We start from the raw sequence: 120490 nt of genomic DNA, 5'->3' as shown, positions 1-120490 counted from the left end.
AGGTAGTCATTCACTTGCCTGACATCAACTGCTGCCAGATGAGTGTTTTAATCTTGGGAGTTGCTATTTCTGAACAAAACCAGCAGACCAGTCATCACTTCAAGAGCTTAAGTTTGCTATACAATGAGCTTCCTCCCTCAACCCTGAACCTCTGTTCCGAGGCTTGGTCAGTTTCAGTCTCAATTGCCTGGAACCCCAAGTGTCCTCAGATAGTTTGCATTCAGTGTTGCTTCAGTGGCGTATCATCAGTCTGCTTATTAACAAGTATCCGTGGACAGGGTCTCTGGAGCCCAAGTTGACCTCAAGCTTGACTTCTTGCCACTAATTCTTGAGTGCTGAGATTAGAACATAGTGTGTAGCTCTGAAGGGCTGGAGAGGTGCAGTGGGCTTTGGTTCCAGAGAACCAGGTTTCATTCCCAGTACTTACATGGCCACACACATCTCCCTTGTTTGCCCATACTGAGCACCAAGCATGCTTGTCGTGCAAAGGCATACAGAACACCCTTACTGGTAGGATTTGAAAAGGGATCGAGGCTTGTAGGATTGGTTCCCTGGTTAAGCTTTGAGCACATGTCACTCTTGCAAAGGCCCCAGGTTGAAATCGAAGCCACTGACTGCCACTTCTGCCCACCTTTACCTACATCCCGGATCTGAGAGGAAACTGCATAATGCCTCTGACACAGGAACATAGAAACAATCAGCTGCAGGTATCTGTGGTTCTGGTCTATACCCAAACCAAATGAACTGGTCAAACAGCTCCCTGCACCCCAAATCCCGTGGGGGAGGAGAGCTGGACCCTAAGAAGTGCAGACACTCCTGAGAAATCAGACGAGACTACCCTCTGCCCACATTCCCAACCCGAGAGGGAATGGCCTAGCGCCAGCTGTGCCCCCTGGGTGCAAGGACCTAAGAGCAGTCAGGGACAGCACACTTCTGATTCCTGCCTGTGCCAAGAGCTGAAAGACAGTCACCAAGAGCGCCTACACACCTGAGAGCAGGGCACCTGTACCCAGAAATGGCTGAAAGAAAACAGGAAAACAGTTTTACAGGAGTGCTGACACATACCCACAGGACGGTCAAGCCACTGCCAGAAACAGCAAGACAAGCTAACACCAGAGACAACCTGATGGTGAGAGACAAGCACAGGAACCTAAGCAAACAGAAACCAAGACTACGTGACAACATCAGAGCCCACTTCTCCCACCAAAGAAAATATTGGATATCCAAACACACCGGAAAAGCAAGATTTAGATTTAAAATCACATTTTATGATAATGATGGAGGACATTAAGAAGGACGTTAAGAAGTGCATGATGGGGGGTTGGGGATTTAGCTCAGTGGTAGAGCGCTTGCCTAGGAAGCTCAAGGCCCTGGGTTCGTGTAGAGAGCAGTGTGGCGAAACAAAGATGGCGCCGACATCCAGCCTTGTCTGGATATCGACAACTTACTGCGCATGTGCAGGCTTGTCCCCTTGCTAGGGCAGCCATACGATAATGAGATGTAGGGCGCCCTCCAGTGGTGAACAACAGTACTGCACATGTGCGGTTTTTGCACCAGGTGTCAATTGACCGTTAATATGCTAATGAGGGGCGGTACCATGCTAATGGGGTGATTCATTCTCCGCCAATCCCTGGAGGACAAGTAGTGGGGTGATAGTGGGGTGATCCATGCCCCACCAATCCCTGAGAGATAATTAGCATACTGTTGTGTATATAAGGAGAGCGACTTTGCTGCTCGGGGTCCCTGTTCAAGAGAACTGTAACACTAAGAGAGCTGTAACACTAAGAAGAGCTGTAACACACTAAAGGCTTGTTCGCAGAAGAATCCTGTTGCCGCGAGTCGTTCTTGCTGGCGGGACATTGGGCGCGCGATAAGTGGTGCCGAAACCCGGAAACCAACATTGCCGGTGCCGAGGGGACCCTTCAGTGTGCTGAAGAGGATTCAGAACTGTGAGAAGGTAAATTAAAAGGTAAGCTTCGAGAGGCATGCCCCTTTTTGGAAGAGAGCATGTCAGAAACGGAGCAGAGTGAGAAATTAGGCTTCCGAGAGGCATGCCCCTTTTTGGATTTAAGAGAGCATGTCAGAAACGGAGCAGAGTGAGAAATTAGGCTTCCGAGAGGCATGCCCCTTTTTGGATTTAAGAGAGCATGTCAGAAACAGAGTGGAGTGAGAAATTAGGAGCGCGCAAAAAAGGAAAAGGTTACTAAAACAAAAATGAAAGATACAAAAGGTGGAAGAAATGCCGCTGGAGGAAAAAATAGGTGTGCCCCGGAGGACGAAGTACAAGTCATCCGGAGAGGATACTTTGTATCCATTAAAAGAATTAGAAGCCTTAGAACTGGCTGGCAGTGACTCTGAGCAAGAGTTGTCAGAGTCGGAGGAGGAGGAATTAGAGGAAGAGGCAGCCATATATGAGGAAGAAAGATATGGGCCTAGGTGGAGAGCCACTGTGAAGAAACCTAAAGTTATGGATCCTTTGTGGGCAAGGCTTGTAATTTTGTTTCTTTTCTTCTTTGTGTGGGATAGAGGGGCCACAGAGGGCAAGCTTAAGCCCGGACCAAAACCTCTTTGGCGAATGGTCCCTGCCTGCTTAGAGGATAAACGATGTGAGGAAGCCGTTAGGACAGGTCAGAGGGTCCTTGCAGAACAACAAGAAAGTATGTCAGAGGGAGAAAAGGTCTCGAAAGAAAAAAAGAAAAGAAAAGGAAATAAAAGGAACAGAGAGAAGGCAGAGATAAAAAATGGGGTCAGTGCAGCTTTTGTTGTGGCTCAAGTTGAGGCTATTGCTAGGTATTTGATTAGGCTCTGGAAACCTCACAGAGTCATACTGATCAGATTTGATAGAGGTAGATCGCCTGAAAATTTATTCAGGAGAATCAAACAAAAAGATAAACTTGAGTGTGCCTACTTGGATTCCTGGTCTCAAGGAGATTTAGCAAGTGACAAGGTGCTTCTCTTAAAAAAGCAGTTTCAATCGGCCCTTGGAGCCTTGCACCTGTAGCTAAGATATGTGTAGCCACTTCAATTTTGTTTTCTGATTGGTTTTAAATGTATAAATATTCTCTACATGCCTTGGTTATGGACTATTGGCTTTTAAGTTATTGGATATGGTTAAAAAAATGTAACATTGGTAACAGAAAGTTGACATAAAACTGGAAAATTTGGATGGAGTCATTCTAGATAACATGTGGCATGAGCCAATCTAGGGAAACAGGTCTAAATTGGGATGCCTTTGCTACAATTTTTTACTGAACATCCAGTGATTTTTCCAAAGGTCACTGCCTCAGAGCCTTTGTCTGGAGCGTTAAATATTTATACAGATGGCTCCAAAACAGGTGTAGGTGCCTATATGGTTGATTCTCAAGAACCAGTATTAATTCAATATAGTCCAGGCACCCCCCAAATTACAGAACGTAAAATTGTATTGGAAGTTTTCAAAAGATTTCATGATTTTTTTAATTTCTGACTCTGCTTATGTAGTTAATGCGGTGCGCTCACTTGAAATTGCAGGGCCAATTCGGTCGACTAGTACTGTATGTCAAATTCTTTTAGAATTACAAAATTTGATTTGGGCCAGAAAAAATAAAATTTTTATACAACATATTCGAGCCCATACTAATTTGCCTGGTCCCATGACCAGTAATAACACCCTGGTGGATGCTAGTATTCGTAGAGAGTTTATTTTTCATGCCACTCCGGTTGATCTTGCTAGAGGATTTCATCAAAAGTTTCATGTACCTGCTTTTACTCTTCAACAAAAATTTAAAAATCTCTAGAGCTGCAGCTTGTGATGTGGTGTTACGTTGCCAAAATTGTGTTCAATTTCACCACCCTCCTCATGTTGGGATTAACCCTCGTGGTCTGATCCGGCTAAAACTTTGGCAGATGGATGTCACACACATATCTCAATTTGGAAATTTAAAATATGCTCATGTTTCTGTTGATACCTGTTCCGGTATTATACATGCTACTCTGATGACTGGTGAAAAAGCTCGTAATGCCATTAGTCATTGCTTAGAGGCATGGGCAGCCTGGGGAAAGCCTGATAGTCTCAAGACAGACAACGGGCCTGCCTACACTGCAAAGTCCTTTCAGGCATTTTGCCAGACAATGCAGGTCAAACATACTACAGGATTGCCATATAATCCCCAAGGTCAAGGAATTGTGGAAAGAGTACATCGTACCTTAAAAGAGCTTATAAAAAAAAAAAAAACAAAAAGAGGGAATTGCCAGCGGCCGAACACCAAAAGAACAACTTTCTTTAGCTCTTTTTACTCTAAATTTCTTAATTTTGGATGTGCATGGCCGCTCTGCCGCGGATCGCCATGCTACTACTACAACTATAACTAATGCAGAAGTAAAGTGGAAGGATGTCTTAACTGATGAATGGCGTGGCCCAGATCCTGTGATTTCGAGATCTAGGGGAGCGATTTGTGTTTTTCTGCAGAATCAAGAAAATCCAATTTGGGTACCCGAGCGCTTGACTCAAAAATTGCCTTCTGCTCTTCCTGAAGATGAGACTACGAACCCTACTATTGCTACTGGGAATGATAATACAGGTTAATTCGATCACCCTGTGGGCTATTGCCAGATCCTGGCCAGTACCCATGCCAGTTCATAGCAATTCTACTGTTTTGAGAATAAGACTGGCAAACATAATCTCTGGCCTTGGTTTCAATGGATGCTGTCTAATGAGCAAGGGGCATATATATCCCTGACCCCCTTTGCTAGGTTGATGGGTGAGAATTTCGTGCTGTATAATGTTTCAGCTACCAGAAAAAATGATACCAGGTTGACCAATATTCAATATAATAACCTCTTGGCAAATAATATTGCCACTAGTACTTCAGTAATGTGTTAGATCACCTTTTTTCTTTCTGATAAGCACTAATGTCAGCAATGGTGTTTTAAATTGTAATAGCTCTGATGTAGTCTGCTATTTAGCTGAATGCTGGGATGGCACCAATGACACCGCAGTGATGGTTAAGATTCCCTCCTTTGTGCCAATCCCAGTGGAGGCAAACCCAGATAGCTTTCCTATTCTTAATTTACTGAGAGCCAAAAGAGATTTTGGAATTACGGCAGTCATAATTTCAGCCATTGTGCTGTCTGCTGCCGCAGCTACCACAGCTGCAATCGCTATGACCAATCAAATACAGATGGCTGAGACTGTCAATCAGATTGTATAAAGAACTGCAGTGGCGCTAGAGATACAAGAAGAATTTAATACCCATTTGGCATCTGGCCTTCTATTAGCCAATCAAAGGATAGATTTAGTTCAAGAACAAATTGAAGCACTGTATCATATGACACAGCTGTCTTGTGTTTCCTCCCTTAGAGTTTTATGCATTATTCCTTTGCGAGCTAACTTTTCTCAGCATTTTCAACAGAGCAAAGAAATCTCGAGTTATCTAAAAGGAAACTGGTCCATGAAAGCAGAGCAACTATCAAGACAATTGCTGATGCAGATTGCTGTCCTCAACAGCACTAGGCTGGACCCCATCACAGTTGAAGACTTTACCTCATGGATTACCAATGCTTTCTCCCTTGTTAAGGAGTGGGCGGGCATGTTTGCCTGGGGAGCTATTGTCCTCCTGGGATGCGGAATAGATCTCTGGCTTATTGGCCGTTTAAAAAAAGAACATGCCAGATACAAAGTGGTTGTTTACCAGGCTATGACCGCCATCAAAAAGTGCTTCTCCCAACATATGGCTGGCCTCTTTGAAAGATTAAGAGTTCGCCCTAGATCGTTTTTGTCACTGTCACGTGGAGTCATTGTATCCAGAGACGGGCAACTTTCCTCGAGCTCGGACCAACCTAAGACATGGGGCCCGGTGGCGATAGGGTAACTCTATGACGGGTAAGGCCGAGTTTGGATGAGAACGACCTAAGACAGGAGCAATGACAAGATTGACGTGACACCCAGATCTAGACCAGTCATTTTATTAAACAAAAAAGGGTGAGATGTAGAGAGCAGCGTGGCGAAACAAAGATGGCGCCGACATCCAGCCTTGTCTGGATATCGACAACTTACTGCGCATGTGCAGGCTTGTCCCCTTGCTAGGGCAGCCATACGATAATGAGATGTAGGGCGCCCTCCAGTGGTGAACAACAGTACTGCACATGTGCGGTTTTTGCACCAGGTGTCAATTGACCGTTAATATGCTAATGAGGGGCGGTACCATGCTAATGGGGTGATTCATTCTCCGCCAATCCCTGGAGGACAAGTAGTGGGGTGATAGTGGGGTGATCCATGCCCCACCAATCCCTGAGAGATAATTAGCATACTGTTGTGTATATAAGGCGAGCGACTTTGCTGCTCGGGGTCCCTGTTCAAGAGAGCTGTAACACTAAGAGAGCTGTAACACTAAGAAGAGCTGTAACACAGTAAAGGCTTGTTCGCAGAAGAATCCTGTTGCCGCGAGTCGTTCTGGCTGGTGGGACATTGGGCGTGTGACAGGTTCGGTCCCCAGCTCCGAAAAAAAGAACCCAAAAAGAAAAAAAAAAAAAAAGAAATGCATGATGGTGGGGTTGGGGATTTAGCTCAGTGGTAGAGCGCTTGCCTAGCAAGCGCAAGGCCCTGGGTTCGGTCCTCAGCTCCAGGGGGAAAAGAAAGAAAAGAAATGCATGACAGGGCTGGAGATATGGCAAGGGGCGGGGTGGGGCGGGGCGGGGCAGGGAGGGGCAGAGCAGGGCCTCTCATCCACACCCTGACTTCCTACCAACCTCTCTACCCTTCCCTGCGTTTATGTGTTTTCATTTTGTGACCTACAAGAATGTCTGTGTGATTATGGCTGTGGAACTCTCAACTGAGACCTGCAGTTAAGAGTGGTGGCTACACTCTTCCAAAGGACCCGAGTTTGGATCCAGAACCCAATCAGTCAGCTCAGCACCTGGACTCCAATATCCTTTTTTTTTTTTTTTTTTTTTTTTGTGGTTTTTTTTTTTTCGGAGCTGGGGATCGAACCCAGGGCCTTGCGCTTCCTAGGTAAGCGCTCTACCACTGAGCTAAATCCCCAGCCCCTCCAATGTCCTTTTCTAGCCTCAGAGGGCAACACAGACATGTGACCAACACTCATATACACAAACAACTATCCCAGTTCGCAACTGCTGAGCCATTTCTCCGGCCCCATCTTAGTCACTGTTCTGTGGCTGTGAAGAGACACCACAACCAAAGCAACTCTAATGAAAGAAAGCATTTAATTGGGGCTGGCTTATAGTTTCAGAGATTTAGTCCATTATCACCAGGGCAGGAACATGGCAGCAGGGAGCCTAGCAACAGGCGGGAAAAAATAGCTGAGAGCTACATCCTGATCTTCAAGCAGAAAACTACAGAGAGGTTGGGCCTGAAACCTCAAAACCCACCCCCAGTGACACACTTCCTCTAACAAGCCACACCCACTCCCACAAGGCCACACCCCCAATCCTTCTAATCCTTTTCAGCAGTTTCACTCCCTGGTGACTGAGCATTCAAGGACATGAGCCTATGGGGTCTCTTTGTATTCAAACCACCACATTCTTCAAATTTTTTAAAAAAGATTTATTTGGGGCTTGAGAGATGGCTCAAACAGTTAAGAATACTGACTGTTCTTCCAGAGGTCCTGAGTTCAATTCCCAGCAACCACATGGTGGCTCACAACCATCTGTAATGTGATCCGATGCCCTCTTCTGGTGTGTCTGAAGACAGTGACAGTGGACTCAAATACATAAAATAAGTAAATCTTAAAAAAAAAGATTTGTTTTATTCAAGTTCTCTGTCCCTGTCTAATTTGCGTGTAAAATTACTTTCTGTACATTTTCAATTACTCTAACATGAAATTACAAATGCCATCTCCCACCTCTAGCAAGAGAAAACTTTATGAGAATCATTGTTTGAGGATTCACTGTCCCTTGGAAGTAGAGCCCTGACTAAGGTGCGTGTAGAGAATTCTCAGTAACTGGCGCTTTTGAGTCCCAGGGAGGCTGATGGTTATGTCATGCTGTAAGCAAATGTGGGGACTCAGAGTAAACCTCAGAAGGATGTTACATTTTCTAGTGTAACTGGATGTTTATCCCTATTCGCTAATCTGTGCCTGGCAAACGAGGGAGGCTCTCTGATACTTGTTGCTGTAACTCTTGTTCCAGGGGATCTGACACCCTCACACAGATGTACATGCAGTCCAAATACCAATGTGCATTATAAAAAACGTTTAAATTCTGATTTGAATCTAACCCAGGTAACCCTTGTGACCTCAAATTGGTGTGAGGTGAGATGCTTGTCTTAGCCTACAGTAAGGAAACGCCCTTCACATTGAAAATGGCACTAATGTGTCTTCCTGCTGCCCGCACAGGATTGAATGGGCAATCAGAGCTAACCTGCTGGCTGGGAGACACTTGGTAGCTACCAGGTCTCTCTTCCCGCAGTGTCCAATGTATTGAGCAGGAGCTCGAACATTGACAGGGCCTTAGACTAGGGTCCTGCAAACCTTTACTGTAGAGAGGAAACATCTGAGACTTGCAGTCTGTTGCATTTGTTCACTTCAGCCTACAAAAGCAACCCTGGGGAGCGTGAAGATAAATTAATGTGACTCTTTGCCAATAAAATTGTATTTACAGACCGAAACTCTGAATATAATACAATTCCTCATGTCAAGAGCCTCTGTTCTTGTCTTTCGAAAATGTAAAAAGAAAAAAGGACAGGATACTGAAGGGCTCGACAGTTTAGTGGTTGCTGCTCACCCAGAGAGACTGGGTTCAGTTCTCAGCTTTCACGATGGATGAGTCACAGTTGCCTATAACTCCAGTCCCATCAAGCTCTCCTCTTCTGGACTCACCACCAGGCACACATGTATACGTGCACTTACATATGTGTGGGCAAGCAAACATTCACGTGCATAGACTCATAATGAAAAATTAAGTAAAACACACAATCAGTCTTAGCTTTCAGGTCAGCCAGAGTCTGAAACCTCTTCTTTCAGTTTAACTTCTGAGAGGCCATGGAGCTCTGGGCAGCGGCTCCTGGTTCCAGATTCGGGGATGAACTGGGAGCTGCTGATCACGGGTAGCTGTAGCTTATATCCTTCAGCACATGAGTGTTATGAAAGGGTTAACAATGTGCTTGAGAGGGTTGGGGATTTAGCTCAGTGGTAGAGTGCTTGCCTAGCAAATGCAAGGCCCTGGGTTCGGTCCCCAGCTCTGAAAAAAAAGAAAAAGAAAAAGAAACAACAAAAAAACAAAAAAACAATGTGCTTGAGAGTAGATGAAACCTTCCCGGATGCTGGCAGCAGAGTGGAAAGAGAGCTGGAGGACTGCACAGTGGTCAGCGCTTGCTGCTCTCACAGAGGAACCAGGTTCAGTTTCCAATGTACACAGTTCACAACGGTTGTAACTCCGGTGTCGGGGATCCAGTGTCCTCTTTGGGGCTCCTCAGGCACCGGAATGCACATGGTGCACATACATGCCTGGATGCAGGCACACATAATACACATTAAAAAAAATAACCAGAAGTGGGGAGGTTTTCTAGGCAGAAGAACCTAGGCAGATGGGAGTATTTGTCCTCGGAACTGGGAGATGCTGAGTGGCCAGAGCCCAGTGTCTTTGGTGGCTTTTAGGAGGGGAAGGATGATGGGGTCACAGTGTGAAGAACACCGAGTGTCCTCTTTCAACCGAGGCAGACGTGAGCATTGAAAACCAAGTCCACTCGCAGTAATCATTGTGCAGCACATATAAATATTTCTCTTCGGTTGAGTTTTCTGAGTCAGGCACAATCCAACCCTGAACTTGACCTGTCATACTTTAGAAATGGAGTCTTGTTTAGTTCAGGGATAGGGTCACTCTCTGTTGGTCAAGACTCTCTGCGTAGAGATTGGGGCTTACACGGTGCCTAGGAAGTGGGGAGAAAAAGTCTGGTGCTTTTTCCTGGGTACCTGCTGCCGTGTGGTACCGATGCCAGGGGTGATCCTCCCATCTCTGCCAAACTCAAGTCTTCAGTGACCATTTTTTGTTGGAGAAAAAAGACGGAGTCTCACCTGGCTGAGGCTGCTATGGCCGCGGTGCACGCCTTTAATCCCAGCTCCTGGGAGGCAGAGGCAGGCAGATCTCAGAGTTTGAGGCCTGGTTTCCAGAGTGAGTTCCAGGGCAGCCAGAGCGACACAGAGTCACGTGGTCTCACGAGACTGGCAAGCAAACAAAGTCACGTGTCTGGCAGGCGGAAGAGACGCAAAGAGGCTCCTTTCTCTAGAATACTGCTGTTTGTGGAACGGCCCTAGAGAAGTTCCAACCCTGAGTCTTAGTTTCCCCATAGAATGTATAAATCTTTCAGGTTCTTCGTCGTCGGTTAACCAGTTGAATAGTTTTGTTTGGCTTTGCTTTGGTTGCCTTTTTGAGACAACTTCTCATGTTTCTCAGGCTGCCTTCAAACTTACAATGCAACCGAGGATGAACTTTGACTTCTGACCCCCTGACCTTCCTGCTTCTACCCCCTGCATGCAAAGACTCCAGGTGTGCCCACCTATACCTGTTAATACGGTGCTGGAGATTGAACTCTGGGTTTGTGAACAGGAGGCAGGCACCCTACCATTTGTGCTGGATCCCCACTTATCTCTTTTAGGTTTGTTTTTATTATTTTAATTATGTGTATGCATGCTTGTCTGTGTGTAGGCTGCATGAGCTCGGGTGTATGTCAGATGCTGGGAACTCCACCACCATCTATGATCTCTGTCCTCATAGACAATCTGCCTAATCCGAGGCTTCGTTTATCTGTGAGATGACTGAATACTCCTATCAGAGGGTTCATTTCACAGATAAAGTGACGTCACAGAATAAGAAAAATAACATGGTTCTAAGCACAAAACAAACTGGAATAGAATTGGTCATCATCCTGATTACAGGGAAGGAGGATACCACAGGCGATGCTGGAGTGTGGAGATTTCAAACCCAGAGGATTCTAGGGCTGTTCATGATGGCCTTTAAGCTCAGCACTCGGGACAGGGTGGAAGCCAGATATGCAGGAACAGGTCTTTGGTCCAACAGGTGAATGCTTTGATCCGGTCAAAGGAGAAATTGTTCTCTCTGTGTTCGACAGCTCAGGCTGAGCTAGCACCTCTCCTCTCTGCAGGATCTACCCACCCACCCCAGAATTCAGATGGGAAACACTTATATCAACTTCACGTGTGCATTTGAACTGAAGATTAAGTCATTTATCTTAAGTCAGAAGCCTGACTCGGTAATTGTTTGATTCCATGTCGTACCCCCATGTGACTAAGAAAGTCTCCCTCCTGCTCCTCCTCCTCCCTCTCCTCCTCCTCCTCTTCTACAAATCAAAAGCCTTTTTCACTCCCTCCACAGCATGTAAGAAATGGCAGTGACCTTGGCAATAGAGAAGCCAGAACTTGGGAACATGCCTTATGAATCTTCTCCCAACACGAAAGAGAAGGTGGCAAGGTCCAGGGCTGTGGCCTAGAGGGTGTCAGGGGCAGCAGCACCAGACAAAGTAGCTCATTGCCTGACCATTGGTCTGGAGCTAAAACTTCCGTTTGCCTGAGTGAAGGTGGGAATACTTCTTAATCTAACTGACTGTAGTTTTTGTCATTTGGGAAAAAAAAAATAAAGTTGTAAATATAGGAGGAGGGCCGGGCTGGGGAGGTGGCTCAGCTGGTAAAAGCAAGAGAGCCTGAGTTTAAATCTCGGAAAGCCAATGTATATACATTGTATATACATACTATGTATATACATGTATATAGTATGTATATAATCTGTAATAGTCTGTAATCCCAGTGGTCCTATGGTGAGACAGGAGGTGGAGACAGGAGACTCCCTGGAAGCTCTTAGATCCGTACCATCACGCACACACACACACACACACACACACACACACACACACCTCTGCACTCAAGAGAGAGCATTCACAGGCAGGCAGGTACACATGCATGTTATAGATACAATTGTATTAAGATGCTTGGGGCAAGATTTCCCCCCTTTTTTTATGCTGGCATACTTGGAGCCATGTTGGAGGTGGGTCCCACACAATTCCCTTGACTCACAGACATTCCTTTTATGCACACCCTGGAGTCAAGTGTGGTAGTTTTCCAATGTGAAACCATGTTAGTTCGTTTTTTTTTATTATTATTATTAACTTGAATATTTCTTATTTACATTTCGAATGTTATTCCCTTTCCCGGTTTCCGGGCAAACATCCCCCTAGCCCCTCCCCCTCCCCCTCTATATGGGTGTTCCCCTTCCCATCCTCCCCCCATTACCGCCCTTACCCCAACAATTACGTTCACTTGGGGTTCAGTCTTGGCAGGACCCAGGGCTTCCCTTTCCACTGGTGCTCTTACTAGGATATTCATTGCTACCTATGAGGTCAGAGTCCAGGGTCAGTCCATGTATAGCCTTTGGGTAGTGGCTTAGTCCCTAGAAGCTCTGGTTGGTTGGCATTGTTGTACATATGGGGTCTCGAGCCCCTTCAAGCTCTTCCAGTCCTTTCTCTGATGTCTTCAACGGGGGTCCTGTTCTCAGTTCAGTGGTTTGCTGCTGGCATTCGCCTATGTATTTGCTGTATTCTTGCTATGTCTCTCAGGAGAGATCTACATCCGGTTCAAAAATATGGAACGCTTCACGAATTTGCGTGTCATCCTTGCGCAAGGGCCATGCTAATCTTCTCTGTATCGTTCCAATTTTAGTATATGTGCTGCCGAAGTGAGCACCCGTTAGTTCTTTTTATTTTTTTTTTCTTTTTTCTTTTTTTTTTTTCGGAGCTGGGGACCGAACCCAGGGCCTTGTGCTTCCTAGGTAAGCGCTCTACCACTGAGCTAAATCCCCAGCCCCAAGTTCTTTTTAAAAAGAAAAAAGATCAGGTCTTAGAACATCTGGCATTTTAGAACTAGAGGTATCTGCAGTAGTTAACAGACTTGTGAGATTGGGCTATTATTAATAGCAGTTGTGCTTGATGGTGTGCTCACTATGGACAGAGGTATGGGTTATCGCATGGTAATTATAACGTCAGTGTAGTTAAAAATAAACAAGTGGATCATGAGTTTGAGGCCAGCCTTGGGGACATAGGGAGCCTCTGTCTCTCTCTGTGCCCACCCCCGATTATTATATGGATATTGTGGATGATTGATGAGGGAATGGGAAGTCTGAAATGAGCCTCGTTCTTGCCAAAGTTCCTCTTCATAGTACCGAGTTCATAGAAAATCCAACGCCTATCCTGTCCTTTTCCAATGTTGCCTATTTCAATAGATCTTTATCCTCAGAGACCCAGGGACTTAATTCCTGTTTAAGTTTGTTTAGGCCCAGCGTGTTTGTTCTTATCGCTCTGAGACGCCGCCACCGCCGCCGGCTACAGTCTGCAGGGGCAGATCTCAGTCTTTCCTTTGGGGCTCCTGGGGCGTGATCGAATGCAGAGTCAGAACCCAGATCCTTATCAGGGTGGGGTCCCAAGGTTTAGCTACCGCCTCTTGCTCGCTAACCCTGCTTTCCTCAAAATTCTCAAAAGAATGGGATACACTAGGGGAGGGGCCCTAGAACTTCAGAAAACCAAGGCTGAGAAGGTCCTCAGAGTCCTCTGCTGCGAGATGAGGAGTCTGGCCAGGTCCAAGACCAGAGACGCCAGAGAACTGGCCTGATATGTCAGGGACGGAGCAGAGGTTCAAACCTGGGTCACCTCCCAAGGGCGACCTGGGTCCTCCGGGTCTTACCCTTGGGCGATGCCACCGGCTTTTCTGGTTGCTGGGGTAACCCGGAGTGACAGGGACGCTCTGGGAAGCCCCGCCCTGGCCCCGCCCCACCCCTGCACCGGGCTCCCGGGACAGCAGAGTTGGGCACACTAAGCGCGAGTCCCTCGGGCGGGCGGTATGGCACGGCCGGTGCAGCTGGCGCCGGGCTCGCTGGCGCTGGTGCTGAGCCCGCGGGAGGCCGGGCAGGCGGCCGGGGAGCCGGGCGGCCGCGCGCTCTTCCGCGCCTTCCGCCGCGCCAACGCGCGCTGCTTCTGGAACGCACGGCTGGCGCGCGCCGCCTCGCGGCTGGCCTTTCTCGGCTGGCTGCGGCGCGGGGTGCTGCTGGTGCGCGCGCCCCAGCCCTGCGTGCAGGTGCTGCGGGATGCGTGGCGTCGCCGAGCTCTGAGGCCGCCCCGAGGTTTCCGCATCACCGCGGTGGGTGAGTGCGGGGTGGATGCCGCCAGTGGCGCGGGTCACAGGGACAGGTCCCGGGAGCGCGGGTTCCTGGTGTTAGGGGAGGGGACACTTTAGGAAAAGTGAGGCTCGGCGGAGAAGGGATCCTATTGCTCCTTCCTTCCTTCCTTCCTTCCTTCCTTCCTTCCTTCCTTCCTTCCTTCCTTCCTAGCTGCCTTTCTCTTTCCCTTCTTTCCTTTCCTTTCTCCTTTCTTTCCCTTCCCTTTCCTCTCCTTTTTCCTTCTTAGCTTCCTTTCACTTTTTCTTCTTTTCCTTTCCTTTCCTCTCCTTTTTCCTTCCCTTCCCCTTTCTTTTTTCTTTCCTTCAACCTCTCTCCTCTCTTCTCTCCCTTTCCCCTCTCCCCTTCCGTTTCCTGTACCTGGTGTTCACGTCCAGCTTGTCTTGGGTGGCGATGATGGCGGCGTGGTCTTAAGTCACTCAACTTTCAGAAGTTTAGGGATCATCCTTAACTGTGGGGAAAAGAAACAGATGGTGCTGTGGACAGGTTACCACATCATTCACCAAATAAACTTCCACCTCCCCAGTGTTTTCCGACCAACCCATTTGTTTCTCGGTTGAGAAACCGAATCGCTGCCCCGGTGGGTGGTCACTGACACAGCCCACTAACCTCTGGCAACTGTGTCAACTCCCAGTGACAGCCGGTTCTGCCCTCATTCTGTCTGTGGGGGGCTGTGGGGCCATTTGATGGTATGGTGGTGACAAGTAGCCAGTTGTTTTCAAGCCCTGAGTTGTGACTCCTACCAAGAAACCTCTCCACCTTAGTCAACTAGTGGCCCTCCTCCTCCTCTCCTTTCTCCTCCTCCTCTCCTTCCTCCTCCTCCCCTCCTCCTCTTCCTCCTCCTCTCCTTTCTCCTCCTCCTCTCCTCCCTCCTCCTCCTCCCCTCCTCCGCTTCCTCCTCTCCTTTCTCCTCCTCCTCTCCTTCCTCTTCCTCCTCCCCTCCTCCTCCTCTCCTTCTTCTTCCTCCTCCCCTCCTCCTCTCCCTCCTCCTCTTCCTCCTCCTCTTCCTCTTCCTCCTCTTCCCCTCTCCTCCCCCTCCTCCTCCCATCCCCAGCGAAGCAGCAGCAAATAAACATTCGTTTTACTCCCTGGGGTAAGGGGACAGGGGGACTGGAGACACCTGATGCTGTGTGTGGTGTCCAGGAATGGTGACCTCCTCTGGCCAGAACCTGGGAGCGCTTCTAACCTTCATGCCATCCGACCTCCTAGCCCAGCCCCACATTTCTTTGCTTAAGAAGAGAGAAGGCTGCAAAACTACATAGACAGGACCTCCTCTCCTTTTCCATGTAGGAATGTCAAAAGAATGGTTTTCTGGTTCTGGAACAGGGTGCCAAGCACAGAAAGTCAGTGTCTTCTGCAGACAGGCTGGGTTTGGGAAAGGCTTTCGGTGTGTCCCGGGCTTCTCTGGTTTGAATTCGTGGTTACTTTCTTCTGTACCCTGCCTTCTTCCAAAGGGTGAGTGCACTGTGTGCCACAGAGAGGGGATTGGATGCAGCGTGTGTGTTGGGAGGGGTCTAGATGGGGGCGGGGATGAAATTAGAGAGGCTTCATGCAGGCGGCTGGGCCCCGGGTGGCTGTGGGGAATGCTGGTTGTAGAAAGGTTAGCTGGCTTTCAGTCCATTTAATTACGCTACACCTGAGCAGCGCCGGCTGACACAAAAAGGCTTGCCCCAAGTTTTCCCTTTATTTATGTTTGTGTGCGTGCCTTCGTACATATGTGAAGGTTAACTGACAACTTTTGGGAATTAGTTCCCTTCTGCCACCATGCGGAGCTCAGGGATTGAACTTGGGTTTTATTAACAAGAGAAAAGTGTAACGGGTTTATTTTAAAATTTGAAACATAACCTAAAGGTTTCATTTAAAGAAAAGAAATCTATGTTTACTTGGTGGGGGAGGGGCACACATGTCCTACGACATGTGTATGAGAATCCAGGGGACAGTTTGGAGGGGTCCCGTGTCTCCTTTCTTGGGGTGGGTCTGGGGGACTGAACGGGTTGCCAAGCTTGGGGGTGGCACCTGTATCCACTGAGCTGTCTCACTGGCTCTCTTTACCGTGATGTGGGCACCTTCGGAAATGACCCAAAGACTCAGGAGGAGTGGCCTGCTTCTGTTCCTATCTTTGATGAAGGACGGATGGCCAGGAAGAACTGGAAGAAGGATAGCCCTATCTGATCACGTTCTTCATTTTGTCTCTGTGCGCATCTTCCTTCTGCGCTTAGGCAGGATTCCTCTGGAATGGGGATGTTTCCTTAGTGGGTTTTGTTTCTATTTTAAAGGTGTATTACTTTGTGTGTGTGCATGTGAACCTGAGGGTATGCATATGCGTCCTTGTGCATGAGGATACTCACGGAGGCCATAAGAGGGGTCAGATGCCCCAGAACTGGAGCTGGTAGTGAGCCACCATGTTGGTACGAGGACTAAAAGTCCTAAGAGTAGCTGGTGCCCTTAATCATCGAGATATTTATTTATTTATTTATTTACTTATTTATTTGAGATGGGGTCTGATGCAGCACAGGCTGGCCTCGGGTCGGCTGTGTAGACCAGGCTGCCTTGAACAGGTCTTTCTTCATCTGCCTCTTAGGCCTTCTTTATGGAGCTTCATGCCATGCCCAGTTAGTCACAGTGTCAGCCTGGGGAAGAGCTGTGTGAGCTAGGGGCAGATGCCCATGGGGTGGTTAGGGGTGCTTTTGTTTTGATTAAGATGGTAATTACCATCTAGCTTGATGATGTCAGAGTCACAGGAACAGAATAGTCCACAGTCGTCAGCCCCTGCGCTGCCTTAGACCTCAGAAGGCAGTGCTGGTGGGAGAAGGCGCTTTCTGTCAAAAGAGCTGGTCTCAGTCTGTTCTTCCACCTCTGGCAGCAATGGGCTTCCAGAAGCCAAAACAGGCTCTTGGGGACCCAAAGGAAGAGCTGCCGGGGACAGGCACAGGTCTCGGCTCTCTTCTTAGAGTAAAAATACTAAAAAGGAATGTGGAGGCCGGTTTGGTCTCTGCTGTTGACTTGGTTCTTTGGGAAGGCTTGTAATTCTTACATAAAAGTCATGTGCACACACGAAGTGTGGAAGGCCATCTTCATCAACCCAGCTGTGCTCCCAGGGCCCCTTTTAGGCTACTGGAGCTTTCAGGGTCTCTCAAACCCTGAGGGAAAGAACTGGTATGGTGACAGTTGTCCTCAGCTACCTAGTGACAATTCATAGCCAGCTGTGTAGGACTTTGTCTCAAAAACCAAGTGCCACTGAGATTGCTCTTCGGGACATGACATTTGCTGGGTAAACCTGGGGACTTGAGTTTAATCCCTGAAACCCATGTAAAGGTGGAGGAGGAGAACAGGATTGGGGAGTGTGCCTCTGACCTCCGCACATGCCCTTTGGCACCCCAACACAGTAATAATTAAATGGGCAAACAAGACAAACGAGAAGACAGACAGCACCGTGAGCCTGTTGTAAGGCGGGACTTGGGTCCCAGGGCACAGCTGAATTGGGGGGAGGGGTGCAGAGGCTGTGTTTCTTCAGAGGCCTGTGCTGTTTCTGCCCCTCTTTGCTTGGAGATCATTTTTCTCACTGGAGGGAAGGTCAGGGGGAGGCGGCAGAGTATTTTCCTGAGAAAGGGGCGCTGAAACTTCAGCCAGAGGACAGCAGGTGGCCGCTCCTTCAGAGCCCGGGGCTTCAAGTGTTTTGTTGGGGGCCGAGGTTGTTTGTTTTTAGTAGCAATTGGAGACAGCTGGTCTGCTTTCCTAGCTGAGCCACCACGTGTGTATGCGGTGGGGGGTAGGGGCATGGCCTTTTGTTCCCACAGCTCCAAACAAAAGGCGACAGGTAGGAAAGGCTGGCAAATGGTGGGGTAGCCCTCTTCTGGATTTGCTCTCACCCTAAGCAGGGCTTGGGAGCTTTGCACTCTCTCCTCCCTCCCCTCTCTGTGACCTCTCATTGAACCCGGAGCTTACCAACTGCTAACCTGGCTACCAGTGAACCCCAGGATCCTCTCCCGACACCCGGTGCCGCCAAGTTCCAGGAATCCGCCCTCACAAGCACTTGACAGAACCATCTCGGCCCCCAGCATCTTCTCACATTGAGTGAAGATGTCCTGAATGGCTATTCTTTTTTTTTTTTTTTCCTATTAATTCATGTGTATGGGTTCCTCGCCCCATATGAATGTATGTGTACCATGTGTATTGGTGGTGTCTATGGATGTCAAAAGACAGCAACAGGTCCCCTGAACTGAGTTAGGATGATTGTAAGCTATGCTGGGAATCCAACTCCAACCCATGCATGTATGTATGTGTGTGTATATATGCATGCATATATGTATTTTTTGAGACAGGATCTCTCTATGTAGTCTTGGCTGTCCAGGAACTTGCTAAGTAGACCTGGCGGGCCGACATAAATCCTCCTGCTTTTGCCTCCTAAATTCTGGGACCCAAAGCATGTGACAGCACCCCATGGCTATTTTTAAATACAACCGTCCTGAAGCTGAGGACATGGCTCAGTGAGTAAAGTACTTGTTGCACAAACACGGGGACCTGAGTGTGGATCCCTGTCATCCCCATTGAGAAGCCAGGTGTGTTGGGGTGGGCCTGTGATCCCAAGGCTGAGGGTAGGCGGAGGTAGGCAGGTCCCTGGAGTTTGTTGGTCAGCCAGAAGGGAGTATCAATAAATAAATAACCTGGGCCAGGTGGGGTGGTGCACACCTTAAATCCCAGCAGACAGGAGGCAGAGGCAGGTGGATCTCTGAGTTCAAGGCCAGCCTGGTCTACAGAGTGAGTTCCAGAACAGCCAGTGCTACACAGAAAAACCCTGTCTCAAAATACAAAACAAAACAAACAAAACTGACTGACTGAATGGTGATTGAGGAAGTCACCCAGTGTTGACTACTGACCTTGACACTCCCATACACATACACGCACGTCTGTATACACCTGCGTGTCTGTATACAGCACACATACTTCGGAATAAATTCCCCAGGTGTAAAGGATGTGGGTGTGGGTGGTGTGTGCTCTAGTGAGCATGTGGAGGCCGGAGGATAACTGGAAGGAGTCTGTTCCGTCTCCCTACCCTGTAGGTCCTGGGGACTGAAGTCAGGTCTTCAGGCCAAGCTGCCAGCACATTTACCAAGGAGCTGTCTCAGTGGTCGGCTCAGCTGCCTAGGCAGGCCTTGAGTTTGTAATCCTCCTGCCTCAGCCTCCTGATTAGCTGTGACTGTAGGAATGGAGGACTCCTGGGTTCTGGTGTTTTAACTTACGTGCTTCAGAAGAGGCCAAGTCAGCCTGTTCCTACACATGAAGGAAGGCGAGTGTGAGTGAATGACGTGTCCCAGGAGCTCCGAACACAGCCTCTCAGTTGAGCCGGGGGTTGTAGCCTCATGACACTTACCTGCCGTGTAGGAGGCCCTGAGTTAGAAACTCAAAGGACTTTCAAGTCGATGAAGATGAGCTGGGTGTCAGGGTGTCTGTTTATACTCTCACTGGGGAGACAGAGGCAGGGTTGCCGCATCAAGACCACCCTGGGCTGTACAGTGAATTGTAAGACCCTGTTCAAAAATAAACAACACAGTAAACTAATTTTAGCACACAAGAGGCAGAGGCAGAAGGATCAGGAATTCAAGACCCACACTCAGCCACATAAGGAGGTGGAAGCCAGTCTGGGCTAGGTAAGACCTTGTCTCAAAAAAAAAAAAAAAAAAAAAAAAAAAAAAAAAAAAAAAAAAAAAAAAACCAGGGCTGGAGAGATGGCTCAGTGGTTAAGAGCACCGACTGCTCTTCCTGAGGTCCTGAGTTCAAATCCCAGCAACCACATGGTGGCTTACAACCATCTGTACTGAGATCTGATGCCCTTTTCTGGTGTGTCTGAAGATAGCTACAATGTATATAATAAATAAAGATAAAAAAAAAAAAACCACAGAACAGCAACAACAAAATGTTCCTGGGGTGGACGGTGTAGCTTAGGAGGTGAAGTGTTTGTGTAGCACGCAGGCGCCCTGGGTCTGATCCTCCTTACTGTGTAAACTGCCTGTGGTGGCTTGGTCTCCTAAGCCCAGCACCAGGGAGGTCAGGAGGTGGAGACAGGAGGGTCTCTGATGCAGTTAGGGCTGCAAAGTGAGGCCTCGTCAGAGAAGTTGCTGAAGTCGTGTAAGTCACACACAGGGAGTTCAAGGCCTGGGCTACACGAGAGACTCTTTCAGAAAACCAAAATAAATAAATACATAAATACATACATAAATAAGTAAATAAACAAATAAGAAAATCAGCATGTACCCTCTTGGTGAGAAATGTCCAGCTGTGGCCGAGCGACTGATGGGTGACAGCCACTGTGGTAGCTTGTCCTCTTTCCGCATGGATGTCATCTCCAGCTTGGTTATTTTTCTGACCTGGTGAATGCTTGGGTCTCTTGCCTCTTCCTCAGCCCTCCTCAGGGGTCAGGACCTTTCCCTCCCTGGGAGACTGTTGGAGTCACACGGGCTTTGGAGCCTTTTTCCCCCTGGGGCAATAATGACAAAACCAGCTCTGAGTTCTTTTACCCGGTGTACTGCTTTGGGCTTAGGGGCACCTGCAGGCCTCTCAGTAGGGTGTCACCTGCTCCTTCTGGTCGTCAGACTACAGGAACTGAATGCAGCATCTGGTAGCTGATGGTGTCCAGCAAAATTCCGTGTTATCGGAGGACGTGAGACTCAGTGTTCTCCATCGTGCTGACTAAAACAGCCAGCATTCTCAGAGAGGGAGAAGGAAGCTGCTTGCCAGAGAGCATTGCAGTGCTCAGCTCATTTGAGGACAGCCTTAAAAAAAGATTATTTTATGCGCGTGGATGCTTTGCCTGCTTCTATGTCTGTGCACCTCCACCTGTGGGCCTGCGTCTGCAGAGGCCAGAAGAAGGCATTAGGTCCCTCGGGAAGGGCGTGCATCCAGTGCTATTAACCACTGGGCCAATGCTCAAGCCCTGCTAATCTTTTTTGAAAAGGTTTTCATTTCAGGGAGAAAATACGCAAAAAGTGAACTTTTTTCTGTGTCTCTTGAGGCTGACTCATACTCACTGTGAACTGTGGTTGAAGCTGACCCTCACTGTTCTTCTTGCCTCTGCCTCCCAGGACCTGGGACTACAGATGTTGGTCCGTACATGGTGTAGGGTCCTTTGTGTTGTCAAAGTCACCCTTCCATGGCTCACAGCCCTTAGCAGTTCATTAAGCCTCAGGAGAGGGCTGGGCGTGGTGGTGCACTCCTTCAACCACTGGAGAGGCAGAAGCAGGCAGATCTCTGAGACTTTGAGGTCAACTCAGTTTATACAGCCAGTCCCATGAGATCCATGGTGTCTCGAGCGAGAAGGTAGATACACACACATGCGTGGTATTTTATTCTGCTGAGGGTCATCACATGATGTTCAAGCCCTAAGCTCCTAACTAAGGTCCTAAGCGATCTCAAGGCTGCTGACCTGGTGATGTATCCTAGCTGAAGGTCGGGTCCGGCCTCTAACAGAGGTCTCTGATTCAAGCATCAGGATCCTAGGGGAGACTCTCCGCAACAGGCAGATCAAGATGGTCTCTCTCCAGATGTGCAGATTAGACATTGCTCTTTCTCTGTGTGCTGTGCGGTGGGCGTCCTGGGCCTCTAGAACTGTGGTTATCCTGAGTGACGTCACTGGTTCTGGTTATCAGGTGCAGCCTCGGGTGGAATGATGTTCTTGACTAAGCTGTATTTAATGTCTAAAAGGCATTTTTACTAAGCTCATTCCATTCCATTGTCCTTGAAGCATACACAGTGCCAGTGAGGACCACAGATAAGAATTATTAATGGGGGAGGGAGGCATGGAGAGATGGCTCAGCAGTTAAGAGCAGTGACTGCTCTTCCAGAGGTCCTGAGTTCAATTCCCAGCAACCACATGGTGGCTCACAACCATCTGTAATGGGATCCGATGCCCTCTTCTGGTGTGTCTGAAGACAGCGACAGTGGACTCATACACATTAAAGTGAATAAATACTTCTTTAAATAAAAAAAAAGAATTGTTAACAGTTTCACAGTGCCTTGCAAATCTGGGCCGTAACAGGAAGAGAAGACAAACGACTGTTGGGATGCAGAAACCGCCTCACAAACCACACAAACACCGATCTCAGTCAGACAGGGAGAGTTTCTTGAGCACACACACGCCCCAGGACTGGTCTATCAGGACCACAGTTCAGACTCAGGAGCTGAACCATGACTATGACTTCAGGTCTTACGGGGTTTTTTAAACCTGAGATCTACGAACATCTGTGCCAAGTTACTCTACCAATCAGGAGTGAGGATAGGAGACTCCTTTAGGAACACGTCTTTGTTGTACACATATCCTGCTCCCATTGGTTGAGGTACTCAATTGTGGCAGGGGACTTGCCATGTCTAACATTCATGTCCGTGTTCATGTCCTTTCTGCCAAATAGGATGTCAATTCCCAGGGAGGTCTTGGGAACTTAAACACCCACTTAAAAATGGAAGTCTTGGGGTTGGGGGCTTAGCTCAGTGGTAGAGCACTTGCCTAGCAAGTGCAAGGCCCTGGGTTCGGTCCCCAGCTCCAAAAAAAAAAAAAAAAAAAAAAAAAGGAGGTCTTATTCCAAATAGATGTAGGTGTCTCTCTTACGTTGGGGTTCATTCCCAGAGGCAGCTTATAAAGGCCAATACCATAAAAGCGTACACAGAGGTGCAGGAAGTGCTGCTGGGTGGTCAGTTCTAGTCCAAGCTTATTGTGGCTAACTACAAAGCAATTCTGACTCCTGTTGTCATTGGTGTCCAAGGGCACAGAATATAAAAGGACACATAATTAACTTGGGCGTGAGAAAGCATCCTAGTAATAGCAGAAACAACATATAAGGAAATTTCCCAATAATACTAGTAACAGTACAAAATGTCAGGCTAGCCAGGTCAGAGTTACCCCAGCGTTAATACAGTCAGTATTCCAATCGAAAATGGACAAATAAATTCAGGAAAATACATCCTAGGCACTAAAATTATACAATTATTTTTTAAAGATGTATTTATTTATTCTATATAAGTATGCTGTAGCTGTCTTCAGACACACCAGAAGAGGGCTTCAGATCCCATTACAGATGGTTGTGAGCCACCATGTGGTTGCTGGGATTTGAACTCAGGACCTCTAGGAAGAGCAGTCAGTGCTCTTAACCACTGAGCCATCTCTCCAGCCCAATTATTATTTTTTTAAATATACAATTATTAAGCAAAGTGGTCAAAACCATGTAGATTACAGATCACATGATTGCTATGGTATATAAATATTTTCCCAAGTTTTTATTTTCACCAGGTTTGGTGTTCACCAAATTAAAAGACATTAAAAGGTAACGCAATCCTCTTGAGCAAAACTGTAAGAGTAGAGAGGGCATAGCCAGGTCGCAGCTGTAGGCTTCAGAGCCAAGCCAGTCCCAGTAGAGCATCTGGTGCGGGGCTTCTTCTTTTATTAATGAAAAGAGTGACCAAGAGTCCAGTAACCTTCGCTGTTAGCTTTCAATGTCGTTTCCCAGTTTTGCATATTCTAATGTTATGAAAAACCAAATGATGGATCTAATTAATATACCTGCATCAAAACTGCGTCTCTGTTCAGTGTGGAGATCTCAGACATGTTGACCCATCCTGAGAAATGAGCCGTCACTCTGGTCGCATTGTGTATAGCCACACAGCCAGGGTCTGCAGAATAAAAAGTGGAGAACAAAAAAGTGGTGATGTCATAGATTCAACTGTGGGTTGAAATCCTTCATGGAGCAGCATTCAGGAAAGACTCCATTGCCAGGGTCTGTGGGTTTGGTTTGCAAAGGCTCAAGGGGTCAGTTCTTCTCTTTGGAGCTCAGAGGGTGGGTGCCACAAGGGTGTTGACCACACATGAGGTGGCGTGTTCCTTTGGGTAGTAGACCAACTGGTCCACAGGAAAGAATCATGGAGTGTAACCAATCCACCCTAGGTGGCAACAGGGTGTGTGTGTGTGTGTGTGTGTGTGTGTGTGTGTGTGTGTGTGTGTGTGTGTGTGTGTGAAGCTGGTGTCTGTATAAACTAAGAATAAATGTATTTTACAGAATCCACGCACACCAAGAGGTTTGCCTTGGGTCCAGTAGAGGCCTGTAGACCTCTGTTTCCGTTCCAAATCCGGTAGAAAGAGCCAAGGCAGGCTTGTCGCTCTTCTTTGAACAGCGAGTCTTGGTTGGACACATTCTCCTCTTTGTCTTTTTCTCTAACTAAGTTGTAGCAGATAATTCTGAGGGCTGGCTATGACTAGTCTCTTCAAATTCTCAGCTGCTTGTTAGTGTCTCCCAATGATTGCCCTAATAACTTTAGTCCCAAACGAAGGCCTGTAATCAGTTTGTGGGTAGTAGCTAGTCCATCAGACAAGGTGTCTAATAACCAGTTTGTTGTTCAGGAAGATTTCTGATGTCTGCTAGATCTGCACTGATGTCCCGAGGAACTGAAGAGGCTATGCCAGCTCCAAGAGCAGCCCAGCATAGCTCCCGCAACCACAGTTACAAAGGTTTTCTTGCAGCAAATCTATTTCCTGAGATGTTAGAGAAGACTGATGTCCTCCTAAATTCAGGCTCAGGCAGAGCTCTTGAGGTGGGAGCTGTGATCGGAGGTCGAAGGTGAGTGAGGCTGTCGGATCCTCAGTGTAATTGTAAGGCTTGCAGGTAGTAAGGTCAGGCACCATCATGGATGCTGTGGTAACCAGTGGTGGAGAGGTAGAGGGGTTGACAAATGCTGCTTTGTAGTGGACTGTGAAGAATGTGATGTCCCTTGTCCCATCCTCTTCTGTCAGTGATGCATGGTGGCAGGCTGCCTCCTGTGATGCCACAGGATTTCCACGATATGGGGCAGACATATGCCCCATCCAATTGGAGTCCCTCATGCACGATTCCTGCATGTGATGGGTGGAGTAGTCTCCAATGCCCATCCCATGAGCTGTTGTAGTGGAAGAATCATGTAGTAGAAATAGTAGGGAAGTCCTGGGTGTATGTTTCCAAGGCTCCAGTTTGGAGAGATCCACACATGCTGCTTCCCAGCAATAGAGGTTTCTGTGCTCGGCTTTGTTTCTGTGGTACCTTGGCACAAAGGAGTCATAGGATCTAGGGCTGCCCCTGGTTGCAAATGGTATCATGCCCACTCTGGGGCTGATGGAATCAGTTTGGTAGCTGGTGTAAGTCCAGGCTGGAATGTCAACAGATGGGAAACAATGTCCCATGTTCTGGGAGGAAACAAGTGTGTGATGTTCCTGGCGCCTCTATCCAGAGGAATTGGGAAGTCTGTCATTTCACTGTTGTGGATGTGTGCATGTTACCACAGCTCCAAAGATTCCCCTCACTAGGCAAGCAGATGCCGTTGTTCTTGCTGCTGCTGCTGCTGCTGCTGCTGCTGCTGCTGCTGCTGCTGTTTTGATGACAATGGGCTCCAGGAGGAAAGATGGCTCAGCGGTTAAGAGCACTGGCTACTCTTCCAGAGGTCCTGAGTTCAATTCCCAGCAACCACATGGTGGCTCACAGCCACCTATAGTGAAATCTGGTGCCCTCTTCTGGCCTGCAGGCATACATGCAGTACAGAACACTATATACATAATAAATAATTAAATAAGATAATTAGAGTGGAGTCCATTGTCCATTTGGTTTCATAATTTTCCTTAAAGACAATGTAGTTGTCAAGTTGTAAATCTTCTGAGGGTGGGGTATGACAGAGGCTGGTAGGTCAGTTAGGGTGGCCCTTGTCTCTTCCGCCATTTGGACTTGGCTTGTTGGTGATGTTAAACCTCACATGCTGGTGAAGTACATAGGGTGAAATTGCATCGTGGTGAAATTGGAGCCATTGATGGACATGGATGCCAGGCAATGTGAATGGCTTTGCTCTTGTGAGTCCCGTGTGGACTGGGTGATTGTGTTGACTGTGTTATGGTGGTTGAGGCCTCGTGCAACAAGCATCGCAATGGTCATATCTATATCTACATCTATATCTATATCTATATTTATATCTATATGTATATCTATCTTATCTATATCTATATCTACATCTATATTATATATCTATATCTATATCTATATCTATCTATATCTATATCTATACCTATATCTATATCTATATCTATATCTATATCTATATCTATATCTATCTACATCTATATCTACATCTACATCTATATCTACATCTATATCTATCTATATCTATCTGTATCTCTCTATCTCTCTATCTATATCTATCTATATCTATCTATATCATCTATATCTATATCTATCTATCTATCTCTATCTCTATATCTCTATCTCTATATCTATCTATCTATATCATCGATATCTATATCTATATATATGGTCGTGTTTGTATAAAATATGGCTGCCCGTGCTTTGGTATAATCTGAGATCTGTGGAATGCCACGTGTGTCTGCCATGCAGAGTGTCTATGCATCTGCATGGGCTCTCCTCAGGTGGGGGGCTTCTGTATCCTAAGATGTGAAGGTGTGTGGCAGCCGGTCAGTCAAGATCAACGGAAATCCGTAACGTTGTGTCCCCAGGGCTGCAGAGTCCAGCCAGTACGTAGGTGGAAATTAGTCATTTTCTGCTTTCCATATCAGGTTATTTCTTATGTCCGTGTTACCCTAGTAGGGTAGCTTGGGAAATTCGGCTCTACACAACGGTTACATTTGGCCTGTTCAGTTGTAGGTATAGTCCAAAAAGATGAATTTAGGTATTTGATTCCGTATGGTGGTGAGATCTCTCTTATTCTGAGAGAGAAAATGCTTGCATGGTGGTGTTCTCCCATCAGTGTGTCTGGATCATGGCTTCACACGGGTGGCTGTGGCTGTGGTTGTGGTCGATGTCGCCACAGTCAGGTAACCTGGCTCCTCGTTCTGGTCTGGACCCGGGTAATCGGATACATTGTCATCTGCGATCCCAGGAGCTTCATTGCACAGGTGGCCACACATGATCTGACATGGCAGATGGTTCATCTGCTGCATGAATGGGGCACAGAATGCCGAGAATGCCTGTGTTTGCTGCTCTCTCACACTCAGCGGTAGAGTCTTCCAGGGCTAGCATCTCACATCTTCGTTGTAGGGCGGAAGAATAATTTAGGTGATAACTTCTCTCCAGTGGAAGTTGATGGCAGATGCTGCTGTATTTCTCCAAATCTGTGTTAAATGGCATTTCTGAGGGTTTCTTTTCTTTAAATTGGTGTTTTCAGTTTCTGCTTGGCCATTGGTGACCAAAGCTCTTAAAATTGGTGCAAAATAGGCACCAACCTCTCTCCATTGTCCCAACAGCTGCACCAAACAATGTTCCCAATAGCTTCACAGAGAGCTTGCTGAACATAGATGTGTTCCTAGCACATGTGAGGATGAAGTGTTCATTCATGGTCCCAGGATTCCATTCAAGGTGTTGTAGGGTAAGTCGCCAATATCATACTTTATCCTTGGTTTATTGGTTGTTGTAGCTGTTGGAGCAATGGTTGTTTCACTTGTTGGTACTGTTGCTATGGATACAGTTATGAGGGTGGTGATGCTCTGTTGCTATGGATACAGTTATGATGAAGGTGGTGATGCTCTGTTGCTATGGATACAGTTATGATGAAGGTGATGATGCTCTGCTGCTGTGGATACAGTTATGATGAAGGTGGTGATGCTCTGTTGCTATGGATACAGTTATGATGAAGGTGGTGATGCTCTGCTGCTGTGGATACAGTTATGATGGTGGTGATGCTCTGCTACTGTGGATACAGTTATGATGAAGGTGGTGATGCTCTGTTGCTATGGATACAGTTATGATGAAGGTGGTGATGCTCTGCTGCTGTGGATACAGTTATGATGGTGGTGATGCTCTGCTACTGTGGATACAGTTATGATGAAGGTGGTGATGCTCTGTTGCTATGGATACAGTTATGATGAAGGTGGTGATGCTCTGTTGCTATGGATACAGTTATGATGAAGGTGATGATGCTCTGCTACTGTGGATACAGTTATGATGAAGGTGGTGATGCTCTGTTGCTATGGATACAGTTATGATGAAGGTGGTGATGCTCTGCTGCTGTGGATACAGTTATGATGGTGGTGATGCTCTGCTGCTGTGGATACAGTTATGATGGTGGTGATGCTCTGCTACTGTGGATACAGTTATGATGGTGGTGATGCTCTGTTGCTATGGATACAGTTATGAAGGTGGTGATGCTCTGCTGCTGTGGATACAGTTATGATGGTGGTGATGCTCTGTTGCTATGGATACAGTTATGAAGGTGATGATGCTCTGTTGCTATGGATACAGTTGTCGATGAAGGTGATGATGCTCTGCTGCTGTGGATGTGGTTGTTGATGAAGGTGGTGTCTCTGACTGTGACAAGCTCGGTGGTGTTGGTGATGGTGAATCAAACAATGGTGCTGTCAGAGAGCTGGAGCTTGACTCGCTGGGCCATGTTAAACTTACAGAATTCAGCAGGAGGAGTCCCAGGAACCGTGCTCTGGGGGCCCCGGCCCCGCAGATGGATACTGTGGTATGGTTCCATCTTGTCCTTTCTATTGGCTTGTTAAATTTCTATGAGGCATAGGGTGTAATTTGTTATGGTTCTGCCTTGTCATGGGCTATTTTCCTCTCTGCCTGCCTGGTTAGCACCAGTACTGAGTAAATTAATCCTAGGACTATTATTACTAACCTTATGAAAGTGGAAATCCAATGTATGGGGCTAGGCCCTAGACACATTACGCTTCCTGTGAATCATCTGATTTTCCTAAGGTTTGGATTTTCCTTCTTGTCTGTGGTCCAGATTGTATTCTGGGTGCCGTGACTTCTTTCTCCTTTAAGTCCTGAGTATTATCGTTCCTGTAAACACATTTAGGGGGCCTTCTTCTGCGTGGTCTGGAAACGTCTCGTGGTTGATCTAGCTCTAAGTCTGACTTAATAGCTTCTTCTAAGGGAGAAGCTCTATTCAGTCATGGTCTGGTATTAAATTCATAGCATGAGATTTCAATAACCCTTTTCGAGAGGCTTCTCTTTGAGTTGTAAGAGCTTAATCTTAAACAGTGCACTCCATCTTCCAGTTTACCAGTGTCTCGGCGTCTTACTGCTGTGAGCAGACACCATAGCCAAGGCAACTCGTATAAAGGCAAACATTTCATTGGGGCTGGCTTACAGTCTCAGAGATTTGGTCCATCATCATCATAGCAGGAAGCATGGCCGCATCCAGGCAGGCATGGTGCTGGAGAAGGAGCTGAGACTTTTTTTCTTTTTCCGGAGCTGGGGACCGAACCCAGGGCCTTGCGCTTGCTAGGCAAGCGCTCTACCACTGAGCTAAACCCCCAACCCCGGAGCTGAGACTTCTACATCTTGATTCAAAGGCAACCAGGAGAGCCTAGAATCCTCAGGCAGATAGGAGGTAGCTCTCTTCCACAGTGGGTAGAGCCTGAGCATAGGAGGAGACCTTTAAAGCCCACCCTCACAGTGACACACTTCCTCTGACAAGGCCACACTTAATACTACCACTCCCTGTGGGCTAAGCATATTCAAAGCACCATACCAGCTACAGTTGGGTTCTAGCCTGGGACCACCTCTGGACTTTAGATCCTGTAAACTGTAATACTTCATTTGACTCAGTAATTATTGGGTAGCCCCATCTGGCTCTCCAGTATCAGAGCGTGTGTATTGTGGCCAGCCATTCTGGTCTCTGGCTTTTGCTAGCTAATCCAAGCATCTAAAAGGGTGCAGACACATAGACCCCTGTGAGTAGTCAATATCTTTTTCTTCCTTAGCTGTCATGCTGATTTGGTGGTTCCTTCCTTGGTGACAGCCATTCCATCCCCCGGACTATAGGCTGAAACTTTCCATCTAGTTTTGGTGCCATCAGTGGCTAATGGGTCATCAGTAAACCGTGCATTAATTAGCCAAATGTACCATTCGCTTGGTCCCCACAGTCCACCAGATGCCTCTGTTGGGGGAGGGGGAGGGATTTAGGGGTGGGGATTATAGGCAACTGAACTATTTCCTCAGTTTGGGAAGGAATTCAGATAGGTACTATTTCCACAGTAATACCTTTCCTTCTGCGGCTAAGCCTGTGAGGGGCTCCGCCTTGGAGCGGATCCAGTTCATCGCTGGAAGTAGTGTCCTTATAACTACAGGGTGGTTGGCCCTGAGGTATAGTGTTCTGCATGTCTCATAAAATATCCAGATTTGTTCCTCAAAGTGACAATATTTATTCTCCACAAATGTTTGTGGTCCTTTTGCCTTATGAAGAGTCCCCAGCTGCCATATCCACCAATAAATATATCCCTAATTAAGGTATCATCTGGTTCAATACTGGTCAGGGTCACATGCTCAGAGGTGACCTTACAGGCTGTCTCAGAAGCTTCTCTTTGTTCTTGTCACTATTGGAAATCAGCTCCATCCCGGTAACCTTATAGAGGGGTTTCATAATCTGTAAATACGGCACGTGATTCCTCCAGTATGCAAGCATACCAATTAGGCGTTGCATCTGACTTTGTCCCTGGGGTGGGGGACATTTAAAATCTTGTGCAGGATGCCATCTAGGACCTTGGGTCCTTCGTATGTCTGTCACATCTGAGTCTTCTGCCAGACCGATTGTCCACAGGGCATGGTGTGCTAAAGACGATGTCTGATAGACTACAGTGCCAAAGAATTTGGGGTTATAATTTTTTTTTTTTTGAGCTGGGGACTGAACCCAGGGCTTTGCGCTTCCTAGGTAAGCGCTCTACCACTGAGCTAAATCCCCAGCCCCTGGGGTTATAATTCTTAATCCTAGGAATATATCTTCTTCATCTCATGACATTTGTGGAGAAAGCTGATTAATGTTCCTATAGGCTACTGAGAATCTCCATTGACTCTTCATTGTCTTACAAGACTATTGAAGGATTGTGTGGGTTCGGTAATATCTTCAATAATTTACAGTGTCACAGTTTTATCACAGCCCTCGATAGGGTATTGCTTAGTAAGTGATCCCTTAGTTTTGGGGAGTTCTATGGGAGGATTTGCACTTGGACGATATGTAAGTTTTTTACTGTATGTCACTGAGGGAGTAATTAGGGCATGACATCCATCCACAGCGCATAGTTAGGTGCAGGTGTAAATATGGGAATATTTAGAGACAACTTACAGACTAATAATGATATACTTTCTATGCCTGCTTTAAGTGGTTTTCCTGCTCTCTAGATTAATGATTACATAATTTTGGGGGGTTGGTTGCAGTGGACAGAGGTTGCAAATTGTCACCTCACTCCCTAACCCTATCAGCCTCCTCCCCTGATCTTGGCTGGGTTCTGTATGAAGGCACTGGGGTCCTTCCTCAGTGCTGGGATTTCAATTCCATACATTCTTTGTTCTACCTAGAAATCTGCTTCTGAATTCTCCTCCTTGGGGCCTTTTGACATCTGACCTCACCTTTCAAATGGTTGTCTATCTCTGATTTTCTGAATGGAGGGTTGGGTCTGGGTAGCAGTCTTGCCCCACCTTTGCCTGAAAAAGGCTACCTTTTAGGTGAATTTTCCTAAAAGCCCCTGATGTGGGTTTGATTCTCTACATTGAACTGAAGGGATACTGTCTTCTCTGCCTGAAGAAGTTGATAGCTTCCCCAACAGTTTGGCAGTTGGCTAGAGTTGAGGACATTGTCATTCTCAAATGCGGAGGGGTGCCCTTAAGTAGAATTTTCCTTGTGCTGGGAGCAGGGACCATGCCTGTGCTGTTGGGCTGTTATGGTAAATTAAGTTATACCCACCTCCCTAGCTGGTTCAATTGCTTCCCTCATGTTTTTCTTTTTTTCTTTCTTTTTTTTTCGGAGCTGGGGACTGAACCCAGGGCCTTGCGCTTGCTAGGCAAGCGCTCTACCACTGAGCTAAATCCCCAACCCCTTCCCTCATGTTTTTCAACCGTCCTTCTACCTCGAATTGATCAAGTGTGGGGAAAGCCTGCCTGCAAAAAGCTGTTACCCAATCCAATTAAGTTTCTCCGCTGGCAAAACTTATCGAAAATTTGTTCCAAACCTTCAAATACGTGGGGGTTTTCTAGGATCTCTCTGACTCTTCTGAGGTTAACACTGCTGTGTCAGCCCCGCCCCCTTGCTGTGTCAGCGCCCCTCCCCTAAGCAGACTACATAGGATGCGTCCTTACCTCCTCTCTGTGCAAAATCTTGTCTTATTTGCTGCGTCTCTGTCCTTGTAAATGGTCTGGATTCTACTTGTGTGGTCACGTGATCACGATTGCTTAAAGTAATGAGTAGCCTTAACCTTATTGGCAGTTACTGGTAGATCTTGTGTCATCGAGACATCTGACTGGACCCTAATCAGCTACCTCTAAGTCCTGTCTGAATGGGTTCTTTGTCCATCTTTGTCAAGTGGCCAGCTAGCTGTTTAATTCTCATTCTGTCAGAGCAAATGTCTTGTATTATTTAGCATGAGGACGCAGGGATCTCTGAGGGGTCTGCCCTCTTTAGCAATGACTCAGTGACCACTGGGGTGGACAGTAGAATATCAACCTTAGGTTCCTTCTTGAGCTTATGGAACTTTTGTTGAACCAAGTGACATGTTCTGTCCCATCTACCCTTGGGATGGTTCTTGTCTTCTACGTACATTTTCTCAATCCCTAAGCTTCTGCATTTTGTCAATTTGTTTGCCAAATGAGAGAGGAATCTGATTTCATTTTCTGAGGTACCTACCAGATTAGATAGGTGGTAAAGTAGGCATTTATCAGCTTTTGGATTTAAGGTTTGCCCTTCTTGCTATTCTCTTGGTACGCAGCCCTGGTGTAACTGTGAACTCTGTTCCCATTACCCAGTTTTTTTTTTAATTTTATAAAGATTTATTGTAAGTACACTGTAACTGTCTTCAGTCACACCAGAAGAGGCACAAGATCTCATCATAGATGGTTGTGAGCCGCCATGTGGTTGTGGGTATTAAGTTCAGTACCTCTGGAAGAGCAGTCAGTGCTCTAAACTGCTATCCCTCCAGCCAAGTTTCACCTTTTTTTTTTTTTAAGATTTATTATATAGGAGTATACCGTATCTGTCTTCAGACACAGCAGAAGAGAGCATCGGATCCCATTACAGATGGCTGTGAGCCACCATGTGGTTGCTGGGATTTGAACTCAGGACCTCTGGAAGTGCAGTCACTGCTCTTAACCACTGAGCCATCTCTGCAGCCTGGTTCCACCTTTTTTTTTTTTTTTTTTTTTTTTTTTTTTTTTTTTGGTTCTTTTTTTCGGAGCTGGGGACCGAACCCAGGGCCTTGCGCTTCCTAGGTAAGCGCTCTACCACTGAGCTAAATCCCCAGTCCCCTGGTTCCACCTTTCTAAGGGTCAGCTGAGATCCTGCTGACTGTGCCAACGGCTGCAAGAAGGTCGATGCACATGGTGGGTGTAAGGAGTTGTCTTATTCTGCTGGGGTCATCACAGGATGTCCATGCCCTAAGCTCCTAACTAAGGTCCTAAGCGATCTCCTCAAGGCTGCTGACCGGGTGATGTATCCTAGCTGAAGGTCGGGTCCGGCCTCTAACAGAGGTCTCTGATTCAGGTGTCAGGATCCTAGGGGAGACTCTCCCGCCACAGGCAGATCAAGATGGTCTCTCTCCAGATGTGCAGATTAGACATTGCTCTTGGTCTCTGCTTGTGTACTGTGCGGTGGGCGTCCTGGGCCTCTAGAACTGTGGTTATCCTGAGTGAGTGACGTCACTGGTTGTGGTTATCAGGTGCAGCCTCGGGTGGAGGGAGGTTCTTAACTAAGCTGTATTTAATGTCTAAAAGGCATTTTTACCAAGCTCATTACACAAGTTTACAGACTGTATTTAAAAAACGAAAAAGCAAAATATACTGGGGCAGTGGTGGAGCAACGCCTTTAATCCCAGCACTCGGTCTACAGAGTGAGTTCCAGGACAGCCAGGGCTACACAGAGAAACCCTGTCTTGAGAAACCAACATAAAAATGAAAAAAAAAACAAAAACAAAAGGCAAAAACTTCATTGGAATTCTAATAAACTTTATTTTTGATCTCATAAATTATGTTTTTTTTTTATTATGTATATAGCATCCTGCCTGCATGTATGCCTGCAGGCCAGAAGAGGGCACCAGATCCCATCACAGATGGTTGTGAGCCACCATGTGGTTGCTGGGAGTTGAACTCAGGACCTCTGGGAAGAGCAACCAGTGCTCTTAACCACTGAGCCATCTCTCCAGCCCCATAAATCATGTTTTTAATGTGAAATATTTGGGCTTCTCTTTTAGAAATTTAGCGAAGTATAATTTACTTGCACGTTTGGATTTACAGCTCTCAGTTTTCTTTTCAATTTTTAAAATTACATTTATTTTGTGTGCCTGAGAGCAGGAATGTGCCGAGCACGGTGTGGAGGTCGGTGGCCATCTCAGGGGAGTTGGCTCTCTCTGTCCACCAGTGGTTTCCTGGAGAGGGAACTAAGCCTTGATGGCTAGCACCGTAGCTACCCACTGAGCCATCTCAGCCCAGTTCTGAGCTACACTGTTGTTTTCCTTTTAGGATATTTTTTAATGTGTGTGAGTGTTTTTGCCTTCGTGTAGGCATGTGTACAATGTGTGTGCCTGGTGCCTGAGAGGACATCAGCAGTGGGACTAGAATTACTAAGAGTTGTAAAGCCGTCCATTGTGGGAGCTGAGCGCCTACTCTGATCCTCAGCAAGAACTAGTGCTGTGACCGCTGAGCCACCCTGCCAGACCCCAGTTCTGAGTTTTGAATAAACGAGATGAGTAACTACCGCTATAATTAAAGTGCAGAACCTGTTTGTCAAACCGTATTTTCTCGTCACCCTTCACAACCAGTCATCACCACCCCAGCCCCGTCCTTAGTCCTCCCTTTTTCAGAATGTCACTAGCGAGTCCACTCTACAGCCTCTGTGTTCACTTCCCTTGCTTAAGATGGTGTTTCTGAGCCTTGTCGCCGTGTTTACTGGTATTTATGTCATGGTTAGTCTCTGGTGTCACTTCTGGGCATGTCTGAGGATAGTCCCAGAGAGGAAAGATCCACCTTCAGTATGGCTGTCCCTGCCCCTGGGGAACAGGGACAGGATAATAAGCAGCTAGGCGTGGGCAATGCACCCCTGTAATCCTAGCATAATAGAAGTAGAGGCAGGAGGATCACGAGGTTAAGACCAGGCTGGAGAGATGGCTCAATTATTAAGAACTCTGACCGCGGGCTGGAGAGATGGCTCAGTGGTTAAGAGCACTGACTGCTCTTCCAGAGGTCCTGAGTTCAAATCCCAGCAACCACATGGTGGCTCACAACCATCTGTAATGGGATCTGTTGCTCTCTTCTGGTGTGTCTGAGGACAGCTACAGTGTACTCATATACATAAAATGCATATTTTTAAAAAAGAGTTCAAGACCATCCTTGGCTACACAGAGTGTTTAAGGGCAGCCTGGGTTACCCATAAAGAAAAAACAGAAAAGCAAGAACAAGAAGCCAGGCATGTAGCTTGCCTAGCGTTCTCTCAGCCTTAGATTCCATCCCAGCACCACATAAACCAGCTGTGGTGGCTGGCACACGCCTGTAATCCCTGACATGGTGGACACCAGAGGATTAGAAGTTCAAGGCCCTCCTCAAATACATCAGAGTTCAAGAGCAGCCAGGTCTCCATGAGATCCCATCTTCCCCCAAGAGAGAACATAAGGTAGAGGAGAGAGACGCTGGCCTCACCTGAGACCTAAGACTTGGGCATTTTGTGTAGATGACGCAGGACTCTGCCCACTGCAGGCAGATGCCCTAGGCACGAAGCTGCACATCAGCCTTTGCCCTGGGTTTTACAATTCTTTACACTCTGTTTTATGCAGTGAATCAGAGTCTTGGCAGGCATTGCACCACACTCCTTAGAGCCCAGTACTTAGGAGGCAGAGACAGACTCATCTACATTCTACATGAGTTCAAGACCAGCCTGGTCTCCATAATGAGTTCAAGGACAGCCAGGGCTACATAACGAGACTGCCTCGGAGGGTGGGAAGTGGGAGGACAGGGAAGACGCGTCTTGCTCTGTAGCTTAGTCTGGCCACAGACTTAAGATTCTCTCTCAGCCTCCTATGTGCTGGGACTATAGAAGCCACCTCACCTGGGACTTTACTGTTTAGATCTCTAATCCAGTGTTTTATGTCCAATTTTGTATGATTCCAGGTCATGGAGTTCTTTTTCTCCTCTGAATATGTCTACTTGTTCAATAATCATTTCCTTTTTTTTTTTAAAAAAAGGTCTATTTATTTTATGTATATGACAAGTACACAGTCACTGTCTTCAGACACACCAGAAGAGGGCATCGGATCCCATTACAGATGGTTGTGAGCCACCATGTGGTTGCTGGGAATTGAACTCAGGACCCCTGGAAGAGCAGTCAGTGCTCTTTTTTTTTTTTTTTTTTCTTTTTTTTCGGAGCTGGGGACGGAGCCCAGGGCCTTGCACTTGCTAGGCAAGCGCTCTCCACTGAGCTAAATCCCCAACCCCGCAGTCAGCACTCTTAACTGCTGAGCCATCTCTGCAGCCCAAGAATCATTTCCTAAGGCTGGAGAGATGACTTGGCAGGTAACTGTACCAACTTCTAGAGGACTCAGGTCCTACAATCCAAACGGCGACTCACAGCCATATGTTCCCTGCGGGCACAAAGCGTGTATTTGGTGCCCAGACATTCACTCAAGCAAAAAATTTATACATGTAAACATTAAAAATGAAAAATATTATTTCTTGGTTTTGGCTGTATAGCTCAGTGGTAGATCATTTGCTTAACATTGGTGAGAGGCCCTGGGTTCAATCCCCAGCACACACGTGCACATGCGCATACACTGTTCCCCTTGAACAACGACCTTCGCTTTGCTTTGTACCGGTTGACCAGAGCTAAAGCTCTGGTCCCGTTCTTTTCCTTCTCACCCACGCTGTACTACTATGGATGTGAGAGCTCCACCTGCATGTATGCCTGCCTGCCAGCAGAGGGCAGCACATCCCATTACAGATGGCTGGGAGCCATGTGCTGGGAACTGAACTCAGGTCCTCTGGAAGAGTAGCCAGTGCTCGAAACTGCTGAGCCCCCACCCCCCACCTCTAGGTCTTTGTTTTTCTTCCTTCACGAGTTTCTTACTTTGTCATTTTAACTTTAGAATCAAATCAGCCATTTCTGAAAATATCCTCTCACATTCCTATTGGGATTATGTTCAATCTGCAGGTAGTTCGTGAAAAGCTCACTTCTTAGCTATACTTTTTGGGCTAGAGAGATGGCTTAGTGGTTAAGAGCACTGTCAATTCCCAAAGCCCACATGGTGGCTCACCACCTCCTGTAACTCCAGTTCTAAGAGGATCAGATGCCCCGTTCTGACTTCCCTGGGTACCAGACACACACTGGTACCTAGACATTCATGCAGGTAAAACACTCATACATATAAAAAAATAAAAATCCGTTATGAAACAATAAAAAGGACTGTGGTGGTCAGCAAGATCTAACGTGCAGAAGCTGTGTTGGGAGGTGCTGTATGCTAGTTTTAATCCCCCTCCGATAGTCACTAGTGATCTAACACCTCTTTCTTAGCCTGGAGCTTAGCTTTGTGTGTACCCAGTTAGCTAGAATGTGGTCCAGAACTCTGGGTTGATATCAACACTGAACCACGCAGAAAAAAAATCCTAAGAGACTGATAACAGTTAAGCCAGGCCAGCAAATATTCTTCAGACAAGTAAGCTTCTTTCTTGGTTTCTTCAGCCCTCTTGAGTCTTTATTCCACAGTAAAGCTATACCAACCTGGACAGCTATCCCAGCTTCCAGACAGAGGACCTGAGCCACCCTGCACCAGCTGGAGCAGCACAGCTCAAGGGCAGTCCCAAGGGCTGCTGATGTCCAAACACAGAGATAGGTACTTATTTCCCAGGCTTTAGGAGGCCATCAGCTCTCAAACCAACCAAAACCCAGCTGCCCATGGTGGCTCAATCCTTTAAGCCCAGCACACAGGAGGCAAAGGCCGTCAGATCTGTGAGTTCAAGGGCAACCTGGTCTACAATGAGTTCCGGGACAACCAGAGTTACACAGAAAAACCCATCTTAGAAAAAATAAAACACAACCCCAAAAACCTAAAACCTAAAGACAAAGGCCAAGCAAAGCTAAAGACATATATACCCCAGACAAAAGGAACACGCACCAACAGCAAAGGTTATGAGCTCTCCTGCCAGCGGTGAGATGTGCCTCATGGCTGAAGCCATGAGCAAGGAAGAGGACACGTCAGGGTATGCGGGCTGGCAGCTGCTGGCTGTGCCCATCTCGTCTATGAGATGGACTCTTTCTTGAGTAGCTCTCTCCATGATCATGATCTCCTGGTGGCAGCTGAGAGCACCTACGTCATTTCCTGGCCAGCATTGCCAGGGTTATAGCCAGACGGGGAGAATTTCCTACCTGCCACTGTATAGAAAAACCCGGGAAGAGAAATTGGTGGGAGACAGGATCATCCAAATCTGTGTTTGAGGAAAATGAGGTACACAGTGTCAAAACTGCCATTTTGTTTTTTGAAGAAGACGACAGATTTTCAGGGCCCCCAAAGCCTGTAATTGCTCTGTTAAGATACGGTCATAGTATTTCAACAGGATAGAGGAGGCTACAAAACTTCTCAAGCCTGGGTTCTACATTCCTGTCATCGTATTTTTTTTCTTTTGTAATTTTTTGAGATTGTAATTTTTTAATAATTTACTTTTGTTTTATGTGCACTATTGTCTTGCCCATGTGTATGTATGTGTGAGTGTGTCCGATTCCCTGAAACTAGACTTACAGTTGTAAACTGTCTTGTGAGTACGGGGAATTGAACCCGGGTCCTCCGGAAGAGCAGCCAGTGCTCTTAACAATGGAGCCATCTCTCCAGCCCCAATATGATCTTTTCTAGTCCCATCCATTTACCTGCAGAGTTCATGGTTGACTTTTTCTTTACCTCTGAACAGTATTCTCCAGTGTACATACACGCCACATTTCCGTGATCCACTCTTCAGTCCTAGGACACTTCGGTTGTTCCATTCCCTGGCTGCTGTGACTAGAGCATCACTGACCATGTTCACACAGCCGTGGGCGTGTAGGGTCCTTTGGGCATGTGCCAGGGAGAGGTCTAGCTGGGTCATATCATAGATTTATTCTTAGCTCTTTGAGGATTATGTTGATGTACGTAGTGGCTGCGTGGAATCCATTAACGGTGAACGAGCGTTCTTTTTTCCCCACATCCCTTCTAGCGCTCTTATCGGTGGTTCCATTGATCTTTGCCTTTCTGACGGGTAAAATGGAACTTCAAAGTTGCTTTCATTTCTATCTCCCTAATTGCTAGGGATAATGAAATGTTTTTAAAGATCCTTCTTTGTTGTTGTCTCCTTCTCTTTTGAGAACTCTATTTGGGTCCCAGGCTCATCTTTGTAATGGGTCATTTTTTTTTTTTTTTTTGCCTCTTTTAGAGTTCTTTATGTATTCTGGATACTAACCCTCTGTCAGAAGTACAACTGGCAAACTCCTCCACTCTCTCAGCTTCCTCTTCACGCAGTTGGTTGCTTTTGTGGCCGTGCAGAAGCTGTTTAGTTTCGAGCGTTCTGCTTGTCCGGTGTTGGCCTGTGATTGGGTAGGCAGAGTCTTACGTAGGAAGTCCTCTCCTACAGCCGCATCATGCAGGCTACCACTGATGTTTTCTTCTGACAGCTTTGGAGTTTCCTGCTTAGGTCTTCGATCCATTTGGACGTCGTTTCTGCACAAGGCCGTGGATGTGAGCCTCATTCCACCCTTCTGCATGTGGACATCCGGTTTTTCCAGCACCGTTTGTTGAAGATGCTTTCTTTTTGCCAGAACATGTTTTTCGCATCTCTGTCAAATATTCGTCAGCTAAGTTGTATGTGCTTGTGTCTAGGTCTTCAGTTTTGTTCTATTGGTCCACACGTCTATTTTTGTGCCCAAACCATGTTGTTTTTATGGCTCTCTAATATATCGTGATCTGGAATTGTAAACCTTTGTCTGTCTTTGCTTAGGATTGGCTTGGCTAACCACGAGGTCTATTGTAGTTCATATGAAGTTTTAGCATAGTTTTTTTTTTCCTGTAAAGAATGAGATGTGGATTTTGATTGGGATTGCATTCAATCTGTAAATAGCTTATGGTCACCTTCATATCACATCTACTAATCCAGGAGCATGGGTGTCTGTTGTTTTCTGGTGTCTTTATCTCTATGAGGAGACTAAGTTTTCAGGGACCAGGTCCTTCCCCTCCACTGTAGACTCCTTCTTAGTTATGTTCTCTCTGAGGTTATACTGAATGGGAGGGAGTGTTCCAGGAGCAGGATGTTTCTGGTTGGTGTATGGGAGAGAAAGGCTATTGACTTGCACAGGTTGATTCTGTATCTGCCACATTTCTGGGTTTTCTGGTAGAACTTTTGGGCTCTCTTCTGTATACCATCATACAAATAAGGACAGGTCGACTTATTTCCTTCTCTTGCCTTGTTCCAACTAGTGCTTCCGGCACAATATTGCAAAGGAGTGGGGAGCATGGACATTCCCCTTGCAGGCTGATGCTGTTGGCTGTGGTTCCGCATGTATATATGCTGGGTTAAGTTCCCTATAGCCCTACATTCTAACATTTTTTTATCAGAAGGCATGCTAGTTTTTGTCTAAGGCTTTTTCTGCATCCAATGAGATGATAACATGATTTTATTGGTAAGTCCTTTAATGTGGTTTATTACTTTATTTTTTGCCTTGGATATGATGAACCATCCCTGTATTTCAGGGATAAAGCCAGATTGATCCTGCTGTGTGATCTTGATGTGTGTACTCTCTTTGCAAGTATTTTACTAAGCAATTTTGAGCATCTTCATTGGGGCTGTAGGTCTGTAGTTTCCTTTAGTCGGTCTTTTACACAGTTTGGATATTGGAGTGATACTGGCTTCATAGAGGTCCAGAGTGCTCCTCCCCTGGGGAGTGCTCCTTCTCTGACGACTTTAAGGACTGGCTGTCAACCTTCTTTGTAAGTCTGGTAGAATTCTGCTGTGAAGCCATCAGGTCCTGGACTTTTTTTTGAAGCCGGAAGGCTTTATTACTGTTTCAGTCTCCTTGTTTGCATGGGTCTGTTAAGCTTTATTGACTTCTTGGTGTGGTTTTGGCAGTTTGGCTGAACCTAGAAAAGTCATTTCTGGGGGTTGGGGATTTAGCTCAGTGGTAGAGCACTTGCCTAGGAAGCACAAGGCCCTGGGTTCGGTCCCCAGCTCTGGAAAAAAAAAAAAAGCCATTTCTTTTTCATTTCCTGGCTTTATGGAGTACGGGTTTTTAATGTTCCTGCACAGTATTCTGAATTTCTGTGGTGCCTGCCTTGCTGCGTCTCTGTTCATGTCTCTTCGTCTCTGTCTTCTCTTTCTTTTGGTCACTTGAACCAAGGGTCTGTCAGTCTCATAAAGTAGTTGATTCTTTGCCTTCAACTGGGTTTGGATTTGGTTTGTTCTTGTATTTTTTTCAACTTTTTTTTATTTGCATCTTTATTAAGGCATTAATTTGTGCTTTCTGATTTTTTTGTTTGCTTTTGTTTTTATTTCTTTTGTTTTTTCCAGACACGTTTCCCTGTGTAACAGTTTTGGCTGTCCTGGAACTCTCTGTGGAGCAGGCTGGCCGCACATTCATAGAGATCTGCCTGTGCCACCCAAGAGTTTAAAGGCGAGCACCACCATGCCCATCTTTTCTGGTTTTCTAGGGAAGGCACTCAGAGCTGTATGTGCCCCTCAGGACTGCGCCAAGTGCATCCCTCAATGCTGGGTTGTTTTTCTTTCATTTGGCGCTAGGAAGTGTCTTTCTGCCCCAATTTTTTCTCTGAGCCATTCATTATTTACCATGAATCATTTCATCTGTTTGGGTCTTCATATTTGGTAGAGGTTTTGTTTTTCTGTCAATTTTAAGTTTTATTGCACTGTACTTAGGATACAAAGAGTGTTTTCAGTCTCTTTGAGTCTGTAAGGATTTGTTAGGTGCTTCATAAGTGGTCTCTCTTAGAAAAGCTTCTGCTGAATGCATAGAATATTCCATAGATATCAGTTGTCCGCTAGGTCCATTTGATGTATGCGGTCAATTAATTCGGATGTTTTTCTGCCAATTGTTTTGCTCACATGAACTGTCTATTGGGGTATTGAAATCACCTACTATTAATGGATTGATGTTATTCTGTGTCTTTAATTCCAGTAGAAATCTTTTTATATGAAATTGGGCGCCCCAGAGTTTGGTGCATATATGTTTACGTCAGCAATGTCTTCTAGATGTACATTTCCCTCGCTTAGACCGAATTGTCTCTCTTTATCACCTCTGATTAGTTTCATCTGAGGTTCATTTGGTCCGATACTTCCTGGTCCCATCTGACTGGAGGCCTTTAGTCTGTCCCTCTCTCTAAACTAGTGCCTATCTTTTTTTTTTTCCTTTTTTTTTTTTATTAACTTGAGTATTTCTTTTTTTTTTTTTTTTCTTTTTTCTTTTTTTCGGAGCTGGGGACCGAACCCAGGGCCTTCCGCTTGCTAGGCAAGCGCTCTACCACTGAGCTAAATCCCCAACCCCTTGAGTATTTCTTATATACATTTTGAGTGTTATTCCCTTTCCCGGTTTCCGGGCAAACATCCCCCTAATCCCTCCCCTCCCCTTCTTTATGGGTGTTCCCCTCCCCATCCTCCCCCCATTGCCATTGCCGCCCTCCCCCCACCAGTCTAGTTCACTGGGGGTTCAGTCTTAGCAGGACCAAGGGCTTCCCCTTCCACTGGTGCTCTTACTAGGCTATTCATTGCTACCTATGAGGTCAGAGTCCAGGGTCAGCCCATGTATAGTCTTTAGGTAGTGGCTTAGTCCCTGGAAGCTCTGGTTGCTTGGCATTGTTGTTCATATGGGGTCTCGAGCCCCTTCAAGCTCTTCCAGTTCTTTCTCTGATTCCTTCAACGGGGGTCCTATTCTCAGTTCAGTGGTTTGCTGCTGGCATTCGCCTCTGTATTTGCTGTATTCTGGCTGTGTCTCTCAGGAGCGATCTACATCCGGCTCCTGTCGGCCTGCACTTCTTTGCTTCATCCATCTTGTCTAATTGGATGGCTGTATATGTATGGGCCACATGTGGGGCAGGCTCTGAATGGGTGTTCCTTCTGTGTCTGTTTTAATCTTTGCCTTTCTATTCCCTGCCACGGAGTGCCTATTTTTAAAACTGGTGTTTCTCGTAGGTGCCTGGCAGATGGATTCTGTTTCTTGACCCAGGTGCTTGAGTCTTTCCATTCGAGGCCTGAGGTGGTTGATATGTAAAGTTACTATTGAAATGTGTATGTTGTGGTCCCTGTGCCCCTGAGTTTTGCTGTTATTGTGTTGTCAGTGGTGTTCGGTATTTTAATAATTAATGGCTTTTTGCATTTGTTTCTTCAGACCAAACTACTGCGTTCAGGTCCAAAATAAAGTCAGGAATCCATAGTTGTGTGACTTTACTTCTGGGTCTCCCATCCATTCAATTCAGTTAACCAACATGTCTGCTTTTATGTGTTTTTTTTTTTTTAATTGCTATTGGTCTGTAGTACAGCTTGAGAACAGGGAGGATGGCATCTCTGGAAGTTCTTTTACTGTACAAGATTGTTTTAGCTATCCTGGCTTTTTTCTTTTTCTTTTCTTTCTTTCTTTCTTTCTTTCTTTTTTTTTGCTATGTAAAGTTGAGAATTGCTCTTTCTTTCTCTGTGAATAATTGAGTTGGAATTTTGATGGGGATTGCACTGAATCTGTAGATTGCTTTTGGTAAGATGGCCATTTTCACTATGTTAACCCTGCCGATTCACGAGCCTAGGAGAGCTTTCCATCTTCTGATACCTTCTTCAATTTCCTTCTTCCAAGGCTTTTTACCATACAGGTCTCTTTTATCATATGTCCTTCGCTTGCTTGGTTAGAGTTAACTCCAGATATTTTATGTTATTTGGGGTTATCATGAAGGCTGTTGTGACCCTGAGTTCTTTCTCTGCCCATTTCGTTTGTATAAAGGAGGACCACTGACTGGGTCAGTTTTGTATCCAGCCTCTGGCTGAAGGTGTTCAGCAGCCGTGGGACGTCCCTGGTACAGCTTTATACATCATGCTATGATACTATATCATCCACAAAGGGCAATAATTCTGACTTCTTCCTTTCAAATTTGTATCTCCTTTAGTTTCCTTATTACTTTAGATAGAACATCAAGCACTCATTGAATAGTTCTGGAGAGCACGGGCAGCCTTGTCCCTGGTTTTTAGTGGCATTGCTTTGAGTTTCTTGCCATTTATTTTGATGTTGGCTGTCAGCTTGCTGTAAATTGTCTTTATTATTATGTTTAGGTGTGTCCCTTGAATCCCAGATTGCTCCAAGACTTTTATCATGTTGGAATTTTGTCAAAGGACTTTTCAGCATCTAATGAGATGATCATGTGTTTTTTTTTTCCTTTCAGTTTGTTTATATGATGGAGGTGGACTAGACAGATTTTTTGTTTTTAATGTTGAAACATCCCTGCATCTCTGGGATAATCATGGTGGATTATTGACGTGTTCTTGGATTCTATTCATGGATATATGTTTTTAAAGGCTATGTTGTGGATATGTTTCCTTTCTCCTTCAGTCATGGCAGATAGTTTTGCTGGGTATATTATATGCTGGTTGTTGTAGTCTTTTAGGTAGTGGAATGCATTGCTCCATGGTCTTCTGGCTTTCAAAGTTTCCATTGAGAAATCCACTGTTACTCTGATGGGTTTTCCCCTCTCTCTCTCTTTCTCTCTGTCTCCCTTCCTCCCTCCCTTCTTCCCTTCCTCCTTCCCTTCCTCTTTACATCCTTCTCTCCCCTCTCTCTTTAATGTACTCTTGGTGTTTTACTGTGATATGCCAAGGGAATTTTCTTTTCTGGTCCTGTCTGCTTGATGTACTATGTACTTTTTGTTTTGTTTTGTTTTATGAGACAGGGTCTTTTTACATTAACACCAGCTGTCCTCAAACTCACTATGTAGACTAGGCTAGCCTCAGATTCACAGAGATCCAGGTCTCTGCCTCATGACTGCTGGCATCAAAGGTGTGCACACCACCCTCAGCTTTCGTGTGCTTCTTGCATCTATATGGATGTGTCTTTTTCTTAGGGATGTGGCCAGCCCTCTTCTCTGATCTTGTTGATGATCTGGTCTCTGCCATTGCCTTACATTCTTCTCCCTCATCTATCACTATAATCTGAAAGTTTGCTTTTCTCATTGCCTTACATTTCTGGGGTATTCCTTTCCCCTTTGCTTTTTAGTTTTAGGGTTTTTTTGTTTTTCACGTCACTTGCTTTTTTCGTCTAGATCATCTACTTTATCTTTGAGACCCCATATTGTGCTTTCTGCTTGATCCACTACTTGTAAGGCTTTCTTCTGTGTCTTCCAGTTGGGCTATTGGGTTTTTCAATTCCGTCTTCATTTCAGCTCAAGTCCTCTTCAGAGTCTGTCTCTGTTCTGAGTGACATTTTCAGGTTCTGGCGTATCCTTGTTGCTCCCGTCCAGTCTTGGGTGTCACTCCTCACTTTGTAAGGGCTTTCCCCTTGAATTCATTGAGCTGCTTCTCCCGTCTTCTTTACATTTCTTGAATTCTTTGAAGAGATTCATGCTTGTTTTTCTAATTTCTGTATTCCGGAGTTCAACTAGGTAATTCTGATCGGCAAACATTTCTACAGGACTGGTAGCTTCGGGAGAGATATACTGGCTTGATCTTTCATATTGTTGGTGTTCCTACAAAGAGATCTATCTGGCCTGTGGACTTCTTTTATTCGTTTTTAGTTTGTAGTGGACAGAGCAAGATGGGTCTGTATGAGGGGGAAGTTTGGATATGATGTTGTAGGTGTTCTGTACTATGGTGGATAGGTAGGGAGGAGGCCAGGCTGCGCTGGAGAACTCACTGAAGTGCCCAGGCTAAAGCTGGTAGGTTGTGGCAAAGGCTTGAAGATGTCAGGGGTACAGGCTAGGCTACACCCTGGAGGAGAGAGAGTGTGGGAAGTCTGAGTGTGGAGGAGTTTGGTGGAAGAGGTGCAGAATCCTCTGGTGTATGCAAATTTGGATTTCCAGCAGCTGTGTCCCCAGCCAATGGCTGAGAAACTCTGACCTGGAATGAACCCCTCCCTTTGTGTTAAGCACTTTTGGTCTCAGTTACAGCAAAGAGACAAATCTGTACGTAGGGTTGGCCAGAGGAAGCCTCGTCAGGCAGAGCTGGAGCAGAGTGTGTGCAACATACGCTTCTTACCAAGGTTTAGGTTTTGTTTTGTTTTGTTTTTTCAAGACAGAGACAAGAGTTTCTCTGTAGCCTTGACTGACCTGGAGCTCAGTCTGTAGCCCAGGCTGCCTTGCCCCTGCCTCTGCCCCTGCCTCCCGAGTGCTGGGGTTAAAGGTGCTCTACTGCCACCGGGCTCGCAAGCTTCTTCCAGCAGGCTTTCGTTTCGGCCTGTACCTACGGAACAATTTCCAGATATTACTCTGTTTACTTTGGAGCGAGGAGAGTGTGCCAGCAAGGCGTTTGAACATGTGAAGTCAGCAGACAATTTGCGGTAGTCGGTTCTTTCTGAAAGATCCCCGCTTGACGTTAGTGCAGCCATTTCTTAAAAATGAAAACTTTTAAGTTGGCCTCTGCTTAGCCCCTAATGTTAGACCAGAAAGTACAGAAAGCACAGTCCCACCCACTCTCCAGGAAGCTACCCGGGCACAAGAACAGATGATATCGCTGTGGCCTTGTCCTGGGAACCCCAGGACGGGAAAACATTTGTCAAGTCAGATGTCCTTGGTACTGGAATGGCTGCGCGGATGTGATTGCGGCCTTGTCCCAGGAACTCCAGGACGAGAAACATCTGCCTAGTCAGACGTCCTTGGTACTGGAATGGCTGAGCTAATGAGGCTGTGTGACCTTGTGGTGACTATATAGACTGTATGTTCCTGCTGATCCGGGCTCTTCACCTCCCTCCTGCGTGAGGACCGTGTCGAGCCCCAGTGCACTGGTATCCCGAGTAAACCTCTTGTTTGTACATCAAGACTGAGTCCCGTGTGTTTGTGGGGTGGTGGGTGTCCTCAGGACTGGAGCGAGAGTCTCCTCTATCTGAGGATCTTTCATTTCCACCATGTGGGTTCTGGGCATTCACTCAGGTCAGCAGGCTTGGTGGCCAGCGCCTGCTCCTGCCAAGTCACCTGCTGAACCTCCCAACGCCCCAGCTTACACCGATGTACTTAACGGTTGTGTGTGTTTTATGGGGTTTCCACCAGATTTTCTGTGCTAGCATTCTGGTACTGACTCTCTGAAAGGAGAACCACGTTAGTTACTGTACACATGCCCCAGGGTGACGCTGTGAGGAATGGATAATAGTGGACGGCTGGAGGCAGCTCCACTAAAGTGTCCTCAGCTTACACACGGGACACTGGCAACTGCTTCTTTTCTTCCCAACAGGGCTGGGCGGGGGACTAGAGGAGAAGGCTCTGGATTGCTTCTCTACCCGTTTTGGGATGTAAACACACCTCTCCAGAGGTCAGACCAGCACTGGTGCCTCCAGCTTTTTGACTTATAGATGGGCCTGAGCCTCCTTTTTCCTGGCAACGTAAACGCTCGCCTTTACGGTTCAGAGTCAAATGGCGTTCTCCCTCTACACGCCTGAGTTTTCCAAGGCTCTAGGAACTCGGGTTTCTGACATGATGTATTCAGAGTGGTCTAACCTTGCAGAAACACAAAACTTTTTGTCTGTGGCACACAATCGTGTCCCTTGGGTTCTCCACGGTTGACTGCTGTTTAGATCACTCTGTGGACTTCTTTCTTTTTTGAACCAGGGTCTCACGATGTAGCCCTGAATTCCCTATTATTGACTAGACTAGCTTTGAATTTACAGAGGTCTCTCCCACATGGGCTGCTTTGTTCCAATCTGATCAGCAGATATTAGGACCTAATCCATTGTGGGTTTGTCTTAAATGGCACCCACCCAGCTAGTGCCTGTGAAACTCCAGAGGCAGGATGATGTTAATTTTAATTCTACTGTTATATCAGCTTCACTCTCCAAGACTTCCAATTCTGGTCATTTGAGCAAATCTCATTTGCTATATAGATCTACCTTTTTTTTTTTTTTTTTTTTTTTTTTTTTTTTTTTTTTTTTTTTTTTTCGGAGCTGGGGACCGAACCCAGGGCCTTGCGCTCGCTAGGCAAGCGCTCTACCGCTGAGCCAAATCCCCAACCTAGATCTACCTTTAAAGCCTTGCAGTAGGGCTGGAGATGGCTTAGTGGTTAAGAGCACTGACTGCCCTTCCAGAGGTCCTGAGTTCAATTCCCAGTCACCGCAAGGTGGCTCACAACCATCTGTAATGGGATCCGATGCCCTCTTCTGGTGTGTCTGAAGACAGCGACAGTGTACTCATACAAAATAAAATATAAATCTTAAAAGAAAAAAACCTGTAGAAGAACTGTTTCGGACATTTCTATGTCAACCTGACATGCTAAAGAGGAACATAGGATCCAGTGATTATACTTTGAAAATTAAGGCATTTTCTTAATTAGTGATTGATTGGGGGATGGGCAGCTCTTGGTGGTGGTGCCATCCCTGGGCTGGTGGTCCTGAGTACTATGAGCAGGCTGAGCAAGCCATGGGGAGCAAGCCAGCAAGCAGCACCCTCCATGGTCTGCACTTCAGCTCCTGCCTCCAGGATCCCGTCTTGTCCCTGCTCTAGCTCTTCAGTGACAGAGTGCAACGCAGAAGTACAAGCCAAATAAACCCTTTCCTCCCCAGCCTGCTTTTTGATCACAGTGCTTTGTTGCAGCAATAGGAACCCTGTTAGTTACTATGCGAACAATGTGTTGCTGCCTGCCTTTAATCTCGGCACACAAGAGGCAGAGGCAGGGGGATCTCTTGCAGTCCAGGGTAGCCTGGGCTGCACAATGAGCCCCAGTGCAGCTAAGGGTACTTAGAGCCTGCCTCAAGACTAAAGCCTGTGGCTCCCCCAGCTACTGGGTTAACCTAGTTCAAGACATACTCTTCATAGTGAGATGGTGTGTTAATAACGTCAACAGATTCTGCTGGGGCTTCACAAAGGAAAAATATGCAGCAAATTCTTCCACATAATCGGCTCGTGAGTTGAAGCCAACCTCAATGCCTTCTAGGCTCAGCAGTCGTGAATGGCAGCAATGAGGAATGGCAGCAATAAGAACAGTTTGTTTTTAACCATTCTAAGCAGAATGTTCTTCACCGCATGAAGCTGCCCACAGAGCACACCCCAAGCCCCCAAGCTGCTAAAGTTTTGGAGTTTTCATAAATGCTTCCGTGTTTCTGATTACTGTTGAGGTATCCCGGATGTCTTTTAGTTCCCTTGGGCCAGAGCATGTGATCTAACCAGGACGTTTCAATAGTGAGGGCGTCTGTAGCAGGACTAGGGGCAGGGGCCAGAATGTCTGCCCACAGAGGCAGGTCAGCCACTTGGAGGAGCATCCCTTACTCCCAGTAATCCTGCTGCCTCAACTTGACTTTGCCTCAAAAAGGATTTTAGGATTAGTGACTATGAAGCAAAGTTGGGTTTATGAAGCAGAGATAGAAGTGAGATTCAAGTGTATGGTTGGAACTAAATACAGGATTTGAGGCCTTTGACGATGCCTTATTCAAACGATGTAATTTAGAATCAGATTAAGCAAAGTTTTAAAAAACGCCTATGAGTTGTCCCGGGTGTGGCTTGTTTGGAAGAACACTTGCTTAGCATGAATGAAGCTCTGAGTTCATAAACCAGGTGAGGTGGTGCCCATCTGTAATCCCAGCACAAGGGAGGTAAAGGCAGGAGGATGGGGGAGTTCAAGGTCATCCTTGACTACATACTGAATTCAAGGGCAGCCTGGGCTAGCTACATGAGACCCTATCTCAAGCCACAACAAACCTAAGAAATACTAAGCCACAAATCTCTACTATAGTTGAAAGTCTTCCCAAAGTACGACTCATGGCAGTTCCCCTGCCTCAACCTCCCAAGGACCAACATTACACTATGTCTAGCTATTTCTTTCTCTAAGGAATTTCCTTTTGGAAGTGATGCTGCCAGGTGGTGATGCTGCCAGGTGGTTTAGGAATGAGAGAGGGCTAGACCGCTGATACCAGTTCAACTCAAGGGGTCACATGGGTTCTAGCTCCAAGCAGTCGTGGGCCCTGCTGAGTCATCTCTTCGGAAACGATCTCTATGGGTAGTAGCCATATGGGAGCTATTTGACTCTCTACTGGAGCAGACAAAAGATCCAAGCTGAAGGGCTTTCCTTTCCCACAGTCCCTTGATTTTCCTTTGTCTTTGCTTCTGTGTAGGGAAGAAGGGCAGTGTGCTACAGAGGCCTGGTCCTGTATGCTCCGCTGGGAAGGGGCTCTAGGAGCAGACTCTGAAGACAGCCCAGTGACCCCTCCCCACCGAGAGAAACCCACAGTTTCCCCTTCTGTCAAGCCTGGCTCTTTACACTGGCTCCAGGTCAGCGTGTGACATCATTACAGCCTTGTCGTTTCCCATGACACTCTCCGGACCCTAGAAGGGTTGCTTGTGAGCTGCTGGTTTTCAGAACATTTTCACAACATTTTGATTTTTTTATTTGTATTCATTTTATGAGCAGCCTATCCCCATACCTGAAGTTTTTGCATCCCCATCTCTTCTGGGTTGCCCTCTTGTCCTGTGAACCCTCTTCTGGCTTTCCTGTGGAGATCATCTTTTCGGCATGGCAGGAGTTATGAGAGATATATTGCTCATCCCAATATATTTCGACGTACTCTCTACTATCAGCAAAAAGACCCAAGCTGAAGGGCTCTCCTTTCCCACAATCCCTTACTTTTCCTTTGTCTTCGCTTCTGCCTAGGGAAAGAAGGGCCCTTGCCGGAGAACCTACCTTCAAAGCTTTATGGTGGTGGTGGGGGTTGTTTTTTCTTTGTTTTTATTTTTTGTTTGTTTGGTGTTTTTTTTCTTTTTAGTAGTTTTTAATTTTGTTTTTTTTTTGAGACAGGGTTACTATAGGCTTGACTATTCTGGAACTCACTATGTAGACCTGGCTGGCCTCGAACTCACTGAGATCTGCTTGCCTCTGCCTCCCAAGTGCTGGGGTTAAAGGTTTTCATTCTTTTTTTTTTTTTTTTTGGTTCTTTTTTTTTGGAGCTGGGGACCGAACCCAGGGCCTTGCGCTTCCTAGGTAAGCGCTCGGGTTAAAGGTTTTCAAAGCCTTGAGATCAGCATTACTCTTGTGGTTTTTATTTTTAAATTTTATGTGCATTGATGTTTTGCCTGCATGTATGTTGTGTGAGGGTGCAGAGTCCTCTGGGATTGGAGTTATAAACTCCAGGGAGCCACTATGTGGATTCTGGGAATTGAACCCAGGTCCCCTAGAAGGACAGCCAGTGCTTTTTATCTTCCTTCCTTCCTTCCTTCCTTCCTTCCTTCCTTCCTTCTTCCCTCCCTCCCTTCCCCCGTCCTTCTCTCCCTCCCTCCTCCTCCTCTCTCTCTCTCTCTCTCTCTTTCTTTCGTTTGTTTTTCAAGACAGGATGTCCCTGTGTAGTCCTGGCTGTCCTGGAACTCACTCTGTAGACCAGGCTGGTCTCGAACTCACTGAGATCACCTGCCTCAGTCTCCCTAGCGTGGGCCACCGCTCCCCCAGTGCAGTCAGTGAGCTCTTTAGCCCATACTTCGTATTTTCAGTTAAAATTTTTTTCTATATGTATGAGTATTTTTGCCTTCATGTATGTTTACACACAACACTTGCATTCCTGGTGTCCACAGAGGCCACAAAAGAGGGTTGGAGCCCCTGGATTTAAACACAGTTGAGAACTACATGGGTGCTGGGACTTCAACCCAGGTCCGCTAGAAGAGCAGCCAGTGCCCTTAACAGCAGACCTATCTCTCCTGTCCCAGTCTCTGTGTTTTTAAAATGTGCAGCAGAATGTCACTTTTTCGGGCCACTGACATGGCCCGGTGATACAGATGCCTTTGGAAACATCTACCAACCCCACCCCTGTTGTGTCCAAATGACCCCGTTGCTCTGTAGAGTAGCAGCTCTCAGATACCCGGACATGCATAGCCCCACTAATATAGGCTGTTTCCTTAGTGCTAATAAAAGAACACAAGGACTTGAGCCTCTTCATTTGCATGATTTTGTGGATCAAAGAGTTCTCACAGGTAACGTTTTCTCCGAGAGAGAACACTACTTCACACTCTGAAACATCAAGGCAGAATTCTGAGTTTCAAACTACTCTTTGAAGTGTTTTGTTCCCTCTGGCCACCCACAGTCATCAATCCCCATCCATGATCCAGTGATAGGGACACTGATGACAATAAATACCTTCCTGGGGGGCACCTACTGAGGGAGAAGGCAAGTGCTCAGAGTCATAATGGCACCTGACTGTCGTGACCTATGCCAGAACCAAAAAAGGCATAAATTACCAAACCACACAACTTAGAGTCCAAACCCAGAGAGTCAAGAGCCATGGCATCTCTCCCAGAGGAGACCCTAGTCCCATCTTAATCTACCCAAAGGATAGAGAAGCCACACTCTTGCCCATTCTGCCTTCCTTGCCTGGCAGCTTCCACTAAAATCCCCAGCAGGCCCCATCCTCAGGCCTTATGTAACGACCGCTCTTTCAGTGGGCAGCTGTGTGCCACCCGGACAGGTTCCCAGTGTAACTAGCTCCCACCGCCCGCAGCTCCCACGGCCCGCAGCTCCCACCGCCACAGCTCGCACCGCCCGCAGCCCCTCACCTTTCTCCCAACTAAGTCTAAGTCCCACTCACTGAATGGAAACCTTTGCCTATTTTAACTTTGCAGGGCTAAAACCCACACAGGCACCCATATGCTCGGACCAGCAGTTGAATGAAACCTTGTAAACCTAACACACACACGCACGCACGCACACACACACACACGCACAGAGCTCCGAGCCCCCTCTCCAAGATTTCTCCTTGCAACAGAGGGGACAGCCCTGTCTCAGGCAAAGCTTTGAAAATGGGGCCTCTAGGCGCTCCATTCACCTGTCAGTCACAGTAATTGAGTCTCCCCTAGCATGGACACTGGAGCTGAGCTCATTAGCAAACCTAAAGATGGCTCTTCAGAAAGGTCAGTAGTATTCCCTCCCAGACCTGGGAGGTCCCCCACCCCCTCGTTTTCGTGCTCTTCCATATTGCATTTCCGGGGCCAGAAATAAACTCTAAACCAAATATGTTCTGGAATCTAGAGATCCCAGGCCCCATCTACGGGTAAGAAACCAGCAGTTTTAAGCCCCAGCCTTAGGAAGCGCCCATGCCATCCCAGATCAGCAAAAGCAAGGGCGCCTCATAGAGTCTTGCAGCCTCTGAAATTGTCCTCTTGCCTTTTCTGCATCAGAAGCTGCCCTCTGGCAGTTATGACAAGAACTAGCAAGACACCATGCATTGTCACAACGGAGAAACGGGGACATCGAGAAGACTACAAAACACTTGTAAAGAACTGTTCTTCCAGAGGGGTGTGGTGGTGCGCCCCTCTAATTGCAGCGCCCCCAAGCCAAGAGTGTGGATTCTAGGCTAGCATGGTTGAGACATTGTCCCGGGGGTGGGGGTGGGGAGTGAACTTCACTTTGCCATTGTGAAGTTTTGCACACACACCCCCCCCAGCAGTTAAGTTCAGCATTTAGAGGGATCAATCACAGCTGAGGGGGGACTTTCCTCCCTGCTAAGAAATGCAGACATGGCCCTCATGCCCAGCCATCTCAGCGGCTCTTCAAAACCCACCCCACCCCATTCTGGTGCTCATGGAGGCTTCTCTACATAGCCCTCAGCTTCTTCGTTTGCCCTGTGACTTCGTGTCCCCTCTGTGCATCAACAGAGCCTCCACACACCTGTTTTCCCTTTGAGAACGACTAGAAGGTTCTCTCGACACGGGAGCCAGTTGGGGGTGACAATCAGACAACACAGAAAGAAAATGAAGGAGCCGAGAGGAGCAAGGAGCTGCTCAAGGCAGCGAGTAAGCCAGAGACCTTGTCTGAGGTGCTGGGCATCCATCTTGTCCCGACGCTAGCTGGGGCTACTGGTTAACCTGAGTTCTCTCTGGACTGTGAGGGAGGGCAGTACTCTCGTCTGAGCACTCTCGTCCCACCTGGAGCTGGCCTTGAAGGGCCTCTGCACCCCTTTGCCTCCCTCTGGAAGGAGAGAGCCGTGTTAAGAGGTACAGAGGCCTGGTCAGCAGCATTTCCGGACCTTCCACAGGACCGAACCAGTTTGATGAGTATTGCCCAGGTCTCCCTAAGCTACCATAGGGCTTTGTCTCCTTTCCCATAAACCACTGGGCAAAACAAGACCTCCTCCTCCTCCTCCTCCTCTTCCTCCTCCTCCTCTTCCTCTCCCTCCTTCTCCTCCTCTTCCTCCCCCTCCTCCTCCCCCCCCTACCCCATTGCACAGGCTTACCCCACCTTTATTCATTTGGATCTGAATGCATACGAGGTATTCAGGGTCAGAGGCAGGTTTCTTATGGTTTATGTCCTGAGATAAAATAGTATGTAAGTAATCATGCTTGAGTAGGCCCTCTTGCCCTAGGGCTTACTACTCATGGGGCAACTGGATAAAACCCAGATAGAAAACTCTCCAGTTTGGGGAGTCAGGCCTACATCGAGGGATGGAGAAAAGTGGATTTTCTCTGATCGTATGTAGGAGAAAGAGGCCACTGCTTTGAGTTCTAACAGGAGGGAAAGGGGTAGAGGAGAGAAAACCTTTGCTTTTTGGAGACAGGATGGAAAAGCCCTGCCTTCTCCTCTCTAACCTTTTGGAATATAAACGTATCTCTCCAGGAGCCACATCTGCTTTGGTGACCCTAAAAGTCCTGAGACTCACTTTTCCTTGACATGTGAACACGTTTTTGAGTTCAGAAATCTCACCAGAAATTCTCACTAGATGTTGTAAAAAGCTGAGAGCATCCTACGCTTTCTGGAACATTCTGGAAAGGGCAACTCTTCAAAGATCAAATGTGCCATCAGGGCCGAGTGGAAAGCAGAACCAAAGCAAGAGTCATGACTGCGTCTAGCTTGACTCAGAGCTCTGGCGTGGGTCCCCTCAGACAGCACTGTGTGCCTGAGCTGGGGTGGCAGGCTGAGGCCTGAGGAAGACGTGGAGGGCCCCAGACATGTGTAAAGAGAGGATCTGTCTGTGTGTGGAGTCCTGGGGAAGAGTTTAATAAGTACATGTGGGTGCCACGACAGGACAAGAGGGGACGCAGAGAACTGGTGTGGTAAGGGGACTTTTAAAGATGTCCAACCCCTCCTCTGGACCAGGACTCAGCAAGAAAGGCAGAAAGAGAATTTATTCTGGTTAGGGAACCATGTCTGAGCAAGGCCAAGAAAGGTTGTGAAAGCTGCTGATGGACCTTAGCGGTTCTGCCGGGACATAGACACACACTCTGAGGAAGCTGTGGGTGCCTACGAGTGGAGGTGTAGTCATTTAGGGGGCTTAGTAGGTCAGCTCTTAGGAGCCGCCATCAGAGCCACTGACCATGTTCCTTACCAACGTTGCTCATCCAACTTGATGCTTTTGAAGCGATGATCTTGAGGGAACAGGCTGAAGTGTGTTGAGGTGGCTGAGTGAACGAGTATAGTGTAACTTTCCTCCCAGGGCGACAGGTTCCAGGCAGGTGGGTGTTCTCGGCGTGTCTGCTTTCATGAAAGTGGAACACAGAACACTCTTAGCCTGAGTCCCAGGGAACCTGCGGTCTTGAAAAACTGCTCACTTTTTAGGTGGACACAAAAGTCCTAACCAAGATGGCACCCCGGAGTCATCCTAGCAGCCCTTAGCAAAACCCTCAGCAGTTTGCTCGGAGGTTCAGCGTGCTAAATGCAACCTCAGACTCTGCCGACTCTCTCTCGCCCCCCTCATGGAGGGGGTCCACCACACAGCACAGCGTCTAGCTTTCCACAGCCTGGACACCCAGATTCCAGCCCTACTCCTGGCGGTAGAGGGTTAGATATGCCGTGGGACCATCGGTCAGCTTTGTCTACTTGCCGTGTACGCTGAGGTGATCCTGCAGTCATGCAGACCCTTCAGCACGGATGGATTATTGAAAACAGCCATGCTGCCTGGGGTTGGAGGTTAAGGCTACTACCTCCCAGCACGCGGGGCATCACGGATCAGACTTCCCCTCCCTTATCCACTCAGTCTTGTAGAGGGCCATTTGCCAAGCTTACAGTAACTAATTTTGAGGAAGAGGAAGATGGATGGATAGCACTTTTAAAGATTACAGGTCTAATCAGGAGTCACTCTCTGACAAGGGCATAGGGAGACATAGTAGCTGTAGAAGAAAGGAACGTCAGGACAAAATTCTGATGGACTCACGGAGATAGTCATCTGCCCGGCCAGAACCTCCAGGCTGTTTTAGACATGACATCCCCAGAAGTTGGTCGCCCTTAAACTCTGCCTGCTGTGCTGAAGGCACAACACTGACTCATATAATTTAATAAAAAAATATTAAATCAAAAATTAGTATTGTATGTGTATGGCTGTTTTGCCTGCATGTATGTCTGTGTACCACATGTGCATAGTGCTAGCTGAGGGCAAAAAATGAGTATCAGATCCCTTGGAACTGACTGACAGATAGTTGTGAGCAGACATGTGCTAGGAGCCAAACCTGGGTCCTCTGCAGGAGCAGCCGGTGCTTTTAGCCACTGAGCTACCTCCAGCCTCCGTTCTTTGAAGTTTTAACAATCTAGAAATACTTCTCAGTGAGATTACGTTCATGGGAATTGTTCCCCCAGAGCGGCCTTATTTACTTACTGAGTTTTTTTTCCAAGGCAGGGTTTCTCTGTACAGCCCTGGCTGTTCTGTGTTGACCAGGCTGGCCTCGAACTTACAGAGATCTGCCTGCCTCTGCCACCCAAATGCTGTACCACCATGCCTGGCTTGGCTTCGATCTTTTAAAACCCTGAGGCCAGAAGGGTCTGTAACCAGCTTGAAAGCAGCTGGAGTCGGGCGGACAGTCTGGACAGTGGGTGTATGACCATTGCTACAAAACCCAGTGGTGCTTTCCAGATTCAGCCACCATGGTGTGAGAGCAAAAAGGAGGTGGCCAGCAGATGGAGCTGCCCCACAGAAGGGAGAAGGGACATGGCACCTGTGAGCAGGGACAGCCCCCGCGCCCCCCCCCCCCCGATTCTTTATTGTCCTGGGTAACCACTTAGAGCAGGCACGGTGCTCTGTGCAAGGCTTTGGTGGACCTTGTGTGTGCAGTGTGGTGGGAGAGGCAGTGTTGTGCTTATCTCACGAGTCAAAGTGCAGCCTCCCCAGCTCCCATCACCACAGAGCCCAGGCCTCCTTGCAGCAGATTGCCTCCTTCCTGGTCACTTCGCCTACTTCTGGGCAAACTCATCACGGAGACTTAAGGAGTGAGAATCCAGCTCATTCAGGACCAAGGCAACTTCCTTTGATAAACATCAGGGATCACCTCTCTCCTAACATACAGGTGGAGTTAGATCTCTTTGCATGTTTCCCGGGGTAATACATCGTCTCTCAGGTCTATAATTCTAGAGGCCCATTTCCCATGATTTCCACATTCAGTAAGGAAATTTCCTTCCAGAAGTGGGTCTCCTGTAAGTTTTAAGATAGACTATTCACCAATACTTAACAACTTTCAGTGTGAGTTGAAGGTGTAGCTTTTTCTGCTTCTCTTAACATTTGTAGCTCAACTTGTACATAAATAGCATAGGACCTCTTCTGAAGATGGCCAGCTGTGTGGCATTCTTGTGTGGCAGCAGTGAAGGGGTTAATGAAGTATCTTGTGATGTCAAGCCCAGAGGTTGGAGTCAAGTCCTCGGGACACAGAGCTTACAGCAGAAACCATGAAGAGGCAACTCATGTGGGGAGATTTGGGTTAAAGAAGTGTTGATGGTATTTTAAAAGAGACTTAAAAAAAAACAAAAGACTTGTACAAAGAAAGGATAGATTTGCCTCCTGTAACAAGAGGCTTAGAGAAGGCTGACCCAGGCATGGCTCAGCATGGCTGGCCCAAACCTGGGTGTTCTCGTCCGCTCTCTGCTTTACCTTCTTGAATACCCGGGTGGTTGTTCGACCTCCAATTTATTTTCTCCTGGTCATACAATGGCTGCATCGATCTAAGATCCAAGCAGGGAGGTGTGGTAGCACACACCTGTAATCACAGCACTCAGGAGGCAGAGGCAGAAAGATCAGGGGTTCAGACCATCCTAGGCTACAACATGAGACCCTGTCTGAAAACAAAACAAAAATCCAAGCAGGAAGAAAGAAGGATGTAAGTCTTGGTGGAGGTCATGTCGCCTGTGTGCCAGTCTTACGAGAAGCTAAAGATAGGAGTATCAATGTTTCCTGCCTCCACATAGTAGAGCCACAGTAGGTCTCCAATGGACCAATCGAATAATAGACTGGACTTCAGAAACTTATCTCTCAAAAGTAGTTTGCCCAGCCCTGAGGTCAGTCCTTTCAAGTGAGAGGACCACCTGTCAGGATTGGTGTCTAGTCAAAAGGCTATGGGAACCGGGAAAAAGTCAGGACTGATCAAGAAACCTCATTTATGTACCGAAGGAACGTGCTATAGGAAAAAAAAAAATCTCAAGGTGCTGGTGATGTGGGGAGACCTGGGCTCATCAGGTATGATGGCTTTGGTCTGGGAGGAAAAGATAAAGATTCTAGGAAGTCTTATTCCAAGTGCTGGCCCTGGGGCGTGCCTTCAAGCACACTCTGCCCCTTCTTTGAACAGTTGAGGCAGCCACTAATCACTAGACACCCCATAAATGAAATGAAGGATGTAAGCCCATGGCTGCTCAACCATTCCAGGACTGTGCCTGCTTCCCCATGCTGCCTTTGGGACCCAAGACCCCACAGAGATGCGTCTGATCCTTTCCTTTTTTTTCCCATTCATGATAGTCCTGCTCGAGCATCTCCAAATGTCCCAAGAAGAGCATTCAGTGGAGTGCTGTAGTCTTCACATTGGGTTAGAATTGCTTCCACCCACTGCTCCTCCCCTTGAGGGCAAGTACTGTGTCCCATTTGCTGTAGTTCCCAGACAACTGGCATATAATAAGAGACTCAATAAATATCTGCTGGGTAAGGAGCGGTCTGGGCGCCCGGGCGTGGCACTGCAGCGGCTCCTCCCTGTATCACAAATATGTACAAGAAGAAAGTGTTCCCAGCTCCTGGTTTCCAGGAGTATTCAAACTAGTGAATAGCATTTAACTAGACTTAAAGGACAGCGCACAAAGACTGTCCTTTGTAGGAAAGAATAGAGGAGAAAGGTCCAGGCTTTGGCAGAGGATCATAAACAGAATGCAGTGTAATGGAGGGGCTTGCAGCTGGTCATTTCTTTACAAAAGGAAGGCACATCGAACCCTCCCACTGACACAGTACCACAGCTCCTAATTATGGCCGGGGGCTGTTGTGCTAAACTATTCTTTACAGATGCCCTTTAACCTTGTCATTGAGACTTCGAGAGAAGCACCTTTTCAGACATTTGGCCATGGGGCGCTATTTTCCTTTTCTTAATACTATTGGGAGGGAGGGGTGCGTGCCCTGCTGTATGCGTGGAGGTCAGAGAACAACTCTGTGGAGCCTCTTCTCCACTTCCAGCTTTATGCAGAACTTCTGGGGCTTGCTCTCAACTCATTGGATATATGCAGAACTTCCAGGGCTTGCTCTCAACTCATTGGATATATGCAGAACTTCCAGGGCTTGCTCTCAACTCATTGGATATATGCAGAACTTCCGGGGCTTGCTCTCAACTCATTGGATATATTTGAGCATCAAATGCCTTTATCCAGTGAGCCATCTTTCTGAACCAGAGCCCTTTTTCTTTAAAACCTTTTTTTTTTCTTACTTTTTTGTTTTTGTTTTTGGTGGTTTTCTTTTTTGTTGTTAGTGTTGTTTAGCCTGGTGGGCTTGGTAGTACACACTTTTAATCCCAAGAGGAACTCTGAGCCAGCTTAGTCTACATAGTGAGTTCCAAGACATCCAAGGCTACATAGAGACCTTGTCTCAAAAAAAGAAATTAACCTTTTTAAAATTTGTATTTATTTTATGTGTATTGGTGTAAGGATGTCAGATCCCCTGGAACTGGAGTTACAGTTGTGAGCAGGCATGGAGGTGCTAGGAAGTGAACCCCAGTCCTCTGGACGAGCAGCCAGTGCTCTTAACCACTGAGCCATCTCTCCAGCCCCTTGACCTTCGTGTTTATTTTATGCATATGGGCCTTTTGCCTGTTGGGTATCTCTGCACCGCATACATGCAGTGCATTCAGTTGCCAGAAGAGGGCAGCAGATCCCTTGAAACTTTAGTTGCAAATGGTTGTGAGCTACCATGTGTATGCTGGGAACCAAACTAGTTCTCTGTACTTCTTTGCCAAGGATCAAAAAAACCCAGGTCTTCCAGGTCTTCTGGGAGAACAACCAAAGCTCTTAATTGTTGCGCTAACTCTCTCCAGCCCCAAGGACCTTTTTCTTACAGTCATGTAGTGAATGTTCTACAGAGTTTGAAAAGTGCTTATCTATCCAAGCCTCACATACAGACAGGGGAAGGGAACAGACCAGAGAGAAGCTGTGGTGGTGACTTGGGGCCACACAGCAGACCCCCATGAGAACCCTGAAACCCTGGTGGGAATGTGTGACACTCTGTTCGCCAGTGGGGCTCATTTTAAATGTGAGAGCTAGGAAGATAGAAAAAAACAGCATTTAATAAAAAGATATATAGAAATATTATTCAGATAACAATTTGGCACTAGATTGTCTCTCACAGTGATATACAGTGGTAGGTTTTGAGACAGCATTGTGTTTTTAAAGGTGCCTTTATTGCGAGTGTGCATGAGTGTGAATGAGCCACACATGTATGAAAGGTCAGACGACAAGTCGGTTCTTCCTTTCTACTATGTGGCTCTGAGGGATCAAACTCAGGTTTTCAGGCTTGGTGGCAGGCACCTTTACCTGCTGAGCCATCTTACCAGCCCCGGTAATAGTTTATATTGATTGTTATGACGCATAACAATGAGAGCTGACCCTGTGTGGCCTCCAAGATCTCTTGGGGGAAAAGTGTCACCTCAAATCTGTCCCAGGTTCGCCTAGAAAGCCAAGAAGGTTGCACACACTTTTGTGCCGGGGTTGGGGGTGTGGAGGAAATGTGGGAACCAGGCCAATTTATAATTTAAAGAGCTTTATTCTTGAACTTGTTTTAAAATTGTAGATGTATATGTATGTTTTGCCTATATGTATGTCTGTGTATCGCTTGCATGCCTGGTGACCCCAGGAGCCAGAAGAGGGCATCAGATCTTCTGGAAGTTGAGTGACAGACAGCCATGAGCTGCTGTGGGTGCTGGAAATTGAACCTGGGTCCTCTGGAAGAACAGCAAACACTGCCGAGCCATCTCTACAGCCCATAGAGAGCATAGCTTCTCTCTCTCTCTCTCTCTCTCTCTCTCTCTCTCTCTCTCTCTCTCTCTCCCCCCCCCCCCTTAGCTATTAGTTGTCTGTACCAGAGGTGCTGGGGAGAGTGACCCACCACACCTACATCCAATAATTCCCTGGAACCTATCAATATCAAACCCTTACATGGCAGAGGACAAATGCCATGGACCCATGGACTCTCCACTTGGGAGGGTTCTCTGTGTTGCAGAGACAAGCATGGTCTATAAAACTTCTCAGAAACAAGAGAAATGTGTCTGACTATAGTAGCAAAAGCAAACTGAAATCAAATCAGTGAGTAGAAGCTTGAGGAGGATCCACCATGAGGAAGAGACCTGCAGGGGCCTTTGAACTTGCGGGAACAGCTCAGTTTGGACCACACTTGGTGATATAAGGGACCTTAGTCATCAGCTTTATAATTCAAGGGAATCTGCCCCAAGCCCAAATGTACCCAGCACCTGTTTAGGTAAGAGACCAGGCTGGGAGCTGTGCATGGCAGCACATACTTAGAATCCTAGGACTTGAGAGATGGAGAGACAGCAAGATCAGAGTTCTAGGCCAGCCTTGGCTATGTAGCAAGTTTGAGGGCAGTACGGCCTATGTAAGACCTTTTCTCAAGTTCAAAACAAGAATCTAGGCTAACCAACCCTTTGAGTATGGCTTTGAGATTCAGAGACTCAGAATTCTCTAGAACGTGTGATGATGGGCTCCCGACCCCTGGACAGGGTTCTTCCTCTGTGTTGCTTTGGTTGTCCTGGAACTCACTTGGTAGACCAGGCTGGTCTCGAACTCACAGAGATCCACCTGCTTCTGCTTCCCTAGTGCTGGGATTAAAGGTGTGTGCCTCCACTGCCTGGTGTTAAATTTATTCTTAAAACCCCTATTTGTGGGCTCTCTGGCATGCACTCAAGGTCTTTGGGATACAACCCAGGGTCTTGTGAATGTTCTGGAAATGCTCTGCCTCTAAATTATTGCCTGAACCCTTGAGGGTTTCGGTTTTGTATTGTTTTTAGATACAGGCCTGACTATGTAATTCAGTCTGACCTTGACCTCTACTTCCTTGGTTGCTTCAGCTCTTATACCAGGCTTGTTAAGGACCAGCTGGCACCAGCCTTGATGGTAAGGCGGTGAGCATGGCTACTTCTGAGAGCCAGCTTGTTTGAGCCACTAGCTCTTTCCCTGCCAGCAGAGACCTCTCTGTGTGTCTGTCAGAAATGAGAATGGCATGAGGAAAGTGGGGAGGTGAGACCTGTGAAAAATAAGAGGGTGGTCACAGGGGATGAAGCTAGGAGCTCAGGAGACAGTCCTGTGTAAGGCTGCCTGTCTTTCCTCTGTATCTACCTCTGTGACAACCAAACTGTGGAGTATCTGTCATTGGCCTAAGGCATCTGCCATCTGTCACTCAACTGGACACTGGTGACCCATGTCCCACACTCTGTTTGGCGCACCCCAGGCTGGTGAGTCCTGCTGTAGCTTATCCCCTAGTCAGCTGCCACACTGGTACATCATGGGGCCAAGGATTGGGCATGGACCCGTGGGCAGCTGCTGCCCAGGCTGTATCGACAGTTTTTGATAATTCTGGAATTCTGGTTTCTTTAGAAAACACTGAAAAATTACAAGAGTATGTTTTTATTTTAATCCTGAGTGTTGGGGCTGTGGGGCAGCGTTGCAGGAGTTGACTATGATTTGCCTCGTGCTTCAGTAGAGAGAGGCATGGGAAATTCTGCCAGCTGCAGATAGTTTCTGTATGTGTGTGATGCTTGGAATTCTGGGAATTTCCCAGAGGGTGTATACATGCTAGGGCTCTGCCAGACGGGTTGTTTTAGGGGTGCTGGTTGCAGTTAGTAGTCACAAGTTCAAGGATCTCTGTCTCTCCCCTCCCTCCCCTCTCTCCTATCTAGGGATAGGGGTGAGACTAGGGGTGGGGAAAAGAACCACCTCAAAGTATCAACGTCTGCCTACAGTCAACCAGTGCAGAAATCCTCCAGCAGCATGAGCAGGACTGCCATGTTGGAGTCACTCTGGTCAAATCTATGGCCAGAGAACACTTGCTTAAGGGGAAGCAGATGAGTGAGGCTGAGGATGCTGTTCAGTTGGGAGAACGATTACTTAGCATGTATGTTCATGTATGAACTCTTGGGCGTGGTGGTGCTCACCTGTGATCCTAGCATTTGGGAGACAGAGGCAGAAGGATCAGAAATTCAGGGTCATCCTCGGCCACATATCAAGACTGAAACCAGCCTGGGATGTATGAAACCCCCGTCTGCCCCCTCCCCTCAGGGCTGGCCTCAAACTTCCCAGTACTGGGATTAAAGGCGTGCACCACCACTGCCTGGCTATCCTTTCTTTCATGGGTACACTACATAAGTGATTTGCTTGCAATTCCAAGGCACCATGTCAGAGCTGGCTATGAAGGAAATCGATCCTGCAGGAGCAGATTTGACTCTTGAGTTTGATGGTGAGCCAATTCATACAGGACCATTGACATATTTTACTTTATGAGATGGACTAAGTGTGGGCTAGAAACAGTCAAGGAGGTGTCCACGGGCAGGTCTGTCATGGAGCAGATCCGTTGAGCTCAGTCCTCCTGGGTGCTCCCAGATAGAGGTGCTGGTAAAGAAGGCTCAGTGAACTGAACCAGTCAGATTCTGAAAACCGGTTGTTCAAAACAGAAGTTAAACGGATTCTCTAGTCAAACTTGAGCTTTGCAGACAAGCCCTCATGAATACCAGAAGCTAATTCGTTCTGTGATCTATTGCAGACTATTCAGCCCATACATCTTAAAATATCTTCTACTGCCACTGGGACATGGGACATGGAAGGTTATAGCAAAAGAACATGGGTGCGTGCTGTCAACTCTGAAGGCTCCAGAAAGGCTGCAGTCACACACTTACTGCCATGGCTGGAAAGCACCACAAATTCTGTTGTCTGTCATCATGAACTTGACCCTCCCTGATTCAATGCTGACCCGCTTTCTTTCCAGTTAGAGCGCTTGCCTAATGGTTCACATTCTGGCCTCAGGTCCTCTCGTTTTGAGACTTGATTTCTTGTATGCCAAGCTTTCCTCGAATTTGCAGTGTAGCAGAGGATGACCTTGAACCCCTGATGCTGACATTATAGATATGGATCATCTTAGCCTGTTCTTGGTAGTGCTGGGACCCCAACTGAGGACTTCCTGCATGCCAGGCAAGGTACACCCCCAACCTCCAGTTGTTCTAAAACCACTAGGGCAGAGCACTGCCATATCCCGTATCTACTGTGCTTAAGAAATTTCTCTTTTGGGGTTGGGGATTTAGCTCAGTGGTAGAGCGCTTGCCTAGGAAGCACAAGGCCCTGGGTTCGGTCCCCAGCTCCGAAAAAAAGAAAAGAAAAAAAAAAGTAATTTCTCTTTCATGGCAGATGCCCAGCTGCCTTAGATCTGTAGCCCGCTCTGAATCCTGGTGTTATTTGGTCTGTAGATGTAGATGTAAAGTGTGTTCTCTCTCTTCTTTCTCACTCAGCTGAAAGGGAGACAGAAAGGGGACTTGGCTCTGTGGTTCTGAAATATTTCTTGATCTTACTTCCATTCTGATTGATTTCCCCTCCTCCCCCCAACCTATTTGAAGCTGTAACACAGCAGACCTAATCATTTAGAGCCACTGGGTTTTGTGCATAATCCGTTATCTCCGACCAGCGAGGAGCATGTTCTCACAAAAAGGCCGCTTTGGCTTTCTTTCCTTTTAAAACCAGGCCAGGATTAATTTTAAGATTAAAAAAAAAAAAAAGTTGGCAGATAAAAGGGCAGCTTGAAATCAGGGGATTTCTTGGATTACTCTGGGCTAGCATCCTCTTTTATTAAAGCCCAAGTGCTTCTGTAGGCTCTTTTGTCTGCACTTGGAAGATGACTTTCCCACCGTGGGATTCGGTACCAGGCCTCAGAGAGTTGGTCTCAGATTTCCTGAATCCCATAATTAGCCAAGGTCCAGTGGCTCCGCTAAAACCACCTGAAGGTCAATAATGCATGGATTCTTGGCGGCTTGCCTGGCACTGTTATCCACAAGCACACCTGTGTACGGGTCCAAGCGCTCTTGAGGGAGGCTTGTGTTTTAGGGGTTTTTTAGAATTTATTCATATGAGTACACTGTAGCTGTCTTCAGACACACCAGAAGAGGGCATGAGATCCCATTACAGATGGTTGTGAGCCACCATGTGGTTGCTGGGATTTGAACTTGGGACCTCTGGAAGAGCAGTCGGTGCTCTTAACCGCTGAGCCATCTCTCCAGCCCCAAGGTTTGCGTTTTAAACATGAAATGTTAGAATTAGTGTGCCATAGAGTTTAATGGCATGACAAGTTCTTACATGTATGACACAGAAAAGTTTGTACGTAAATTCATACGTACGTATGAATGCTCTCAAAATTCTTGAGAACTATTTCTGTTTTGAATTTTTTGCTAACAGTCTCTTGTGAGCCTTAAAAATCAAGTTGAAATGCCCCAGATTAAACCACGACAGGTTGGGCCTTGGTGGTTCATTTGTGTAGTCCCAGCACTCCAGAGGCGGGGGAATAGTTTGGGTTTTCTTTTCTTTCTTTTTTTTTTCTTTTCTTTTTTTCGGAGCTGGGGACCGAACTCAGGGCCTTGCGCTTGCTAGGCAAGCGCTCTACCACTAAGCTAAATCCCCAACCCCATTAGCAGGTTTTTGTTTTGTTTTGTTTTGTTTTGTTTTGTTTTGTTTTGTTTTGTTTTGTTTTGTTGTTTTTTGGGAGGAGGGGGGTTTCTTTTAAAGTCTTTGGTTCATTTTGAGTTAATTAGAACATTTTTTTAAAGGTTTACTTATTTCATATGTATGAATTTTTGCTTGCATGTAATGCACAACACATACATGCCAGAAGACTGTCAGAACCTCTGGAGGCTGGAATAACTGGTGCTTGTGAGCCGCCACGTGGCTGCTGGGGATTGAACCTGGGTCCTCTGGGGGGGTAGCCAGTGCTCTAAACTGCTAAGCCATCTTTCTAGGCCCTTGAGTTATATTTTTCAGTTTAAGTTGCGTAGTTGTGTGTTTTGTGTGTGGATTATGTACAGATGCCCAGGAGGCTAAAAGGGGGTGTTGGATGACTTGGAGCTAGAGTTATAGAAAGTTGGGAGCCGCCTCGTGGGTGCTGGGAACTGAACCTGGGTCCTCTGGGAGAGAAGCAAGTATTAACTGAAGACCCAGCTCTCCAGCATGCCAAAGTTCTGTTTAAATTAGCTCATGTGGGGTTGGGGATTTAGCTCAGTGGTAGAGCGCTAGTAAATTAGCTCATGTATTAGATTTCTTTGTGGAATTTTCAGTTTTGGTTGACATCCCCATGTCTCTTCCTCATCCCCATCTCTCTCCTCATCCCTACCTACCCTCCTCCCACCTCAAACACCTCGCCCTCCTCCTTCCACCCTCACCCTTTTTCTTTCCTATCTACTTTCACCAGGGATGTTTTGTTTTGTTTTGTTTTTTTTCTTTTTTTTCCGGAGCTTGGGACTGAACCCAGGGCCTTGCGCTTGCTAGGCAAGCGCTCTACCGCTGAGCTAAATCCCCAACCCTGTTTTGTCTTGTTTTTAAGGTATAGCACCAAGGGTTGGAGAGATGGCTCAGTGGCTAAGAGCACTGACTGCTCTTCCAGAGGTCCTGAGTTCAATTCCCAGCAACCACATGGTGGCTCACAACCATCTGTAATGGGATCCGATGCCCTCTTCTGGTGTGTCTGAAGACAGCAACAGTGTACTCATAAACAAATCTTTAAAAGTATGTGTGTGTGTGTGTGTGTGGTATGTGTGTGTGGTATGTGTGTGTGTGTGGTGTGTGTGTGGTGTGTGTGTGGTGTGTGTGTGGTGTGTGTGTGGTGTGTGTGTGGTGTGTGTGTGGTGTGTGTGTGGTGTGTGTGTGGTGTGTGTGTGGTGTGTGTGTGGTGTGTGTGTGGTGTGTGTGTGGTGTGTGTGTATGGCACCAAGACTGACCTGGAAGTCGTTGTTTTGGGGCCTAGGCTAGACTCAAATTCGTGATCCTCCTGCCTCAGCCTCCCAGGTAGATTACAAGGAGCCCAGGTGTTTCCAAACCTGGCTCTATGTTGCTTGTTCCTTAGGGCCGCTTTGGCTACTTGCCAGTTTCATGCTTTCATATGAATTTGGGGTTTTTAATTTTAGTTTTATGTACATGAAGTGTTGTGCCTGCACCTCATACGTGACTCCCACCTACAAAGGCTAGAAGAGGGAGCCTCCTCCCTGGAGCTGAGCTATACGTTTGCAAGGCTCTCCATGGCTCCGGGAGTCGGGACCTCTCAATGTACATCCAGCCGGTACTCTTGAGCACTGAGTCATCTAATTCTAGGATTTTAACCATTATTTTTGACGAGGACTTCATTGATTCTCCTGTGACGATTTTTCTTGATGGCTTGCCCCGAGGTAGATGGGGACAGGACTTTACATCCTCATATAAGAAACCTCAGTTTTTCCTCCATGATGAGTTCTTACCCTGCACTACATTGTTTTTAGTTTTTGGAGACTTCAAGCGTATGAATGTTTTGTCTGCATGTATGTATATGTGCACCACATGCGTGCCTGGTGCCCATGGAGTCAGAAGGTCTTGGATCCCCTGGAACTGGGGTTGACACAGGTGCTTGTGAGCTACCATATGAGTGCTGGGAACCAAACCTGGTCTTTCACAAGAGTAACACTTGCTGCTACCCCAGCCCCTTGAGTTGGATTGTTAAGCCCTTGTCACTTAACTCCAAGAGCAAGTCACACTTTCTCAGCCTCTGCCCTCGCCCAATCTGAGGAGGCAAGGACTGATTGCCTTCATGTAAAGCAGGGATTCTCAACCTTCCTAGTGCTGCAACTCTTCAATACAGTGCCTCATGCTGTGGTGACCCCCCCCCAACCGTAAAATTATTTCCATTAATAATTCATAACTGTAATTTTGCTACTGGTATGAATCGTAATGTAAATATCTGATATTCAACCCGTGGAACGGTCGTTTGACACCCTACCACCCCACGCCTGCCGCAAGTAATAAGAGCTAGTCAACATTTTTTGTCGTTTGTTTTTTGAGGCAGGGTTTCTCTGTGTAGCCCTAGCTGTCCTGGAACTCACTCTGTAGACCAGGCTGCCCTTGAACTTTCCTTTGCTTCCTGAGTGCTGGGATTAAGGGCGTGTCCCACCACTGCCTGCTGTCCAGTCAGCATTTGAAGGTTGCCAGCTCCAAGGATCTGCCTTACTGGATGCTGTCAGCCTTGGCGAGTGAAGAGCGGGCTCCTGCCGCTTGCTGGTTGACATCCATCTATGTACGTGTGGGGTGTGGGGTGTGGGGTACATCTACTTTGCTTACGATGGTCTCTCTTCATTTCCCCTCAAAACGGACTTTCAAGTTTCTTTTGAAACATGTTCTTTTTTTTTCATTCTGACTTAAAAATCAAAAGAGAGTAAATAAATCAACCAGTGGTTTGGTAGTGGTGACGTACACCATTAATCCTAGCACTTCAGAGGTGAGGCAGGTGATTCTCTGAAGTCTAGGCCAATCTGGTGCACATAGTGGGTTCCAGGCTAGCCAGTGAAACATAGCTGAGGCCCTGTCTTTAAAAATCCTTTCTAGTTTGTCTGTCTGTCTATCTCTTAACTGAGTGGTTGTAGAAAATATATCAGACATGGATCCTGCTGTCTATTCTGTTCTATCTTGATGGTTTTTCTTAATCTAACCATTTTTCTTTCTTTTTTTTTTTTTTTTGGTTCTTTTTCGGAGCTGGGGACCGAACCCAGGGCCTTGTGCTCGCTAGGCAAGCGCTCTACCGCTGAGCTAAATCCCCAACCCCCTAACCATTTTTCTTAATCTTTTCCCATTTATTTATTCATTTTAGATCCAGATCGAAGTCCCCCCTCTCATCCCAGTACCCCCTCATAGGCCACTCCCCCACCCCTTCAGCTCTGAGAAGCAGGAGGTCCCTCCCAAGGAATCACCCTATCCTGGCACCTCACGTCACTCACTGCAGGACTAGGCACATCCTCTCCCACAGACCAGACAAGGCGGCCCAATTAGGAAACAAGACAGGCAATAGAGTCAGGGACAGCCCCTGCTCCAGTTGTTGGGGGTCCCACATAAAGACCAAGCTGCACATCTGCCACGTGTGTGGAGCCCAGGTACAGCCCGTGTACGCTCTGCGGTTGGTAGTTCAGACTCTGGAGCCTGCCAGGGTCCAGGTTAGTTGACTCTGATGGATAGGAGTCCTATCCCTTTTGGTTCCTCAATCCTCCCTTCCCCCCAACTCTTCCACAAGACTTCCGGTCAGCCGCTGAGTGGAGCCTCTCAGAGGACAGTCATGCTAGGCTCCTGCCTGTGAATCCAGGCTGACAGACACAAACATCATAGGCTGAGGCTCCAAGGAAGTTGAAGGAGGAAGGTAGGCCAGCAGTATGTCTGTCCGTACAGATCTGTCTCACACAGGACACCTAGCAGTGACAAGCATGGCTGTCAGCAGTGCCATCACATGTTGTATCATTGTGACAAGGCTTTGACCAACAAAGAGGCATCAAGGTCTCACAGTGTGTCCCTGTGAATCCACTACGTCTTCAGACACTGTTCCCACCACCCGCACAACCCTCCTGTGGTTTCTCTTTAGCCCAATGCTTTGACAAGGTCTGGGATTAAAAGTGTGGAACAAGCCGGTCCTTAAAGGTACTCTTTACTTCCGGCACAGTAGGAGTTTTTCTGGGATTGTGACATCTGATTGGATCAGCACATGGGACCTTCTACACAGGAAGTTCACTTTATATCCCAGAAGCCAAGAGCACGGCAGGACGGACAACGTAAGCCCTCCTGGCACTCCTCACAAAGATCCCAGGGCTAGAGTTCACCTCGCTTTCCTGAACACAAAACTTGATTTATGCACCTGCAGCAATGGCTGTGAGGGAATGTGCCTGGTCCGGTGGGCTGCCAGCAGCCTGGGGCGGAACCCACCCCCACATCGTTGGAAACACACTGGAAACACGAGGTTTAGTGATTGTCATAACTCACTTGTTGGGGGATCCTCAGCATGAGAAACTTGGAGATGACAACTTTGTCTTGTAGTGTCAAAGGGTTAGACACACACACACAGTGGAAAGGGGCTCCTTAGAGGGAAGTAAAGCAATTCCAAATGTTCTCCAGAGCATCTCTCACGGAAAGCCATGTAAAATCACATATAGATTTTAACGAGGACGGTACTTCTAGTGGTAGATTTCTTTGCTGTTTTCGTTTACTTTAGAAAAGGTTCCTTAATGTAGCCAACACTGGTCTCAAGCTTACTATGTAGCAGAAGATGACCAAGAACTTAGGATCCTTCTGCCTCCATTCCTGATTTCTGAGATTGTAGGGCAGTAGTAGATTAGTTTATTAGTGTGTGTACGAGGTACCCTGAGTTGAACCTGAGGCCTCACGCAAGGAGATGAACATGCTAGGCCAGTGCCCTCCCACTGAACTGTATTGTCTACTTTTCAGTTTTGAGTCTCAAGTTGCCCTGGCTGGCCTCGGCCTCACTATGTAGTCAAGGGTGACCTTGAACTCCTGATTCTCCACTGTCTGTCTCAAGTGCTAGGATTACAGGTGTGTGCGTGCCACCATGCTCCTTATGCCTTGCTGGGGTCTTCTTGTTGCTAGGCAAGCCCTTTACACACTGAGTTCTGCCCCCACCCAAGTTTTATCATCTATTGGTCTCTTCGGTGCACTAAACTCCATATCAATCAATAACTCGTTTCCTAGGGCAAGCCTAGTTGATCTGCACCTGTGCTGCAAATGATGCTGTACTCTGAACCAGGGCTTCCCAGTTGATATGGAAGTCTGCTTTTAAATGTGAACTGCGGGATAGCAATGTCTGAGCTCCGATGACACATGAGAAGACTAGGACAGACGTCAACCTTTGTCTTCTGCTAGTTTCAACCTAGCATGCTAGGTTAACAGAGTCTGAGCAGGTCCTGTCAGTCTTCTTTTAGATTTATTATACATATAATGTACACTGTAGCTGTCCTCAGACACACCAGAAGAGGGCATCAGATCCCATTACAGATGGTTGTGAGCCATCATGTGGTTACTGGGAATTGAACTCAGGAAGAGCAGTCAGTGCTCTTAACCGCTGAGCCATCTCTCCAGCCCTGTCAGTCTTTTAAGCTGTTCTCAGTTCACTAATCCTGAATGGTTCATGCTATAATTTATCGCCTACTCTCCTTTTGACCTCCAATGCAGGCGATGTCTTCCCAGTGCAAATGAGTCTCATAGCCCAGCGTCGCTTTGTGCCCTTGGCTGAAGTTCTCTGCTGTGTTATAGCCGATATGAACGCAGGTCAGGTGGCTGTGACACAGGAGGCTCTCTTGGAGCACTTGATGAAACATTATCCAGGTAACCAGTTTCCACCATTTTTATTTGTATTCGTTCGAATATGGTCGGTTTCTATGTATAAACAATCTTAAACATATAAAGAGTATGGTGTCTTTTTTTCTCTCCCTGTAGAGTCTTTTGTCATAGTACCATGAGTTACCCGGCTCAGTGGCACAGGCATGCAGTCTTAAGCTACAAGGCCAGCTTTGGCAGCTTGTCCCTGCCTCGAAAAGTAAAAATGGGGTTGGGAACATAGTTGTGACTGAAGCCTAGCATGTACAAAAGCCTGGCCATACAGGGGAAAAAAATTAATAAGTTCGACACTTTAAAAGCTACATGGTGTGTGGTGTGCACGTGTGTGTGTGTGTGTGCACGTGTGTGTGTGTGTGTGTGTGTGTGTGTGTGTGTGTGTGATGACTCATGTATGCCATGGCAGTGCACCTGTGAGGTCAGAGGACAATTTACTGAAGAGTCAGCCTCTCTCCAAGTGGATCTTTTTTGAACTCGGGTCCTCGGGCTCAGCAGGATGACGAGTCATCTCAGCAGGCTCAGCACCAACATTTCCTAAAGGTCTGCTGCTCTTTTCATATGTAAATCCTATGCTATAATCAGATTCCATAGTGAGGGATGATGGAAAAGGGAAATTTGTCTCCCTCTCCCACCTCCCACTTCTCCATGATGGTGTCCCAGTAATGGAACCACTGGTGTTTGAAGCTCTTAGTCCTGCTCTCACAAACCTCATCTGTGAGTGGAGTTTACTTCACCCTTTATGACGTAAGGGTTTCTTCCTCGTGTTATATGACTCTTGTAGGCTTCTATCTCCATGTTTGTTCATCAAGAATGCTTCCTCCACGTGTAAGTTTTTGTTTTGTTTTTTGGTTTCAGTGTTGGAGGTGGAACCCAGGGCTCCACACCTACTGGGCGTCACTTTCCTGCTGTGTCTTCAAATTTTAAGTTGATTTCTATCCAGTGATAGTCAAGCTTCTGTTTTCTCTGCTTAGCCATTCACCTAGGGTGTGTCTTTATGGGAACCAACTCATACATAGTATTCTGTAGTTTAATTACACATTTCTCCTGGGGTTGTTTGGGTTTTTTTTAAAGATTTATTTATTATATATAAACACTGTAGCTGTCTTCAGACACACCAGAAGAGGGATCAGATCCCATTACAGATGGTTGTGAGCCACCATGTGGTTGCTGGGATTTGAACTCAGAACCTCTGGAAGAGCAGTCAGTGTTCTTAACCACTAAGCCATCTCTCCAGCCCCGGGTTGTTTGGTTTTGCTTATAGGGTCTCACTGTAGCTCAGGCTGGCCCAATTCTCAAGATTAGTGCAAGGTGGCCTTGAAATTTCAACGATTCTCCTGTGTCCTCCTCCCCAGCAACTCAACTCTTTCTAAAAATGTGTGTGTGTGTGTGTGTGTGTGTGTGTGTGTGTGTGTGTGTGTGTGTCACAGCTCACATGCAGAGGTCAGAGGACCACTCTTGGGAATCCTGACACTTTGTAAGCTTGAGCTTCGGACTCAGGCTGTCAGGCCTGTATACATGACCTGTCTGCACCATTACCTGATGGGCCGTCTGATCAGCATTTTAATTGTGTGTATTGTATTCAATCAGCCCCAAGTTTATTAATCAAATAGCACTCATTCTGAATTTCTGATTTCACTTTTATTTATTTATTTATTTATTTATTTATTTATTTATTTTTAGGTATTGCTGTTCCCTCCCCAGACATTCTCTACAGCACACTGGGGACTCTAATTCAACAGAGGAAGATTTACCACACTGGAGAAGGCTACTTCATAGTTACCCCAAACACGTACTTCATCACAAATACAACCATGCAAGGAAATAAGAGAGCCCTCCTGTCAGATGAAGGGTGCTCAGGGTCCACGTCAGGGACCTATCTGGTGAGCGTGGATAGCTGTGCAGAGCCCACCCAGGAGAACGAGGTTCCTGTTTCCCACTGCCCATCATGCCAGTGTTACCCTGATACAAGCAAGCATGGCTCTAAGGACCTAATGACTACTGCAGAAGTCTCTAGAAAAAGACAGAACGGTCTTGACAAGCCCACAGTCTTGACTAAGAATCAGGTAGTTTCAGCATCTGAAGACACCCACATCTGTGTGAGCCCCAAACCATCATCATACACCAAGGACAAAGGCAAAAGATTTGGTTTCGGTTTCTTGTGGCGCAGCTTATCTAGAAAAGAGAAGCCCAAGGCGGGGTATCACAGTTTCTCTGCACAGTTCCCACCCGAAGAGTGGCCTGTCCGAGACGAGGACAGTTCCAACAACATCCCCCGAGACGTGGAACATGCAATAATCAAAAGGATTAACCCTGTACTGACTGTTGACAACTTAACCAGGCACACCGCCCTAATGCAAAAATATGAAGAACAGAAAAAACATAACAGCCAGGGCACGTCAACGGATGTACTGCCAAGCAGGCATAAGTATTCCTCGAAAGAGGCAACTCGGAGAAGGCAGGGCCAGGCAGCCAAGCCCCACAAGCGGAGCTGTTCTCATAAGGGTAGACAGAAAGCATGGAGCCAGACACGTGAGCTTGAGCCTGGAAGCCCTGAACAGGAAAAGGAAAAGAACCCCAAGGTCCCTGCAGCCCAGCCTGCTGCGAGCACAAAGAGCCCCAGTGAACGAGTTCATCACTTGCATGGTAGGAATCCAGCTGTGCTAGGTTCCCACTTGATTTATAAAAAGCAGATCAACAATCCGTTTCAGGGCATGCATCTCCGAGGGCACCCCGCATCCAAAGGGTACATCGTTCAGAAGACCCACAAACCTAGTTGCATCGGGCCAGAGGAAAAGCCTTTCCGGAGGGCAGGCTTTTCTGGTCCTTCCAGAGTCTTTGATGGTGAAGCCCAACCTCCATGTCTGGAACATTGCCGTGATAAACTGGAAGCAGAAACCACGCATGTGGCGAAGGCTCCTATCCATCCAGTCAGCGACGATTTCAGAGGTGGCCCAGGAAATTATCCTCCACATAGAGTTTTGACAAGCCACTCTCGGTGCTGTTCCTTCAGGGAAAGTACGCTGCGAGCTGCTGTGTATCACGAGGAAAACAAGGTCCTCCCTGAAGTCTTGAGGAAAAGTTGGTCCGACTGTGACATGTTCTTAGGGACCAAGGAAAAGAAGCAGGTCCTGCCTGCACAACGTAGCTCTTTAGACCCAGACTCCTCTGTGTATGCAGAGGATAAGACAGTGGATAAGACAGTACACCAGTTCCAAAACCTCGGCCTCTTAGATTGCCCAGTTGGTGCAAACCGTTTGAGGACTCATGAAAGACAAGATGGCGACTCAGAAAAACTAAGTAGGAAGGCGTTTCAAATCCCAGAGGCGGAGATTGTGAATATGGAAGAGGAGGGGCTTTCTGACAGTGAGCAGGACGAGGTGGCCTTGAGTCAGAGTGACCCCGGGGCTGGGGATGATGGGGGCTGCAGTTCTCTGTGTTTAGAGGATGACTTCTCTGAGACAGATGATTTCTGTCACACACTGCCTGGATACACCCAGTACTCCTTTGCCGCTGGAAACTCGTGGAATCATTTGGGAAGACCAACCATGACTGGAAGATCTCTGACTGACTGTAATAGCAAAACCCATAGGCTTGAGCCTCTAGGGATTGAAAGGAATCACTGGTACAAGGCCACAGGGTCGTTTTCAAATGCCAGGGAAAGCCCAAACCCTGATCTCGCTGACAACCCTGGCCTAAATTCAGAGATTCCTCCGGGTTTCAACTACGAAGGAGAGCCCGTTGTTGCCCATGTCCAGACCCCAGCAGCTGCTGGCCAAAGTTTACTTGAGCGTTCTATTGTAAGGGAGGCCAGTCTCCCGGTTGAGATCCTGCAAGATTCTCCTGGTGATAGGGGGGAGAATCCAGCTGTCTGGAGACAGAGCCTTCCAAGTCAGGAAATGAAAAAGCATTTCACAGACAAGTTACAGCTTGTCAAGACCTCACACGTGCCAGCGTTGGCTCACCTGGAAGGCACGGAGAATTCCAGCATGGCGGGAGACAGTGGGATTGATTCCCCCAGGTAAGGGTGCAGAGGGCGTGATGTGTCAGCGACTCATCAGGAGTTGGTGTGGAGCCGCCCCAGTGAGGGAATCCAGAAATAAAAGTGTAACAATTCCAATGGCGTTGGGAGAGCAAATCTTATCAAATTACAATGGGGTAACATGTGGTAGGACGGAGGTCACTTTTAAAAAATATTTTCTTTGAGAATTTCAGACAATATATATCTTAAGGTTTATTTGTGTGTGTATGATGTTGTGCCTGGGTGTATATTTGTGCTTGTGTCGCATGCGCGCTTGTGGCCCACTGAGGACTGAACAAGTGCATCAGACCCTGTAGAAATGAAGTTTTGGTTGTAAGCCACTCTGGAGGGGCTGAGAGCTGAACTCAGGTTCCCTGCAGGAGCACCCAGTGCTCTTGAAGCATCTCTCCAGCCCCACATAGTGTGTTTTGATTATGCCCACCCTCCTTCCCACAATTCCTCTTGTTCTCAAACTACCCAACTTTTTGTTTTGTTTTGTTTTGTTTTCTTTTTTGGGACAGGGTCTCTCTATGTAGCCCTGGCTGTCCTGGAACTCACTTTGTAGACCAGGCTGGCCTTGAACTCTTAAAGAACTGCCTGTCTCTGTCTCCCAGTGTCCTCCTCTGCCTCTTCTTCCTCTTCTTCTATTCCTCCTCCTCCTCTTATCAACTTAGTGTTGCCCAGCTAGCCTAGAGTGGAGCCGGACCAGGAGGCTGGTTGACCCACAGGGGTTACATCATCATAAAGAAAACTAACTCTATAGAGTTCCTTTTTAATTGAAACCAAATTTTTCCTGGGAATTACTTTTTTAAAGATTTATTTTTATTCATATGAGTACACTGCAGCTGTCTTCAGACACACCAGAAGAGGGCATCAGACCCCGTTACAGATGGTTGAGAGTCACCATGTGGTTGCTGGGAATTGAACTCAGGACCTCTGGAAGAGCAGTCAGTGCTCTTAACCACTGAGCCATCTCTCCAGCCCAGGAGTTATTTTTAAAACTAGAAAAGAGATATTAAGAACAAGGCACTTTCAGAACTTTGGTTCTTTTTTTTTTTTTTTTTTTTCGGACCTGGGGACCGAACCCAGGGCCTTGCGCTTCCTAGGCAAGCACTCTACCGCTGAGCTAAATCCCCAACCCACTTTCAGAACTTAAGAAATGTAGGGTTTCTCGTCAGTCGCTGGATCATTATATGTTAAGAAAAGAACGTGACTGCTTCTCCCTCACTCAGCTTGCTTAAATAACATTGCTCATATGATAAATGTAATATGGACTTAAGCTATTTAGTATTCAGGGTTGTAGCCCAGCTGGTAGAGCACTTGCCTAGCATTCGAAAAGCCCCTGGGCTTGATTCCCGCATAGATGGGACCTGGTAGCATCAATCTAATTCCTGCACTTGAGAATGGGAAATAGGAGTTCAAGATTGCCCTTGGCTACATAGCATGTTCAAAGCCAGCCTGGGTTCAACACTCCCCCCCCCCCCACTGCACAAAAACTAAATATTAAAACATTGTAAATAACTGTGTGTGCTACAAAAAATGTGGGGGTTACAGGTCAACTTGAAGGAGTTGCTTCTCTCCTTCTACTTTGTAGTTCCTGGGCCTAGAACCTCAGGTTATCAAGCTTGGTAACAAGTGCCTACCCACTGAGCAATCTTCCTATCCCCACAAAGGATTTTTAAAACTAATGATTCTACTATTGTCTTTTGTTTTCTTAAGATGTATTTTTATTATTTATTTTTGAGACAGGGCTTCTCTGTGTAGCCCTGGCTGTCTTGGAACTTGCTCTGTACACCAGGCTGGCCTTGAACTCAGAGATCTGCCTGCCTCTGCCTCCTTTTAACTGAGAGGCATGTGGCACCACCCCTCAGCATAAACACAAGGTTTTTAACAAGAATACTGGGCTAGAGAGATGGCTTAGTAGGTAAGAGTACTGGCTGCTCTTCAGAGGCCCCAGGTTCAATTCCCACCACCTACAATTATCTATAATTACAATTACTATATTATAATTATGTATTATATATTATAATTACAGCTTACAATTGTCTATTACTGCATCGCCACAGGATCTCATGCCCTCCTTTGGAGTGCAAAAAGTGTGCAGACAAAAGGCCCACCCAGGGACATAAATGTTCTAAGGAGTCATTCGCAGCCCCTGTGTCCTTTTCCGCCCAATTTATCACGGTTTATCCTGCAGCTATTATCACAACAATGTTGGAGTTTGGTTCTTTGTTTTGTCAGATTTTTTTTTTTTTTTTTTGCTTCTGTGTGCACGACCTAGGTACATCCATGTGCAGATCCCCTGGAGCTGATGTTGCAGGCGATAGAGCCACCCAGTGAGATTGCTTGGGACGGAACCCGCACCCCATACCGGAGCAACACGAGCTCTGAGCTGCTGAGGCAGCTCTCCAGACCCTCCCTGCCTTTCGATTTTGAGACAAGGTCTTACTATGTAGACCACGCTAGTCTCCAACTTGTGACTTTCTTGCTTTACTCTTCCAAGATCTTTTTTAGGGGGGAGGGACGAGGTGGGATGAGGCGCTGTTTCAATTTTTGAGACTTCTTTGTATCTAAGCTGCCTTAAACTCCAGATTCTTCTGTGTAGCTCAGAGTGTGATGGTTATCACCTAGGAGACATTATCACCTAGGAGACATTATCACCTAGGAGACATTAGCCAGATGAGGTGAATTGAGATAGGAAAGCCCATCCCAACTGTGTGGGCAGCACCATAAAAAAAGAGTAAGCTGAGCATGATCTTCTCGACTGTCACCAGGGGATGACCTCCACTTGAAGGTCTGTGCCCTTGACCTCTGACACAGTACTTTCTCCCCTAAGTTGTTTTCACCAGGTTTTTGTTTTTTTGTTCTGCCACTCGAGCACCACACCCCTCAGTAACGACCACGCCCCTCGGTAATGACCACGCCCCCTCAGTAACGACCCCGCCCCCCTCAGTAACTACCTCAGCGTTGAGATTTCTAGCTTGAGCCAGAGCAGCACCTGGCTATCTCGAAACTTTTCATTTTTATTTGCTTGCTTGCTGATTGATTGATTGATTGATTGATTGATTGGTTGATTGACTGAGAATCAACTATGCAGCTCAGTCTGTCCTGGGATTCACTCTGTAGACCAGGCTGGCCTCAAACTTTGCCTCCAGTGTGCTGGGATTAAGGTGTGAGCCACCACACCTGGCTATTTTTAATTTTTAAAGAGTTTTTCTTGTTATGGTTTCCTCTTTTTTTTTTTTAATTAAGGGGAAAATTATACATGTGGATGCTTCATTGTATATATGTCTGTGTGCCACAATGTGTGCCTGGTGCCCGAAGAAGCCACAAGAGGCCATCAGATCCCCTTAAATTATAAATGGTTGTGAGCTGTCCTGTGGGTGCTAGAACCAAAATCAGGTCCTCTGCAAGGGGAGCCAGTGCTTTTTTTGGTTTTTGGTTTTTTCAAGACAAGGTTTTTCTGGGCAGCCCTGGAACTCACTGGAGACCACACTGCCTTCAAACTTGGAGATCTGCCTCCATCAGCATCACCCAGCTGGAGCCAGTGCTCTTAACAAGCTGATCCATCTATCTCATTGGTTCTCAATCTGTGGGTCGAGACCCCCCCCTTGGGGGCAGGACTGTCAAATGCCTTTCACAGGGGTTGTCTAAGACCGCCGGAAAAACACACATTTACATTATAATTCATAACAGTAGCAATATTACAGTTATGAAGTAGCAGCAAAAATTATTTTATGGCTGGGGGCTCAACACATCGTGAGGAACTGTATCAGAGGGTCACAGCATTAGGACAGTTGAGGACTACTGCTCTATCCGATGCCATATAGAAGTTATTTCTTTTAATTACTTTGCCCCGTGTGCATGTTCGTCCATACATGCGTGTCCCATGTTCATGTGGAAATAAGAAAACTACTTGTGGGGAGTCACATTCTTTCCTTCCACCGTGAGGTATGGTCCCCTTGTTTCTGCCCCTTCTCTCAGTCCCAAGCTTCTGACCAATTCTGTCGCAACCTCCCATCTTACCCTAGGCATCTGCCGTGTACAGTCTTTTGAGAGCCTTAGGCTTTTTTATGTGGGTTCTGGATATCAAACTCAGGTCTTAGTGCATAGCACATGCTTGTAAACGCTTAGCTCTCTAGTTGGCCTAACCTCTTGTTTAAGATGGATATATATTTAAACATTTTAAATTATGTATATTGTGTGTGTGTGCGCGCGCACACACACACATGAGAGCAGGGGCTATCAGAGACCAGAGGCCTCAGATACACTTGGAGAGGAAGTTACAGGTATCTGTGAGCTGCCTGACATGGGTCCCCCTTGAAAGAGAAGAGAGCTATTTCTTCAGTCCCAAGTTGTTTTTTTTTTTTTTAATTGTAATATGGTTCTCTCTCGAGGCAGATAAGAAAAGGGAAATAGCATTTGAACATCAACTCTATCTTGTGGTTCTGATGGTTCGTTCGTATCAGGACCAGATGAGCAGGACATAGTTGGTACCTCATTCAAAGAGAACTTCAGACAAAATGAATGCAGACGGGCTGACCGGAAGAACGCTCGATTCTGCATTCTTCTCGGCTGTCAAAGGTGTGCATTCAGAGTGAGGGGTGAGCTAGGGAGGTGGGTAAGGTTCTCGAGGGCAGCGGACTTGCCTGGTATGCATGAGACAGAGTTCAATCCCTAGTATCACAAAAACAAACGCCAGACCCAAAACCCAACATCAAATTACTGGTGTAGGTGAGGGTGGAGCTTACTGGTGGGGTACATGCTAGCAAGACAGATGTGCTTAGGTGAGGACGTAACTCAGAGTTCCCAGGACAAGGATATTATCAATATAAAAAGAATTGATTTTCCTTTCCGGTGACTTCAAAACACAAGTTATAGAAGATATAAATACGGGGGACTGGAGAGATGGCTCAGTGGTTAAGAGCACTGACTGCTCTTCCAGAGGTCCTGAGTTCAATTCCCAACAACTACCTGGTGGCTCACAACCATCTGTAAAGAGATCTGATGCCCTCTTCTGGTGTCTGAAGACAGTGACAGTGGACTCATAAAATAAATCAATAATAAAAAAAAAGATGCGGATAACTGATTCTGTTAGGGAGGTAGTTGATTGTGGCTAGTGCGAGCTCCTGTAAACACAGACTAAGTCTCTGAAAGGTTGCTTTAGGTCTGTTAAGGCCTTAGTGCTAGTATAGCAAATGAGAACAGTGTCCTCAGGGGCATTCCAGACCCTTCTGAAGGCAGTAATTCCATCCTTTTCCTTGTCTTTAGGACGCAGAGCCTGGTGTCTACTAATTCAGCCATGTTGGATGGATTTAAAAGACAGAATTTTCTTCAGACTGGGGAAAGCGTTCAGAAGAGCCAAAAACTTGCATCGAATTCCTTGTTGCGACTAACTCCAGCTATAAATGTCTAACGTAAAACGTTTTGAGATGTGGTATTATTTTACACTGTAGTTCGGGCTGGCCTGGAACTCCACAGCAATCCCCTGTTTCTGGTATGCTAGGATTATAGACATAAGCCACCATGTCAGGATTAAAATTTTAACTGACTCCTAAAACTTGGATTTGTGAGAGTCCTTGGAAGCCAAGCGTATATGCTGTTATTAACCTCACCATATTGTATTCTAATTACTCCTTCCCCTTTTTACCATTTTAGAAGCAAGTCCTAGTGCCTTTTACTAGAAACTTATAGTTTCCAATACAAAACATGAGGGCTGGAGAGATGGCTCAGTGGTTAAGAGCACTGACTGCTATCCTAAAGGTCCTGAGTTCAAATCCCAGCAACCACATGGTGGCTCACAACCATCTGTAATGGGATCCGATGCCCTCTTCTGGTGTGTCTGAAGACAGCTACAGTGTATTCACATATAATAAATAAATCTTTAAAAAAAAAAAAAAAACAAGGGGTTGAGTATTTAGCTCAGTGGTAGAGCGCTTGCTAAGGCCCTGGGTTCGGTCCCCAGCTCCGGAAAAAAGAACCCAAAAAAAAAAAAAAAGAAACTCCCGTGTCGGTACACCTGAGGTTCCTCCTTGCATCCAAGCTCTCTACAGCACGGGACCTTGTGCGCAGTGACTACTAACAGCTGCCATCTTGGAAATGTATGGAGCCCGTTGCTTGTATGTGTCGCTTTTAGAAGTATTTGAGACAATTTTCTGAAAAATGGCTAGCTATTTTCAGTAACCGGTTCTCAACTCCAGGCCAGCCCCTTCAAACATTTCCTCCCAACCCTTCCTCTCTTAGTTCCCCAACTGTCTGCTTATTAAATAGTTCTGTCTCCCAGTTTCCCAACACCAGAAGCTCTAAGCCCTAAGTATTGTTCTAGCCTGTCTGTTCACCTCAGCTTCTCCCAGCTCAACTTCTGCACCAACTCCCTTCTCTCTGCTAACCCAATTCACTTTTTCAGCCTCTGCTGGCCTTTTAATAACCTATCTGGTTCCCAGAAATCCAAGAGGCAACCCAATGCCAAAGGCCATAGGGTCAAGCAGTTCTAACAGTTAAGCATTCTTAAAGGGCCAGCTGACTCGAAACTGGAGATCCTTTAAAAAAAAAAAGGACCAGGGGGTTGGGGATTTAGCTCAGTGGTAGAGCGCTTACCTAGGAAGCGCAAGGCCCTGGGTTCGGTCCCCAGCTCCGAAAAAAAGAAAAAGGAAAAAAAAAAAAAAAAAAAAAAAGGACCAGGCACAAAAAAAAAAATAAATAAATCTCACTACAATTTTCTGGTGACTATTCATGCTTCTGATTTGATGCTGTCCCCCGAATTAAGGTCTAGGCAGGTATGTATGTGGCCTTTGGGAAGCCAGAGAATACAATGGCCAGCTCATCCTGTTCAGTCAAATCAAGTTGTAGGAGGAGGAACAGGGGCCTGAGCCTGTGGCCCCAGTCCCTCAGCCACCACATCTCAGATGAATATGAAGATGTGGTAACTGAGAAGCAAGTCGTCCCTGATGGCCGTGCAGTCACATATATCCCTGTCGTGGCCCCCTAGGCAAGCAGCTGGCCTCTGCCATGCTGAGTCTCCTACTCTGCCCATTTCTTCAGCCATATTTACTAATAATCTCACATCCAGAAAGGAAAAAACTCCCTCAAGTGAAAAGTTGGCAGATGTCTGAGTGTTTTTTTTTTTGCTCTGTAGTAGTAAGACATTCTGTTTAATTTGTAGAGAACTTGTCACATTTTCAACGATTCTAGTTTTTAAAGCCATTATACAAGAAAAATATGTGCTGCCAAATTGGGTGTGTGTTAGGGATTATGCCGGAGGGAAAACACCGTGGAAATGAATGTTTTTTTAAATGGCTATTGCCTCAGAAAACATTTTTTTTTTTAAAAACCAAACTCGGATTCTGTTGTAAAAGGATAGCAGCATATTTAATAGCAACAAAATCCTTTACTGATATCAAGTCTGTTGATCTATGGCAGAGAGTGTAGCAGATATAAGGTCCCAGGGGGTGGGGTGGGGGAAAGATGATATTTTTAATCAGTTTGTCTTGCTGGACTACAGCCAAGTGAATTGACGAAACTGAAAAATGGAAAGAAATTCGGGGGAGGTGGGACGTAGCTCAAATGGATGAGTGCTTGCCTAGCATACGAGGTCCTGGGTTCAGTTCCCAGCACTGCATGAATGGGTGGGCAACACCTGCCTTGAGGTCTTCCCCCTCTGGAAGTGGGAGACAGGAGGCCTAGAAGTTCAAGGTCATCCTTTGCTATGCCAAGGTCGAGGCCAGCCTGGGTTACATGAGGTCAGCCTGGGCTACATGAGGTCCTGTCTCAACGGGAAGGAAGGAAATTCATCAAACTGCCAAGCTTTGGCGCTGGTACTCCAGTTATACCTCAACTGTTTTTCTTGGTGCCCATGACAATGTCACTGTAAAAAGAAATGGCTCTTTTAATGCCATTAAAACACACTAAATAGATCTGTACCAAGTAATAAATATGTTCAAACAATTTCCTTTTTCCATCGCCAATGTACCTGAATGGTGCCCTGTGATGGTAGGTGAGAGAAACTTGAAAAATATCACGTAATTACCACCCACGGACTCACACCTACTGAGCCGTCATTGCATAGTACATTGAGAAAATTCATTTGAAAAATTGTCAAATGCATCGTCTGTCGCCAAGACGGGATTTCACAAGACAGAGGCCATTCGAGTCACCCGATTCCAGGACTTTTTTTTTTTAAGTGTTGATGTTCGTTGACATTGGCTTTTGGGTGGTAGGATGGCTAAGTGGAGGCCAGATGTTGAAAAGGTTTTGTGATTTTTTGACATTAGGTAGTTTATAGTATCAAAAATAAGGGACCAGTGAAATGGCTCAGTGGCTAACGGCACTGGGCACTGACTGACAAGCCTGGTGACCTGAGCTCAATCCCTGGGACCTACATGGGAGTGAACCAACTCCAGATACTGGCCTCTGGTCACACAAACACACCACTAAACAGTCAAATGTCTCATTTCTTACTGTCTTCTTTCTTTTATAGTAACAGATTTTTTTTTATATAATAGTCAGTGGGTTAAGCAAGGCCTCTCTAAGCCTGATGACTTGAATAGAAGGAAAGAACTTACTATTGTCCTCTGACCTCTCTGTATAAATAATAAAGGTAATTTTTAAAGAAAAATCAATGGAGTTTTATTACATATTAGTAATTTTGTTACTTATATGTTTGGTGATTGTAAACTTAGGACCTTCTCAATGATTTTAAGACTGTGTCACTGGGTTCTCTACCGAGTTGTCCTATTTTCATGGACACACTACAGCGGGTGCACACAGACCTCCACAGCACACGTATACACGCATTTGTAAACATTTTTTGTAGATTTAAAACGTTAGAGTGTTTTGCCCATACTTTGTGTAGCATGTGCACGCCTGGTGTCCTCAGAGGTCAGGAGAGGCCATTAGATCCGGGACTGGAGGGAGCTAAAGACTGTTGAGTACAAACGTGAGTGCTGGGAATCAAATTGTTGTCCTCTGCAACAACATACATCCTTAACAGCCAAGCCATCTCTCCAGCACCACCTCTTGTATTTTTTAATTCCAATTTGATAGTAATTGACATCCCACCAGCTCAGTAATACATTCCCATGTCGGTATGCCATTAAAGTACCTATGTATGTTCTTAGACCACAAACCTATTACCAGTGTGCTTTTTAAGCAAACTATGAGCCCAGTGCTGTTTTTTTTTTTTTTTGTTTTTTCGTGGTGTTTGTTTTTTTGAGAACCTGTCTGAAGCTCCAGGAAACAGGAAAGTGGGTGTTGCCTTCCAGGGATAAGGATGATATAAACAAGAAGAATGGGGGTGCCATGGACAGATGCCAGCCTGTCCTGTGGCTTCTCCTGAAGCCTTACCATCGTATCTGTTTTCCCTTCACAGTACTGGGTGATGGTGCCCTCTCCTGGGTAGCTCATGTTGACCCTCGTTTCTACAGCCCAATTCAAAACACAAGTAAAAGCAGTGCTGGGGAGAAAGCTCAATGATCAGAAACGTGTACTGCCCTTGCAGAGAACTACAGTGATTTCCCAAGGGATCCGATAGCCTCTTCTTGCTGCCACAGTGCCTCCCATACCCCCGTATATAAAAACACTCAACTATTTACTAAACACACAGTGGAGCCGGGCATGGTGGCACACAGGTTTAATTCCAGCAGAGAAGGCAAAGGCACAGGTAGGGATTTTAGGGTAAACTTCAGCTTCATAGTGAGTTCAAGGTCAGCCTGGGCAACTTGAGACCTGTCTGGAAAAGCCAAAACCAGCAGCAGCACTCATTCATCTTCCAATCAGTGTGAGTACTGCTGGACCTCGTTGCTGTACTTAGTGATGTTGTGTTTGCTAATCCAGTTTTCCTGCTTAGTGTCCCGGCTTGGCTAACAATGGTTTTTAAAGGAAAAGTGGTTACGGTCATACGGCCTCTACCCTCTCATTCTGTTTTCCTCAGCATCCTCAACATGCAATGTCTGTCCTCACTGTCTCCACCAATTTATAAATGCCTTCCCCTTTTTCCCCCATATCAAAATGCTTCATGTTTTGCTGTAAAAGTTTCACATTCGCCTTCAAAAGTGCTAGATGGCTCTCGATAGCTCTTTGCCTTCCACTTTCTATGATCTGAAGAAATGAACTATTTTGGAAATAACCAGAAAGGCAAGTTTAGAAATAGTGCCTTCATTTTACATCTTAATTTTTATATTTTAAAACTCAGAATTTAATAATCTAAGATTGAAGACAGGGAATTTTAAAAATAGAACCTTTGATAAGAGAATAGCAGAAAAATAATACAATATCTAACGTTTCAGGGTATTATTAATAACTCTTTTTAACTTATTTGGAAAATAGGGTCAGCAAGAGGACTCCACTGGTAAAGACTTCTTTTTTGGTTTTTTTGTTTTTGTTTTTTTTTTTTTTTTTTCGGAGCTGGGGACCGAACCCAGGGCCTTGCGCTTCCTAGGCAAGCTCTCTACCACTGAGCTAAATCCCCAACCCCAGGTAAAGACTTCTACCACTGAGCGTGACAGTGAGTTTGATCCCGAGGACACACATTGTGAGAACTTCTACACACAAAATAATGTAAACAAAACATAAAACTGGGTATTGTGGCACATGTCTTTCTTCAGTCTTAGCCCTAGTGGGGGGTAGAAGCAAGCCCAGCTCTGGGAGTTGGAAGTCAGGTTGCTTCTATGTGGCATGTTCCAGGTCAGCTAGGACCAGATGGTGAAGCTCTAGCTAAACTAAATTAAAACAAAAAACATATTTGGGAAATAAAGACATTCTGATTGCTGTATTTGAAACTAGGTGCCACGGTCCGTGCCTATAGTTGTAGGTACTAGGGAGGAAGGAGCAGGGAGATCACTTGATCCCATGAACTGGTGATTGAATTTAGAATCAGTGCTCATGATGGTGGTTTATACTGATAGTCAACTGGACAGGATCTAGAATCACCTAAGAGGAAAATGTCTGGGCAGTCTGTGAGGGAGCGTGTGAGGGAGCGTCTTTATCTGGTTAATTCAAGTGGGAAGACCCACCCTAACTGCCAGAGTAAATGAAGAAAGGCTGGGTGAGTACCGTCATTCATCTGTTTCTAGTAGATGATATGTGACCAGCTGCCTCGTTAGGTAAGCCTGCCCTGATAGACTGTAGCCTCCAGCTATGACCCAAAATAAAATGCTAAAGTCCCTTCTCCAGTTGTTTTCTCCCAGCAATGAGAAAAATAAGTGTTCTTTTAATTCCTCTTGGTTCTAAATCTCACAAGCAGACATAAATCTTTTTTGAGTTTTAAATTAAAATGATAGTCCCTGTTCCCACGCTTCCTAGTTAAGTCCTCCACTCCTTGGGCAAGTTACTCCTGCCTACGTCTCCACTCTCCTCCGCCTGGCTAGATCAGAGAATTGGTTCAGGCCGTTAGGACTTAGAAAGGCCACATTTGCTGTCACAGATGACCATTTGGGAAGCAGTCACTTGAGTATAGAATCTAGTCCTTTTTGGGTTTGCTGTGAGGTTTGGCATGAGGAAAAAACATGCCAAAAAATAGGATCCTAAGGAGGTAAAATTTTACTTCATTTGTGTGACCTTCAACCATAAGATAGCATGTTCCCATTATCCCCACGTCTGTGGCACTCTTCAACCCTATCAACTGTTTTTTTATGCTTAGCATATTCTATTGTGGGGGCATAGGATATCACTGCAGAACTGGCTGTAGCAAGGAGCAAGCAGGATTTAGAAAAGCTATTGAGATTTAGATTTGCAAAGATTTAGTGGTAGAGACCCATAACTATTCATCCAGCCTGTGGAAAAAGCCCTTTGTCTCCCATCATTCTATAACATCTGGTGTTATAGAACTGAATGATAAAACTACATTCAGACAAAGTCATCGATGTTAAGCCAGCCATTTACACAGAAGTCCAGAAGCTACCACAAACTTAATATTGTGATTCTGGTAATTCAAGTCTAATCCTAGAACTCAGGACATGTAGCCCTATGTAATTTTGCTAAAGCTCGTGTTCGAGGCCCAGATTACAATACTGCTGTACTAGATGTGTGGTTTGCAAGAGTGCCTCTGCACCTATTTCTTGGGTTTGGGGTCATCTTCCCTCAGCAATGAGATAGCTGATCGGACTGAAGAGAGCATGATAAACAGGTTTGAGGACTGGGATTGTTGTTCAATTGGTAGCAGGCTTGCCTGGTAGTGAGGTACAGGGGATGGAACCCAGTCTTTGTGAACATACACCAAGACCAAGAAGTCAATTTGCTGACACTGATATCTTTCGTCTAAGTCGGTAACTCAAGGCGGTGAATCCTGAACTTTAAGATTAAATGTACTTATTACAAGCAGGTAATCTGGACACATTGGACTTGCTTTCCTTATCTTGAGCTCCTTTGGCTTTTCCCTATTCTGTTTCACAGGAGCGAGCAATCGCCTTGCAACTCTGGGAAATTACAGTTCTGAGGCTGGTGTGCCCATCGCGGATTCTGATCAATTTTCAAGTTTTGCATGCGCTACTGACTTTAGACAAATAAATTCCCCTCTCGGGTGGGCTTTGTTTCTTCTGGGATGCGTGAGAACTAAAATGGAGCCATCACTTGACGCTTGCTTAAGAGGCTAACGTCCCTGAGGCGGACCCTCTGCTTCAGACCCACTCAAGCCTGCGGACCCCAGGAAGCCTCAAAGTTAAAGCCAGGGCACGGGTCTCAGTGGGAAGCCGTTACGAGCTAACGCTCCACCCACTGCGGGGGGCGGGGCCAAGGGCTGCAGTTTCCGGCGGCGAATGGCTGGACGGCGCGTGGCGCTCCCGCCGGCCTCAGCTCGTGCTTGCCCACGAGCCGCTGCGTCGCGCGTCAGCCCCTCTTTCCCCGCCGCCTGTGAGGGGGCTGCTCGAGAGCTGCAGGGCATGCTGGGAAAGGAGGTGTTCCGAGTGGGGGAGGGAGGCACTTGGAATTCTTCGTGCTGCGCCGGGACGCGAGCGTCCTTCCTGGAGATTGGCCCGTGCATCGGGGAAGCCTGTCATTTCAGAGCACGGGCGGGCCCATCGGAGCCAGTCACGTTTTCATTGGCCGAGGGAGGCTGCGACTTTCTAGGAGAGTTTCCTCCCGGAGAGTTCGGGCTGCTTTGCTCCCGCCGTGAGGTGCGTGGCCCGGAAGTGACGCACGGTCCTGGCCGGCGGCCGCCCAGCCCCCGCTTCCTTTCACGCTATCGGTGGCCGTAGGTGGTCGTGGCCACCGCACCCGGCGGGAGGTGGCGGCGGCCAGTAATGCCCGGGAAACTCCTCTGGGGAGACATCATGGAGCTCGAGGCACCCTTGGAAGAGTCCGAGAGCCAGAGGAAGGAGCGGCAAAAGGTGCGCTGCGGCTGGGCCGCGCCTCCCTCGGGCTGCGCTGGCCTGGGCGGGGAGGGGAGCGGTCTCTGAAGGGGACGACCTGTCAGGACCGGGCGCGAGCTTCCGAGGGACAGCTTCCCCTCGCCGTGCTCGGCCCTCCGAGGTCCCAGGGACCATCCCCATCGCCACACTCCCGGACCTGGAGGAGAACAGACCTAGGCTTCGGCCCGGCTTCCGTGGCACTTCAGCCGGACGTCGGCCTTTGCGCCTGGATCTCTCCCAAGAGATGGGCAGACTTGAGCTCCCATCGCCGTGGAATCTGCTCATTTTCCCTTTCTTCGGCGGCGAGTCCCTTCATTTGGTTTTCCAGGGCCTTCGAAGAGTTGACAGAAAGATGATGGCTTTGCCTATGTGTTGCTTCTCTGTCGCGGTGTCGTGTCTGCAGCAGTCTCGGGAAAGGCTATCCTAGGGTTACAAACCTCCATGATTGGGTAATAGAGGCTTAAGGAATAGTGTCACACAGCCAGGCTTACCAGGGTTTGGCTGTGATGGAGTTCTTGGGGGTTGTATTATGAATAGCCCTTACTGTCAGTATTTTCAATCCACAGGTATTTATTGAGGCTAATTGTGCCAGACTCTTTGCTGAGTTCCAAGGAGCTTAAACTAATTAAGTATGCAAAATGGTCCCTGCCCACCAGGAGCCTGTAGAGGAATTTTTAGAGGCTCTATCCCCACCTCCGTCTGAAAAATAAAAAAAGGAAGAAAAAAACAAAAAGCCCAGAAAAATAGAGGATCTTAAGGTGCTAAGAAAAATGCACAGGTAAAATTTTTACTGGAGACATTTGACCTGGAGGAAAAAAAGAGCTGAGGAGGATGAAAATGACTGTGGGAAAGATGACATTTCATAAAAGGTTTACTCTGTAGAGCGCTAGAGATGAGGGAACACCCCTAGGACTTACCACCAAGGTAAATTTTAAATTTACCACCTATGTCCCTTCCTTCCCTTTCTTGCCACCTTCCCATGAAGTGGGGGCCACTGGCATGCCTGACAAATGCCCAGCGTTGGACTCTATTCCTAACTCTTTTTTCTGGTTTTGTAGAATGTACTAAATTTGGAATTTACTTTTTGAGAGTTCTGATTTTCAGTGCTGGGGTTTAAACTCCACTATAGCCTAACGTTTGTTTTTTTTAATACCATTTTTAAGTGTATAACTTAAAGTGTCGTTAAATGTGATAGGATTGTGCTGTCATGGCCACCATGAACTCTAAGAACCTTTTCATCTTCCCAAGCTGAAGCTCTTTGCCCCTTTGAATTCAAGCCCTTGAATTTTACTACTGTAGGCTTCTAGGGTAGATTATAACTGTAATCTCCTAGCAGTTACTTTAATTTTAGTTCATCTTTAGAAACTCAGTTTTCCTTTCAACTTAAATCCTGCTTCTGACAAGGTCTAAGTAATGATTTTTTTCTAACCAGACCAGTGTACAGTAATCTCATTTGCCTTTGAGGGCTTGTCCCACTGTTATCTTTGTGATTGGTATTTTTATGTGCTCCTTGTAAAGTTAACTCTTCTTTATATGTCCTGAAATAGTTTCCAAAGATTCGTATCTTTGTGTATCCCTACATTTCACTATGTTCTTACATGATGGAAGCTTTCATATTGTAAATTCTCCAGAAATATTATACTTGTTAATTGCTCTTCATGACAGAGAAATAGACATTTGGAAATGGAATGGAAAACCAAATAGCAGAAATAGAATATTAGGCTAACGCTGGCATTGAGATGAAAATAATTCTAGAGTGGCTATGTTGAGATAGGGAATTCAGGTTCTTAGAGAAAGCATGAAAATGAGAGTCCAGAAGTGTGTGTTGACACAGTCTTGAGCTTCTACATAAGGGTGAGAAGAATATACTCAATAAGGTTGAGAGCTAAGAGATAGGCGGAACAGAGCTCAGGAAACAGGAGGCTGTCAGGTTTGAGCTCCAGTAGGGAGTAATGTTAGCTCTTAGCACTCTAGGATGACACAGGGTTTGCACACAGAGGTGTGACATTGACTTGCTCTATCATCTCCCTAAAGTGCAGGGCCCTGAAGCAATCCAAAGTGCATGGATGACTCTATAATCCTGTTTTTCTTTAGGACTTATTCTACTTTAGGGAGCTGTGGACTAGTGCAGTTAAGTAAAGATCAAATGATGTATATTTTAAAAGACTTTTTACATATTCCATACTATTTATGAGTGAAAAATTTATGCTAAAGAACTTCAAAAATTGTTCCAGCATTGTGAAACTTGGAACTTTGGTGCTTATAGTTTTTAGTGAAATGAAGTACTGCTGTCTAATTTACTAGATAGCCCTGAGGCAAGTGATTTATTTGACCAAGTGATTCTAAAGGACCAAGTTTTCAAATCATTTTTTGTGGTCTAAATAAAAAACCAACTTGTCTCCAGTTTGGTATTTTAAAAACGAAAACTTTTCGTGTGTATGGGTATTTTGCCTGTGTGTGTGAGTGAGTGTGTGTGTGTGTGTGAGAGAGAGAGAGAGAGAGAGAGAGAGAGAGAGAGAGAGAGAGAGAAAGAAAGAAAGAGAGAGAGAGTATGTGTGAGTGAGTGTGTGTGTGTGTACCATGTCCTCTGAGACCACAAGAAGCTCTCATATCCCCTAGAGCTACCATGTGGGTGCTGGGTTTGAACCTGAGTACTTTGAAAGAGAAGACAATGCTCTTAACTGCTGGGCCATCTTTATAATCTTATTTTTGCATTTTAGAATTGAAGTTATGGAGTAGTGCATTGGTGTGTGACTTTTTGTTGTTGTGTTAAACACAGCTTATTTTCAGTGCTATAGTCCTTCATGGAAGTATAACAATTGGTTTGCGTGAATGACTTTTGATTTTTCTTGAGCTATCAGTTGTTTTCAAGGAGAGCTATGTCTACTAACTAGTATTCATGCACTTGGAGGTGGAGGCAGGCAGATCAGGTGTTTCAGGCCATTCTGCGCTACATGAGCCCTTGTCTCGAAACAGAACAAATAATTCAAGGAAGACACGTGTTGTGAAAAGCACATAGACTTTCAGGTCAGACAGGGCTGCATTCCATCCCTTCCACTTCCACCTGCAGAGTAGCCTTTAGAACCAATTCTGTTTCTTCATCTTAAAATGGCAAAGATAATACAGGTTCACCATCCCTTATCCAAAATCATTGGAGCTAGATGCATTTAAATCTCATAGGCTGGAAAGCGCTAGAAGGGTGGGGACCTGCAGCTTCAGTGTAACATGGATGGTCGTACTAAACGGGATGAGTAAAGACAGTAAGTTGCTTCACATTGGTTGTAGTTAAATTTGCCATCAAGTGAATTCAGGTCAGATAAGGTTCTATCTCCATATAAGTTACAAAAACACTTTCGGTTTTCAGAGCTTTATGGATTTCGGAATTTCGGATAAGGGATTATGGACCTGTACTTCCCTGATAGGGTTGTTATGAAGATTAAAACAAGATAAGACGAAAACATTACACAATAATGGGTAGGTACTCAATACATTTTTTACCCTTTTGGAGATGTTAGAAGTTTTAATTTGTATTTTTATTTATAATTTTGAGGCTTTGTTTTTTTCCTGAGGAGGAACTATTTACTGTCCTAAAAATATTCAGATGGGCTTAGAAATGTTCTAGAGACTGAATCTTGAAAAATAGAAGCAGGTAAGATGCAGACTTCGGCATTACTAACCAGTCTGGATTTCTTGCAGGTAGAGTGTTGGGTGTAACTGTAGGTTGAGCTTAGCTGGTTGGGGAGTCATATTTGAGCTTCTTTGGGATCTTAGAAGGAGAGCTTGTCACTGTTTCTTTTTGTCTACAGAATGATAGAAGGAAGTCAAGGCACCATTCTGAATCAGAGGAGAGAACAGAAACAAGAGAAAATGGTGTTACAGATGACCTGGATGCTCCCAAGCCCAAAAAAGCTAAAACGAGAGAGAAGCTAAATGGAGACACCAAAGAAGGACTTAGATTTTCAGATGAATTTTCCCCATCTCATAAGTCAAGAAGAAAAGACCTGCCAAATGGAGATGTGGATGAGTATGAGAAAAGGTCTAAACGAGTGTCATCCTCAGAAAACTCTCACAAGTCAAGTGATAAAGCAGATGAGGTACGTGGCATACTGTGTTGCATGTGGTGTCTTTGATCTGTGAGTTCATTGGATTTGATTGTGTGCTAGTCTCTGCTTAGTGGCTAGTGTTCTTATTTGAACCATAGGACCCGTATGGCTGAAACCTGAGCCTTTCCCTTTGGCCCTTGTTTCTCTCATTATGCTGTCTTTTTCTTAATAAACATTGTCTTTGTGTGTAGAGGTCAGAGTATAATTTGCAGGAGTCGTTTTCCCTTCTGCCATGTAGTGACTCACATTAAGCTTGGCAGCAGCTACCTTTCACTGAACCAACTTGCTACCACCCCAGCTCTTTTGTTTTATCTTTCTTGAGATAGAATTTCTCTGGATATTAAATTTTGGGATATAAGTAGACTCTACTCCAAGACCTACTGTAGTTGTGTTTATTCATTTGTTTGAGATGGGGTCTCATTATAGTAGCCCAGGCTAGTCTCAGACTTCCCAGAGAGCTGAGTCTTTGCTCCCCCCCCCTTTTTTTTAAGATTTATTTATTTGTTTTATGTAAGTACATGGTACATTGTCATTGTCTTCAGACACCAGAAGAGGGCATCAAGTTCCATTACAGATGGTTGTGAGCCACCATGTGGTTGCTGGGAATTGGACTCAGGACCTCTGGATGAGCAGTCAGTGCTCTTAACCACTGAGCCATCTCTCCAGCCCTAGTCTTTACCCTCTTATCACTGTTTTCCCAGTGCTCAGGTTACAGGTTCATATCACCGTGGAGAGGTTTTTTTTTTTTTTTTTTTTTTTTTTCCGGAGCTGGGGACCGAACCCAGGGCCTTGTGCTTCCTAGGCAAGCGCTCTGCCACTGAGCCAAATCCCCAACCCCTTGTTTTTATTTCTTGAGACCAAGTGCCACCTTGCCCAGTTGTGCTGGGCTTATATCTGCTGTATCTTTTAGAATACTTTCCTCTTTTTTTTAAGATTTATTTATTTTATGTATATGAGCACACTGTCGCTGTCTTCAGATACACCAGAAGAGGGCATCGGATCCCATTACAGATGGTTGTGAGCCACCATGTGGTTGCTGGGAATTGAACTCAGGACCTCTGGAAGAGCAGTCAATGCTCTTAACCATTGAGCCATCTCTCCAGCCCAGAATACTTTCTTTTTAAAACAACTTTTTTTCCCTCTTAAGTGTATGAATGTTTTCTTTGTATATAGATATGTGCATTTTTGATGTGTATTGAGGCCAGAAAAGGGTGTAAGAACTCCTGGAACTAGAGTTACAGATGGTTCTGACCTGCCACATGGATTCTGGGAACTCAGCCTATGCTTTCCTGAGTATTAAAGGCAGGCACTATTGTGCCTGGATTCTTTCTTTGATAAAACCGTATAATCTTCAGATCTGATAATAGCTAGTAATTTAAGTCCACATTAGGGATCAAACCCTGGGATAATCAGGTCAGTGAGAACCATGGATGATTGTAGAAAGACTCTTTGTATTGATGTCCTATGTTTTTCTACTTGTAAATTTATTTGCCAAGAAGCACAAATGTTAATTGAATTTAGTAAGGGCCTACAAATCTGTTTTGCTAGTAGAAAATGTTTTGTTCCTGGGTTTCTTGAAATTTGCCTAAGGCAGTGTATTAAGACTAAACTGTTTATTTGTGTATGTGTATGTGTGTATGCATATGCATGCCACATGGGTGTTGGTGTCCAGGGAAGCCAGAAGAGGGTCTTCAGAGCAATACCTGTAGTTAAAGGTATTGTGAGCCACCTAGCATGGAGCTTCAAACTAAACTGAGGTCCTCTCCAGAGCAGAATTTGTTAAGTGCTTAGCTGTATTTCAAGCCTTGGTTATTTTGCTCTGATCATACTAGATTTCAGAAATTTTTGCTTTTAGTAATTTATGCTAAGGGTATGATTATGCTTGTACAAAGCTACATAAATTAAGTATAATAATGATCATAGCAAAAAGTCTAAATACCCTACATTCTAATAATGAGCTCTTAGTTAAATATGCTGTCTATGCAGTAGAACACAGCTATTCCAAGAGTACACAGGAATGTTAGAAAGATAGTGTATTTTGCTAAGTGAAATTATAAAACAATTTATGTAATATTTTTCCAATTTTTAAAAGGACCTTTTTTAAAATTTTTATTTTTAGGGACAGGGTTTCTTAGTGGAACAGTCTTGGCACTCATTTTGCAGACCCGGGATTAGCCTCAAATTCAAAGAGATCCACCTGCCTCTGCCTCCCAAGTGCTAAGATTAAAGGTATGTGCCACTAGCAAATTTTTTAAAAATTTTTACATGTGTGAGTGTCTGGCCTACCTGTATGTGTACTCTATGAATGCCTTAAAAGGACCCTAGACCCCAGTTTTATTACTTAGAGCATAACTTACTAGTTTCTATAGTCATAATCATGTAGGTTTTTTTTTTTTTTTTTTTTTTTGTGGTGGTGGTGGTGGGGTTTTTTTGTTTTTTTTTTTTTTCTTGTTTTTTTTTGTTTTTTTGGTGGTTATTTTCAAATTGAAACTTGAGGACAATTTTATTTTAAGAACTTATGTATTTAAATTTAGTCCATTACTCTTGTACAAATAGGGAATAACTGAAGGTTCCAAAAATTCAAATTATAGCCAGGTTGGTAGCGTATGCCTTTAATCTCTGCAATGGAAAGGCAGAGGCAGATGGATCTCTGAGTTTGAAGCCAGCCTGGTCCTCAAGTGAGTTCTACACCAGCCAGGGCTATGTAGAGAGATCTTGTCTCAAAGAACAAAAACAAAACAGAATTAAAATTATACAAACATGTGTCTGTGCACACACACACACACACACACGACCAGTAATATGATATGCATCAATAGTGGAAATAGCTTTTCCTGGTTTTGCAAGATCATTTGAATAAGATCATAGAGACATCTAGCAGATTCCATCAAAAAATCAAAAAGGAAAAAAGGGGGGTGGGACTAGCCAGATGTGGTGGCATAATTTCAGTACCCAGGAGGTAGATGCAGGTGGATCTGTGAGTTCAAGGTCAGCCTGGTCTACAGAGTGAAACCCTGCCTTGGGGTTGAGGTGAGTTTGGGAGAGTAGAAAAATGGCTTTGTGGTCAAGAGTACATGCTGCTCCTAGAGGACCCATGTTCAGTTTTCAGCACCCACACTGGTCAGCTCACAACTGCCTACTACTCAAGTTCTGTGAGTCTAGGAGACCTGATGCCCTTTCTGGCCTCAAAGACACTAAAGGATGAATATCTATTTTGAAGCTATTTTATGGGATTGGGCATGGTGGTGTATGTTTTTAATTCTGATACTTGGGAAGCAGAGGCATGTGATCTCTATAGAGTTTGAGGCAACCCTGGCAAATTCCAGAACAGCCGTGAGTGAGTGAGAGGGGTGTGTGTGTGTGTGTGTGTGTGTGTGTGTGTGTGTGTGTGTGTACACATAAAAAAATTAAGTTTGCTACTTATAGAAATACTTAGTCGGGTACAGCTGAGATCACAGTAGTCCAGAGGTGTAGGCAATCAGAATTGAGGACCATCCTTTGCTGCATAGTGTGTTTGAGAGTAGCCCAGGCTATACGAGACACAGACTGAGAAGCCTTCTCTTTGCCCCTCAAAATGATTAAAAAGTAATGTGAACTATAGTATTTAGAATTTTGGTTTCATTTTGACAGACTCTAACACGTGAGCAAAAGGAAGGAGCCTTCTCTAATTTCTCCATTTCTGAGGAGACCATAAAGCTTCTGAAAGGTACTGTAAGTTTCATGAAAAATGTGCTTCTGATTTTATACGACTTTGGTGCCTTTTCTGACAAAAAGGAGAGTACAAAGATAAATAGTCCCTCTTTTTAATTGCAGTTATTTCTACATCATTCTTTTCTTTGTTCTGATTTGTTTTAACTAAAAGAATTACATGTGTTTGTCAAATTAGACCAGTTTCATTCTAATTCCTGTTTGGGGTAGGAATAACTGTAAATGTTACTAAGTAGTGTGGCCATAGGCAGTCATGGAGGAATAAGGACTGTCATTTTCAAATGAATTTATTTTCTCCTAATGCTAGTCACAAATTGTAATGAAATCTCATTTTACAGGTCGAGGGGTAACATATCTCTTTCCTATTCAAGTTAAAACCTTTGGCCCTGTCTATGAAGGAAAAGACTTAATTGCTCAAGCCCGGACAGGAACAGGAAAGACATTCTCTTTTGCCATACCCTTGATTGAAAGGCTCCAAAGAAATCAAGAAACAATTAAAAAAAGCCGCTCACCAAAGGTAACGGTTATTAAGGGAGTAAAAGCTCCTAAAATCATTGAAGAGGGACAGGAACAATAGTAATCTTTAGTAATCTTTTGGGTTTGGTTTTTGATTTTTTTTTGGGTTTGGTTTTTTTTTTTTTTTTTTTTTTTTTGTTTTTTTGTTTTTTTGGTGCTGGGATCCAACCCAGGACCTTTTGCATGCTGAGCTCATGCTTTCCCACTGAGCTGTATGCCAGACTCTGAAAGGATTAAACTAGGCTCAAAGTCAGCTATATCCTTTCCCTTACACAGTCATTGCTCCTTTTTCATAAGGTCAAATTTTGATTGTTCTTCAGATAGGAAAATTTTAAGCAAAGCTAAAGAAGATTAGTTAATAAGCACAAATTTAGTATCTCTGGATGTTTAGATGTCTTCCATAACTTTGTATTATGAAGTCATTTTACTTTATAGAAGTATTTATATTTAGTATATTTGGTAACTTTTCTCCTCATCCTTGACCTTTGCTTTTTAATAATGAATTTTCTAATGAGGTATTCACTTGGCGATTCAGTAAATATTTAGTATTATTTCACAGGTTGACTATATTACATCAGTGATATCCTGTTATTAGGTACTAGAAATATGTTTTAACTTATTAATAGTAAAAATCAACAGAGGGAACTAGTAAAATTCTAGTCTAAAATTTGACATTTTTAGAACCTGTGTGCACTTTAAGGTTTATAACAGTGAAGAAGAAAAGTCATCATAATGACTTGAACAGGTATGTTTGTGCTTTTAAATATTCCTCATGTTACTCTATGAGAGCAGATTCACATGTGTGTGAGCAGGGTGACATCAGACTGGCTTGGGATCCACTATCCCACATCAGGTGGGCTGTGTTGGCTTATGGGATAAATCGTTTTTCTTGGTTGAAATTTGCAGGTAATGCAGTAGTCTTTACACAATTGCAGGTAATGCAGATGGGAGATAGCTGCACCTGCCTTAGTCTGTTAGAAGGTGTTTCTGAGATCATGGCTCCACCAATTCTAGCTATTGGTTCTTAGGCAAGGCTTACAGCCTCACTGTGACTCAAGTTCCATGTCTGTGATGAAATTGGGATACTAATGCCACCTCATCTGTTTTTCAAGAGAAAATTCACTAATTCACTGGTCAAATTTACTACTTCATAAAGTGCATAAGCACTCAGTGTGTGAACTGTCTTTACTCTGACAGATGTGTTTTGCATGCTTGTTCTGTACTTGCTCACTGCACCAGGGAATATGGTGACGTGCCCGTCAGAAACTTATGTATTCATGGACCTTACATTTGAGTAGCGGAGCTAGACAGTCAGAAGATAATGTGCCCATTCATATTCTCTCTCTCTCTCTCTCTCTCTCTCTCTCTCTCTCTCACTATTTTAGGGGAGTAATATAGAAAGAAGGGGATATAGAGAGAAACAAAGGAAACAAATCATCTTAAGAGGCTTGGGACCCTCATTAAGTGCTCTCTCTTTCATATTTTGTTTTTTGAGATAGGTCTCATGTTAGCCCAGGCAGGACTTGACTTCACTATATATTTGAAGACAGTCCTTTTGCCTCCACCTCCCAAATGCTAGGATTGTAAGAATACATTACCATGCATGCTAACTGAACTATCTCCAACCCAGAAAAGTGTCTTTGGATAAAATGTAGTAAATATAAACCTTTCTTGTTGTTTTTATTTGTTTTCTCTGCCCCCGAAACCCTAGGGCTAGGGATAAAACACAGTTTCTGCATGCTAGATGATTGTTTTGTCATTAGCAGTGCCCCCAGCTCTGTCTTTAAGAGCTTATGAAGTTAGTGGTGAGGTTCTTGTGGTAAATGCGGCCACTACAGAAATGTCCCTTCAGGTTGGTTATGTCAGTCTTTAGAAAAGATGTGTCTTTCTTTTTAAACTTCTTGCTCAGGTACTCGTTTTGGCTCCAACAAGGGAATTGGCAAATCAAGTAGCCAAAGATTTCAAAGATATAACTAGAAAACTCAATGTGGCGTGTTTTTATGGTGGAACATCATATCAAAGCCAGAGTGAGTAAATATATACAATAGTCCAAAGTTGAACTAATTTTAAAATCTAAAGAAATAATGTAAAAGCATACATTTGCTCTTAACGTATTCCTGGTGTTTCTTTCCTTACAGTTAATCAAATTCGGAATGGTATTGACATCCTTGTTGGGACCCCAGGACGTATCAAAGACCATCTGCAAAGCGGCCGTTTGGATCTTTCAAAGCTTCGCCATGTTGTACTTGATGAAGTAGATCAAATGTTAGATTTAGGTTTTGCTGAACAAGTTGAAGATATTATTCATGAATCCTATAAATCTGGTATGTCCTGGCTGAATAAGCGCATTAGCAGCTGCCTTTTTTTTTTTTTTTTTTTTGGAAAGCTTGTGAATTCATTTCATAAATTTTCACCTTGTCTCCTGGTATTCTAACAAAATTAAAGTTATTTGGATTCCTTTCTTTAAAAAAGAAAGTATAGCGCATATTCTGAATCTTGTTTTGATGATTCTGTAATCTTCCACGTAGATTTACTAACTCATCTTAGCCATTTCTTGCATTACTGTTCTTTAAGTTCTTACTTTTCTTCCTTGTTCAGTTTTCTTTTTGTTGGACATTTAATAGCTGCATTGAAATTTGTATGTTAAAAACTTGCCCCAAGTTTATAATTTTTCATTTTTTTTGTTTTGTTTTGAAGCTTGGGGTGATTTTTAAAAGCTGGCTGCATCATGGGACATTAAGAAAACATTTGAATTCTTTTTGTTTGTTTAAGATTCAGAAGACAATCCTCAGACCTTACTTTTTTCTGCAACTTGCCCACAGTGGGTATACAAAGTTGCAAAAAAATACATGAAATCCAGATATGAACAGGTTGACCTTGTTGGAAAAATGACTCAAAAAGCTGCAACCACTGTGGAAGTAAGTAGCTTTGCCAGCATGTAGATTTTAGCTTTTTAATTGGTGTTTACTTTTGAAATTTGATGAAGCTAAACTCAAGTTTGAGGTACCTCTTCAAGCCTTACCTCTTTTCCTGCCTTAGTAAGAGATACTGTACTGCCGCAGACCGTGCCTTAATGGTCTGCACTTGCTTAGCATTTATGAGGCTGTAGGTTCAATTCCCAACTCTCAAAGGGGAAAAAAAAGGTTCTGTATAGTTTGAAACTGAGAAACAGGTAGAATGAATAGGAGTGTCGTGAATGTGTAACAAGGAAGGCCTGATGAAAAAGCTGCTGTGGAAACATTCCAGCAGTGTTTATTGCTCTAGAGGCCAGGTATGATGGTGTATACCCAGGAGGCTGAACCAGGAGGATCCCATTAAGTTGAAGTCAGCAGAGGCTATGTAGTGAGGTACAAGTTAGCCTGAATTACAGTGTGACAAGTCTGAAGAGTTGTCTGAAAAACAGTAATACATAAAAAAGGAGAGAAGGAAGAAAATAATGCAACAGAAGGCTGTTCTTATTAATGGAAAAAGAGTATTTATTACTGGAATCCGTGAGATGATTCAGTGGGTAAAGAGTGGATAAAGGACCAAGCCTGATGACCTGAGTCAAGACCTATATAATGAAAAGACAGAACTGACTTCTGCAAATTGTCCTGACCACCACACATACACTGTGGTATGCAAGCAAACACACACACACACACACACACACACACACACACACACACACACACACAGTGTAATTAAAACAAACCTTTGAGTAGTATTGAGTTAGTTAGCTTTAGTTAGCTACAATTTAGCAGGAGAAGGAAGGAGGTGCTCAAGAAGAAAGTAGGAGGGTTAGGGATTTAGCTCAGTGGTAGAGCGCTTGCCTAGCAAGCACAAGGCCCTGGGTTCAGTACCCAGCTCCGGAAAAAAAAAAAAACAAACAAACAAAAGAAGAAAGTAGGACATACTGGAGGATGGGTGTGGGCTTCCCTGAGACAGTTGCCAGGGAAGGCTTTTCTAAACAGATGTCAGAAGAACCCTGAGAGAAAGCTTGATAATGTGACGTCATGAGATGAAAATGGAGAATGTGTATAAGAAAGAATTAGAGGTGCTGTGTGCAGTTCTTGTGACGATAAGGTATATGCTGCATCACTTTGTCCATCGATAGGCAAACAGATGGCTAGAACAGTAGATAACCCAGAGTACGGGGCAGTAATTGATCTAAGTGATAAACCAAGTCAGATGGGTTCAGTTCCAGCACCGCAAACAACGAATTAGAGAATGCTGCATATAGAATCATATGTATACCAACATGATTATTTCTTGAAATGGGGGCAGTGCAGTGCTAGATAGTCAGCGGAAGGTTTGTGTATCTTGTAATGTTAGTGGTTTTACAATGAGAATGTAAAATGTACCAGTGAAGAATAATTTAAGACATTTGCAAACATATTCAGAGATTGAATGGCATAACACATAAACTATTTTCTAGGCTTTAACCAGTTTTATCCCCCTCATATTTTTCACTCCTGCATCTCAAGTATTACTAACCATCTTTACATTATCACACAGCTAAGGCTAGCTGCAAACTCATTTGCTAACAGAAGGTGACCTTTAACTCCTGATCCTGCTGCCTTTATCTCCCAAGTGTTGGGATTATAGGCCAGTGCTGCTACACTAGTTGTCTATAGCACTGGGAATTGAACCCAGGGCTTCATGCACACTAGATAAGCACTCTCCCAACTAAGTCACATCCTCTTACCCAACCCTGAGTTCACCTCCTACATCTTGAGATAACAGGCATGCTTGCAACAACACTGAGTTTGACCTTTTATTTGTATAAATTTTTGCTTGCTTCTAAGGCTTAAATCTTCTAGACTTGGAGCTAGATGGGAACTAAACCAAGGGTCCTCTGGTAGAACAATACGCTTTTTTAACTACTGAGATATCTCCACAGCCCTGTTTTGTTTTTGAGAAAGCATCTCACCTTAGCCTTGGTCTGGTCTGGAACCTCCTTTGTAGACCAGGCTGGCTTTGAATCAGGTTGCCTGCCTCTGCCTCCCTAGTGCTGGTTTTGAAGGTGTGTACCACCACACCCAGCTGTTTGTTGTTGGTTTGGTTTTTCAAGATAGGATTTCTCTGTGTAGTCCTGGCTGTCCTGGAACTTGGTTTGTAGACCAAGTAAAAGAGTATGCCACCACTTCCAGCCCAGCTGTTTGTTTTTAGGTCAGTGTCTTGATGTGTAGCCTAGGCTGCTCCATGACTTGTCATCCTACTACCTTACTTCTTGATTTTGAACTGTTGGTGTGCTTCCCCTCCCCGCTTTGTACTTTTTGTTTAAAAAAAAAAATGGTGATTTATCTTAAAGTCTTAAGTGTGTCCCTGCCATGTTACTTCACTTGTTGGTTAAATGGCGGGTTTGGTCTGATTCAGATTGTCTTTCTCTGTTCTTTTTCTTTCTTTCTTTCTTTCTTTTTTTTTTGAAGTAGAGGAAGAACAAGATTTTGTTATAAACAAATCTTAGTCTTTATCCTTTTTTAATTTGCTTGCAGGTAGTCTATAACTGCCATATCACATTTATATATATTTAATGCCAGGCTTGGTGGTATATACCTTTAATTCGATTATTGGTGATGAGAGGCAGGGGGCTGGGGGAGGCATAGGTAGACAGATTTGAGTAGCCAGTTCCAGGACATCCTGGGCTACTTAGTAGGACAATAGCCCTAACAAAAACAAAAGCAGGGAGAGAGGACTGGAGAGATCACTTAGAGTTCTTTTGTACTGTGTGCATTTGGTGTGCAGACATATAGACAGGCAAAACATCCACATGCATAAAATAAAAGTAGATAAATCTTACAAATAAATAAAATTATATATACCCATATAACAGGACCAGTGAGCTGGTCCAGTGGGTAAAAGTGGTGCTTGCAGCCAACCTGATGATGACCTGGATTTGATTCCTGGGACCTGCATGGTAGAGAGAGAACTGACTTCACAAGTTTCTGTCTTGTTCTCTCCATATACGCTGTGGCTTGTGCTCATGTGCAAACATATACAGTACATAAATGGAGGATAAGCTGAGTGACAAAGGAGAGTGCAGTTTAACCTCTACATTTTATTTGTGAGGTTGGTAAGCATTCAGACAGGTTGAGTTTTATAGTGAGTATACTTAAATGTGTATGGACCTAGCATGTAGATCCTGTTAATACTTTATTTTCATTGTTTGTTTGTTTGTTTGTTTGTTTGAAACTGGGACTGGAACTTAGATGTAGTTAAAGATTGCCTTGAGGGGTTGGGGATTTGGCTCAGTGGGTTCGGTCCCCAGCTCCGAAAAAAAAAAAAAAAAAGAAAAAAAAAAAGAAAGATTGCCTTGAACCGATCTTTCTGCTTCCACTTGAATTGCAGCCCCTCCCCTGTCCCGCCCTCCAATCTTCTTTTAAGGTTGGATCTGGCTATGTACCCTGGGATGAGCTCAACAGTCTCAGTCTCCTAAAGGCCAGATAGCAGCCAAAAACTGGGCTACACCTAGCTTAATGCTGTATTTACTGTATTACATACATGTCCATCTCGAGTTTATTTTATTTTAGTTTTTGGTGCTGAGATTGACTTCAGGGCCCAGTCTTATGTATAATTCAGTATCATTTAGTATTATATTTAGGATCCATAAGCACAATTCTGTCTCCTTGTCCCAAAAGGCAGCTCTTGGAACTTAGTGAATCATTCCCCATTCTGCCTTCTCCTAGTTGTCCCTGGCAACAGCTAATCTTTGTCACTAGAACTGTTATGGATATTCATATAATTGTAAATACATACAACATGATACTTTGTTCCTTGGGTAAATATAAACAATACTTATTTTCATTTTCTCCAGCCTCTAGGGATTGGCCCCAGAGCTTGTGCATGTTAATGAAGTGGTCTACCATCCAGTTACACCCCTAACCCTTCTGTCTGTTTGGGACTGAGTTTCACTCATAGACTGTGCTAGCCTTGAGATTATTGGCCAGATGTGTGTCACCAGTCCTGGGTTATGCAGAGCTGGGATCTGACTCAGGACTAAATCTATGCTAGCCACACACACTGCCAGCTGAGCTTGCATCCTCAGGTTCTTTAAAAGATGACTTTTGATAAAATACATATTTTGCCTTTTCTTGAAGCATTTGGCTATCCAGTGCCACTGGTCCCAGAGACCAGCAGTTATTGGAGATGTCCTTCAGGTCTACAGTGGATCTGAAGGGAGAGCTATTATCTTCTGTGAGACTAAGAAGAATGTTACTGAAATGGCCATGAATCCACACATAAAGCAGGTAAGCTTTTTGTAGGCTTTTCCTAGATAATGGAGATGTATCACTGGGCAAAAATGCACGTTGCTCTTTGTAGACCAACATTGACAATCTTCCAAATAGAGGAATTTAGACTGACATTGTAGCAAAATTTTTTCTCCTATACTAAGTCACAATAGGTTTTTCCCTTCTGCTAACAATCAAACCAGGGCTCTCTGCATGTTAGGCAAGTACTATACCACTGAGCTAGCCCCATGAAATCTGAAAGTCATAGTAAGATGCTGCAGAGATCCCTCCCCTGCTAAATGTACATACTGCTTCCAGAGGACCCAAGTTCAACTCCTAGCACCCACATAAAGAAGCTCACAACCTGTAGCTCCAGTTCCGGGGGGTCCTCTTTGGGCAGCTATACTACTCATCTTTATATGCCTAGACACAGACACACATACATAGCATTAAAGTAAAATAATCTTTAAAGTAATCATCATAAAATGTATATAATAATATTAGGAATTCTGTCAGTTTTCATTAGCAAAAATTTAAGATGCTATTTTTGTGTGTATGTGCATATAAGCATGTATGCACAGGCCCAAAGAGGCCAGAGGAGGAAATCAGATATCCTGCTCCATCATTTTCCACCTTAGTCACTTGAGACAGGTCTATTAATTACTAAGCTAGTTAGCATCATTCCCTCAATGATCGCTGTCACCTGTCCGCACCATACTCCCCCAACACTGGTATTATAGGTCTGAGCACGGTCAGTTACACCTGGTCTTTCACATTGCTCTTTGACGTTGAACTTAATCCTTGAGCTTATGCTCTTACCCAATGAGCCATCCCTTTTACAAGACATTTGGAATATGATGTAGAAAATATAAAAGTTGACAGAATCAGTTTTAGTTGGTAAGAATCAATAATATTTTAAACTTGTGTTACAAGAATGAATTATGGGTGGGTGTGGCTAACATGTCAAAATCTCTGAATTAAAGGCCATCAAGTTGTATTCTGATCTCCACAGGGTTGCACTCCATGGCCTGTACACTCTCATGTATACAAAATAACTGAATAACTATTAAAAAATGATTGAGAAAAAAATCAAGCAATCAACCAACAAACAGAAATATTGCCTAAGTATTTTATTTATACACTCACAAATTAAACCTCCAAATAGTCATTCCGTATACCAACTAAAAGTAACTCTGACTTAGTAATGACTAGAAAATTTCCCCAACATTTTAGAGGACATGTACATGATGTCATACTCTTCTCTGATAAAAGAAACAACTACAGGAAGTGGTTGTTTCATGTAACCAGTGCTATTCATGGAACCAAAAAAAAAAAAATTCCAACCTGCCCATATGTAACAGATTTCATTAGCATGTAGTTTTTTCTGTATTAATAATTTACAAATCAAGACCCAATATGTCTATAAATATGGAACTACTGAGCTTCATCTTCTGAAAAAGAATGGACAGTTTCTGTTTTTTTAGTAAAAAGCAATTTCAAATTGAGACTATTTCACCTTTGCCTCTTTGCCAGGACCAAGTCTTGTCTTTCTGATTCTAGTTCATAAGAAATCCCGATTCTCCACTGCTCTCTAGCACCAGCTGTTTGCACCTACAAAGCTGCTTGGTTTGCCAACATCATCTTTTCAGCTTTCTCTTGCTGTCAGATAAAGATTTTGTTTTGTGGGACTGGAGAGGCAGTTTAGTGGTTAAGGTCATTTGCTGATTTTTGCAGAGGACATGAGCTTTGTTCCCAGAACTCATAGTGGGTCACAACTGTTTGTGACACCAGTGTCAGGTAATCTACCCCCTGCTTCCAAAAGCATCAGGCATGCACATGGTGTACACACACACATGCAGGCACTTAGATGTACACATAAAATAAAAACACTTTTTAGAAAGATATGTGAGTAAGTAGGCCAGGGATGGTGACATGCTTGGGAGGCAGAGGCAGGTGGATCTCTGAGTTTGAGGCCAGCCTGGTCTACAGAGTTGAGTTCCAGAACAGCCAGGCTACACAGAGAAACTCTTGAACAAACAAACAAGGTAAGGGTGTGTACACCATGGCAGCCATAGGCTCCCAAGTATCTGGATTAAAGCTACCATACTGACTTCAGGGGCCTCCTCTTCCTCCATGGAAGTTTGTTCATGATACTGTTCTCCTTACACTCAGTCCGTTGTTCCAGGATGATGTTCACTTGTTCTCTTCCAGTCTCAAATCTCTTAACTACATATTTTTTAGTTTATTTCCTAGGTAGCATTTATGCATAAAGAGTTTTCACCCAAACTCCTTAGCCATGTTTCCTTAATGTCAGTTGCTTTCTTAACAGCTGTCTGTCTGTATCTCCAGTTCCAGGGAATCTGACACCCTTTTCTGGCCACTGGGCACTGCATGAGGTACACAGCCATCCCTGCAGGCAAAATACCTCTGTGTCTGTGTGTCTGTGTGTGCCTGTGTGTGTCTCCCCCCGTGTGTTTGTTCAAAATTAGGAGAGAATTTCTAGCACAGATATCAGTATAGCATAAGTGGGTTTAGCATAATAAAAATCTCAGAATCAGAGAGTTGGAGAGACGTCGTAGGAGTTAAGAACAACTGACTTCTCTTTCAGAGGGCCTGGTTTCTATTCTTACTCATGTGGCAGTTCACAGCCGTCTCTAACTGAGTTCAGGGAATCTGTTGCCTTCTTGAATACCATTTATACATGTGGTACATATGCATACATGTAGGCAAAACAACCATGAACATTAAAACAAATGTCAGAAATTATAGAAAAGTAGATTAATGTTTGGGGTATAATACTGACCTATTAGATTAGCAAGAACATACTGACATTGTTGGTTAGAGTATGATGAAATAAATACAGAACTTTGAAAGGTTAAGTGAGTACAATAGTTTTTATAATAGTTTGGCAATAGCACTTAAATGCAGGGGCTGGAAAAAGAGTACTGACTACTCTTGAAGAGGACCAGGCCCTGTTCTCCTCACTTACGGTAGCTAAGAACTGTTGTAACTCCAATTCAGGGGATTTAAAGATCCCCCCCCTTCTAGTCCCCATAGGCACTATGCACATGTTGTGTACAAGTATACATACAGGCAAAACATCCATACACATAAATATAAGACTTTAAAAGTTTTCTTTTTCTGGATATTGAATCTAAGGCCTTTGCCATATTCCAAGTATGGAACACTTTCAAATATTCCATTATATTTAACCTAGAAATTCAATTTCTATGTAAGTATCCTACTAAAATACACATAAATGAGCAAAGATGTTCTGTGAAAGGTTTCTTATAACGTTGTTTATGTGAAAATGTGTGTACAACATAGATGTTCATCGGTAAGATACTGCTAAAAATAAGTTTTTGTATTCATAGGAAAACACTTGGCAGTTTAAAAAAGTCAATGGAACTCCACTTACCAATATGAAAAGTGCTTGTATTGTATTAAATTTATAAATTAGATTGCAAAGCAGAGCATGTATAGTATGCTACTTTTTTTAAAGAGTTACTTATTTATATGAATACATAGTCGCTGTCTTCAGAAGAGGGCATCAGATCCCATTACAGATGGTTGTGAGCCACCATGTTGTTGCTGGGAATTGAACTCAGGACCTCTGGAAGAGCAGTCAGTACTCTTAACCACTGAGCCATCTCTCCAGTCCCCATATGCTACTTTTATAGACACAAATTTGTAGCAGGTATTATTTAATGAATTGTGTGACAGAGGGTATGTATGTATTTGTTTTTGTTTTTTTCTGAAATATGGCTTCTCTGTAGCCCTGGATGTTGTGGAACTCACTCCTTAGAACAGGCTGCCTCTGCTTACTCAGTTCTGGAAAGGCGTGTATCACCACCACCTGGCTGTATTTTGTTTTTAATAAAAGACTCGTGTTTATTTTGTGAGTATGAGTATTTTTACCTGTAGGTATGTATGTGTACCATATGCATGCAGTAACCACAGAAGCCGGAAGTGGGCATAGATATCACAGTTATAGTTATGAGCCACTGTGTAGGCCTTGGGCACTGACCTGGGTCTTCTGCAAGAAGAGCAGGTGTCCTAACTACTGAGACATCTCTCCTGTCTGTCTCTTCTGCCTGTGTGTGTGTGCACGGGCATGATCCTCTGTGCTTCAAAGAGAACCTAGACTAGCCGACTACTGAGCTTTTGGCATCCATAGAGATCTGCCTGCCTCAGCCCTGGAGTGTTAGGATTAAAAGTGTTTACACAGAACCCTGGCCCCCTGTATTTATTTTTAAAAGAAAAAAAAGTCCCAGCTAGTTATGGCAGCAAACCTATAATCCCAGTGTTGAGAAGCTACATGTAGGAATGTAGCAAATTCAGTACCAGCCTGGCTTCATTCTGTTTAAAAAAAAACTCCTAGGGCTGGAGAGATGGCACAGCTGTTCAGAACATGGGCTGCTGTTCTTCCAGAGGACCTGAGTTTGAGTCCGAGTCCTCACATGGGGACTGACAATCATCTGTGACTCCAGTTTAATACCCTTCTGACTTTTGAGGGTGTAAAACGTGATATACAGGCATTAATGCAGGAAAAACACTGATATACACAAATCTTTAAAAATATTAAAACTTATTTTTCGTGTGATTTGAGAGGGTTTGTGTGTAGCTCTGCTTGTCCTGGAACTCACTTTGTAGTCCAGGTTGACCTCAAACTCACAGAGATCCACCTGACTCTGCTTCCTAAGTACTAGAACTAAAGGCATGCACTGCCATGCCTTGTTAAAATGTTTATTAACCCAAACCGACAGAAAACCTGGGCTTGATGGTTCTTGTAATCTCTGCATTTAAGAAGCTAAAGCATCGGGATGATGAGTTTGAGACTAGATCAGTCAACAGACTGTCTATAAAAAAGAGGAACAAGACAATTTTCAGTCTAGCATGTAGCTCAGTGATGGAACCTTTTGTTAATTTCTTGGCAGTACTTGAGTAGGATAACAGGATTCCAGCGCTGGCACTGTGGGTACAGTAGGAGTTGTTTACCCTTCAATGACCAGCAGTTATTTTTAGGAGGCTGATAATAAGTAAGATTTACATATTGCGTATATTATATTTTCTGGGGTGTTTCAGGTTTTGAAGTTTTTAGTTTACTTACGTATTTAGTGTACAAGCACAGGGACACATGCCACGTGTGAGTGTGGAGGAAAAAGGACAGTTTACAAGATTCTGTTCTTTCCCTTCTACCACATGGGTCTAGGGATTTAGCTCAGGTTGGCAGTCTTGGTGGCAAGTGTCTTTTCTGCTTAACCATTTCTCTAGCCTGTTTTTTTGTTTATTTGCTTGCTTGCTTTAAACACCTCATACTGGAGCTGGAGAGATGGCTCAACAGTTAGGGCACTGACTGCTCTTCAGAGGAGCTTGATTCAAATCCCAGCAACCACATGGCAGCTCACAACTGTTCGTGACTCCTAGATCTGACACTCTGATGTAAACACACATGCAGGCACAACACCAGTGCACATAAAATAAAGTCAAATAAGTCTTTTTAAAAAATATTTTTAAAATACATTGTTATTAAAGTTGGGGAAAAAAACACAAGAAGAGAGTACAGACTGAATGATGTTGGGATACTCAGTTTCAGGTATGATCCATACATTTAATTTTTTTCCATTTTTCAAACAGAACGCACAGTGTTTGCATGGAGATATTGCACAGTCACAAAGAGAAATTACCTTGAAAGGCTTCAGAGAAGGTAGTTTTAAAGTTTTGGTGGCAACCAATGTGGCTGCTCGTGGCTTGGACATTCCTGAAGTTGATCTTGTGATTCAGAGTTCTCCTCCACAGGTAGGACACAGGATTTAGAACAGTTTGTATAAATGGCTGTTTTATTTACAAAGTATTGCTTGAGATGTCAAACAAACATTTGTCTTTTATTTGTTGTTGTTCTTAGCATGTCTTGTTAGGATGGTATTACATTGGCTCAGATGTGCTTCCCTTGTAAATAGTAGCTTTATTGTTTACAGCACTCAAGAGACAAAGGCTGAAAGACATAGTCCAGGCTAGCCAGCGATGCATACTGAATCCCAGGTCAAACAACGATGGCCACAACATGTCCATCTCATTAGGAAAGTTCAAAGTTTCATATACTGGACTCTAGTGTATATGAATAAATAGCTTTTTAAATTAAAATAGTCTTGTAATTTTCTCCTCTCTTTCCTTCTTCCAATCTTCCCTAAATCCTCTGCTTGCTTTCCCAAATTCAAAACCTCTTTTTTTGTGTGTGTGCACACACACACTCTCTCTCTCTCTCTCTTTCTGTCTCTCTCTTCTGAATACATAAATACAAATCCTTACATTAGGACTGACCTCTTGGTACTAGAGAACCAACTGGGGGGCTCTTCCCTGAGATACTGTTTCTTTTGCTCTTAGCATTCCATTCCTTCATTGTCTGTAGTTTCTTATCTAGGGTTTAAGGCCCTGTGAGATTTCCTTCTCTTTTTAGCATGTCTGTTGTTGTCCTTGTTTATGTCTCAGATAATAGCATTTTATTTATTTGAATTTTAGCATATAAATTACTTGTGATATTGTAAAGTATAGGAAGATTGAATATATTTTTGCTTTTTTTTGAGGAATGGTCTTAGACCAAGGAGGCCTGAAAGTCTTTTTAACCCATGTTGTCCTTGAACTTGGTGCCTCAGCAGCCTTCTAAGTACAGGAATCATACAGCTGCACTACCAGGCCTAACTCTTTGGTTTGGTTTGTTTGTTTGCTTGTTTGTTTGGTGTGTTCTGATTGATTGGTTTTTTTTGTTTTTTTTTTTTTTTTTAAATAGGGTTTCTTTGTGTAGCCCTGGTTGAACTCAGAGATCTCCCTGCCTCTGCCTCCTGAGTGCTGGGATTAAAAGCACTCCTGGCTTTCTTGGTGTTTTTGAGACAAGGTCTCACCTTAGATGACCATAGTCTGTGTTAATCCTCTTGCTTCAGCTTCCTCAGTACTGATTACAGGTGTGCACCATTATGGCTTGATTTGCTTGTCAAGTTTATGAAATAAAGTTTCTTTTTTTTTCATAGGATGTTGAATCCTATATCCATCGCTCTGGACGCACAGGTAGAGCTGGCCGGACAGGAATTTGTGTATGTTTTTATCAACCAAGGGAAAGAGGTCAACTGAGATATGTGGAACAGAAAGCAGTAAGTAAAGTGAAACTGTTTCTGACTTGTTATCTAAGTGGTACCTTAGAGGAGAGTTTATTGTTCTCACAATAAACTAACTTCCTATCATTCTCAGCTTAAGCTGCATTTCACTGTCAAGCGTCTGGACAGCCTATTTATATTAGTTGCAAGACTTTGCTTCATACAGCTTTTATTGTGAAGCCAGAAGATCTAACTGCTCCTTTTTTCTTTGAATTTCTCCCTTGATGCTAAAGTTGAAAGTGTGTTAGTGGTTTCCGTATCAGCTAAGCACTGTAAGTGGGTAACTCACGATTTAGTTAGCATTACTGTTTTAGATAGGTTGATAATACAATAGCCAGTTTTATTAAAAAATACATTTGTATGGTCTGTACTTTCTTGTAGTTTTCCACATTTTACCAACTACCTTTTGATTATTATATACTAATATATTTTATGAAATGAAAGTGGTGAGAAAGAATGTTGCCCGGTTGAAGTGACGTCTTTTTCTCTCTTTGAGTCAGCTTTGCTTTGCAAGTGAAGTTCCGTGATTTAACTAAGGGACAATTTTTAAAAGTTTTTTGTTTTGTCTTTTGGAATTGATGATAGATGATTTGTTAGAAAAAGCATTTTTTTTTTCATCTGCTAGGGCTTGGAAATCTTTTAAGTCCAACAAATGGAAATTCAACAAACTATATTAATTTAGAAATTAACTATGACGACTTCCTTTTTCTTTAATATAATTCTTTCATTTTCAGGGAATTACTTTTAAACGTGTAGGTGTTCCTTCTACAATGGATTTAGTTAAATCTAAAAGCATGGATGCCATCAGGTACGCTTTCTGACCTTGCTGAGTGATTTCTCTTCTATAGTAGGCTTTCATCTGTAAGCTCTCCTAGACCAAATGTGAGAAAGTTCTAGTCACGGATTTTACCAGAAGACATTTAGTTACATTATTATATAAAAATGTTACTCTTTCTTTTCCGTTCTTGATTTTGCCTTTACCTTTTCCCCTCTGTCCTGATCAAGAACATTTACTCTTTTTAAACCATAGGTCTCTGGCTTCTGTTTCTTATGCTGCTGTTGATTTTTTCCGACCATCAGCTCAAAGACTGATAGAAGAGAAGGGGGCAGTGGATGCATTGGCTGCAGCCTTAGCTCACATTTCTGGTGCATCAAGCTTTGAACCCCGATCTTTGATCACCTCTGATAAGGTAGAAAAGTGTGGAGAAGTGATATTTGGCTAGATACGGTTAAAACTTAGCTGTAGCATTTACATGGTACATCACTGAAACGAATTTCTTCAGTATATTGGGGGAGTGGTGTTGCTCTTACTTTCCTTTTTCTGTCAAAAAAATCTTCCTCTTTTCATCTGATGTACATGCCTGCAGTCCAAACAACAGGGAGAAAGACTAGTAAAATAAATATTCAATAGCTGTTATTATTCTGTAACATTTTATATTCATCCTTCTGTCAACTATTTGAAAGTTGAAACATAAAGATATTATTTATTCTTAAATAAATATTTCAACTTGTATTTTCTAAAAATAATGACATTCTACTAATCACTGTATCACAGTCTAATCTGCTAACAAAAGGTGGTTCCACATTAATCATATCTATGGATTTGCTTCTGTTCATACAAAGCATGGCTCTCCCTCCAAAGGGAATATGAAGTAGTTATTTTTGAGCTTTATGTCGTTTACCATGAATTTGGATTTAGTTTGACAAGAAGGATATGTGCCACCACAGAACTGGTATATTTACTTTCACAGTCACAGAAGAAAGTCATAAATCAGAAAATTTGCCTACATACATTCTTAGGGACATCAGGTGGGCAGGTTACAGCCAGTTGGGGAAATCGCTTAGATTTTTCAATGATACATGGTGACAGCCTTAGCTTTTAGATTCATAGAAGCTATTGGTCTGCTGAGATTGTGGAGTTTGTTTGGTTTTTTTGTTTGTTTGTTTGTTTTCTGTTTTGTTTTCTCTTTACTGGATTGTTGAAAGACTGTTAGGTCAATACAGAGGTAGGCATTGAATGGCTAGTTCGAAGTTGTTAAGTGGGAAGGTAAGAAAAAACTACTACAAGTTGGAGGCCAGCCTGACCAAGAACCTTTTAGTAGATAGGTCATTTAACTTCTAATTAAATATCTTGGGAACATGGTACTAATGACTTGAAATTTCTCTTACTGATTAAACTACAATTTTTTTTTAATGTCTTAAGTTTTTGTCTGAAAGTTTATATGTGGACTTTATGCATGCAATGCCTTAAGAAGCCAAAGGAGGGCAGCAGATCCCCTGGGACTGCTACCTTATACAGGCTGGGAATTGAACCAGGGTCCTATGGAAAAGCAGCCAGTGCTCTATAACCACTGAGCTGTCTCTCTAGCTCTGCCTGATCTTTACCATGAATGACCTATAATGCATGTCCTGCAGCGTGTTCTGTTTGCTACTTGTGTGACTTCATTTCTTTTTTTTTTTCTTTTTTTTTTTTTTTCTTCTTTTTTTCGGAGCTGGGTACTGAACCCAGGGCCTTGTGGTGACTTCATTTCTTTTTTTTTTTTTTTTTGGTTCTTTTTTTTTTTTTTTTTTTGGAGCTGGGGACCGAACCCAGGGCCTTGCGCTTCCTAGGCAAGTGCTCTACCACTGAGCTAAATCCCCAACCCCGACTTCATTTCTTAATCACTCTTGACTTCTCCAGTTATCTGGATCTATTTGACCCACCTTCATTTACCCAAAAGACCTTCATGCTTACCCATTTTCTCAGCCCCTTTCTTCTGAACTTTGGCTTCCTCCTGTATTTTTGTCTCTGCAGATATCACCATATCAGAGAAATCTTTCCTCATCACTCTGGTCCCCTCCACTTTTTTTAATATCCCCAGCTCTTCTGTGTTGTTCTTCCTAGTGCTCCACTTTATGTCTTATGAACTTTCTCACTGTCTCACCCCAACTTCCTACAAGAGAACTATATCCAGAAGAGAAAGGTCTGTTTGTCATAGAATCTCTAGTTCCAGGCATGGCTTTTGGTAAACTGTAGGAGGCAGTCACTTTTTATGTGATAGTCCTCCAAAAGTTTAAGATTTTGATGTCTTTTTTTCATTGCTTAGTAACTGGCTTTTTAACATTTCCTTATTTCTTCACTATTCTTCCCACCTCTTCTCGTGATGTTCTGATCTAATTCTGTCTAATGTGTAGAACATAGTCTCTGTGATCTGTAAGAGCATGTACAGAACATAACCATATTTCAGTGATAGGTAAACAGTCTCCTAGCATAGTTTTAGAGAAGTTAGTTTTCAGTGGCCATGTTACATGTTGGCACACAAATACCACACAGGTATTGCCTGGGAACTGTGTAGTTGGTTCAGGAGGGACTATAGAGTCGAACTTCATTGTCCCGCTGCTGATTTTCTCCCAAATCTAATAGGACTTTTATTTCTAAAGGGGTTTGTGACCATGACTCTGGAAAGCCCAGAAGAAATACAGGATGTCAGCTGTGCTTGGAAGGAACTTAATAGAAAGCTCAGTAGTAATGCTGTGTCTCAAGTAACCAGAATGTGCCTCCTGAAAGGAAATATGGTAGGATTACATGTTTATGATAAGACTTCATTTTTTTTTTTTTCTTTTTTTTTTCAGAGCTGGGGACCGAACCCAGGGCCTTGCGCTTGCTAGGCAAGCGTTCTACCACTGAGCTAAATCCCCAGCCCCCATAAATCTTTAAAAAATAGATTTTCTTTAATGTTTTGAGAAAAATCTAAGGTCATTTCTTTGAAATTACTACATAGATTTGTTCTAACTTAAAAGCTGTCACCCAGATTGTTTTGTTTTTTTTTTTTTTTTTTCTTTTCTTTTTTTTTTTTTTTTCCGGAGCTGGGGACTGAACCCAGGGCCTTGCGCTTGCTAGGCAAGCGCTCTACCACTGAGCTAAATCCCCAACCCCATCACCCAGATTGTTTATTAGAAATTATTATCTCTCAGCTCTGTGAGAGGAAAACTTTCTTATCCCAATTTTAACTTTTGGAATCGTAGTCTTTTGCAGTATACCCTTTGACTTGCGAATCATAAGCAAGGACCATTTCACAGACCTTTGTTCCCAGATTCTCACTAATATTCTAAAGAAATCAGCAGGACCATTTTCATTTCGATTGTTTTTGTTCTCTTTCCGAGACAGGGTTTCTTTTTGCACCCCGGGCTGTCCTGAAACACCTGCCTCTGAATGCTGGGGTTAAAGGTGTTTTTCACCACCACCCAACTAAAAGAGCCATTTTCTTTCTTTTTGTGGGGATGGAGTGGGGGAACATTTAAGGCAGGGTTTTTCTATGTAGTTGGCTGCCCTGGAACTCACTGGGTAGACCAGGTAGGTTTCAAAACTCACAGCCTGCCTCTCAAGACAATTATAGTGTCTATAAAAACTCTTCTAGAAAATATTATGAAGGTACTTAAGAGTCTTACTAGTGATATTTAGTTCTATCTCAGATTAGAAACTACATTAAGTACTATAAATTATCTATGCTTGTTGCCTGTTTGATCCTATAAACAGTTATGGAATACATATTTTAAGAACAGAATTCAACAGATATTAATTAGTATCTAACTCATCTCTAAATAAAACTCTATTTTCATTTTAGGGTGTTTGCTTTGATGTTCCTACAAGTGAGTCAGAAAGATTACAGGTATTTAAATTTTTTTACCTAATAAGTTGCTGAGTATGTTTCTTTAAAATAGTTTTGGAAAAGACACAGTGTCATTTGTCATCCCTAAATCAATTAAGGAAGTCTTTAATGAAAATATTGCCTGACACATTATTAAAAATGTATTATAGGTAATTTCAAATATAAAGGTTAATTGGGGGCTGGAGAGATGGCTCAGTGGTTAAGACCTTGCTACTTATAGAGTACCGGGTTCTATTCCTAGCCCACACAGGAAGATTCTGATGCCTGCTGACCACCTCTGAATCTGCATCCATATGGTACAGACATACATGTAGGCAAATCGCTCTCATGTATAAAGAACCTCTTTTAAAAGTTGTATACGTTGCCACACATGCATTACCAGCCTCACCAGTTGATAATTGTGTGCACAATTCTGTTTCATCTCTTTACTGTCCATTGCCTGTGTTTACAGACAAACTCCAGGCATTTTGTCACTTCAGTCTTTTTTTTTTTTTAATTTATTTATATAAATAACACTGTATGTAGGTGTCTTCACATACACCAGAAGAGGGTATCAGATCTCATTAAAGATGGTTGTGGGGGTTGGGGATTTAGCTCAGTGGTAGAGCCCTGGGATCGGTCCCCAGCTCCGAAAAAAAAGGAAAAAAAAAAAAAGATGGTTGTGAGCCACCATGTGGTTGCCGGGAATTGAACTCAGGACCCCTGGAAGAGTAGCCAGTGCTCTTAACCACTGAGCCATCTCTCCAGCCCCAAGCCTATTTTATTTAAATTGAGAATTGAGCTCTTGCCCTTATGAATGCTGTGCAGATTCACAGGTCCTGTTTTTCCTCTATATTTAGTGACAGGGTCACAGTAACTTGTCTACACTGGCCTTGAAGTAACTCTGTAGCAGCCTAAACAGTCCTTGATCTTAAATGTTTCTGCATCGGCCACATGTCTTTTTGCTTCTGGTTCTGTTGATGTAGTTGCTCAAAATACTTCTGCTTATTAGTGGTCTGTTTCACACATTGTTTTGTCTTGAGAAAGAGGACGCTGTCTTTTAGAAAACACCTGAGTAGACACTGAGAACCTTGGAATGGTTTTGAGGATGTCTCTACACTTGATCTTAGCCCGAGGACTGAGAATCCACAGAAAGTTTCTTTAAGGTTAAAATGTGAACATGTTACAGTTTTGCCTGTTTTCTGGTGTTCATTGTTCGGGTACTTTGAGCTCACTTGTGGGGTTATTGCATATTTCTGTTAATCTGGTATGTTGCTTTAACAGGCAGAGTGGCATGACTCAGACTGGATACTCTCAGTGCCAGCCAAGTTACCTGAAATTGAAGAATATTATGATGGAAACACATCTTCTAATCCCAGACAGAGGAGCGGCTGGTCTGGCGGCAGGTCAGGCCGTTCAGGCCGATCTGGTGGTCGATCTGGTGGCCGATCAGGTAGACAGAGTCGACAGGGGAGTCGTTCAGGAAGTCGGCAAGACGGTAGAAGACGAAGTGGGAACAGAAATCGATCAAGAAGTGGGGGCCATAAACGGAGTTTTGACTGAGTGTTTGATAGTTAATCTTCCAGTGTGAGCTTGCCTATTTCTGTCTAATCATGTATATTATTCACCAAAAATTAGATCATCATAGTTGAGGTATTTGTCTGTAATTTGCAAAGAAGTTGGTCGTATTTTTTTAAAAAGTATTTCACAAGAATGGTTCTAAACAAATCTACTTATCTGGCTATACCTTTGAATTAAAAAGAAAGCCCTTTTATTGTCTGTTTCCATTCTGTGTTAAGTTTTCTCAATGTAATTTTTAAAAATGTCTAAGGTGTGGCAGTCAAGATAACTTTAAGGTTTCCTGGAGTCCACAAAGTATAGCTCATTAGGCCATTCTTTCATGTGATGGAGGACAAAACCCTTTCCACACTAAGGGCTGGTAACTGGTGACTTGTTTGGTGAAGTTTACCAGTTTAACTTTATAGACAGATTTAGGTAGGTTGGTGTGCAAGCCGTGTATTCTTTACTTATCAATCATTTATTGAATGTTGGTAATCACTGGAGCACACATTTATATAAACAGGGCACAGTCCCTAATTTTATACAACTCACTGTCTGCAGTCACCCAGATGTAATAGGCATGAGAGGATGAAGACCGAGACACAAGCTGGTGAGGAATGCAGAGGGCTGGGGTGGGCCTATAGTAGGAAGGGGGATTCAGTTTTGTGATTTGCTTGTTTTTTAGGGTGTTTTGTTGTTTTGTTTTTGAGGCTTTTATGTAGCCTAGACTGACCTCAGACTTGCACAAATTACCATAGGCCGGATGATTTTGGAAGGATGAGGGCTTACAGGCAGAAAGAATAACGTATACAGGAACTCAGAGTGTGTCTGAAAACTCAGTCTGGTTTGCCTGTGTAGGTTAAGGGCAAGAGCAAGATTGAGTCAAGTCTTGAATGTCCAGTGTTAAAAACTTTTATCTTTATTGTTAAGAAGTTCCATTTTTACTAAGGACAATGGGAAGAACATGGGTTCTAACAACGGTTTTTAACAGGTCAGAAATCATACAATGGGGGTTTTTTAATTTTTCTTTTTTTAAAGATTTATTTAATGTATGTCAGTACATTGTCACTCTGTTCAGACACACTAGAAGAGGCATCAGATCCCATTGTTCTGAGCCACCATGTGGTTGCTGGGAATTGAACTGAGGATCTCTGGAAGAGCAGCCAGTGCTTTTAACCACTGAGGTATCTCTTGAGGACCCCCAACTCCCAATTAGGGCTTTTTTAATGTATGTATGTGTGTTTGGTCTGTATGTATGTCTGTGTACTATGTGTATGCCTGGTACTATTAAAGGTGTTGGATCCCCTGCAACTAGAGTTACAGGTGCTTGTGCAGCTGTTGTATAGGTCTTCTTAAAGAGCAGCCAGTGCCTTAACTGCTGGGCCATCTCTCCAGCCCTGAGGAGTAGCATGATTAGGTTTGTATTTCAAAAAGATTGCTGGTTTCTTATGTTGGAGGAGGGCCAGACTGAAGGTCAAGAGACTTTGGAAGAGCGTGTGGGGGTTTGGCATGTAGCTGAGTGGTGGAGTGCTTGCCTAGCTTATCAAGGAAAGGGCTTAATTCTTAACACTGAAAGAAAAAGTCAGGTTGTAGAAATAATTCAATGTAGAGAGAAGCTGGTGAACCAAGCTGATTAGTAATATTTTATGTGATGAGAACCAGTGCACTTTGAGAGATCCAAAATCATAGCTTGATATGTAGTGGAATGGAGATTTAAGCCCACAAAAGACTAGTTTCTTAACTACAACACAAAATTGCATTGGTGGATATTAGAAATATGGGTAAGCTAGTATGGTCCATGCTTTTAATCCTGGCACTCAGGAGGCAAAGCCAAGTCAGTTTCTCTGAATTTGGTCAGCCAGAGCTGTATAGTGAGTTCTAAGCTAGTCAAAGGTGATGAGACTCAAGAAACAAGGAGCACGGTTGGGGATTTAGCTCAGTGGTAGAGCACTTGCCTAGCAAGCACAAGGCCCTGGGTTCGGTCCCCAGCTCCGGGAAAAAAAAAAAAAAAAGAAACAAGGAGCATGGTATATTACAGAAGGGTTTAGGAGATAGAATTGTTAGGAAGATGAAAGGAAGCAGGAAACCAAGATTTTTGTCTTTAGGATACTGACACTCATGAGGCAGAGGCAGGTGGTCTCTGAGGACAGCCTAGGTTATACACCGGAACCCCATCTCGAAAAACAACACCAAGACAGACACTGAGGCAAGGAAGCAAAGATCTCTGGGAAGGAGTAGAGACATGATTAATTCAGGGCTGTGTGTGTGTGTGTGTGTGTGTGTGTGTGTGTGTGTGTGTGTGTGTGTGTGTGAAGGAGTAGAGACATGATTAATTCAGGGCTGTGTGTGTGTGTGTGTGTGTGTGTGTGTGTGTGTGTGTGTGTG

At 44.8% G+C, this 120490-nt stretch overlaps 2 protein-coding genes and 1 non-coding gene across 10 annotated transcripts; 2 read left to right on the top strand and 1 right to left on the bottom strand.

Annotated features, from left to right (window-relative positions):
* Positions 1-12579: 12579 nt before the first annotated feature.
* On the bottom strand, positions 12580-12686 carry LOC120099042 (U6 spliceosomal RNA). The gene has a single exon (XR_015646093.1). It is a non-coding gene; the product is annotated as a U6 spliceosomal RNA (small nuclear RNA).
* Positions 12687-13814: 1128 nt separating this feature from the next.
* On the top strand, positions 13815-81679 carry Stox1 (storkhead box 1). Its single transcript, NM_001191720.2, has 4 exons — positions 13815-14136; positions 71712-71864; positions 73554-75891; positions 81163-81679. The coding sequence occupies exons 1-4, from the start codon at positions 13836-13838 to the stop codon at positions 81305-81307; spliced, it is 2937 nt and encodes a 978-aa protein (NP_001178649.1). The 5' UTR covers positions 13815-13835; the 3' UTR covers positions 81308-81679.
* Positions 81680-89019: 7340 nt separating this feature from the next.
* Ddx50 (DExD-box helicase 50) lies at positions 89020-118320 on the top strand. 8 transcript variants are annotated; one of them, XM_087597806.1, is made up of 17 exons: positions 89039-89680; positions 89798-90009; positions 92596-92705; positions 93038-93325; positions 96965-97040; positions 97381-97559; positions 99468-99585; positions 99697-99882; positions 100331-100476; positions 104638-104787; positions 110407-110568; positions 111795-111914; positions 112652-112725; positions 112948-113107; positions 115338-115472; positions 116522-116566; positions 117830-118319. In XM_087597806.1, the coding sequence occupies exons 8-17, from the start codon at positions 99822-99824 to the stop codon at positions 118106-118108; spliced, it is 1332 nt and encodes a 443-aa protein (XP_087453932.1). In that variant the 5' UTR covers positions 89039-89680; positions 89798-90009; positions 92596-92705; positions 93038-93325; positions 96965-97040; positions 97381-97559; positions 99468-99585; positions 99697-99821; the 3' UTR covers positions 118109-118319. The 8 variants fall into 8 exon arrangements, with proteins under 8 accessions (NP_001013216.2, XP_087453932.1, XP_087453931.1 ...); XM_087597805.1 differs by lacking the exon at positions 89798-90009 and having other exon boundaries at positions 89039-89210; XM_087597807.1 differs by lacking the exon at positions 89798-90009.
* Positions 118321-120490: the final 2170 nt, after the last annotated feature.

This window comes from Rattus norvegicus, chromosome 20 (assembly GCF_021556685.1).
Source record: "Rattus norvegicus strain SHRSP/BbbUtx chromosome 20, alternate assembly SHRSP_T2T, whole genome shotgun sequence".
Lineage (NCBI taxonomy): Eukaryota > Metazoa > Chordata > Mammalia > Rodentia > Muridae > Rattus > Rattus norvegicus.
The sequence above is the reverse complement of the archived record's forward strand: the minus strand, read 5'-3'. Positions and strand labels throughout refer to the sequence as shown.

Bases quoted from the DNA above. Each gene is read 5' to 3' on its own strand.
- Ddx50 (NM_001013198.2), top strand. From the start codon at position 89,124: ATGCCCGGGAAACTCCTCTGGGGAGACATCATGGAGCTCGAGGCACCC. The intron at 97,560-99,467 runs GTAACGGTTATT...CTTCTTGCTCAG, and splicing joins AAAAAAGCCGCTCACCAAAG to GTACTCGTTTTGGCTCCAAC. The intron at 111,915-112,651 runs GTAAGTAAAGTG...TTTCATTTTCAG, and splicing joins GATATGTGGAACAGAAAGCA to GGAATTACTTTTAAACGTGT.
- Stox1 (NM_001191720.2), top strand. From the start codon at position 13,836: ATGGCACGGCCGGTGCAGCTGGCGCCGGGCTCGCTGGCGCTGGTGCTG. The intron at 71,865-73,553 runs GTAACCAGTTTC...ATTTATTTTTAG, and splicing joins CTTGATGAAACATTATCCAG to GTATTGCTGTTCCCTCCCCA. The intron at 75,892-81,162 runs GTAAGGGTGCAG...CCTTGTCTTTAG, and splicing joins AGTGGGATTGATTCCCCCAG to GACGCAGAGCCTGGTGTCTA.